General features: G+C 37.8%; 2 protein-coding genes across 5 annotated transcripts in view; one reads left to right on the forward strand and one right to left on the reverse strand.

Moving 5' to 3' along the window:
- Positions 1 to 21,853: 21,853 nt before the first annotated feature.
- On the reverse strand, positions 21,854 to 111,275 carry adgrb1a (adhesion G protein-coupled receptor B1a). The gene is made up of 32 exons (XM_079625064.1): positions 111,042 to 111,275; positions 88,659 to 89,604; positions 73,622 to 73,780; positions 73,323 to 73,397; positions 72,757 to 72,861; positions 71,383 to 71,550; positions 69,416 to 69,580; positions 68,732 to 69,061; positions 67,699 to 67,800; positions 67,411 to 67,517; positions 67,134 to 67,328; positions 66,973 to 67,041; positions 66,334 to 66,442; positions 64,666 to 64,809; positions 60,905 to 60,980; positions 59,769 to 59,871; positions 58,981 to 59,024; positions 47,411 to 47,537; positions 43,085 to 43,188; positions 41,931 to 42,033; positions 41,639 to 41,789; positions 38,878 to 38,947; positions 38,599 to 38,665; positions 37,214 to 37,299; positions 33,409 to 33,507; positions 30,622 to 30,793; positions 30,424 to 30,519; positions 30,297 to 30,336; positions 27,235 to 27,890; positions 24,595 to 24,630; positions 24,338 to 24,496; positions 21,854 to 23,491 (listed from the first exon to the last, which is right to left on the reverse strand). The coding sequence occupies exons 2-32, from the start codon at positions 89,374 to 89,376 to the stop codon at positions 23,297 to 23,299; spliced, it is 4,830 nt and encodes a 1,609-aa protein (XP_079481190.1). The 5' UTR covers positions 89,377 to 89,604; positions 111,042 to 111,275; the 3' UTR covers positions 21,854 to 23,296.
- A 29,127-nt stretch (positions 111,276 to 140,402) lies between these two features.
- The window catches only part of tsnare1 (T-SNARE Domain Containing 1), a 149,194-nt gene continuing 145,417 nt past the window's right edge, over positions 140,403 to 144,179 (forward strand). For 3 of the 4 annotated variants that reach the window (XR_013799245.1, XM_079625322.1, XM_079625319.1), the window contains exon 1: positions 140,403 to 140,500. The gene's annotated coding sequence lies outside the window, so the exon portion shown is untranslated. Of the gene's footprint in view, positions 140,501 to 140,559; positions 140,609 to 144,179 lie in introns of those variants that run through there. The other variant, XM_079625320.1, reaches the window with a different exon arrangement.

A 144,179-nucleotide genomic window follows, 5' to 3' on the forward strand; every position in this document is an offset into this window, starting at 1 on the left:
TTTCCTGTAGCCTATGGCAGGCCTATATGCGTAGCGTGCCAAGTTGATGATTCATCTGCGGTGCAGATTACTTTACTATCGCGTGTCACGTGACCAGAGAGTAATCGCAGCTTCTGCGATTACAAAATCGCGTTTCATCATATCGCGATATTATCGCAAATGCAATTAATCGTTCAGCCCTACCACAGATATTGTTATATAGCATGTTAAATTCATCACTTTTTGAGGGTGAGCAAAAATGCACAGTTTTTGTGTATGTCCCTTTAAATGCAAATGAGCTGCTGCTCCCAGCACAGAGGGTGGAGCTTTAATAGCTTGTGTCCTTTTACCTCACACAGACATGCACTGAAAATTTCAAAAACGTTTAGCCTTTTATGTTCAAACCGGAGTCAGACAATGATGGAGAGACTCGAGTAGAAGCGACAACATGTTGAATGCAACAGGACATTTCTGAATAGTTAGTTGATGAATTAATGTAGCTGATGTGTAGTTACTGTATCTTCTAGTCATTGATCAGCATATACTGCCATAACAATCTATAAATCGCGTTCCCGGGGGAGGGGTTTATGTACATTTTAGGGTTGGTGATGTCACTAACCCGGGAGGAATGTCTAGTCCCTTACCAGCCGTTTGTTGTAGTCCTTAAAAAGCTATTTCTTTAAAAGACAATATCTCCCTTTGTTTTTGAACTTTGAGCGTTGTAACTTTCCAGATGTTGTTTAGTTAGTGTGTAATGTTGCTGTTTGAGTATAACGTTAGAAAAGTGAAATCACAATCAACCACCCCTTTAAAAAATCCAGACATTTTTTTTTCCTCCAAACTAACTACATATTTTTTAACAGATGATGCCTGTTGAATAATAGCCTAGCCCTTGAGGACAGTCTACTGTAATAAACTGTAACACAGAGGGAGGGACCGGGAAGCTTAAGCCTGGTGTAAAGCAGTAAAGCAGAAGATAAGAAAGGAATGTGGGGTGACCTCAGTGTGGGTTGTGTGGAAAGCCTGACTAAGAGGCATTCACGACCACATTATTTCAGATGTTGAGCACCATGATGATAGGGGCACATATTGTGAACACCTCTCACGTATGGAAATGTTCTGAAGAGGAGACTGCTGAGGGTACTAAAGAATGCCTAACCTCTTATTGCCAATGTGACTCACAGGTTACTGAAAACTGAACCAATGCAAAACAGCTCTTATGATGCAGAATAAAGAATGATCCAGAGAGAATTGTGAGTCGGTGCAGTTATTTGACTCTGTGACTAAACCATCATGGTTGCCATGGTGAAATACAAGTTTCAGTTCTCAATAAAAACTCATGCTGCGTCCCAATTTGCCTAGTTTTACTATGCCTTAAAAGTATGTAGCCTACTGTTTTTGTGAAGAAAAAGTACATACTTTTGATTGTGTAGCAGAATAGTAGGCAAGCTTTGGGATATACTCATTTGTCATAATTGCGTCTTTAACAGACTGCTCTGTCGCTTTAGTTACGTGCATCCTGTCACCGTTTAGACTGCCCTGTCAATCATCTTGTCACAGTCAAAATCAATTTAATTTAATTCCCTACCGTATCAGAGAGAAATGTAGTAGTACGTTGATCTGCCAGGCTGTGTTTAAGTCCAATTTTTTATGCCCTTCCCTCGCTAACTTCCCTCCGCGAGTCCATCTCGTTACCTCGGATGTACGTCGTTGTACGTTGTTGCACGAGTGCCCACTACTGGCGGAACCCTTGAAATGTGTTTTAAGGAAACACACTAAACCCTTGATCACTTGTAATCTGCTATGGAGCAGATTTATTATTTACAAAAAAAAAAAAAAAAAAATTATATAAAAAAAATACACAAACAAAAATGATAATTCAATAAACAATAAATGTGTTAAAAACAGCCAGCTTAACGGGTAGCCTAACTAAACCCTGAAACAACTTTTTTTTAGTTAATGATTCTTTAAAGCACAAGTTCGGTATTTTACACTTAAAGCCCTGTTTTCAGATCGTTTCTGATGAAATAGAACGGTTAAGATTAAAATTTAGACACATGTTGCTGGCCTGAGAATTTTCGGTTTCGGTAGCACCACAGTCAATACAAGTCAATGGAGTTGGACAAAAACTACAATAAAACCAAAAAGTTGAACGCTGAAAAAAACAAAAGATTTTTATTTTATTTTGGGATAATTAAATAAATTACCATCGACAATATTTACATCTATTTCTATATACATTTCTAGATAAAACAAAATATTATTAGGTAACATTTATTTTGCTCCCATCTTGGATTTTTCTTTACTTTGAGCTCTTTACAATGCATTTTGTTATTGCTTTTTCCATGATACATGTGATACTGCCTTATAATTTGTTTTGTCTTTTATAAAATAAGTATCTTAGGAAGTATAGTTCAGTTGCCTTTCTTTGGAACAGGACATTGTGAATACACCTATAATGCTCTACAATGCTGAAAAGTCTTTCTTTTCAGGTTGGCTGAATAAGAAATGATTGATCCTACTAAGATGGTTGCAGACAATAGACTTGATCAATACGCCTCTTCATTGGTCTGGCTGGGGCTCTTCACAGAGAATCGAACTCACTGTGCATTTGTCTTCCTTCTTCAGCCATGGCATTTCCCTCTCACCTGTCATAGACTGTCTCTAATCAATTGGACTGCATGCCTGTCAGTTCTGTTCACTTGCATTCATGTCTATAAACAATAATAAACACATAGTCTGAGACGCAAACTTCATATAATTCTGATCAAGTCACGGAATCCTGAGATATTTTTTGTCATAGGCCTTGTTGCTGCAACAGCTTTGGCGTATAATCGTCCGGACGCTATGTTCCAACACGAATATTTTTCTTCTGGCACCATTCTGCAAGTCCCAGTGAAATATACAGTGTCGTACAAGGAGAGGTTATTTTTTGAGTAGTGCTGATAGGTCAATTGCACTCACAGACCCATTTGCATTTAACGCTGAGCGCCGTGACCTTACGCGATGTCTGAGAGGCAAAAAGACCATGGCCGTATGACATTATCACAATCTGTAATTTTTTCACTGCCAGAGGTCGCATCTTCAAAACAATAACAAAGACAAAAGCTTGATGACCATTGAAAGTGAGTGGGACGATGGGAGATGTCGTTTTGCACCATCCAGAGATGTATGGAATTCATGAATCAAATAAATTAGCTATAGGCCTATATCAGCTAATAAATTAGTTTTGTCAAACGTAGCTATACGTTTGATCACACTATTTCATGTCATTGTGATGAATTAGCTGCAAGGAATGTGAAATGTAATATTAGCCAGTTACTAATGTGACTATTTGTGAAATTATTTATTGCTAGTTAATGCTGCCCAGTTTTGCACGTTTAAAACAATCGCAGTAAGTAAATTTGAACAACCCACAGTATTTGCAAGTAGCTAGATGGCTAAATATTTTTGTGAAACACGTCACATAGTGTGTTTAATTTCACTGCCATTGGTCACAGACATGATAAAAGCGTTACTGAAGTACAAACAAAGTGCAATATAACTGCATTTGAAGCTACAATAAAAAATAGATATTTGCTTACCTGTCTATTAAAACATCTGCGAGAGCGGAGTTGTTGACAGATCAAGTCCAAGTTTGTCTCGAAGCTCTCTCCATCTCGAATACGCCACACCAATATCCTTGTTTTTTATTTCTCCGTTTGTCCCAAAGCCTTCTTGCCTCAGTTTATCGACGTCTACGTCTTTTTTTCTCTTTTTTTCTGTAGGCCTACTCGCCAATCAATAATCGTGAACCATGATGACTGAACGACACAACAGCGGCGTGCGAGAAATAATTGTATCATAAACATATAGATCCCTCATTGGCTTACTATAGAGGCCCATGAAACGGGCGCTAATGAGGTTTCTATGTATTATATCCATGGTTTTTACAAGCGGAAACCGAGGAAAGCGCCAATATTATATCGATGCCACGAGGAACGAGGCATTATTTAAAACAGATATTTCTCTGGATTTACAAATCCTTGGGAACCCTTAGGATAATGTGCAAGTGGTTTTTGAATATTTTATAAAAAAAAAATCTGCTGAAGGCGATCTGCTACTTGGGCGCATAGACGTTGGAACAGGGGCGGGGGGGGGGGGGGGGGGGTCCCTCCCTCTAGGGGTCAATATATATATATATATACTGAATCTGAATCTAACTCATTTGTGAATATTCTGAATTAAAAAAGGAAATATGAATAAAAAAATATCGCATTTATGAGGACAAAACAATGTCACGGACGTCACGAGTCAGTTCAGTTTATGACCCTGCTCTGCGTAGTGCATTGGCTCTTTTGACGCGTTTTGACAGATTTCATTGAAGGTAAATTGGAGCGGCCACACGCAGCTGTGCGTAAGGCTCACAGACGTGAAGTCATAAATTTAATCAGGATAATAAGCGTACTATAAGGGGGGGGTAAGGGATTGACTCTCGTTTGCAGCTTGTGTCTAGCGGCCAGTCGATGAATTGCAGTTTAAGTCACTTCCATGTTTTTTTTTCTTTTCTTTTTCTTTTTCTTTATTAGGGACCATGTACAATTTTCAACATAAATGTTACCATTTGATGCATTGTACCAGAGTTAGCCACAGGCTGTTGGTTTCAAGAGACAGGAAGGTTGCCACTTGGTACAGAACAACAAAAAACAAAACAAAACACAGAACCAAACAAATTTCCTGAAATGGATTGGTCTTTAAATAGGCTTTGTAGTGTATGAGGAAAAGATAATTTCTCATTTTTTTCTCATTCTGATTTTGTTGTAAAATATTCATGACAGATTTTGTGAGATTCGCCAACTCGCATCAAACCAACAGGTGTGAAGTGAGATATGGGACATTTTAACCTTCCTCAATCTTTTAATTTAGGGGTATTGTTTGACTCAGAACTTAAATTTGACAAGCAAATAAATTCTTTGGTCAAATCATGTTTTTTTTTTATTTGAGACTTTTAGCAAAGTTGAAGCCTTTGCTTTCTTTCAGAGACCTAGAGACATGCTAGTATTTTTTCACATCTGGCTTCTGTAACACTCTATGTGGGAGTTAACCAGAAAGCCCTAGCCCGTCTAAAGACAGTTCAAAATGCGGCTGCGAGATTGCTGACAGGCACTCGAAAGCGTGATCATATTACTACTATTTTATCTTCTCTCAAATGGCTGCCGGTCCGTTTCCGCATCGAATTTAAACATTAATTGTTTGTCTTTAAGTCTTTGAAGCACTTTGGGTAACCTAGGTTGTATTGAAATGTGCACTCTAAAAAATGCTGGGTTGTCTTAACCCAATTTTGGGTCAAATATGAACAAACCCAACGGCTGGGTTTGTCCATATTTGACCCAAAGTTGGGTTAAGACAACCCTGCATTTTTTAGAGAGTGCTTTATAGGCTGTATATATACACTGTGCAGGAGACACCCATAAAAAAAGAGAGAGAAAAAAACCCCAAGGCAGCTGGGTCATTTACGAGATTTACTCTAAGTAAGGGGATTTCAAAGATTGACTATGTGTCCAATACACAGAATTCAGCTGGCAGTAATGTGTCCTCTTTGTTTGTGAGAGAGACTCTATGTATTGAGCAGTAGAAACACTTTTCGCCTGCCATGTCCCCCCTGCATGGTCTCTTCAACACTTTGTCGATATAATTATTCCACTTATTCAGTCCATCCTAGTCTGAGATCCCTCATCACATACTCTGAAAGAGAATCTCCTGTATTAAGGACCCGAATTACAATGCAATTGATATTAAAGACAAACTCACTTTGACATAATGGGAAAAAATCAGTTTATCAGCAGCTTACAAAGGTTCATGACATATTCTTATGTGTGTGCAAAGATAGAAACCATGCTAAATTGGATTATTGTAATGGTCCTCCAACATAGAACAACAAAGAACCACTGAAGAACCAAACTGGGCTTAACAGGTTCTTAAAATGGCAGTGGTGCTATATAGCACCAAGAACTGCAAAGAACCACTGAATAACCACTGAAGAACAACTTTTTTTTAGAGTGTAACCCTACCAGTCTGCTAGCACTCTAATGAAGGTTTGTAGACATGTAGACACATACTCCTAAATGATACATACTCCAATAATCCTAAATGATCAGTTAAAACCACTAGGGCTCAACATGGTGATAAAAAATGTTTTGCTCCTTTCCTACTCCAAAATGCATTTGTAACCCAAAATTCGATCCATTTTTAACCCTCATGTTGCTTCAAACCGACCTACTCACACAGAAGATAAAATTCTGAAGAAAATTATAACCACTATTCTCAGTATAATGAAAGCGAATGAGAACCTGTGCTGTCAGCGTCAAGCTCCATAACCTACCATAAAATAATCACAGAACTAGTCTACATGTCATCTGAAGCCACATGATCGCTTTGTGTGATAAATAGATCAAACGTAAGTTATTACTTGATTTATTTTTTTGTGAACCATTCCTTTAAGGATTCTGGCTGCCAAGATGAAGGTTGCAGGTTCAAACCTTTGTAAGGCTGAGATTTGCTAAGATCCCAGCGTGCCTCTGCTGCTTTTGCTTTGAATAAAAATATGTAAATAAATAATGATTGTCTCAGCCATACAACTTGAGTGTACACTCTAAAAAATGCTGGGTTGTTTTAACCCAATTTTGGGTCAAATATGGACAAACCCAAACGTTGTGTTAAAAATCTAATTAAAAAATGTAACCCAACGGCTGGGTTTGTCCATATTTGACCCAAAATTGGGTTGAAACAACCCAGCATTTTTTTAGAGTGGGTCAATGTCTCTCTATTTCCTTTGTCTTGTGTAATTAGTAAGTTTCTCCATAAAAGTTGATCGAGATAACGTAATGCAGGAGCAGCGTCAGCCTACTGTTATTCTTGGAAATAACGTGATTTCCTGAACAGTAGCCATCTGTTGAGTGGGAGGTGCTGTGGTGATTAAACAGCTTTAATGACGGAGCTGTAGAAAACACCAAGCTGCAATGCCACTCACTGACACCAGCTTTACGCAAGAACATCAGTTCCACCCCCATGACTGTAATTCACCCTCAGCGTCAGCCGGAGACCTTCCTCTGATGAAGAGCATGCCAAAACACACTTATCTTTCAGCAGCGCTGTCAAAACACCATTCTTAGCCCACCAGACAACTCTGAGAGTACGGAAGAAGTTAAATGAACTAGTGGGAAGTGTTTTGCATTCTTTGAGTTGATGGGCATAAAGATAATGGTTATACAATGAGCCGTTGATGTGAAATTTCGCCCATTTTGAGCTAGATAAAATCATTCAGGAGTGTGATCCCAGCAGGGAGGTTTAAAAGCACAGAGGTATCACAGAGGACAGATGATCTCTGTATGGGGGTTTTGAGTCTTTGCAAAAAAAAAATCTTTAAAATAAGTGTGTGTGTGTGTGTGTGTGTGTGTGTGTGTGTGTGTGTGTGTGTGTGTGTGTGTGTGTGTGTGTGTGTGTGTGTGTTTGCACAGTGATAATTTTCCAAGGGAATCAAAAAGTCAGATTTAGCATATAAATTATTTATTATTGTTTTACAATGAGTTAAAAATTAATGATTTAATTTGATTTAATGATTTAATGATTTTAATTATACAATATAATATCAATTATATATGCATTTAGCTTAATAATTAACGATAAAAAATATATAATAATAACAATTATATACATGATAAAAGATAAACTTAAATAATAAAAAGCTTTAATTTTATAAGATGGTCCTCTTATTTTGTTGGGAAAAAACACAATGGAAGTCAATGGGGTCCATCAACTGTTTGGTTACCAACGATATTCTTCAAAATATCTTCTTTTGCGTTGTTCAGCAGAAGAAAGAAATCCATACAGGTTTGACTTGAGGGTGAGTAAATGATTTTTATTTTTGGGTGAACTATCCCTTTAAGGAAGAAGAAGGAAAGAAAAAAATCGAGGATGAAGGTAGAACAATAAAAAGGACTTTTACAGAGAGCAAAGAGTGAGCATGCCAATAAAACATCCCTACACTGCCTCAATATATCCTAAATACAGAGGCAGTGCATCGCCCAGCCTGATATTTTCATTGAAAGGCCCTTTTAAGCCTGTCTCACCATGTGAGATGGAAAGTACAAGGAATCTGACAGAACACAATAAAAATGGCTGTCTGTGGGTAAATGGACACAGCAAATGTATCTTCCCATGTTATTCCCCGCACTGTTATAGCGTTGCTTTACGTCATTTCTCTGATAGATTGCCACCCTCTATCAATGCATTTAAAATGCAATTAAAATGTCTGTTGTGATCTGATAAATGTCTTTATCTGACTCGGCAAGGATAAATCTTTAATGCGTACAGTGATGACAGTAATTTTATGTACACCCAAAAGAGAAAAACATGCAAACTAATTTGTTAAAGCCTTCTAGAATGCATTGGTGAAGCCTTGCCTAGATTGATTGTCATTTTTGTATAATAAAAAGGTATAATTTTTGTATATGCAAATACTTTATCTTGGGTTTTAATATCCATAGACAAACTGATTTGCTAATATATATATATATATATATATATATATATATATATATATATATATATATATATATATATATATATATATTGGTTTGACAATCTGTTTGACTCTGACCAAAAGAATGGGGCAGGTATGATGTCAGAACCCGGAAGTCTAATTCGCCGCTGGTTCCATCGAGATTTTCCGATGGTGTTTTATAATGTATTTTTTATTTTTATGAGTAAAATAAAGCCTGTATTAAACACAATTTTTACACAATTTTAATCAATACTTTGAAGTTTTGTTCTACAACATGCACTGCACACACTCACACCCCAATTTGTCTTATAGTTACATATTAAAAATGTACGTTTTCAAAAAGTGAACATAACTGCTTCAAAATTTGTGTTTTCGGTATGGGTGTGTGTACTTAGGTTGTAGAACAAAAACTATAGTTTACCACAGGCTTTACACATAAATCGAAAAACCCTATATTAAATCCAAAGGAAAATCTCGAAGGATCCAACGGCGAATTCTAGGTTCTGATGTCATACCTGCACCACTATATTCAGAGCTAATGTTCGTAGTTTGTACTTGTAGTAAATATTATCAACAGTTTCCTCACCCTGAACTTAATTGTTGAGATGAAAAGTTCTATATGTATTTATTAAAATGAATGTCAGTTCCAGTCAATTCAATTGCAATCATTAAGATTTATATCAGTCTACAGAAATTATTAACCATTAAATAGGCTACAAAGTGTGCGCAAATGCAATTTACTTCATGTCGCTTGTGCTTTAAAAACTGGTATATGGTGTTCTTGTTCCAAAAAAAAAGTAGTAGCTAATTATGATAAAATGAACTCAATTATAGCCACTCACCTAAAACTGCCCTTTGATGGTTTCTCTTCAGGTATAAAGTTCTCTCCAGAATTTATCTCCAAGCCCTTGGGGCATCATAAATATGTTTGAAACTATAAATAATACTATTGTATGAATACATAATCATTTCTGTGTCATATTCCAGATTTAGACATCTTTTCTAAAATGCATCAGATGGTAATTTGCCTTACATCTATGTGTGTTGAATGCTATAAGCGGACATGCTGGCGGTTGAATAATTGCCCTTTGGACAGGATATTGTCTTTTACAGGAAATGAAAAACTCAGAACAAAAGATGAAAAATGTACCCTCAAAGATTACGTTTCAACCCTCATATTTTTAAAACAACGCCCACGTTCATTTCTAAAAGCAATAAGGATGACCCCTGCTCCCCGTGTAAACAGCCTTTCACAGACATGCGTTGCTGATTATTGGCCACATCTCCGCTCTGTTGACTAACAGGGTGCGGTAATGGATATCGTCATATCTTTATGAAGTCCCTTTTAAGTTGGCTCCCTTTCTCCAGGTAGAAATTGGGCTTTGACGGAAACAAAATGTACGGGGAATAGGCTGGCTCTGCTGCTCCTCATTACCGCCAGAGCCTGGCTGTTCTAGCCCGACCGCAGCCATGTGACTCATTTCTACAGTGAGTGAACGCCACTGCTCCACTCTCCTTCATTAGCATGAAAGCTTTTCTGGCAGATTGCGCGCTCTGAAGTGATCCCTCGCAACGGCATCCATTTGTACCTTTAGTGACGGCATTATTCGAACACCTCGGGAAGGTAGAGACGTCATTATTAGTAATTGACTGCTCATGCAGTGCATTTGATTTTGATTTTGTGGAGTTAGTGTAAGCTGATCATAAATGTTGCCTCGGAAGGAGAGTGCTGTATATTGCAAATTTTGAATGCACATTGAATTTTCATAGCTAGAGCTCTGGCCATAGGCTACCCTAGATCTATATTGTGAGTCTCTAATGAACGAATCATGTCTCACTCAGGCTCAGACGGCAAGGTGTAAGATAAGGGTATACATCTAAGATGAAAGCTGACCATAAAACACTAAACAACTCATAAACTCGTAAACAATCAAAATCAATTTCAAGTCTCAAACATGTTTGACAGCACTGGGCTACATGCATTAGCCTACAAAACAATAATATCTATTTAGACTGAGATCATATTATTTAAATGTATTATTAACTGATTTCAGATATTAACAGAATCTGAAAATTTGCTTTTGCTCTGGATTGGCGTTCCTTTTCTGATGACGTCAGTTTGACGGCTTGGGTTGAATATCCACTGTAGTCTGCTATGAGCGAGGTATGGAGAAGAGGTGTGCTAAAATAAAGCCCTGCCCTCTATTCAATATTCTGTTTCACTTGGAAATAAGTCGCAACACTGAAGTAGTCGGTTGCAACTTCCGGTTCACAGGGATTTAAGCAGAAACTGCAGAAAGTTGCTCATTGGAAAAACATGCCTCTACTATCACGATATGCTGTGTTTTCTGTTTCATTTCAAGGACTTTTAGTTTGTCATTCATCATTTCCTGTTTGCAAACTCAAAATGTGACAATGCTATTATTTCAGGTAGATTTTCGAAGGGTGTTGCTGAGTTTGAAATCGAACATCCCTACTTTAAAGTATGCGAAAAACAGTACGCCAAAAGAGTAGTATGTCTAAATACATACTGTAGTATTCTAAAAACAGTATAGGCAGAAAGTCCCCAGATGACCTACTACATCTGTTCTGACCGAGATTCGGAAGTGCGCATTCGATGGACACTTTAATATCCCATTAGGCCACTTGAGAGGATTTATGAATGGCAGTGAAGTGACGCAACTGACACTGGTATCAAGTGATAACAACATGGTGGATGTTGTACATCTGAATTTCATTCATACTACCAATATTCATACTATCTAGAAAATACTTTTTTTTAATGGTCACAAAGTAAGTTCAAATGTAGTACCTACAGTACGTGATTTCGGATGCAGAGTGTGTCTCAAGGCACTGATCAGGGAGTCTCAGTCGCAGAATATTTCCAGTGCATGGACACGATCGCTCCGGAAAAGTCCCACAATGCACAGTGAAAACGAGGGAACATCGATGGAAGCTGCATTTGGGCTGGAACAACATGCAAAGTATGACAATGATAATCGCTGGTGCAGATTATGTGCTTTATTTAATGTAAAAAGAATTTCATGTGCGACTGAATATAATTTTTCATGACCTTTATTGATGTAGCCTAAAGCTACGGAGCCCCTAAAGGGACATGGTGGTGGAAGAAAAATGGTATGGGAGGAAAAATATTTTCCATTCTCTCGCAAAACTTTTCATTCCCCCAAGACACTTTGCGGTCTCTCCAACGCTATCTCACGACCAATTCAAACGTATTCGTACGAGTGAGTACGAGGTGGCTAATTCGTACGAATACGTACGACCTCACTTGTACGAATTCGTATGATTTGTCTAAACCCCAGTGATGGGTATAGGGTGGGGTGGGGTCAGGGGTAGGTGATTACTAATTCATACGAATTGTGGGCAACACGTAAAATATGTATGATTTAGCAAAAATGGTACGAGTGAGCCACCTCGTAAAATACATACGAATTGCCGTGGGATCGGGTTGGTCTCTCACAAAAATAAATATATACCTCCACTCTTGCTGATTGGGTTGATTTTCTGAACGTGCTCCTCCTGAACTTTGTTAATAAAACATAATTGAGTTCCTGTGTAATGCCCTCAGTTTAATTTGTTCGTTGTCTGGATTACCCTCTTTTGTTTAAAGTCCGCCTGAACCGGAAGTTGCAAGCGACTTTTTTACAGTGTTGTGACGTATTTCCAAGTGAAACGGAATATTGAACAGAGGGCAGGGTTTTACTTTAGCGCTCCTCCTCTCCATCTCGGCTCATAGCAGACGGTTTGAGGGGAGTGGTTAAGCGTTTTCAACCCAAGCCGTCAAACTGACGTCATCAGAAAAGGAACGCCATTCCAGAACGGAAGTAACTTTTCAAAGATTACCACGGCAAACTATTTTTTTTCTGTGTATTAACTTGTACAGATTAATTGTTCACCACAAGATTAGTAATATGCGGTAACAACGTAAATAGGGTCCATTTTGATTTCATGTCGACTTTAAGTACGCTGCAAACCTCACCTCATCTTCATCCCCAGCCCAGCCGTGACGCCTACATTTTTTCAAAACTCGAAAAATATACATATACATACAACTCACTGCAGTTTGACAACTTGTGATTACAGGGGCAGATTATCATTAGTGAGTGAAACATGCAAAAATATATATATTTTTTCTTTAATTTCTTTTAATTAATTTGTCTAAAATAAATCATTAATTTTCTAAAATAATAAGACACTTTTCTTCTAAAATATAAATATTTAAAAGTATAATTGTCCATTTTAGATGCTCATATCTCAGCTATTGTATACCTTGAAAAGGTGACTGATGTTTGACTAATACCGCTATGCACACTAAGAATTGTTGTTCATTTATTTTTAATAGCTTTTCCAATTATGCAAGCAACAATATTCATTAGAAGTTATTGCTGATGCAATTGGACATCATGTTGAAATTTATGTTTATTGTTGAAGTTTATGCTGAAGTTGATTTTACCATCTATTAGATCTGTTTTTTTCTTTGCTGCTGTACAACCAAGACTATCCGATCCATACACGGACAGTTAAAGGTCCGCAAGACACTGTCTTCATCCAAAAGTGCATATTCCCTACTATACAGTAGACGAAAAACAGTATGTGACAAAAAAAAGGTATGTCCGAATTCACAAGAGTTGGCAAAAAGTACCTGGGTGACCTAATACTTCAGACACAACTGACGCTGGTTGGTCAAAGGAGAATGACAAAATGCCAAATGTACAGTAGGCCTATGTCTGAATGACACACACATACTACAGTATATAGCCCCTTTCACACAGAGATTCCGGAAAATACGCGGATAATGTGACCCGGGATTTGTCCCGGGATCGTTTGATTTTGGTTCATTCACACTGCCAGTGATTTTCCGGGATCTGTGAGTGTGTTCACACACATCCCGGTAAGATCCGGTATAAAGACACATGACGTCAGGATGAGACGTTTAACGTACGCGTCGAAAACATGTACACTAACGCGTACCGTTCCACAAAGCTAGCGAAGGATCTCAGCTTCAGCGGATAGTAAGGAGCTCCTGGTCTCTGCTTCATTCCAGTTTGCAGATATTTTTTCGTTCTTTCTTTGTTGATGACGGACACAAACTTTCTTCTAGAGCAACAGAGTTACGCGATGCCACATGTGGAATCACTACGACACACCCCTTACGGCATTGATCCTGGCTTTTGTTCACACAGGGCGCATTCCGGGACTGATCCCGGCAATGTTACTAGGTCCCCAACCCGGGATCGATCCCGGCATCAATCCCGGGACGTGTTTGTGTTCACACAGGGCGCATTCCGGGACTGATCCCGGCAATGTTACTAGGTCCCCAACCCGGGATCGATCCCGGCATCAATCCCGGGACGTGTTTGTGTTCACACAGAAGGCACTCTGGCAATTTTGCGGCAATTTCCCGGGATCAACGCACTGTGTGAAAGGGGCTTATGGAACATAATTTTTTAGCAGTCACAAAGTAATTACTTATTCAAATATACTTATATAAATATACAATATAATAATTAATATAAATATAAATATTCAAATATAAATATACTTCAGACGCAGCCACTGTCCTATGAAATGGAAGTTGTGATAGTCTGTTCTTCCCTTTTGTGACGTACAGTGAAAGTTGCAATAGTTCCTATTGTGACGTATATACGAGTGAAACAGCTTCTCGAAAAATCGTAGGGTGGGGCTTGGATTTGTCCATCAGGAATTGATTGGATCATTCTGGTTTGCTAATTGTGATGTCACGTTAGTGACAGGTTTTCCCGCCTCCGTGCCGAAAACACGTCATCAGAAAAGAGAAGTCGCTGATTTCAGTACATAATTCTTCACTTAGGCTTTTATTGCAGCCGTATGTGTAAAGTACGAATGAGTCTGTAGAGTTGCATGCGAGTCTGTATCCCCATCTGTCAATGAACGTGCATGAATGAATGTGAGCGTGTGTTTTCTGAGGAAGGTGTTAAAAATAGGGAAACATTAATCACTGACAGAAGCAGAAACAGATCAGTTTGGATGGGCCGTGGCCGGGCGTCTCTGGCAGACCTCAGTGTCTGAGAGTGAGACTGACAGGCTTTAAATCAGGGCCTGTCAGTGGTTGTCACAGCAGATGGATTCGAGACACATTTACCACCAGGGTGGACCAGGAGGCTGGAGGGAGGTCAGTAAGCACAGACCAAAACGCTGAGTGGGACAGAGGGAGAAATCCCAAGGGTGAAATTCTTAAAAATTGCTTTTGAAAGCTCTCGTTTTTTTTTTCTCCCATTGGAAAGCATTTGGAGACTCTTAAACAAACAAGAATCAATGAGGATGCAAAATCCCCATAACCTGCATGAATGTGTTGTGCAGTACTCGTCTTTAATGGATCACATAGGTGAATTTCCTCTCATACACTGAAAAATATGATAATTGGAGTATGTTTCATAAGAAAATGTTATTTTAGTCTTTCTACAATTAAACATTTAATTCAATGTTTGCCATTTCTTTGTAGTTTTTTTTGTGAAATTTACAAGCAATTTCTGAGTTAAAGTTGTTTAAGAGTAAATCCTACACCAAATCCGACAGCCGATTAAATTTTGCATTTTATAAAATAAATAGGCCTAGGCTATTTATGGTGTTGACGCCTGAAGTATCGCAAAACTTTTTTCACTTTGAAAGGGAACATCTTTGGTTCCCTGAGAAGGGGAAAAATGTATATATGTATTTTACAAAATGAAAATTGTTACAAGCCTTTCTATACATAGGTTTCTTGTATACAAACAATACCGGATGCGCGCACATCCAAGAGGCAAGACCGCTATATGTTATGCCGAGTTCTGTAAAAGAACATTGTAATTAACGTAGATTTCGCATTGTTTGTACATTCTTGTTGACTCAATAATAAACTGCAATTTCAGAGTTGAATCTGTTTGCTTGTGTTTCATTTGCATATTAATATAACATTATGTAAAAGAGTTAGTTAGTTGACTAGTATGAAATTGTCCAACTAAGTTTGCGAATCATAAAAACATGACATACCCTATGCATTTAGGTTAGTTTACAGCACAACAGCTCCGCGTCATCTCTGCTTCTGCTAGATATAGCCGTAAAGACTGTTGCTTTCTGCCTCTTAGATGCGCGCGCATCTACGTGATGACGTTGCACAGAAACCCGTGTATTGAGCTATATTCACAACAAGGTAATCTTTGATTTTTAAGTAGACAAAAAAAAAAAACAACAACACCAGACACATGAGCTGTGGAAAATTATAAGTGATCTAGGAGCGGCATGCAGTTTTTAACAGCTGATGCCATTGAAAACACGATAAGTCTTTTCCTCACAGCATTGATTTCATACCTGTCATGGCACTGCTCTGAATAAGGTCTATCACACTGAAATGGTGTTGAAGTTCCACTTTGAAAGGGAACATATTCCTTCTCCAGCTTTCTGCTTACAAACTCTCGAAACAAATGAATTAAAATATCAGCAGCAGTATAAAACTGCTAAAGAGCTGCATATAAATAGAGGAAGATGAAGCTGCAAGTCAATTTTGATACCTTCAGACAGCACCTATCTATTTTTAATAATGCAATTAGATCCGGCTGGTACGCTCATTTCGCCAAATTGGTCTCTGAGAACCAGAACACCCCAAGGGTGCTATTCTGGACTATTGACAGGCTTCTAAACGCCTCTCTTAGAAGTCATCCTGACATAATCCGAGGCTTTAAATGTGATAAGTTGGCAATGTTCCCTAGAAAAAGTATCAACAGTTAGGTTGGATATAAACAGAGCATTTGAAAATAGTACATTTGAGACTGTTATTACATCATTTACCATGGCAAGAATCTAATTTTGTTTTTTAATGTTGTTGAGGAAAGTGATTCAGTTTGGTCGTTTGAACATAAGCTCCTCATCGGGTTCAAACCACATTCCAAATCTTGCCTTAAAGCTATTTAGTGCAGTAATTGCCTTCATTATTTTAGAAATGTTGCATGATGTTGGTCACTTTTGGTTCCAAAGTCCAGGACAAAATTTTGATATTGGTAAGATTTTTTTATGTTTTTGAAAGAAGTCTGTTATTATGCTCAACACCAAGGCTTCATTCATTTGAAGAAAAATACAGTACAGCAATGTTGTGAGATATTATTACAATTAAAAGTAACTGCTTTCTATTTTAATATATTTTAAAATGCAATTTATTCCTGTGATGACAAAGCTGTATTTTCAGCATCATTACTCCAGTCTTCAGTGTCACATGATCCTTCAGAAATAATTTAATATGATGATTTAGTGCTCAAGAAACATCTTATTTTCAATGTTGAAAAGAGTTGTGCTTATTCATATTTTGGTGGAAACCGTGATCAGGACAGCATTTATTTGAAATCATTTGTAAATTATACATTTATTTACTGTCACTTTTGAACAATTTAATGCATCCTTGAATAAAATGAATAAAAAATAAAAGTCTAAATTTCTTATATTACAAATATAAACAAATACATAAATAACTGACCCCAAACCTTTGAACGGCAGTGTACATATACCTTTTTTTTTTTTTTTTTACTTTTTATAATGCTAATTATTAGACTTAAACTTATATTGTTATTTTTTTTTAATCCCTTTTGCTGTTTTTATTGAAAGGTGCAATAGAAATTTGCATAGATTTATTGACGGAGCTGCATCAGATGAGAACTAATGAGAATGACAGGAGCGAGTGCTTTCCAAGCAATATTGTCAATTTTACCTGATGAACAAACACATATGGAGCAAAATTGCATTGCTGAAATACTGAGAGTGTGATTTCCATATAATTGAATCCAGATTACATTTAATTAGGCCTCATCTGGCACGTATGAAAGCGCATCCCTGGAACACACACATACCGTACGCCTTGTAAAGCCTCAAAGAAAGTATTTTGACTATTTAGATGTTATATTATGACTTAATGTTACTATGTGCTGAGATTTTATATATATATATATATATATATATATATATATATATATATATATATATATATATATATATATATATATATATATATATATATATATATATATATATACAATTAATGGTCTGCAGCACACTGCAAAATATTCTTTTTATTCAGTACGTTGACACACACAACCTGATTTCACCAATGCAACATGTTCCTGGAACAACATTCCAATCAATTAATCAGATTTGAGGGATAAGTTCACAGTTTATATCAAGATTAGGCTTACAACCAGGGTTAGTCTCACCTATCTATAAGCTATGGGTAGGGTTAGGTTTCGGGGTAGGGATAGGGTTACATGTTTTTGTAGGATCAACAAAATATGCTGACCCAGGAACGCGTCTAACTCAGCAAAATCTTGACACAGGACTATACGTATACGAGGAATATTGTCCTGCGGTGGGACATCTAAATGTTATAAATGTATATTTTATAATTATAAGGCAAGTGCATTTTATGACCTCATAAATTGATATGGGTTTTAAAAAAAAACTATTTGCCTGACTGCAGGACTGTTTAAAATAAGCTAGTGCAAAAAGTCAACCCAAATAAAGCAATGTTGCAGAAAACACTATACGGAGCACCGGAGTAAAATAATGGCAAATATGCCCGCTAGAAATCTGCAGAAAAATGTCTGTCTGACTGACAGATGGATGGGTGATAAGCTGTAGTCTATTGTCAGACTTTCCATATTGCTTCACTCCCTGCTATTTAAAAATGAATCCAGACTTACATTTAGTTTGTATACATTTGAATTATCATATTTTGATGCTGTTGGCCTATTGGATGTTTATGAAAAAATGTCATGGAAGCTGCGGAATTGACTAGTTTGCATGGCTGACATTTACAAAAAAAAAAAAAAAAAAAACTACAAGAATCAAAGTATCCACCAGGCGCTTCTGACTAAATAACCTGAAGCTTACTTACATATAGTGCAACTCATTAGTGCCTATTTAATTAGATGGTGGAATCAAACCATTCCATAAGGTTCTGTTCAAATCAGAGGTCAAATTATCACAGCATACAGTAATTTGTCAGAACACGTGTTCTTATGTCCCTATGAGATAAACATCCAGCAGTTTGTTCGGTCTCATCTTAACACGCTTCGTTAGCTCAAGGTGTTTAATTAGAATATGTTCTCCAGTCACCCGGCGGTTTGTAGTGTATATCTCACAAGCTTTCCAGCTGCACAGGTTATTAAAGGTCCTTTTTCTTTTATAGCATACACTTCATAAATGTCTGAAAGATCTGTTTAGCAGTAGCAACTGAGCATTAAACAGGCTTCATGGACTTGTTTATTGGTCTAAACAGCCTGAACTTGTCATGATTAGCGCTCCAGTACATGGGAAACTTTGAAAACAGATGTCCTTATGCATTAGTGAACTGAATATAAAAAATGAACACACACCATGAGACAAAGCCAGTGGGGTTATGTTCGTTTAATTATTACTTTGATATTCCTCCGCTGTTATTTCTCCTCTCAGCTGCGTCTATGTACAGTATGTCTTCGGTTTGTTGTTTAATTTTGTTTACACGAATCATATATACAGTGCTATGCATAAGTTTAGACACCCATGCTAAAGTTGACTAAAAAGAGGAATAAAAAATCATCTTTTGGAAATTGAACTTAATGCCTTAATTTAAAAAAATAGGAAAAACCCAACCTTTAAGGACACCAATTTTCTTTGTGAATGAATAATGTATCGTAAATAAATAAATGTTCTTCCTTAAAATACAGGGTGCATAAGTTTGGACACCCCTATGTTAAATTCCCATAGAGGCAGGCAGATTTTTATTTTTAAAGGCCAGTTACTATATGGATCCAGGATACTCTGCATCCTGATAAAGTTCCCTTGGCCTTTGGGATTAAAATAGCCTCACATCATCACATACCCTTCACCATATCACCAAATCTGCCTGCCTCTATGGGAATTTAACATAGGGGTGTCCAAACTTATGCAACCTGTATTTTAACCCTCAGACGGTCTTCGTTTCGGAGTCACCTCCTGGGCCTTCCCGGTCAGAAGTGACCGGACACCTAAAAATTCAATTTCCTCCATCCCAGTAAAACCAATGCAATTTATTTTTGTTCTATAATATTTTTTCTTTTTAATTTTGTATTTTGAGAGAATTTGATTGAATTTATTAATATTTATGCAATATTTATGGTCTATTTTTGCCATTGAAAATAATACACATTTTTTTAATTTTTTTTTTTTTTTTTTTTTTTTTTTTTTTAATGCAGTATTTTAGTTTAATATAGAGTCTAGGCCTTCAAAAAAAAATGGTTGAAGCTGATTAGCGCCATCTGGTGAGAGTATGGAGAGAAAGCGTAGAACCATGTTGTAACCACTAGATGGCATAAACAGCACTCTATGGAGAGGCATGTGACTTCTCCAGCTGTTTAATGGACACATTTACTTTTTTTTTTTTTTTTTGGATTTGAATATATATTTAAACAATCTCAAAAACTATTTCTTATCAAGTTTTATATATTTTTTTTTTTAGAAATAGTGATTTAAAGTGTTAGTTTTTGCATTATGATTAGTCAAACCTAAACATTGTGTTAGAAAGCCTAGAAAAATTATCCTAGAGTGGAAATCACACAATCCACCTAATATGTCATCATGGCTTAGTGATATAATGATGTTTAATATAAATATAAATATATATTTTTTTAATATATATAAAAAAAATTAAAAAAAATATGAAAAATTATTTTTTTAATTTTTTTTAATTTTTTTTTTATTTATTTTTTTTTTTCTCTAGATGTTTTAGAGTGTCACCCCTTTAATGCTGTGTACTTAAAAAAAATGTAAAAAAATTTTTTTTGGTGAATTTTTGTGTTTTTGTCAATTTCCCATTCATTTCCTATGGGGGTCATTTTTGACCAAAGACCACAAGTGTAACTATTTTTTTTATGACCACTTAACATGCTCGGATCATGACCTCAATTTTTTTGTGTGTTCACATACATGATGCCATAAACGTCACCAAGTTTCGTAACATTCCGATGAAGCTGTGATTTTTAGAAATTCAAAACAGAAAATTTTCCGGTCATAAATGACCGAAGACCGTCTGAGGGTTAAGGAAGAACATTTATTTATTTACGATACATTATTCATTCACAAAGAAAATTTGTGTCCTTAAAGGTTGGATTTTTCCTATTTTTTTTAATTAAGGCATTAAGTTAAATTTCCAAAATATGATTTTTTATTCCTCTTTTTAGTCAACTTTAGCATGGGTGTCTAAACTTATGCATAGCACTGTACAGTACACATGGAGCTTGTCTTTAAAAATAACTCTCTGTGTTCACAATTGCAATCTTACGAAACCTTAAATTTCCAATAAAACTGCCTAGTGTTTGTCAAGTGTTATTTTTTTATATAGCTACTATTTATCACATTTTGCTTTTACCTATACTACTGCAACCTATAACCGTTATCATATTTTTTCTCCTTCTTGTCACTTTCCTCTGTGTTATTATTTATTTAGCCAACAATTTATTTAATATATAATTCATAAATATTATTTGTTGTTGTAGCAGCAGTGGATCTATTAACGGGCATTTTACAGATCTATTTACTATAACATTACTCTTTCCATTTTATTGCAACCAGTGATGTATAAAAAAAAAAAGTGTTGAGTAACTAATGCTGACATAATTAGGTTCAGGACACTGGGCTGCTCTGTGCTGACATGAAATTAATATCCTTCATTTGCAGCTCGGCCACAGTTTCCCTCCCACCAGATTCCCATGACTCCAATCCTAATGTATTCTTTTAATCGAATAATAACACACATTTATCATCAGCATTTGCAATTAGTTCAATCTTTATCGGTGGATTTATGAGCTCCTCATTTGAAAATGCAGTGCAGTGTTGTTTTAGGATTATTTATATATTATTGTATTTATTTTGAATTAGCAATTTTTTTTAAATATTTGTAGTTTAAAAAAAATATATCTATCCTTTATCTGTCTTTCTATATAAATGTCTGTCCATCTGTCGATCTTATCTATCTATCTGACGATTTTATCTGTCTATCTATCTTTATATCATCTATCTATCTATATTACTGTCTGTCCATCTATCTATCTATCTATCTATCCATCCATCCATCCATCCGACTTGTCTATCCATCTATATTACTGACTGTCCATCCATCCATCCATCCATCCGACTTTATATCATCTATCTCTGTCTGTCCATCTATCCATCTATCCATCCATCCATCCATCCATCCATCCATCCATCCATCCATCCATCCATCCATCCATCTATCTATCTATCTATCACACAGCAGCCTGGGCAAATTCAACAAGTTTTGCAGCACCAATATGACATATTTCTCTTTATTATATAGATATACTTTTTTTATTAGAAATATGACACATTCATTTTGTGCTCTGAAAACTGTACAATAACAAAGAAACCCCAGTGAAATTAAAAAAGGAAGTGTGGAAAGGCAGGGAGTTCATGGTGGAGAATTCAGGCAAGTACGTATCATCTGGAGTGACAGTCAGTGATATCGAAATACACACTGTTACATGATGTTACAGAACACTCATATAGTCCAGTAACCCGATGAGAGTTGGGTGGGGGATCTCAGAATCGCGATGATATCTATAATAATGATAACAATAGTCCCCAAGCACAGTAAGAAAGATATTTATAGGCTAAAATTCATTTTGTAGAACTCTTCTGGAAATAATTACAATGCTGTACAACAGGACTCTGAGGAGTGAGTCTTGTGCTTTCTCTGTGTGCGACCACATCCAGCCAGAGAATAACACCCCTCTGCAGTTTCATATATAAGACTATTTATAATATATGTATTTATATATTCATATTCATCTCCGTTTACTCTTTCAAACTTGATTCTGCACATATTCGGAGACACAGCAGTTTGTTTCAGGTCTCTCAGCTCCAGTGATTCTGATGAAAACATCAAGCGAATGAAAACGTGAACCCACCAACTGGACTTCGACCTGCTTCCAACCTGAATCCCACGCCGACGTCACTTCGCCATTGACCGACTTCCGAAGGATCCGCAGGTGGATGCGGCGCATGGGGCAGCACAGTGGCTAAGTTGTGGCTGTACTGGCTCAGGAGGGCGTTCGAGACAGATTAACAGTCATATGCAGATGGCTTTGGGCAATCACGTCACCTCTTGTGCCCTAAGCGTACGCATGTGTCACACTGATCAACAACGATGATAATTATACTAAGAATACTCAAGAATTTGATTTTGAATGACGTGTAGCACACCTGATTCCTGTCGGGCAGTTGTAGCGCTACGTCTCGCTCTCTCTCTCTTTCATAACGCTCTCGAATGAGACATGAACACTAATATGTATCCAGAGGTGTAAGAAATTGAAGGCCACTCACTAAGGCTCATCTGCTCTTAGCCTGAACTCCAGTCCTTCCTTTTAGTCAGTCATTCCCAATGTTCCCATGGTAACATCCCGGGTCACTACTTAACTTGCCCAGTTCAGCCGATCTTGGTAGCGCCAGCTCATTACCATAGCAACAGGCTCAGACCTGGATTTTCGAAAGTGTTATGATTCGCTTTGACATTAAGGAAAAGGCCATTCCAGGATTACAAAAAAAAAGAAGAAAAAAACACAAATAAAAATTGCACAGCCATGTTGCTTTCACTCTCGTTCAGTGTCTTTCTTGCATACTTTTTTTTTGCCTGCACTCTCGCTCAATTATCTTCCCCTCTCCTTATCCCTGTTTCCCTGCGAGTAGAGTTTGTTCTGTTTCTCTTTATGTTCTGTTGGTCTTTCAGACCTCCGTCTGCAGGTCCATGATCTCTTGACCCACCAGAGGGATGGTGGCACTGGCCTTCTCCCACTCCACCGCTTGCATCTCCAGGGGAGAGGCCTGTAGGGGCTCCAGCTCCTTACGCACCCATGATGGTGGGGAGTGGGTCTTCCTGATGCCCTCCCACACCCGCTTACTGGGGGTCTGCTGCTTGTCCTATATTATCAAACATAAAAATGTTTTCAATTTGAAATTTATGTAAAATGTCAAGATCTAAAACAAAAACACAAAACCAAAAATGTATTATATATTCAAATACAGGAAATTAATATTATTGTTAGGGCATATATTATTATTATTCTTGTATTTAATATACATTTAGTTGAATACAGGAAATTAATATTGTTAGAACAAGTATTATTATTATGTTATTTAATATTGATTTAATGGAATACAGAAAATTTATATTATTGTTATTATATATGACAATTATTATTATTATTGTATTATTATTAATAATAATATTATTATTAATATACATTTAATTGCATACAGGCAATTAATCAATTATCAATATTTTACTGTATTTATTCAATATTTCTTTAAGGGAAAACAAAATGAACATTATTATTTAGTAAAATTATTAATTATTATTTGTAATACATTTTAATTCATTGTTACATTATATTTATGGATGTCAAGTCGAATTAATTTTATCTAACATAAAAGTTTATGAATATATATGTGTGTGTGTATATATATATATATATATATATATAAATATATATATATATATATATATATATATAGTACAAACTTTTATGTTAGATGCGATTAATCGCAATTAATCACAATTAATCATGATTAATAAATTTGTCAGCACTAATTATATTATATTATATTATATTAATTGTCAAGAAATGATTGTCACATAACCTGAATTCTCCTAAATGAAAAGTTTCTTTTGATCTTGGGAAGAAACTACTTTTTTTCCACCAGATCCCATTAGCGACAAATACATTGAGAGATGTAAGACATGGAGTGATTCGTGTAAATTCGTACACTAAGGTTGGTTTTATCGCTGCCTCCTGACGACACACTCCATCTCTTCCCAGGCTTCCCATCCACTGGGGGAGAATCTCTGTCCTTCTCTGCATGCTGCAGTTTCCTGTTTAAATCCTGGAACATGTCCTGGTGGCGCTTCCGTGTATGCATGATCTTCTGCAAAACAAAACCGGTCTTAAAACCACTGCAGCGATGAAGGAATCTGCACCACGCAAGACTGCTGTCATTTGTGGAAAGATTTACATTACACTGACCTCAAAGTCCAGCTCTGCATAGCGTGATTTTCGTCTCTAAAGGACAAATAAGAATAAAGGATGTTATTGTGTGTCCTTCCAGAGTGGTCTTGGGGAAAAACAGCAAATGGGTCATTCTCGAAATACAGTGATAAACATGTCCTTAGACATGCAAGTCATTAAAAAGATTTCAGATATTTTGAAACAAATACTTTATAAAAAACATAATTAACATCATAGCATAATATTACAATACATAAATGTAATGGTTTACCGTTGAACAATCTATGTTGAAAAAATATATTTATACTATTTTTTTTCTATTTTAAACATTAGTGCATGGAGCAAAACAATTTTTTTAAATAAAATACAATTAACATTTAAATTCAATTAATATAAAATCTATTTTAATATAATATAATATTATATTATATAATTTAGTGTTTCCAGTTTAAACAGCAAAAAAAGCAAAACAGTTTTAATATAAAATACTTAATCAAATTAACTTATTTTAATGAACATTTAATGAAACTAACATACAATCTTTTAATAATATAAATAATTAATTTAGTTATTAGTTAAACTATTATTCTGATTTTAAAAAATACAAAAATATTAATATAGGAAAGACTGAACTTCAAATGTTCAACATTTTAAAATATGTTGTACTGTATGTCAGAAAGTCAACACTGTTTGAGAATGACCCACATGCAATAAGTAGGGGGAAAAATGAGTGTAAAATGTTGGCACTTAGGGCAGACTTTGAGAAAGCATTGTGTTGCTTGTATATTGCATGTTTCCGCCGAGCTCCTGGCAAGAGTGTGCAGTAAACAGCTTGTGACCGAATGGCCTTTCTTTAGCCTGTCGGAGAGCGTCTGAGGGCAGTCTGACATTCTGCCTGTGCTGTGCGTGGCTGCAGCTGTGCGCCCGCAATGCATTCTGGGAGCATGTTTGGCCTGAGGTGAGGAGGAATCCATGCTTGTCATCTGCTCCCTTTTAAAGCATGAGCAAAATCTGACCTTTGCAGAGACTTTCTTTTCTAAGCGGGATAATTGCAAATGCAAAGAGGCATAATTTATGTAGCCTTCTTTCATTTCTTCCTTTTTAAAACGGCAGGTCTTTCATTCCATTAAGCGTTCCGATGCAGTTTTCATTGAAACCGAGTGTATGTGCATTGGCTGATGTCAGTTGAAATGTAATTCTGAGCCACGTAATGACAGACACTCTCCACAAACATGTTTTTTTTTTCACTCCGCACATAAATTAGGACACTCGTTCCCTTGTGGCAGATATGACAAACATTGATGTGAATTCACAGCATCATAGGCAGATAGGTCTACAACACATTCCTCTGAACCAGAAACCAAAGTGTCCATCAGTTTTCAGTAATAATCACGGCTGAGAAAAGAAAGTGTATAAGATGAAGATGAAAAGATGTCTTGATTTAGGACCGTAAAAATAGCATCCACGGAGTTGTAAGACGCACGCAGATTTGTGCTGTTAGCCATCAAATGTTAATGTCACTGGGATTCTGAATCATTTAAGCTGTCAATCTTTCCACACAAACTGTGAAGAGCGTTTTCATTATTTAGACAAAATTAAGTAAAACATGCTCGTCTACAATGAGGAAACAGGTACAGGATATCTATCAGAACGTCTCTATGCAAAAGAATCGCATTTACTAGAAAATTTACCAGATTGAGTATGTGTAAAGTGTGCCTGAGAAAATATGGGTGGTCCAGTGTTTCTGTAAAAAAAATTAAATTAATACTAATACAATATTACTACCAATACTACTAATTCTAACAAACTAATCAGCTGTAGGGCTCATGAATATTAAACATGTTGTCTGAAATCAAACCGTAATAGGTGAGAGCAAGCCAATAAGATTGCAGCTTGCATGTTAGTTCCGCCCACTACCAAAGGATCTGGCAGTGACTTCTGCTTCGGTAATTTCAAACAACGTCAGTCAATTTGACAGGAAAAAAAACAAGAAAGAATCCCATTGACACGTAGTACGTATATTCTACATGGTGTGTAAGACTCTCTCGGGTTCTCTCTCTTTGAGTGCATGTGAAAAAAAGATAATTCTTAGCAAAGCGAATTCTTAGCAAATAGCGTAGGTGCCTATGCACTAGAGTTTACAGTTCATCACAATACGCTGCGCATACATTTATATGATATCAATAGGAATAGTGTGAGTCACTCAGTCGGAGTGTTAGTGTAGGTAAGAGAACATATATCTGTGCTACGCTAATAGTTTAATGTTGAACAACCCTTTTATTTGGTATACGACTTGTTACACAAGCACTGGCTGAGTGAGATCCTCCTTTGCTCAGCCAAAGCGTGAAAGCAGCGCTAATCATACCTGTGTGATCATATGTTAGACCAGCCTATAGTGAACACAACTGATCTTTGGTTTTAGAAGGTAGCCAATAAAGTATTTAAGTCAGAGGGCTCAAGTCCAAGTCAAGTCGCAAGTCATTGTTGTCCAAGTCGAGTCGCAAGTCTTCATTGATTGTGTCGAGTTGTCACAAGTCAAGTCCAAGTCATGCAACTCGAGTCCACATTTTTGAACGATACCCAACTCTATACGCGAGTGATTTACTCGTAATGTAGAGGGTTGCATTGTTTGATCTCATGATTATCGTTGTTTCTTACCTCCAAAGAGCTCATTGACAGTGTGGAGATGGTCTCGCTCTTAGACATCATGCCGGAGTTCCCAGAGTCCCCTTGCTCACAACTGTTTATCATCTGGGATTCGCTGGAGATGTTCTGCACTGTCTGCCCCGGGGAGTCCCTCTCTGAGCAGGAAATGCTGATTCTGTCGGTGGGCAAGCTCTTTAGCCCGAAGCCTGGCACGGGATCGGTGCCAGCAGGGTTGGCCAGGTGGATGAGCCTGGTCTGGGGTAACTGTTCGATGCCGATGTTGTACTTAGTGGCTTGGTCCTCCTTGCCACCCTTCGAGGGCCTAAGGGTGTTGTTGTTGTTGGGCAAGAGCACGTAACCCTGGCCCGACCCTCCTCCTCCGCCGCCTTCAAGACCGCCGCTGTCTCCCGGAGCTCCGTCCAGCTGCTTGAAGAGCTCGCCGTCACAGATGTAAATAGATTTGGCTCCGGGTAGTTCAGTGCTGACCCCCGCAATGCCGCCTTTGTCGCGGCGCATGGTGAGAGTGTGGCTGGCGTAATCTGCAACGTTTTGCAGGTGGACCTTTGCCATGCTGGCAGGAAGGGTGTTGAAGTTGGAGCCTTTCTGTACCGTGATCTGCTGTGAAGCTACCTTCTCCTCGCCTTGTTGGGAGGAACGCTTCAGGGTGCCTGCAAATCAGAGGGAAAAAGCCTTAGTAAGTGAAAAGGGATCATGCTGATTTGATAGCAGTGCTACATTTTACTGCCCTTTCATCAGCTCAAATCATAACTTCTTCAAGTTAACAAGATTTTTAATTCGTTTTGGCAATGATGGTCATGAAGACCTTTGATTTTCTGCAGGTATTTAGAATATCATGAGTGTCACATGTGCTTATGTATAAGTGTAGTAGTTGAAACTACATCACTCATTCACATAGAGACATCCGAAATTGCATTCCTTCCTACTACATAGTAGGGCGAAAAACAGTATGTGACAAAATAAGTATATCCAAATTCACAGTTCTCATAAAAGAGTAGGCAAAAAGCACGATGACCTTACTACTTCTGGCGAGATTCTGAAGTGCACATACAATTGACACTTTACTATCCCATGAGGCCACGGGAGAGGATTTGTGAATGGCAGAGAAGCGACGCAGCTGACGCTGGTAGGTCACATGATAATGACAACATGGTGCATGTAGTACGTCCAGATTACATTCATACTACACACATTCATACTATATAGAAATATACCTTTTTAGCGGTCATGATTACTTATTTAAAGTGCCCCAATAGTTGATTTGTGAAAATTACCTTTCATGTAGTGTGTAACAGCTCAAAGTGAATGAAAACATCCTGAAAAGTTTTACAAAGTTTTTGTAAATCTGAAAGTGCACCGTATATAAAGTTATTGTCTTTAAAAAGTCAGTGTTGACTCAGAGTCAATGAAATGAATCGGTTTTCAAACGAGTCGTTAGCTGTTTTGTTGTGACGTCAAGGCGAAACATTAGCATAATGCCCGCCCACTTATTGCGCCCAAGGACGAGCATGTGAAGAATCAGTGGTTAAAATTCATATCACAGCAGTATAATATAACTTTTGCTGTGTTCCCTTTATTTTACTGACTACTGCTTCTCAAATCTCGGAGTTCAATGCAGGATTCGCAAACCGCTTGCTCTTGAAAGATGGTGTTCAAAATACTTAGTTTTGAGTTTTATATTGCGTTGGTCTCCTGCTAACTGGTTAACTCACATTATTACTGTTTTACTAAAATACTTCTGCTAATCAGTTGTGGGCCACTATTACCTAAAACTGTCTATTAATGCAGATTGTCTGTCGTTCTCACTACTTTGAGGAAAGATTAAGCATGGAGCAAAATAATTGGTTTATTGATGGACATGCACTTGTTAATGCCAATGGTGAGGAATTATAGTTGCAACATCTCATAATGTACCTCAAACTGAGTAGCGTATCAATGAGAAACGTCCTACTCGAGTCGTGATGGAGGTTCGGGTTGAATAACTAGTTCTTCCAATGTTTCATCATAGTACTCGCAGTCGGATTGATATGATAAAATCGACGTCATTGTTCGTTACTGTGTTTAGTTTACGGTGTAGGAAGCCTCAGGACCATTTTTTACAGTCTATGCTCAGGACACGCAGAGCTGACGTTGTTATGGCAATGGGCATTTTTGTTTTCGACACGCACGCTTGTACACGGTAGACCAATAACAACAGACTGTGTTGCCTGGCCAATCAGAGCAGAGTAGCTCACGGAAAGGAGGGATTTAGAGAGATTGATTCATCTGACATCTGATTCATGTTTGAGAATCATTGAAAATGTGGTGATGTGTAAATGTATATTATGATAATTTTTTTTGACCTTTGATGCATGTAAAGCTGTTGTAGGAGACTCCAAAACAACATTAGGAAACTTTAAAATAGCATAATAGGGGCACTTTGAAAGAAGTACCTACTCAAGAGAGTATGCAATTTCGGATGCAGCCTATGCAAATTTTCAGGTAATCATTGGTTACCTTACAAAAGGTCTACGGAAAACAGGAGCAAGCAAAGTGGAGATTGTTTGAACTTTGAGGGTCGCATTACAATGCTTTGTATAATAATTTGGCCAAAACTTTAGCTTCAGCAAGACATGTGAAAGGATCTTTTGAGTAACCAAGTGAAGGGGGGCTGATGGAAGGCTTCATTTTTAGTCCTTCACACTTCAAAAAAAGCAAAAAATATCACAACACAAGTCTCTATTTCTAGACGCTAGCTTGAAATGTCGTCTTGACAAATAATCAGAATCACATTTCCGATAGATATCAGAGAAGAAAGCTGCTATCTGATAATGAAATGTCGGGAGGGACTTAATTAGGACAGGCCGGCAGATCTGAGGCACGGCAAGGGAACAGACAAGTCTATTTATCTGCATTTTGCTGCTCGCCAGCAATCAGATCGTGTTCTGAATCTCCTTGTAGAAAATGCATTATGCGGCCTGTAAAATGGCACTTGTCTTGTCTAAACAGCCGGCTGCACCTCTCAGATGGACATCACAGCAAATTGAAATGACCAGAGAGTGTGTTGAGAGACTCACCTGATCGGCAAGCAATGTCTACATCCTTTTCAAAGTCAGTCTGGAGAAAAGAGAGAGAATGAGAGATTTAATTCCCAATTTCATGTTTTATGTGTAGCAGAAATACAGAAATGTAGTCGCAAGTCACCATCAGCTGAGCATGGCCGTTCTGGAAAGATCCACCTGAGTCACCGTTTCCATCTTCTTGACGATCAACAACGCGACACTTTACTGCCTCTTGGACCTAATCGATTGTAAAAATTGTGTTTAAGCATTTTAATTTGCATCTAAAATTGGAAGTCTGCCTTTAAATTTGAAATTCAGGTATGGGACAAGGTTCACGCACCTCTCTGCGAAGGATGCAATGCACCATCACGATAACAAAGCCTTCGAGAGAGTCAAATACAGCAAAAAGAATCTGAAACAAGGCTGAGCGGCGGTCAGTGATGGCCAGGACCGCCGACATCCAAGTGAGAGCCAGCAGTGGAAGCACAACACAGGAGCTCCACAGCGACGCCCTACAGGACAGGAGCAGAATTACAGTGAGTGAAGGTTTATATCACCATTGGCATACAAAAAGACAAAGAGGGCAAAACTAAAGGATAAGCCTTTCTTTCGGAGTGACTTTGGTTGATATTTAGAAATTTCTTATAAAACTAATTAATACTTATAACGCATATTATTGATTTCTTGGATATCTGATGAGTGTTTTAAAAGACATGAGTCTGGTATTGCGGTAAAAAGCATTAATATATGAATACACAGATCGATACAGTGCTCAATATGAGCTAGAGTTGCCCTTTTTGTTGATTATACTCTAAATAATATCAATATGCTCAAAACATGGTTCAATCACAGTTCAAAACATATGTGAACAGGTGCAACAGGTAAAAATAAGCCAAAAGAAGCAATAAAAAGGAGCAATGGACGATGAAAAAGAGGAAGACAAATGAGAGGGTGAAAGATGAAGGAATGTAGACACATCAGTGGTCTTTAGAGACAAACTCTCCCCTGATCATGGATTTGAAGGAAAGGGCCAGCATGCTCAGCAAAGTCCTACTTCTTACTATTTTTACTATTTTATTCCTCCCTTTTATTTTACAAATGTATTCTTGATCAGCTTCAGTCTACTGCATTTGCATCTTTTAAACTCACCAACAAACACACTGCCAATCACACACACACATCAAAGAACGCTCACACTCTCTTAAAAATAAAGGTTCTTTATCGACATCGATGGTTCCATGAAGAACTTTCAACGTCCATTGAAACTCTCCATTTCACAAAAGTTTATTTATAGTGGAAAAAGGTATTTGGGATTTTGTAAACGTTCTTCACACTTCAAAACACGGTTCTTTTCAGAACTGTTCATAGAAAGGTTCTTGATCAGTGGCTACACTGGGAAATAATCACAATTCATTATTTTCTTTGGTATACATTAAGGATTTACAATATATTTATTTTATGAACAGATCAGCAGATTCCATAAGGATGTACATAATAATCTTTATGAAGTACTCTGCCCTACGAAGCTTTCACCTGACATCCTTTTCACAAGCACTGCTAAACACAACCGTAGTCATCCCCAGGCATATATGCACATATATCAATACATGCATAATGCTGTAAAACACCATCAACCTTTTACCCTACATGTCTGCTGAGGTATGTTTACAAATTGCTGCAATTCACCGTATTGCAGGTTGCACGATTTCAACCTCTGTTGTTGTTTCTAAGCTGCCGCCACATACAAAAAGATCCTACAGATTCTCACGTACATTAATAAATGGCTGGTCTATTTTATCTCATAGTATAGAGTAAAACACACAGCCAGCAGAAAGCTTATGACAGAAACCAGACCAACATGGCTCATTTCAGTATCGCAGTCAAAAAAGCCATTCTTGGCATGGCTGCTATTATTAGCCCTTAAAAAAAAGGTCCCATGGCAACCATTGCTTCCATCAAAACACCATAGAGTCCAACCAAAACACCATTCGGTTAGTGTTACTGCGAAAACTGATAACTTGGCCACCATTCATCAAAAAAAAAAAAAAAAAAGACAGAAAGATGCAGAAAGATTCCAGTACTTTTTGAAGAATAGTGGTTGACAAATCTGAGGTTTTCAATACCCTATATCTACAGTATGCGATATGTTAATTCCTTCGAATTATACCAACTGAGATGTATATAAATGTGCTAAAATGTTTAATTTTAGCTCATCTGTGAAATTTTATCAGAATGTTTTTCGTATTTTATTTCATTTTTTGAACTAGCTTTTATTTTAGTTTCAGTTAATAATTTTGTTGTGCTTTTGTCATTTATATTTTTTCTGTTTCTGTTTAGCTTTATTATTTTATTTCAAAGTAATTTTAGTACTTCAACTTATTTATTTTATTTATTTGCCAGGGTAACATTAATTACATTTTATTTAAGCTTTTTATTTCCAAAAACACTTTTTAAAAGTTTTAGTTCACAATAACAACACTGAATATTACTCAAAATGTATTAAAATATCTAAAAGTCCCAACGCATATGTCAACCGCCTAAGAAGACATGGTTTTCTCAAAAAAATGACCAAATACTGGCAGATTTACCAATTTTAAAGCTGGATGATATATTGATCTAGCGCTTATTCAAAAATGGTTTAGCATTATGCTAGCAACACCAAGGCGATGGGTTTGAACCCCAGGAAATGCACATACTGAATGCACTGAAAGTCATTTTGGATGAAAGCGCCTGCCAAATGCATAAACTCATTTATTATAACTAAACCTATGCTACTTTGACAGAAATTATGGTTACCATGGTACCATCTTGAGCAAGGAACCGTCTGGTCAACTGCGCACTACAAACACTTGCACTCACACACACACACACATACACAGCAGGGCTCCAAAATGGGCTCCTATTGCAATCTGCATGATTTAGCAGTGCAACAGCATAAAAGCTCCGTCTCTGTTTATCGCTTCTGACATTACAGCTAAGGAGCACTAGCAGGGTGAGGGAAATGAATGGGGGAGAAAACCAGAAAAGGAAATAAAGAGGGGTGAGGTAAGAAATATGCAGAAAAAAAAAGAAAAATAGAACCGAAGGCAGAGCATCAAAGAGTTGGTAAATAATTAGCGGGACTAACATGGCGTTACTGGTAGCTGTGGTGGAAACGTCAGCCGACGAGATAACTCCGCACTTGGCACATTTGAGCGTCATATTGTACAGTGGCACTGTCATCTGACTGCAAAGTCAAATCAACACACTGAAATACACATGTACGCTGATATATAACCACACACACGCTCTCGCACACACACACATACACAGAGACACATACACCTACATACATGTTGATACACAGACCTAGCAGACACAGAATCCCCTTCAAGCTCCCACTCAGGGCAGATCTCTGTCAAGGCTTTGGGAAGAGTGCAGGAATGATGGAAAAGATGCTGTCACGATAGTTTTATTTCTAAATAGGCCTGATTGAATATGTGGGACAAAGAGCTAGCAAGTAAAAATAAAATAAAATAAAATCAACTCTATATGTCATGCATGTATGTATGGATTACCATCACTTATTTCCACTGACAGTCTATGTAAAATATTTCATGATAGGATTTTGATTCTGTCATATCAATGACATCAAAATCTTCTTTTGCATTAGTATGCCATATGGAATTTGCTTGATTTAGGCTGCGAGCAGTTTATCCGTCCCACTCTGCATCTGTCTTTGGTCCCTGGAGAGAGACATGGGAACTCGAAAAAGCTGGCTGAAAAACATACACACAAACATTCATGCGTGTTGACAGCCGGAGATCGTGCATTCACAGACGCGAGCTGAATCACGGTCATTTTAGGAGACATTAAAGTCATCCACAGCCATAACTGCCAATATCCTGCATGCATGAACTCTTGTTTCTTTTATTATTATGAAATAAACTGCAGTATACATTATTTAAGTTTGTAATGCCACTGTTGAGACAGAGACTATTTACTTTTATTCTAAAATATGCTTTTTTTACTGAGAATCTCATATGCATTTTAATATTTGCAGACAGCTTATGAAATGTGAAAAATAATGCATTTGCTTTTTGGACAAATCTAGTTAAAATAACCAATCACATAATAGAGGCTGCATTAGCATTGTCCAACATTTGGGCATGAAAATTTTGGGGTTGGTACTTGGTAAGATTTAAAACAATTTGTTTTGAAATAAATCTCTTATGCTCACCAAGGATGCATTTATTTGATAAAAAAAATACAGTAAAAACAGTCATATTGTGAAATATTATTACAATTTAAAACAACAGTTTTTTTCATTCAAATATATTTTAAATTGTAATTTATTCCTGTGATGGCAAAGCTGAATTTTCATCAGCCATTTTTCAGGATTCTTTGATGAATGGAAAGTTCAAAAGAACAGAAATCAAAAAGAAATATTGTGAAACAAAAAATGTATTTACTGGTCAATTTTGATCAATTTAATGTTTCTTTGCTAATTAGAAATATTTATGTATGCAAATAAAAAAATCTTACTGACGCCAAACTTTTGAACGGTAATGTATGTAATAAAACTGTTCCACACAAAATAGCCACCTGCAAAAAACTAAAATAAAGATAAACATAAAGCCATCAGTTTGGCATGGCTGCCCAAACGTATAGGAAGTTGATTCTATTACTGGCAGACATGTAGATTAAACCCTGAATGATATAAGAAATTCAATTCCAAGCAAAAGGCCAATGCTACCAATAAAACCTCAGTAGAGGCAGTGATATTAAAAAGCAATCAGCATTTTTTTTAATATAAGACCATCTTTCTAGTCCTCATGGAGGAACTTCAAAGACCTAGCTGATATGATCCTATATCAAACATTACAACGTTCTCATTTATTTTACCCTCCATTTTTGAAACAGTTCATCTTTTGTTTTGTCTTGCCACATGTAGTAAAGGAATGTGAAAGCTCTTGATGTGGACCACTGCAATTTATCAAAATGCCCTTTGTTATTCTCAAACTGAAGAAAATGCCATCATTTACAGGTGTACAGAGACTACCCAAAATGCAGCGGCTGCACTCCGCATAATTAACAGCCGTGCTAATTAGTTAGGCTAATGAAAAATGTTTTGTTTAAGAACAAGGGTGAGAGAGGGAGGGAAAAGTGATACAAATCCTCCCTCTAAATGTGATTCACCCTTCCCATCTATCAGCACCAAACAACGGCAGCCAGCCTTGAGTTTATCTATTTCCGCAGAGAATGCAATGCGGCTGGAAAATACTCAAACAAACATGTTGATAAGAGTTTCGGAATTGCAAAAATATTTCCCATTATTACTTCGACACAAACAGAACTCTGACTTTCCCCCAAAAAAAAAAAATCCAATCCGATCCAAAATGTCCAAACAATAAAATCCACATACTTTCTCATACAAGCGTACTTTTGCACACTCCCAAACACACACACACAAACTAATTTATGGATCCAAACTGAACCTACAGCTATTCTAAATCTAAATGTCTAATCTAAAGCACATTTCATCTAACCGGCATGCTTCCATCAGAATTAATCAGAAAGGGTTGAGTCCTAAAAGATTGCATCAGGCAAATGGAAGCGCTAAATTGTGGGAAAGGCTAAATTAGAGGATGGGCGGACCTGCATCTCAACCAATCGGTGACGGGTGGGCGGGGCAGAGAGGAGAGCCCTGAGTGTGAGCGAGGGGATGCTGTGGTAACTCGGATACAATGTCTCAAACAGCACAAAAAACAAACACAATCAAGCAGAGAGATCATAGCAGAGGCAAACACAATGTAGTTGAAATGAAATAATCATAATCACAATCTAAAAACACAAAGCAAAGAGAAGGAACAAGAGAAAGAAAACACTCGGATGCAAAAACGATGCCAGTAAGGGCACGCGTCAGCCTGCAGGCAGTGGAGCACAGCCCAGAAAAGGAAACACAGACAGTCAATCATGAGTCATAGCATGAGTAATATTCGTCTTCTCGGTAATAAATCGCAGGACACATTTCTGCTGTAAAGCCTGATTGGTAGAAGACATGTGAATCTTGGAAGATTAACAAATCCAGTGTGTAATTGATGGTCAATGGCACGGAGATGGACAGCGTACGATTGAGAAACCCTTATAATGAGGTCTATAATAACAATTCTCGGTTCATACTTCAGCTTCAATGGCATTTAACTCGCACGACTGAAAACTTGTCAAAATCAATGGATATAAAATGAGAAATTCGCTCAGCTTGAGTGCTATCGATCAGACGCATGAAGCTGACGCCTTATGTGAGATTTCCTTTGCCGGCTCCTTTGCGACTGCCCCTCAAATAAATATTTCACACACAGAAACATGACTTTGAATCAAGATGCACAGCAACACCTAAAAAAAAAATCAAGAGAAGCTGGAGAAATGATTAAGCGACATATGGCAAATCACCAACGGAAATGTAAAAGAAATGCAATGAGTGAGCAAAGGTGTCATCTTGCTTTTGACAAGACCAATAACCAGTCCTTATCAATCTCTTCCCCTCTGAAGGACAAAAAATACTTTTTTTTCAAACATAAACATTTAAAGTTTGTTCGCTAATTGATGTGTAAAACAAGAAGAAAACAACTATTTGGAAATTGGCTAAGAACAACTCAAATCAATATGTATTACAGAAACCAATCATAAAAGTATGTAAATCTATTTAATTTTAAAGGTGATATTATTTTAGAGGAAAAAAAGTCCAAATAATTTGATTTGATGATACATTTGGTAATAAATGTGCTTTTTTTGGTCTGCAGTGCAAACCAATTTTTCTATTTAATTCATTCATGCTAATTTGTGTCCTGTTGGAAGAGGGAGAGATGTTATGAAAGGTCTGGCCAATGAATGTCTTTCCCAGAGCTGGTTAGAGGTCAGCCAATGAGATGAATGAATACTGTGAGGCATACCCGGCCCTCTCCTTGAGTTTCATATCAGTTATGCCATCTTTGGACACCAGTTTGTTAAAAACCAGAATCCCGATTACCATGTTAACCTGGTAAAGAGAGAGGAAAAAGGTGAACACATCACAAATACAGCCTCACAACAGATGCACGATACTAGTGACTTCTCCTGTGTGCTACTGGTTTTATCTGGATTCTGAAAAGCCTCATTTACTTTGTGGTTTTGTTGTATTTTATTGTATTTTAATAAGAAAATCTTCGATTTTAGAGTAAGTAATGTTTTAAAGTCCCCCTGTGTTGAAAATCAAGCTTTTAATGTTGTTTATATGTCTATGTGGTGTTTTTAATATGCTTTAAGACAAACCATGCACAACACCATTAAACACCATGGTCGCATTTTCTCTTTAAAACTGCAGTGAACCAAAGACAGTCTCAAGAAATCGCTGGTGTTTCTGACATCACAAACTACCTTGTAACCAATCACGTCAACGAGTGGATCTATGAGCTGGTGTGAGTGAGTGGAGGCGGGGCTAATTTGCATATTCATAGAACCACATATAAAAGAAGCAACATTCAAGCCATTTTAAGGCATTGAGATTTTTTTCAAGGAATTTTTCTTCTTCTAATATTTAATTTTGATGATCAAATATTAGTTTTAAGGGATCCAATTCCTAACTATAGGGGGACTTTAACGGTACTGCACATTTGCCTTTAATTTATGACTTTTCCACTGTATCTCATTTACTAGTTTGCTTACCGCTATCGTGTTCAGACAAACCTAATGAAGTCAATAAACATATCAATAATAGTTGTTGTTCAAGCTACTTCTGATAATACTAATATATTTTAGCAGTCATTTTCCAATTTTATGATTTTGGATAACGATATTTCACACCACAGCAAATGCTAATATTCTACTAAATTTACACCTTAATTTTTCAAGTGGAATATTAATATACAATTTAAAAAATTTTACAGAATCCTCTGAAACATGGTTGAAAAACTGCTTTTTATCAACAGAGATGCTTTGGTTCTACACAGAAAAACTGCACTAGAATGACATTTCAAAATTTTCAAAAACAGTGTCTGACAAAATAAAATCTGTTGTCCAATAAAAGAGATACTGCTCCAATCCATGTTAATATAGTGTAAGCCGAGATCAGGTTTAATTAATCTGCAGTGGCTCCTATGACCACACTAGCATACGCTGTTTAAACAGATCCACTAAAACACGTGTGTGTTGGATATTACTGTATGTTGTGGCGTTATGAGGGTAAAATCTGGATTGTTGGCATTCTCATTCACTTCCATTCTAAGTGCTTGTCACTAAAGCTGGGAATGAAGGACAGAAGATTTCTGTGAATAAATCAAACAAGAGAGAGATATTGTACCAAGACGACAGCAGCAGCTGGTCCCACAAATGCATACAACAGTCCACCTTCCAGAGACAGCCAGCAACTAACACAAAACACAAAAGCAGAAATGAAAGAGTAAGATGAGAGAGATGGAAGAAATAAAAGGAAAAGAGTAATCAGTGATATCATAAGGTTGTCATTAGTTGTTTTTAACATTTTTAAGTGTCTACTTGAAGGATACAAGGCAGGGATGGACTGACCATAGGGACTATCAGAAATATATGATTAATCAAACTTCATCATGATCATACTTACTAGTTAACAGTGCCATATCCCTTTGCCTTGGTGAATCCAACAGAAATTGCAACAACAAGAGCAGGTAAACCTATAATAAAGGAACAGAAATGTGGAGAGCTGTTGAGTACTTTCTATATATCATGTATCAAGATGTTACATTCAGTTACATTTCATCCAAGATTTTAGATCAATTATAGCATGTAGTATATCAAACAATGCTACTAAAACCAACTGAAATGTTATATCAACTTACGTTCTGAGAAAATATTTTCGTGCAAAAAATGAACAATGATGAGCACTTACTCCATCAGAGTCTATTTTTAAAAAAATGTTTTGTCAGTGAGCCGAGTCAGACAATTATTTACACTGCGGAAATATAAGGCCATTACAAATATATAAACCATCCTAAAATACATGTTTACCTTATAGGCAAAATTGCAAACAACAATTTTTTCTTAAAACAATTAAAAATAGCCTGCTATTTGGCCAGTGGAAAAGATTGAGAAAACCTTTATCTGAAATGTTATATATATATATATATATATATATATATATATATATATATATATATATAGCCTACAATATTGATCTATTTATTCTAAACCAAGGTGGGGTGAATGATTTTTAATGATGTAAAGCGACTTTATATGTAGTCCTTATTTTATATTTCCCTGATGTTTTGTGTTAAACATGGTATCACATGGATGGAAATATGCATGGAAATGGTATGCAGATGACGTTATGCATAGTAAACCGGGGCGCTGTAAGCTCCACATATGGTTATGGTTATTTCGGAGAGGAGACGGGGTTTGCACAATCTTCCGCTGACTGGGCTTTATAAAGGGAATTTTGTGCAGGTTCTAGGTTTTGTGCGTACGCACACTGCACACGGTTTTATACACGAGGCCCCTGGTCACTTCATACATTTTCTCTGATCAGATAGCTATCCAATCGTGAAGAGACAATGTGTAAATGCCCTCTAAACCACTTATGAGACAGATTTAAATCTGATCACTCAAACCACTTCAGGAGGTGGTTTGTGATGCATTACAAATGAAACTGGACAAGTGTAAATGCATCTTGCTGTTATATTCATTCGCGTACGCTACCTAATATGGGTTTGTTCACTCATAGTATTCCTGTGCCAATGTAGTAAAATCTGAACCAAGTGGTCACAGAAGACGCATTTGAAAAGTGTGATAATACTGTAACGCTAACACGTCTTGGCTGACTACTTGTGATCGGTTTTCATCGAAAACGCATCTTAATATCAGGTGGAAAAATGCTTTCTGTCTTGCTCGCTCGATTTCTGGGATATTGTATATGATTTGCGGGCACCAAGGATGCCGCTATCAGTATGCGGAAGACTCCCGGATCTTCTGGAAGAGGTGGGAGGTCTGCATTTACTATTTCCCGTAATGGTTAAAAATGAAACATGTGAGAGTGTTATACCAGCTCCTGTTAGCCAGATATGGCCCGCTGCTGATGAGTAGCTGAGTATCTCTTCAGCAAGCCGACGTGCAAATTGCAGCAAATGAAACTGAAAGTTGGGCATCGCATCATGAAGCTTGACACACAATCACCTTTCATTTAAAGTAGTTAGACTAAATGATCTCACCAGTACTGATGCCACTCTCTCTCCTATTGCAGTCTTTAATCTTGACATGAGCTGATAAAACATAAAATGATGCTAAAATCTGTTGCTTTCCGCTGAATTTGCATATAGCGAAGATCGGATTTATATTCGTTTTGCGGAGACACATTTATGTGGCCACGTGTAAATGAAACCGTTTTAACAAATCAGATAGCTATTTGATCAGTAAAAACGCGTGAATTGAAGGGGAGACACGGCAGGCAAAAACATCGCTTTTTTTTTTACAGGTCAATTTTGAGATTTTGGGCTATTTGTCTTCAATAACATGTCTTCTTTCAGACTTGTGGTGAAAAAACGTCCAAAATACACATTTAGGTCTTTATTTTACTACACTTTGTATATTTGCGTCTGTAGATTTCTCTGAAATGCAACAAAAGTTGGTGTTGTAAATCAACACGCTGCTCCGCGATCTCGGTCTGCACCCTGTCATCACATATACCGTTGTAAAGGTCTCTCTTCTGTACAATGTTGTCGGATCCAAATATGGTCATTTACTTTTTCATCAGCAACCAATCGTGAAAGTACAATGGAGCATTTAAAGGAACACTCCACTTTTTTTGGAAATAGGCTCATAAGCATAGCTTAGCATAGATCATTGAATCCGATTAGACCGTTAGCATCTCTCTCAAAAAAATGACCAAAGAGTTTGAATATTTTTCCTATTTAAAACTTGACTCTTCTGTATTTACATAGTGTACTAAGACTGACAGAAAATGAAAAGTTGCAAATTTCTAGACCAATATGACTGGGAAGTGGGAACTATACTCTCATTCCTGCGTAATAATCAAGGAGCTGTGCTGCCGTACCATGGGTGTCATGTCAACAAAATGAAACAAGAATTTTGAATCTGGCTTTATCCAATGTTCAGATTTATCTTCTGGAAATATATGCAAATTAGTGTACGGTATATTTAATGAGATAATACCTCATTTGCATATTTAAACATAAATATTCAAAAAACTTGTTATACAAAATGTATTTGTCTTCATGTCAGTAATCAACTGGGGAAGTTTCATGCTGATATTTATTAGTATTTTTTTTTCTCTATTCACATGGGGTGTCTCCCCTTAACCAGTTATAAATACATGTAGGCCCATAATAGGAAGTCAAAGAGACAAGCCTCACCCCAACCAAGGCAGAGGAAACGCTTGCGTATGATGCGGTTTCTAAGACGGCCAGTCACGGCCATATAAGACTGCCATGCCTCCGTGAGAACCCAACAGAAAGAGGACAAGAAGAAGAAGTGCAGAAATGCAGCCACAAGAGTACAAACAACCTGAGAGCAAGAAAATAGAGACAGAAAGAGTCCATCCATCAAAGATAAGGTTATGTAAAAGGAGAAAATAGGAAGATTATGAAGCATATTTTGAAGCAGAACAAGGATTTTATCAATTTATGCGTGTTTGTTTGGCCTTACCTTGTTCCGTGTCTGGGTTTGTCCAATAAGTATGAGTGCATTGGATGAGATGATGGACAGACAAAAGTTGATGAGGATGACAGAGCGTTCTGAGCGGATATACCTGAAGAAAAACACACAGAAACACTGAGCCAATAGATCTGAATGACATATATTGCTCACAATCATTCACTCACACCGCTTTCAATAGATGGCGACATCAATGGAACCTGAACTGCTGTATGATTGCTAGTGGTGATGACCAAGATGTCACACTGTGAAGGCCTCTGTACAGACAGCTGAAGCACAAGATGCTCTTTGGGTTACTCTCAAATCAGGCTCGATAACATGATCATTAGGTTGCAGGCAAACTTTTGGAGTTCTTGCAGCTGTCATTAAAGCTAACAGAGCACATAACAAAGACTAAGACACTGTGAAATTAATTTAGACTTTGTTCAAACTTTTATTTCAAAATAGAATCTGTATGACAAAAATGAGGTTTTGTAAATGTGAAACATCAGTATTTTGGATGTTTTTTTGGAAGTTTTTTTTAAAATATATTTTTGAAAGAAGTCTCTTCTCACCATGGCTGCATTTATTTGATCAAAAATACAGTAAAGCAGCAATATTAGGAAATATTATTACAATTGAAAATAAATGTATCCCTTTTGATGGCAAAGCTGAATTTTCAGCAGACATTACTCCAGTCTTGTCACGTGATCCTTCAGAAATCTTTCTAATGTGCTAATTTGCTGTTTAAGAAACGTTTTTTTAGTATCAATCTTGAAAACATTGAGATATTGATAACAAATGTTGTGCTGCTTAATATTTTTGTGGAAACCGTGATACATTTCTTTCAAGATTCTTTAATGTTCAAGAGAACTGACAGTAAACTGCATGACCCCTTAGTCAATTAAGAACAATCAAACACACTAGTCACTAATAACACTAATAACCACAACTGAATCATAAATAACAACCTGACTTGTTCAGGATTACATCATGTCAAATAATTGATTTGAATCTCAAACTCCAAAGCGTCACAAAGCTCTTTATACAAAAAATATACCGCTGTCCATGGTGCTGAACCCCATGTGGCTTCCCATTAATGTCTATGAGTTTATTTTACTGGTGAACAGCCTAATTGTGTTTTATCAGTGGAAGATCTTGCTTACCTCCAAACAGACACATAGATGATGATGAGGAGAAGCAGGGTGAGGGACGACACCCCGCAGCCCACGATCAGAGTCACAGATGGAAGCTGGGACTTATCCATGTTCTGTCAACACAAGAAAATAGACTCAGTTAGTGCTCACGGATGCTAACGGTGCATCAGGCTAGCCGCCTGCCGTCCTCCATGCGATTCTGTGCTGAAGAGAGTGGGCTGCTGTCCGTGTGGCTCTGGCTAAGGAACAAGGTGAGATGAAGGTCACTCGGCAAAGGGCTGATACTGAGATATCCAGAGGGCACAGCAGAGAGCTACATTATAGCAGCCTATGACTGCCTCTATTGCCATAAAGACAACCGGAAAAGCTAAATGCTTGATGTAGTGAATTACTCATACACAGATTGTGAACCAAAAGCTTCAAATATAACACATTTGCAGGCTTGCGCAACCATTGTCTTGGTTGCCATGGTGATGTGTTGGAGAAACAGCGGCCACTGCAGTGGTGTGCGCAGCATTAACTGTACCATAGGTGTGAGTAGTGCATGCCTGTGTGTTTGTGAATATCTGCATTCCTTGCTTAAGCCTTAATCCATTAAAATGCATGTCTATAACTACCTGCCTTTCAACATTTTAAATACATTTATGTGGTACTGTGGAGTTAAGGATGTCCACGGGGTGTGGACTTCTCACCTTAGCTCAAAAACACACAGACTTACACTTACACACAAAGATAATTGGTTGAGTTTATAAGCTGTCTTGTCTCCAGGTTTAATGTGCGCACAGGGCCAAGTTAATTAAATCCCTCTGATTAATCTGCACTGCAGTGTGGTCCCCACTGACAATCAAGAAAGAAATGCATCCTCTGAGACTAAGTTTGTCTTCCCCTAGCCAATCAAACACCTGACTAAGCCTAAGCTGTGGAAGACAGGCTAGTACTCAGAGCAACCTCTATCGAACCAAGGGAATTATTTAGTCCATCAGTGCAGATGGAGACCCGTAGCAAGTTGGGAACAGAAACTCTAGAGTATCAAGTCCCGTCACTTCTGAAATGTTTCAAGGAGGCTTGGGAAGTTGAAATGATAGCATACTACATCATCTGCATACATTTTGTAATAATTTAGGCCATTTGTAATTATTATTTTCTGTCATATGTGTCATTAATGTAAGAGGACATTTGCCAACACTTAAAATAGAGACTGGCCAATATTGCTTCATTGATGACCAATAGATATTGTTATCATGTAAGTGTCCCATAACCAATATTCATAAGCATAATTGTTTTGTTTCAGATTGAGATGCAATAATCACTAAATGATACAATGAAAACATATGTATTAGGGATAAACAAACAAACAAACCAACCTGATAATTAATGATAAAATGTATACCTTGAATGCAACGTTAGTTCCTTTGGATAAAAGCCCAAAATGCAAAAATGTTAATAAATACATATAATTGTTAAGTCAGAATATACTTGAAAATAATGGGTGTTATATAAAAAGCTATTCTAAACAATACTATAAAGTTACTTTTCCTTTGAATACTGCAGTTAAAATACGGTCATTGGTCTAACCATGTATTGGTATTTAAAAACTGTATGCAAATGCATACAAATAAGGGATGAGCAAAAAGACAATGGCCTACCTCAGAAGAATGTACTAACATGAAATACCCCAACACAGCGTGTGGTTTCTTGTTCTCGCCATCTTCACTGACCCATATTCAAGAATGATGTATTCAGAGCTTCATCCAAGTACAACTGCAGTGTAACTGTGCATTTCTACAAGCTTTAGCTCATAAATATTCAGCCTGGGCAAAACCACCTCTCGTATCAAACTGCTTATGAAGCGCGAGACAATCTGACCCATGTACACGAGAGTCTGGCTCAAAGCTGGAAACATCTGTAGAAAGACTGGCGTGTGATTAAAATAGCTGCAGTGTACTATCTCCCTTTATTGTTTTCCGTCTCTTTCCACGAGCACCGCAGCCGACTGTATATTCAGACTCAGAATGTGGGAGGGAAAGAGAGGAAGAGAAGTGTTTCTCTGGCTCTTTATCATTCTGAAGCTGTAGGACGCCAGTTGCCAGCGGAGGGGCCGTTGGATGGGCCATTTTGAGGTGGCAAGTGGAGCTGCAGGAATAATTAGCAGCAGAGCAGTGGGGGTCTGGAGCGAGAAGGCTAGAGAACGAGAGAGACAGACAGGGAGTGGAGCCAAGGGGAGGAGCGGTCCTCCTTTCTGCTGGCACACGGCAATACAAATGAAATCCCCACAATATGCTTCCCATGAGGGCACGGAAACTGCGACACTCCCTTAGTCCACGTCCATTTGACCAGGTAGAGCAGGACACGGAGCCATCATAAGGCGAGAGATTAGCATACCGCTATGGCGCTCTGCGAATCATGCTTGTCTTTACACACACATCCATGCAAGCAAATGGCAGCACATAAATGCACACAGGAGCCCTCTAAAACACAGATACAGATGTGTATAATGTAAACTGGCTTCAAGATGGGGCAATATACCAATATGGTCAAATACATATATTTTGTTGATACTGCAACAACATTCCTGTCTGGAAATTCTGTCCTAACCATATCCCTAAACCTAACCCTACCCTACCCATAACTTATCCCTAAAATCAGAGGGAAATGATAGGCGAATAACACTGATGGAGAAGCACCTAACCCTGGTTGTATGCCTAAACTTGATATACGAATTAAACTTGTTGCATCAAAAGATTGGTTGGGAAAGTTGAACAAAAAGGCATCGATCCAGGAACAGGTTGTACTTGGTGAAATCACGTTCACCATATCAATATATTCCAAAGACATTGCTTGAATGTAACATCAACCTTTGGTTAGCAAAAAAATTTAAATGAACTTTCTGATTGCACTTTCCTGGATTTATTGTCAATGACCAATCAGTACATGTTGTTTCAAATAAATATTAGTTTGTCTTTTTAATTTTGTTAGTAACTTGTTTTTCCTCTGAAACGACTTTCCTTTTTTTGCTGACATCAGACTGAGAGGCCAGTAAGATATAAACCAATAGCCAACTAGCTATTCAGGCATAATTGTAGCGAATTCTGACTTCTAAAGCCCATATTTTTCCAAAGCAAATTATCATGCTACATATTTTTAAACCTTATATGTCCTCTTTCACATTCAGCAAGTAAAATGTTTTATTTTATTTTTATGGACACCATATTGCAATTTTATGCAAAATGGCCTGTATGTAATGGTGAGATCATAATTCTGTTTTGTTATCATATCCTTTTTTCGCTTGGGTTCCCAAATCAAAACAGTGTCACAACAGTGACTTCTGTTCTTGAAGCAGTCAATCTGAAACATCTTGGCAGAGCAAATGAGAGAAGACGTGGCCATTGTTTTGGCCAGTAGGGTGTCAAGCTTCCTCTTCCTCTTTTTTTCCCCTCTTTTTCTGGGCTCTCTGGCTCATATCTGGGCCAAGCTGCACAAAGAGAGTGTTATAGCGTGTTCTATAGCTTTAAGAACTTCCACTGCCCATGCTGTTTCCAAGGCAACTGGTGAATAAACTGCTTCAGAGGCAGTTTCCAGTCTAATAATAACTAATCACACTGAATGAAAATTCCACACAAAGACACGACCCTTCCCTGCATTAAACCAAACCAAATCGCATCATTTTATAGAAATATGGCATTTTAAAGGTAGACATATTTACACAAAGACAACCCTCTAAGGCCTAAATGAACCAATGGTGTGCATTTAAGATATATACGTCTTTACACTCATTAAATGCCAACAAAAACACTATGAACATTTAAATGTACCAAGTAAAATGTATTAAAGATGTCCAGACAACACAAAATAAGGATAAAAAAATATATGTGTGTTTTAAACTAAATGTATTATTCCACTACAAATAATCTAAATTGTCTTCTTTAACATGTGTAGTAGAGAGCTATTTTGAACCATTATATTATTAATCATATGTATTTTCTCTGTACAAACATTTAATGTATGCAAATCCAATATGAATGCCAGCATGTTTAATGCACTGCGTTCTGGCATTAAACAGACATACCAAAACATAATTTTGTCATAAGCATATACTCAGAACACATTAAAGAAGGAAACATGTCTTAAAATGTTTGCATTAAATCTGCTGTATGGTTCTGTCATGTCGTGGAGAGGAGGAGAGGGGGGGAGTGAGAGAGAGAGGGATCTGTTGATACATAATGACAATGACGCCTATGACCAAAAAGCGGTACATTAAAATCACAAAATATCACACAAACGCACCTTTTTACATTCTTCGGCATTAAATGATTCAAAAGAAATGGCTAGACTTACCACATCGGGATTGAGGCGTGCTAAAATGGCGAAGGTGGAGAGTCTGTCACACAAGCATTTGGTTGTGCTGGAGTCGACGGGCACGGCTCTACAGCCTCGCGCAGACCAGGAGCCCAGCAACGACGAGCTGCGGAGCGGAGACACACAGAGTGCGGAATGAGATCAAATCCCTGCGCGATAAAACAGCTATTTTCCCTAATCCAGCGCACACAGAGCCCGCCGGATGAGAGCCGGAGCGCGAGAAAAGACAGTGAAAAGACAGATGAATGGACGATGTGATGCAGCGCACACCTCTGCTTTCTGCATGGCCAGGTTAGCTGATGTAAAAACAGCTACAAAATGTAAGAAATTATTAAGTGCTGGAATAAAATAAAATAACAAATATTGTTTAAATCGCACATTTTTTTTATTATAATAATAAATGTACCACTATTTAATTTTATTATTATTAATTATGGCTATGCTAAAAAGAAGCCACTTTCTTAACCCGGGGTAAACATAATCCTGGGTTGTTGTTACGGTTTCACACTGCACACATTTTAACCAGGGTTAGGCTAGGCTAATCTTGGGTAGCCAGGTTATATTTCACACGATACAGTAAATACGGGGTTAACCTTCCTATCAGCTTATTTATTAAACACTGACGCGACCTGCACAAGATCTGTTTATTTTTTATTTTTATGTCAGCATATAAATTCGGTGGTCGGACCAAATTTGCGAGACTCGAGCGCGCAAATTCAAAGTAAACTCTTTTGGCCGTGAGCGAGGAAAGACGTGCGCGTGCGCACTATCTAGTGGACTTAAGCCTGTTGTATGCTTCTGCGTCAACTCCACGCCGTAGCTACACCGTCACTCCTACGGCGTCGTGGCCGTTTTATGGTTCTGCGTCGGGTTGTGTTGTGTAGAACGCTAGGGGGGGCGTTACCACAGCCCTTGTGGTCTGCGTCGCCTCGACGCGTAGTTACAATTTTTTGGAGGTGCACGTCGACCTACGGCGGAGGGGGCGGAGAGGGGTTCGCGTCGACGCAGAAGGGTCTGCGGGGGTACGCCGTCGATTCGACGCAGAAGCATAAAACAGGCTTAAGTTTTCAAGGGTCAAGTCAGTCGAACATGTGCTGTTCTACGCGGACCGTCCGCGCGGATCCGACACAAAGACTGCGTCTGATAAATGCTGCCTTCGGTGGACGCATTCCATGGTCGGAAGGTATCAAGGCAAGTCCGAATGCAATGTTAATTTCACTTCCTGTCTCATTAGATACCTTCATCTGGTCGATTTTCGAAGGCAGCAAATATGTATCCTTCGCTGCCTTTGATATCCCACAATCCTGTGCTTTCGATTCTGTGACAGTTGAAACAAAAATAAAAAAAAGTTGTGGCTGGTGGTCAGTTTGTGTGTACATGTAATTTCTAGCGACAAATTACTATTGTAGTCATTAAATATTCTCTTAATTTTCACCAAAGCTCGCTCTATTTTTTCTGTAGATCATTAAACTGTTACGCTGTCTCAGAAGTCTGTCTGAAATCAGTTTCGTGAGATACCTTCGTGTACAAACGCTGGCTGCAAAGTCATTGCTTGATAGGGCAGCGAGGCAACAAGTCAGCTGCCTAAGTTTTCGGACGCAGCCAAAAGTTTGAAGCAAGCAGCCGAAACTTGTTCGACTTGAACCGGCGCTGCACAGAAGACCGATCATGACATCAAAGTGAATGACATCAAAGTACCGCGAGAGCGAATAGAAAGTAGACGGCTCCTTATGCTTTTGAATTGCTCTAGTGGTACTTTGATATCATAGGTCTGTGCAGTGGCGGTTCAAGTCGAACAAGCCTAAAAATTGGGTTTAACGCCACAGTGTACCTGATGACGAAAATTACGTCATATGGGGACACGGACGGCTGAAGTATACTTCGGCATCACAGTTCAACGGCATTTTCACGCAGACACTGAAACAATAAAAAAAAATGCTTTTCTGCGCACTGTAGGCTACAAAGAGCATGAATATATTTGATGAGGGAAGCGGTTGTCTGTTGGTGAATAACTCTAGCAACGCATCACACTATCGCTGACAGTGGAATTCGGTGTAAATGCCTACATTTTATAATACTATAATTAAACAATAGGCCTACTGTTGTTGTTGTTGTTGGTGTTGTTGTTGCACTTGTTCTAGAGCTTGCTGTATTGCAAAACACCAAATTCCTCCAGTCCAAAGTACACAGAATCACTTTGAAATGAAAGTTCCCAAAGGACAGTTTGGGGTAGCCTTTTCACACTGTGTTTAGCCTGCAGCAAGTCGATCTTACAAGTAAAGTAAAGAACAGTCTCTTTTACCTGTCAAAACTGAGTATGTTTATAAAGTATGGAGGAAAAGTGCAATGGAGCAGAGGTTGGATATTACACTGGGACATTGAGACCTTGGCCAGAGGAAAACTAGCCCCCTGACTGAGCATGGTTTCTCCCAAGTTTTTTTTGTTCCTCCATTCTGTCACCTGATGAAGCTTGGGTTGCTTGTCACTGTCGCCTCTGGCTTGCTTAGTAGGGGACACTTAATATTCAACAATATTATTGGTCTGTACTGACTGAGCTGGACGATGACATGTTTTTTTGAAGAATTGTTTTATAGATGAAATCAACTAATTGAATTGATGATCTTTACAACTGAACTGAATCAACACTGTCCTGACTTCAGCCGAACAACAGCCAAAATGCATATTTTTTCTGTTATCACAGTATGAAACAATTTGTATGATGTTTGAAACAAATCCCTATATAAATAAAGGTGACTTGACTCAACTGGAGCACAATTAGAACAGTGAGTGTCTTATGTTTACTTTATTATCTATAATTTGGTAATGTTAAATTAGCATACAATTTCCCACATGTTCATATACAGAATAAAAAACAAACTAATAATTTACTGGTTAAACTTTACAATAAGGTTCCATTTGTTAACATTAGTTAACATGAACTACAATGAAAATCACTTTGAAAGCATTTTTAAATCTTTATTAATGTTAATTTCAACATTTACAAATACACTGTTAAAATCAAATGTTAATGTCCTTAAATGGACTAACAATGGACAGTTGTATTTGATATGAACTAACATTAACAAAGATGAATAAATACTGTATCAAATATGTAACCCATTTATTCAATGCATTGCAGAACCGAATGAATGCTCTTTCTAAATCACTATGAGATTGACTGGAACAGGAAACTATGAATAATATTAAAATATCGCATAATATTATAATATATGGAGAGATTAAGACATGCGCTACAAATAAATGTCGTCAAAAAAGCTGACATTTCATAGGACCCAAAGGAACATTAATCCACATCTTTCTATTCTTTGCAAGAAATTGTGTCAGTTTTATGCTTGCCATTAAACTTGCATCAAAGTAAAAGCATAAATATCATAAATACAACTAACGAAACCTTTATTACGTTGTGGTTGGTGCCCAAAGCCACTAAATAATTAGCCACCTACACAAATTTGAATCTCATAATCTTGACGAGGAACCCTCTTGACAGCATGATTCGGCTGTGTCTGATCTGATGCTCGAATAATTATAACAAAGACCTCATATTGACATCAATGAAAGTGATATGAAAGTCATATCAAAACATACCCACTCCATGCACAACTGATCCTAATAGCAAGCCATCAATCATGTAGCATCCTCTTCGTGCAGCTGCAACGGGGAGTCAATACAGTCACGCACACACACAGACGCTTTTCCACACAGACTCAAGGCTACCGGCACCATTCCAAACCCACTGTGCGGTAGAGCTCTGCAGTCTGGGATACCCACAATGCACTGGGGCTAGAGGAGCGTTGAGGGCCAAACAGTACAGAGCTGGAAGCACAGTGTGTTGCAGCCCCAGGGGAGGGCTCAGTGTTAACATTAGCACATAAACCTGAAACTCAATATATTATCGCCCACTGCACAGACACTGTGCGTGATACGATTAAGACTTTGTGTCGACCACACAAATCTAAAGACAGCGCAGCACGGCTGTGTAATTGGATCACCGGGCTTGCAGTCCAGCTGTAGTGTGCATGTTTGCGGAGAACATGCCAAGTGCAAATGCACGAGAAAAGCAAGCTTGCATCATGTAAACAATTAAATATACAATATATACATTTTGTAAAATATATGAATGCACGAAAAAACCTCAAAGTCAACACAATTTTGCAGTATTAACTATAAATTATTTATCGTAATTTAAAATTCAAGTGCCCTCATAATCATTAATCAAAATAACTTCTCCCTCTCTTCTCTGATGATGTGTTTACTGGCGCGAGGGCGGGAAAACATAAGCTGTCTCTCACATAAGATCGCATCAATAGCAAACCACAATGATCCAATCAATTCCCGGTGGACTAAACCAAGTCCCGCCCTACATTTGTTCTTGTTTGAGAAGCTGTTTCACTCGGATATACGTCACCATAGCGAAGAAAAGACTGATGAACTTCCGTTTCATGCCGACTTTAAAAGCTGCAGTCCGTAGCTTTTCCTCTTTGTCGCCATCTCTGTTTGAAATCTGCAATTGCAGTCATATACTTTGTTCTCAAATTGTAATGTTAACAACACCAGCATTGCGTGACTACATTTAATGCTCTTCCGATATTTATCGTTGTTTTTGCATGGGCCCGGTTGCAGTCTCTTTTTTTCTGTAGCCACTCCGAAGTCCGAACGCAAAGTATTTTGCATTTTACAACGGGTGAGTCTTGTCACTGGTGATTGTCGTTTGAACCTCTCTGGATCCACCATCAAATCAAAAGTTGAATTATATCAAGTGCTGTGAGAAAAGGCTATACATCTCCACCTCCAACATCCTCACACGCAATATAGCCTACTAGCCGAGACTCCTTCTTTATGTGTACAGATGAGACGTAATGACGCAAAGACATGCTCGAATTTCCCGCGGAAATCCACCAGTACCACTGGAATTAAAAACATTATTACAAGCTTACCATTTTGAATCGAGCTAAGGCAAGCAGATAGTTTTGAACACTGGCTGGTTATGTACTTGCTCAAAAAATTATTTTGGATCATTTTGAACCCAAAAAAGTTACGGACTGGAGCTTTAAAGATGACCTATAATGCTTTTTTTACATTTTCAACTTTCTTTAGTGTGTGATTTTGTTGTTTAAGACAAGACACCCCAGGTGAACAGGGTAAAAAAAAAAAAAAAACTAATATATATCAACACTTCACTAGTTGATTAATTACATTGATAATGTTGCAAAAAAAAAAGAAAAGTAAAGTGCATTACAAGTTTTCTGAAAAGGCATTATCTAATTACCGGTAAATATGCACTAATTTGCATACTTTTCTAGAACAAAAAATCTTAACATTGAATGAAGTCAGGTTCAAAATTCTTGTTTAATTTTTTTTTTTTTTTTTTTTGAGTCAAAGATTTTTACAGAGGGGATTTTGGATATCTCGATTTATCACTCAACAAATCAGAAAATAGCGTCAACAGCCAAAAAAAATAAATAATAATAATCATAAACAATTTAGGAATAAAATGTATAAATTAAATCAGGACAATTATATATGTTCAAACCCCTCTGTAAAAACCTTCAGAATATAGATACAGTAAGAATAAAACTGTAAAGGTTTTGTAAGTGCTACTGAAGTGGAGATTTCTGGATAAATGTAGGAGGAAAAACTCATTTTGAGGAAACAGCCTTTAAAGATATATACTGTAATTGAAATCTACAGACACAAATAGATAAACTGCTCTAAAAGATACAGGTAAAAGTGTATTTTGGATGTTTTCTTTCCACTCGTCTGAAAAAACACTTTATGAAAAGCCCAAAAGGCCAAAATTGACAGATGCATGAAAACACACAGTTTTTGCCTGTAGTGTCGCATGATAAAGGTCTACAAAGTTGCAAAACACAAATTCCACTCCAAAGTGAGGTATTCTCTATATAAGCGAGCACTGTTTCTGAACTCCATTAAACCTTGATTGTAGTCTTGTGCTTTTTTCCAGGAGCGTATGTCACAATATTCCTCATTTAAATAATAAATGATTTTTTAAGGCCTGGTTGAGTTGCGTTAGTGTGTTAAAACTCACGGTAAGTGGCGAGACATTTCTGAAACACACTCGAAGCAGCGGACCAATCACAACACACTGGTCGAGCCGACCAATCAGAGCACATTGCACTTTTTGAAAGGAGGGGCTTCATAGACTTAACAGTCCGTTATTGACAGAATGGGAAGAGAGGTTCTGCAGCAAATGTAAGATATGTGAAAAATATAAATATATATTTTTTTAATTCAAGCATGATAATATTCTATTAGACACCAAAAACAAAATCAAGAATTTGTAAAAGGGCATAATATGGCCACTTTAAAAAAAATGTATGAATGAGAAGGATCATGTATGAACCAGCAAGAACAAAAAAAAAGTACTGGCTTGTATTGCTATGGTGTGATTGAAGTGCGAGTCAACAGAAAGCCCACACTCTTTAAAGCTGTTAAGTAAAAGACAGTCAGTGACAAGGACGCCTCCTCGCATTCCAATTTCTCTCCCAAATATGAACTCATTAATCATAGCAGCTGTCCAAGATGGATTTTAATTTTGCACCGAACACACACCAGCCCCGACTCCTCTGCCTCGCTCAATGCGGGCAGATTACATTTCACTGTCCTCTTCCTGTCTCTCACCCTCTCTCTCTTTCGCTCCCTTTATCTCACTCCTTCCTCTCTGTCACCCTTCTCCTTGTCTCTCCTTTTCGTCTTCTCATTTCTCTGCGCTAATGTTTTTTTATTTAATTCTTTTGTTATAAGTGGTGCTTGGTACGCCTTTTGCAAGAAATTGGATTTATGTTTTTGTCAGCTGAAAGTTAAAACTCATTTTTCCGTAGACTTACATACTGCATATACCATTTATAAGTACAAGAATAACATAAATACTGTCTTTCTAATGTTTTTGAAAGAAGTCTCTTGTGCTCACCAAGGCTGCATTTATTTGATCAAAATACAGTAAAATTGTGAAATATTATTAAAATTTTAAATACCTGTTTGTAATACATTGTAAAATATAATTTATTCCTGTGATGGAAAAGATACATTTTCAGCACACATTACTTTTTTCAGTGTCAGAGGATCATTTGGAAATTATGGGTTGAACGACTTGAGTCGACTAGTCGTGATGACGTCATTATAAGCCTGAACCTTGAGCTGAGACTTGAACGCGGGTTGCCTTGTGCACAGCTATGGGATATGACACAGCGCTCATACATAATGGCTTATTTTTATCAGTTATTTTGTCTTTTGGTCATTATATTTCTCACATATTTGTGCTCGTCTCAGATACTGATAAAGTAGCACAAATTACATTTATATGAATGCATTAGTGAGAGAGCGATTGAATTGGACCCTTTTCACATTTCCAGGTTTATCAGAAGCGGTAGTGGTCATAGTAGAGTAAAATGATATAGACCTTATGTAGTCCCACCCCTTCCAACGCTGCTCTTCTTGTGTCTTCTGGTTTGTATTTCCACAGCATGAAGGTAAGATCTTACAGATTTATGAATGAACCGCTCATTTCAAAATCTTCCCAGTCCCCTGACATGACATCCGCTTCAAACATTACAGTGCACATAACTTTCGTTAACTCTACAATAAATAAATCCACTTCACCAGCTAAAATAATCTTCGACATGCCAGGGAAATATACAGAGCTATCGCAAAAACAAAAGCGCGCTTGTTTCTCTTGCATAAGGTCTATAGCGGTGAATGAGAGACTACATTAAATATATTTTTTTGGTGTTCCAATTTGCTCAAATAGCAAAAGAAAAACTCTTTTTCTAGGAGCTAGAAGCTTTTCCACTGGAAAGCTCGGGGATCATTTTTTATTACCTAAGTTTCTGAGTTAAGCGTGCTATAAACTGTAAACATGGCGGAGGGGAGAACGATTGCTGCTGTTACTGCTATTCTTTATTCATTTTTTTCCACAAAAGCGACATCACCATGTCTTGTTGTTACATTAGCGCATATTTACATATCTGAATGATGCACGTGAATGTGCGAGCTACTGTCTGTGTGTATTTTACAATACAGCAGCAGACCATTAGTTTAGAACTGCGTTTAATTAACTTACTGTACGTTTACAATAAGCTGTTTAAAACGTGCATTCACCTGATACATTTTGAGCATCCAGATGGTATAATCAAACATAACTTGTGGATCGCTCTCGGAGAATACATTTATTTGTCAGTTTAACTGTTGGAAATGGAGCAAAAGATTTAATATCCTGTTGCGCCATCTATAGACCTTATTCATAGCAGCGCCATCTTTGATTTTTAATGGGAATGAAAGCGAGGCTGTGAGGGATAGACAGAGGGTTTTTTTTTTGTTTATTTTATTTTTGAAAATGTTTTTTGTACATTTTTGCAAAAAATGCATTGAAAATGCAAATCTTTTTAGTGAAAGATCAAAAGGATAAACAATGCAGATTTTTTTACAGCCATTTTTGATCATATTTACCAGGGGTGCCATTCATTCAGACAACACTGTACATCTCTTTAGTGGGTTATGCTGTTGTTTAAGGTGTTTTTGGATTGTTCTGCTGAAGAAACTGCACAAATATATTTCCTAAGTAATTACAGTAGACATAAAATACCCAAATATGAGCTGTGGAAAATTAGAAGTAATCTAGGAGCTTCACACAGCTTGTTTACAGCGTCATGCGCAGAGCAAAGTCGACTAGTGTGCAACCCCTTTCAGAAATCATTATAATATTCTGATTTGGAGCTCAAGAAACATATATTTTTCAACAATGTTGAAAATGGTTGTGCTGCTTAATATTTTTGCGTAAACCATGATGAAGAAAAAAATCCTTTACGATTCTTTGATGAACAAAGTACAAAAGAACATTTGAACATGATTTTTTTTTTGTAACAATGTAAAATCATTTTTATCAATTTAATGTACCCTTGCAAAATAAAAAAAAATATTGTAAAAAAAAAAAATGCACTTACCTCAAAGAACACCCTGACCTACACAGCAACACACTAAAACCACATGAAGCACCCTAGCAATGGCACAGCAATGATAACCCTGATAACTAAAAGCAGCACCAGTTTTGCCCTCACACTTTCTTCAGATTATTATTTTTTTATTCTATTGTTCTCTGTCTTTTTTCCCCTTGAGGCAACGGCAGAAAAAAAAAACTTTTTATATCTGTAACATATCTATATGTATCTATCTAAATGCAAATGTTCCACCTACACTGCATTGAGTGCTATGGGCACAGACTAGTCTTTCGCAGTTTTAAAAGACAAAAGAGAAGCACAAGCAGATGGATGTGTAGGGGGTGAAAGTACAAGCATGACCAGGAGGCCCACGGTTCTTTGTTAAAGTACAAAATAATTCTGGTGCCTGTCTGTCTGTCTGTCTCTTATCTTGCTTCAGAGAAAGAAGAAATTATTTTCTGTTCATGTTTGCAAATGAAACTGAACTTATTCTCATGGTAATACATACTGATTCTTCTATTGCTACTCCGCACTGTGCATTTTGAATGTGACAATAATAATTCAGATGTAAATTCTGCAGCTGAAGCACTTAGAGCGACGCTGTCATGATTGACCTGTTATGTTTCTCGACACTGCTGAAGACGAACCAATCATGTTGGTGATAACAGGCTAAGCATTCACTCATGCAGATGACTGAGATGATTATTGAGATGACAGGATGGATTTACATTTGAATGTCAGGTGCCAATCCATTTACCTAATGATATAAGCCTTTATATTTTATAGTGAATACAACTTCCTGAGATCTGAATGCAGCTTATAGGAGGATTGTTTTTTTTATTTCTAAGATCATATAATGAAAACATTTGATTAATTCTACATCGGTCTAAATGCTATTTCTTAAACACAGTCAGGAAATACATACTTTATAATAAAAATAATGATAACACTTTATAATAAGGTTCAATTTGTTAAAGTACAAATAATATGAATGAATAATACAATAATTTACAGCATTTATTAATGTAGGTTAATGTTAATTTCTACATGTTAACAAATTAAACCGTATTGTAAAGTGTTATCATTATATTACACGTATAAATAATTAATAATGACCAATACAATAATTTACAGCATTTATTAATCTATAGGTTAAGGTTAAGTCCTACATATAATACACTTTTAACATGTACAGTTGTAAATATCCGTACACTACAGTGTAAAAGTTTGGGGTCTGTTTTTTTTTTTTTTCGTGTTAAAATTTATTTTTCTCACCAAGGCTGCATTTATTTGATCAAAAATACACAAAAACAGTAATATTCTGAAATATGATTACAATTTAAAATTAAAATTAAAATGTATAATAAAATATTTCTAAAAATAATTTATTCCTGTGATGTCAAAGCTGAATTTTCAGCATCATTACTCCAGTATTGACAGTGTCACATGATCCGTCAGAAATCATTCTAATATGCTGATTTGGTGCTTTTATTATTATCAATGCATTTGTAGCATTATACATATCTTTACTGTTACCTTTGATCAATTTAATCCTTGATAAATAAAAGTATTCATTTATTTCATATAAATCTTACTGACGCCAAACTTTTGAATTGTACTGTATGCTAACTAATATGGACAATAGTAGGCTATATCTATAAATGAACTGAACACCATCCTATATTAATAGATGTTGTTGTTTCGTGTTGGTTCATAATACCTACAGTAATGCACTAACAAATTGAACAGTTATGTAAAGTGTTTCCTAGTCAATAACATAAAAACACAAGTTGGTCTTAAATTATTCTAAAATAGTTTTTATATGGCAGTATGATATGACAACCCGATCTTTTACGAGGTGGCTAATTGGTACGAATTCAGACGACCTCACTCATACGAATTTGTATGATTTTTGCTAATTCGTACATATTTTACGAGTTGCCAAATTCGTATGAATATCCCTGACCCCGTCCCTATGACACTGGCTGTCTAACACTTTTTTTGTGACATATAAACAACACTAGCTGTATCATATATAAATAAGACAACATAAATAGACAAATTAAATGTCTACATCCATAAAAATACCTTTTGTTAACATCATAACAACATTATCTTTGCGACTTATTTCCGTTCTTTTACAGAGAGCGCATGTGACGTCACAGACAGAGTGCATGTCTACAGCCAGACCCTTCTTGTCTCTTTCACTCGCTCTCCTCTTTCTAACTGCTTTTCACTGTAGCTTGCTTTGTGTCTCTCTTCACTGCTCAAAATGGAAGTGTGATTTCCATAATTGCTGCTGATGTTTATAGTACAGGAGGAGCGTTGCGTGCGACAATCATCCGGTGTCAAAGTGGAGTCAAAGCCGGGTCATCTCAAGATCAGTTATCCGCAGCGTTCAGAATCCCCTGTCACCAACGTTCCATCAACGTTTTAACATTCTTTAACAGCACGTTGTCTCTAACCCTTTATCAACACACCCCTCCTAGAGGGAAACACACCTACTGTGACTGGAGACTCCTTGCGAAAAGCTCAGCACACAGCAAAACAGAATTAAATCAATAACCGGGTTCTCACCTGTCATTCTCATCCCAGGAAATGCAGGTTTGGTTCGTGGTACCCTGTGGAGAGAGTATAAGGGCGAGAGGAGAGAAGAATGTCACCTTGTGATTTTGCCTTGCAAATATGTATCGGTGATTCTTCAATTAGAGGCACTTTTGATCACCTGAAATCTTAAAATATGAAACTTCTTCCAACCATTTTTCATTTAAAACAGTTTTCACATGTCCTGCGATAAAGATCTGATCATTGCTATCAGCTTTCAAGAGGACTTTTTAATGAGGTGTGTGATGCTAATGATATGTGATGGTAATCATTTTTCTTTTTTTGGCAAAAAAGTTGGAGCCGTGGATTTGCTAAGTCAATTACCGGTAAGTTAATTGTAAAAAGAAAAGCTTGGCAGAATGATAATGACAGCAGTATTGAGGGCAGTGATTTTAATAATTTTTATTTACACATAAACACAAACCTAAATAAAAATAATTAATACATAATTAAAAATAATAATCTTTTCCAAAAATAGTGGAATTCCGGTAAATGGCTAAACACTTAAAAATTTGGAATAAAATAAAATAAGCTAAAGCTATTATAATCTAACCTTTAAAACTAGAATGAATGTTTTTAATAAAGTATTTTCAAAATCATCCTATAGTAAGTGAGGAAAAAAAATCCTCTATGTGAAGAATTACACAACAAATACAAATAAAAATGTTTTCTAGTCTAGTCTAGTCTAGTCTAGTTTGAATATTATTGGAAGACTATCCCGTTGGGTGCAACATACGGGTTCAAAGGGCAGGCTGACTTACATTGTAAAGGTGTGAGAACTCAATCTCGAGAGGAGTTGATAGAGTATTGGGAGTGGGTTTGATTGTCACCGAGATCATCTTGGAGTTCAGCACTGTGCTATTTCTGTGAAAATAAAAGAAGGATGAGAGAAAACATGAGGACGACTGCAAAAAAACAGTGTGGGAAGAAGAGTGGAGGTCATGGCCTTCAGAGAAGCTGCCACTTTCCCATGTGACACACGAGACTCTTCACTGGTGCCCTGTCTCACTCCGTGATGTGGTAAATGTGCATGCCATCAGCTAATAACAGCATATACACATTCATCCATACAATACAGTCATAAATGTGTTCATCCATACAATACAGCCATACATGTGTTCATCCATACAATACAGTCATAAATGTGTTCATTCATACAAAATAACAAAAAGTGTTTGTGTCACAAGATATCCGTTTCAAAATCACATTTCTAGAAATGAGGACTGCAGTCAGTTTAGACTGAAAATGAAGTATAAAAATAAAAAGAACCTTTCTGCTGAATATTAAAGTCATTTAAATAAATGTAGACAATTTTCAACTATTCAGAAAGGCTATAATACATATTACAAGGCAAAGTGTTTTTTTTTTCCGTTTTTTTAAAAGAGACATTTTGTGTAAAGTCCCTTTAAAGGAATAATAGTTCGCCCAAAAATGGAAATTGCGCATTCTTTAAATAATCTAAGAAAAACATATATAGTAAAGAAAAAACATTCTTTAAAATATCTTCTTCTGTAGAAGACAGAAAGTCATGAATGTTTGGAGCGACACAAGGGTGAGTAACTGGTGATGATGTACAGTAAATTATGCTAAATAATTTTTGAAAAATTCAGTTCAATTGGTGATAGCCTAGGCATACAAGTATAGCTTCTATCTGCTTGAATTGTGGAAAAAATAAAAGCTCCAACAATGTTTGTCAAGATAAATATAAAATCTGACAACAATGGTATTAAAAATGTTGCTACTTTAGCTTAAATAATGCTATAACTAGAAGAAAAAAACCCTAATAACATGGTTCAGCTAAAGCATATGCATCCTAGAGTAAACAAACAATATCACTTTCTGTGTGACCAATTTATGTAAAATTAGATAATCCAGTTTGAAATGCACAAAGTCTCACCTCTGTAGAGAGAGAATACTGCCCAAGTTTCTGTACAGTACGATGCCAGTCACAAATGCTGATGCGTCGTCTTCATCTATAACACAAACACATACAAATAACAGATATATCAATTCAGTTCCTGTGAAATAAGTAGGCATAAAGCATAGTGATTTAGGAAAGAAATGCTATTAAAAACGAGGTCATTGATATTTATTCTTGATTTTTGCGTTATCAAACCCTTCATTTAGAGGCCTGTATAATAACTGCAGGACTGTATAGCTGAGATTGCACGGCTGCCTCCAACTCCTCACCGTATATGTTGGCCAACATGACTAAGCACTTAACACATGTGTGCACAAACCTAAATCACACACACAAATGTGCATAGAATACACTTTAATCTACATTTTAAATCTCTATTTAAATTGGATGAATGGATGGATGGAGGGTGTATGCAAGGGTGCATTTAATTGATTAGTTAACAGTAAAGTCATTTATAGTTGTACAAAATAATTATATTCCAAACAAGTGATGTTTTTTTTACTTTCTAATCATCAAAGAAAAATATTAAGCAGCACATCTGTTATTAACATTAATAATAAGAACAACAATTCTGATTTCTGAAGGATCACCTGACACTGAAGACTGGAGTAATGGCTGCTGAAAATTCATTGTTGAAAAGAAAGTCATGTTTGAGAGTTTGAACTAATGAACAAACTGACAGAAAATGGAAACAGTCTTCCTCCTTGCGTTTGTGCGTTTGAGTTTATTTCGAATTAAAGTAGCTGCTGAACCTATCCTGCCCACCTTCCCTTTAGCTGCAACCAGCGCCTGTGACATGAAATCACATGGATACGATACATTTTACAATATAATAGAACATAATGAACAGTTGTTTTGAATGGCAATTATATTTCACAATAATTACTCTTTTGACGATCACATAAATGCAACATTGGTGAGCATAAGAGACTTCTTTCAAAAACATTTAAAAAAATCGTACCAAACTTACTAAACTTTTGAACTGCAATTTATATACAGCAAATCATGGTTGTGTCGTAATGACAAGGTGATAACGATCCCTATGCTAACGAAGAGACTGATCCAGTTAAAAAGGCAAGTGTGAGGGCAAAGGGCAGCGGTCCATCCTCTGTCACACTCACACTGCATCACTGTCACAACACACACACACACACACACACACACACACACACACACACACACACACACACACACACACACACACACACACACACACACACACACACACACACACACACACACACACACACACACACACACACACACACACCATCTGGTCTGTATAGCTACTGTACACTGCTCCAGCTCATGCCAAAACATGTGGCAGGCTGGCACGCGCTGTAGGGGGGAGAACGAGAGAGAGTCTGTGGTGCCAGGCGGCAGACAGAGGCCACAGCTCCAGGGCTACAGCTGAGGTCCCATGGGCAAGAACACAGACTGATGGAGGGGGACAGGGGCAGAGGGGCATGACAGTTTTGAGCTCCCTCAGGGTAATTGAGTTTTTGCTTGCCCACCCCTCTTCCTCTCCGACTAATATGCCAAAGCCACAATAATGGGAACAGATGAGACCCGAGGGGGCATTTACGTATAACAGAGAGTACTAGAGGAATGTACACTGTGTTTAAAAAAAAAGAGAAAAAAAAATGTTTTATGGTAATATATTGAAACATTACATGAAGAAAAAATATGTTGTATTTACTTTGAAACATTTTCAGAAATTGCTAGTAAATTTCACAAAACGGCAAATAACGCATACAATTAAACATGAAATTTTGAAGTCGAAAGACTAAAATAGTATTGTCTTTTCAAATGTATTTCAATAATATTTGCTTTATTTACAACTTAGAATTGTTTTACATAATATTTTATGTCCACACAAGAACTTTACTTAATTTAGTTCAATTTAAAATAAAATAAAAAGTTGACATGACTCAAATCAACAATAACAATTAACCATTTAGATGAATTAGATTTGCCTGAGTTACTGAGTAACAAAATGTTTGTTGTATCAACTTAAAGAAGTGATAAAATATAAGTAGCGACAAATATTTTCTCCATATTGTGGTGTACATCTGAATGTAACAGATTATAAAAAAAGAAGTGAAAATGTAGGTTTAGTTTCACCGAAAGCTCCATTTATGACAATTTGATAAAACATTATGAGGTTGAAACATTTTTTAAAAATGAAACATGCACGGATAAGATATAAGATCTATATAAGACGGATCATAAGATATATAACATGCATTTAGAAAATATATAGGGTGAGTTTTCATTTCATGGAGATTTATATAGTGTTTTTTTACATTAGGTGAACGAATCATACTCATATTTATTTTTGTTCGCTTTGTGTCTTTTTCTGCTTTGATGCCTTTAAAGACTGACTATAGAACCAGTAGCATTCAAGTGCAGGCTTTGAAGGCACATATTAATGGTTAGACCTACTAAACGAACACACCTCTTCACTGAACGAGTGAGTGAGACATCTTGTTTGACCAACTAAATGAGAGCAGATCCTGATGAAAGTGTTTCGCTCACTCATGAGAATGTTTCATTGGATTCAGTCTGTCAAATCCCTCTCTCATTCGCCTCATTCTAAAGCATCTTTAATATAAAAGCTCATCACAGCATGTCCAAAGCTTGATGACCTGTCAATCCATCGCTGGTGGCATGGCAACAGATCTCCCAATGGGAAGGGGAATTAAACCTAATTGTGCCTGATTGGCTCCTGCCGACTCCTGATTAAGTAGCAACTCCTCTATTAGCATACTCGCGGGGGGAAGGAGCTTCTTTAATGGCCTGTAAAGTCGGACATGGCGAGGATTGAACAGCCTACAGCAATATGCTCTCAAACAAAAGGAGAGGAAAAAAACCCTCAAACAAACACAGAAATGTGTTAATGAACGCCGTTTTGTACTGTTTTACGATCAAAAACAGCAGAGGAGACATGAAATTATAGAGCGAGAAAAAAAGGGAATGGGAATACAGGCATAAAAATGGTATTTACTTTATACCGTGAAATGTGAATCATATTGTGATATGAACTAGCGTCTGCAATTATTAAACAGCAAAAAGGACTGCTATTTTAATATGTAATCTGATTGTTCTGTGTGTCTCTGAGTGCCATTTTACTATATTATGAGGACACTCCACATGAACTTCATCTCCAGAGCTGCTTTGGGATTAAATTTAACATTTAATTTGGAAAAAATTAAATGAACTTGTGGCATGTCAAAACGCAAAGATCGTTATGACAATCCGCCAAAAAAAGTTTAACTTAAAAGTAATGATAGCAATATATAACTATAATAAAAAGTATTAATAACATTATTGATGTTAGATTATTATTATTATTATTAGAAGGAATATCACAATCAAGAGATTTTTACTTTCAAGTTTTAATTTATACAGTAAAGTTCTGTTGTGCGGCACTTTTATTTGATGAAAATTTGTTTTTATTGTAGATTAATTGTTTTATCTTCATTTGATTGCAATAAAAGAATGATACAAATTAAATTATAGCGATTAATAATGGAAAACACAGAATTTGGGGGAATTGTTTTATGGATTTCATAAGGCCCTATTTTGTGCATTTCATAAGGCACAAAATGCAGGCCAGATTCAAACCTGCTTCCATGACCACCACGGCTCATTGTATCTGTAGCATGTGTACGTACCAGACGACTGTGCTTACAAGCATATGTGTGTGCAGTCGTGTAAGATTGTGTGTTTCGTACCTGGATTTCCAGTGACCAGGATGTTTTTAGCCACTCTGACTTTGTCCTCAGAGTTGCGAGCCCAGTCCACCATCCCCCTCCATCCTTTCATCGGGAAAGTGATATCTGCATTTCCCGCAACAGGCCTCTTGTGAATACTCAACACTAGAGGGAGAATCCAGAGGGAACTGTAAGATCCATGGCAACACCAATATCCTGACTCACTGCACAGCGATCACATCTCAACTAGAGAAAGTGTCATGCTGTCAGACGATCTCCGCCATACAAACTCTCTCGGCTCAAACTCTTTCATTCTCTTATGATCTCAGCCTTCTTCTGCCAGTCATATTATCTGTACCATATCGCACTGACCACATTTCAATCACAGAAAGAATTTACAATACCCATTTAAAAACTCTGTATAAATCTGTGAAATAAATGTTTCATAAAGCCATTTGTACTTTATGGTTGAACAATTGTGTATTATACATTGAAAGTTATTACATTCAATGTATTGGAACAATTTACATACAAATGGTTTTACGACTGATTTACTCAGAAATTTGCTTAGCTTGTGTTTCATGACTTCTCAAATAACCAAACAACCAAGTAACCAACTAATTAATTCTCAGCCTCAGAAGTTGTGTTTACAAGATACCGGGGCTGATACAGTGACATGTTAAACATGACATTTTTTTCCCACATTTTTATTGACAGACACATAATTTTGAATGAGATTGTCTTGCAGTGCAGGGCAAACTAGAACCTATGCTGGCTCTTAGCACCAGAAACCATAAAAAAAATCATATTGACCCCAAACTTTTAAATAATATTCTATCTTCTAGAACATATCCGCTAGGCCTTAGCTCTGAAAAACCATTAAAAAAAATGTGTGTGGAGTATAGAGACATTAATTGTTTTGTGAATAAGAGCGAAAATGAATTGAACTTGCCCTCCCACACTAGAACCAAGCCTCAATGGGTGTGTGCGCTAACTATTCCTCATGATACAGATCTATTTCCAGTCTGTTGATGAATGTGTGCTGTTATGTATAGATGTCTTTGTGCCTTAAAGCTATGTGTGGGACTGATAGGTCATTGCTGTAGGACAGGTGTTGGCACTATGGGAGAATCAGAGCTTATAGGCAGCTCAGTGATTCAGAGGTAAACAGAACCTAATACCGCCCCTCACACCCCCTTTTAAACTCTACCAGCTGCGGCCCACGACGTATGACCATGGCGGTTCATCTTCCCTCTGTGCTTGCGAACCTGGGGGCTGAGTAAACCAGAGTCTTTCTTGTGCAGGAGAGATGTGCGTGGTTTAGAGTGTGATTCGAAAGCTACAGAAATGTCTATCTACACATAGTTATTGTGTATCACGGCTTTCAGATAAGTGTGAAACTGTTCAAGGTGTATGTCAGTAATATTATTGGGGGATGTCAATTGGTCAGTACCAATTGTTCAACAGTACCATTTCAGTACCATCAAAAGCCTATAGCGATGTTAAACGTTTTGCCTTTACTGTATATACATTCTAATTTGCCTCTTGCAAATCTTCAGTTCTTTCTTGGGTTTGTATCTGCAACTTCTAGGCTGCCAGCACAAATATTCAACCCATGAAGTACATGACCACCATCCTCTGACATTATTGCAGGGGTGTAAACCGAGGTAAATGTCAGCGGAAACTGACCCAGATTGTCGGTGACCTCATAAGTATCCTGGAAGTCCTTCATGCGGAGACTGATGACGTCCACAAAGTCCTCCACTAGACGAAAAAGCTCCTTAACATTGGGCCCCAGCTGCCAGAAAGAAAAAAACAGAGCTGAATGTTAAAACGTCTGTTAGCTCTTCTTTCACTGTGAGATTCTGTCAGTTCATTTTAAATATTTTTTGAAAAAAGTAATTATATATTTTTCAAAAAATAACATGATAATCATGCAGTTTTGCCGCTCTACAAGCTTAATGATATCCTTGCTTCAGAATGTAAACTGAAGCTTGCGTTAAGACATAAATTGTAAACTAACTAATGATCTAACTAAACAGCAGGAGACAAACAGCTGAAAGAAAGATGTGCAGTGAAGAGAAGAGAATTAGCCAATTAATCACCTTTAGAACCAGCTGAAACTCGCATAATTACTAAGTGAAAGAGAGTGAGACGATACCAACATTAGAAAGACAGAATGAGTGAATGATTGAGTTAGTGAAAAAATGAATAACTGAATGAATGAGTGAACGAATGAATGAATGAATGAGTGAACGAATGAACGAATGAATGAATGAATGACAGAGACATGGAGAGAGAGAGGAGAGAGAGTGAAGGCTGACTCACCAGTTGTGCTTCCTCCCACCTGTCCCTGTTTTCCTCCATCAGTAAGTTACTCACTGACTGCACAAAATTCTGTGGACAAAACCACATGAAAGAAACATTCAGGGGCAACCTGGATCAAAATGATCCTTAATTTGGAACTAAGCAAATAGCGCTCCACTAACCCTCATGTCTGTATTACTGGGGCTGTAGTAGGACCTCCTAAATATCTCTGTCATGTTTTTCAGTACATCTATGATAGCCAGAAGGTCTCCGCTGTAGCTTGTTCCATCACTGGACGTCACCCTCAGCTTGGTCATGACTTCAGAGACCCCGTCGCCCACAAGGCCTCGTTGAGCCTTGGAAAGGTGATCTCTGGTCTGGAGAAGTAACAAAACCAGCTTAGCTTTGGAGACACTTCTGGTGTTAACCTAGCTAGGATTTAGTGTGGAGATCACCAACCAGTGTTTGGATACTTCGGTAATCATTTGAGACACACTTCATGTAAGTCGGGTTCTCCCAGTATGCAATGCCTTCATCGTCCAACGAACATCGCCGAAGAATTAGTCCTGCATCACAGAAATGGTTCGTCATTACCAGATCTTGAACAAGGATTGGTTAAAAATTGTACGTTTCGCTTGTTTCCAAGCTTCTGGAGCTGTCCGTGGCCCTAAAAATGCCTGTCTACAACATTAAGGGATGGTTTAGAAAGTAATTCCATTATCTGTGTTTGCATGAGTCATGTCTTACCTACAGCATTCGGAGGGCAGCGGACAGCTGCCGTGTCCCCTGAAGGTGTTTTCTTCCACACTACGTTAGAGAAATTTTCCTCGTCACAAATCTCATGCGGCTCTGCATAAAAACCACAGGTCAGAAAAGACAAAATACCCAAATCAATCCAGCAAAAACATGAGGTCTTTCAAATGTGAACAAAGCAAAAGATAAGTTACAGCAATAGAACATCGTTGTTTCTAAAGGAACTTTAAGTCCAGAAAGAGTAAGTCAAATGTTCTTAATTTTGTTGAAGACAAATAAACCATCAGTAATGAAATAAGATCAATAAAATGTATTATATGCAAATAAATAGTACAAATAAACACAATAGGCAAAAATATAAATGAATGTGCTTTAAATTTTTCAGGTAGGTCAAAAGTAAGAAATGCTGCAGAAATTATATCAGATGTAAAATCAAACACTGTCTTCACTGTATGAAATGAACAGACAGTGATTCTTATTAAATCTACAAAGGGTATACAGTCAAGAGCAGTGAGTGATTTTCTCCTTTTCTTTTGTTATTTAACAGGACACAGCAGCAGGTTTATAAGGCTTCTGTCACTTTAAGACCTAATGCACCAATGTAATATATTGACACACTTATGAATTTCTTCCAACATTTTTTAACATTCAATTAAGACGTCATTTTGACTCAACTTTGTGTGTATTTGACTGTTTGAGTGCAATAAATCACAAAAAAAAACTAACAGCACAATAAGATACTGAAGAGGTCTCAAGTCGGTTTTGCATGCTGTTCTGACAGAACCAAGCGTGCACACAGAAAACCGTCTGTTAGAACAGCGAACTGAGACCTCTTTCACATCAGTTTAAAATCATTTAAAGTGGCACATTTTTTACAAAACTTGCAACAAATCTGCAACGCCACATGAGCATAACCATGATAGACGATGATTCAAAATGTATACCAGTTATCACATTTCTACCAGTTTATTGTGTCTACCAGTATATTGCCCAATGAATTTTGGCTACAACCACTTGATCGTCTCACCTGGACACCTCTTCTCATTGCAACGTTTAACTTCCTCTCTGTCCCCTGGGCATGGCTCCCCTCCAAAAAAGGGCCCATGACACACCCTCTGTCTCTGCTGGCTTCCTCCACCACAAGTTTGGGTACAACCAGCCCAAGTGCTCCAGAGTTGCCATTGGCCATCCACAGGACACTCTCTGATGAAGCAGTCACGTGTCTGACGCCACTCGCCCTGACACTCTAGGCCCCCGTACGAGGGCCCGTTACATTCCCGAGTGCGCTGCATTGTTCCATTCGAGCAGGACGAGGAACAGGAACTCCAGTTGGACCATTCATTCCACACTCCATCCACTACAGAGGAAAAGACATCAACTCAGAAGAAGAAACTGACAATTATTCTGAATATAGAGGATACAAAGCAACATTAGGTAGACAAAAGTGAGGGATTGAGAGTGGAATGTGATAAAGGGACATTATTGAAAGATATATTGCAGGGAAAAGGAAGAGTGATTTAAATCACGTTCTCTCGTTCAATCCGTAGTGATTTAAAGCATTACTTAATCACCATAATTTGCTATGAACTTCACAATGGTTCCTTTCAATCTCCTTCTCCAACAGTGCCTCACATTAGGCTTTAATTGTGCTTCTTGATGTAAGTCATTAAATCTGTATGAGGCAGTATGTATTTAAAGACCCAAAGATCACCTGGGCATACAGCAATGTTGCAGAATTTGGTCTGTTTCTCCGGACCCTCACAGGGGTTTCCTCCGAACTGCGGTGGCTTGCAGGAGCGAGTGCGGTCCCTGTAGCCGCGGCCGCACGTTGAAGAACACAAGCTCCATGGAGACCACTCGTCCCATGCCCCGTGCACTGCAATCAGAGCGGCTAGGGTATGATTTATAGAGAGAAAAACGCACCTCGACAACACACACACACATGCACTAGACGAAAAATAAAGAGGGGTTCACACTGACAACGATCTGCATTCATTTGAATTCATTTATTTTCAATGGGAGTTGCAGATTTCCCGATGTCATGAGTGACCGTTTGGGATGAGATAAAGTTGAGAAACGTATAATGAGAGGCGAAGTAATGGGGCGACTACCGATAGGAGTGAAGACATTGGAGCACATTGAGCAGTATGCATTGATCGTTGTAAATCTTGTTCATGATATGATGTATTGCTGCAATTTTACTAACATTTTCCACTCCCATTGTAGCAGCAAGGAATCTGATTCCCTATCCAAACAGAAGAACATATTATTTTTTTACCAGCAATACATCACATTTGTGATCAGATAATCAGAAGCTATAGCCATTTACGTAGCCAACCAATAATGTTACGAAAGGAATGCCTACTAGAAAATAAAAAAAATCACTTGTATTGCTATGTACTGGAGAAAGTGCAACAAGCAATATGGTGGCTCTAGTACTCCAAACTTTAAAAAAAAAAAAGCGCCATTTAGCAGGTGGTAAGGTCATCATGTCATTGTAGCAACTGTTAGACACTCCAGTTTCCACAGAAACAGAAACAGAGACTTGTGCTTAGGAATGCACATGCTCATTGGCTAGAGCTAGACCAATCAGAAATATATGCAATTAAACATCATATGAGGATTAGAAATACCATTTACGAGACAGTTCATGTGAATTTTTTTTTGCTGATTTAAAATATGTTATTTAAATGTGAGTTTGAAAAACAGTTTCTTGCATGGGCGAAGGCTTTTCAAATACGGCCATCGAGTGAACTTACTTTTGTTCCAAAGGGACTTTGCTACTAACAACCAACAATACAGCACAAAACAGCTGTCAGTGTGAACAGAGAATTACAGGGGATGTAAAACACAAATATACATGGAACTCTTAAGGCCCATTCACACCACGGACGATAACTATAAAGATAACAATAAAGATTTAGTTCTATAAATCGTTCTTAATATTAAAGAATAGCAAAGTTCACACCACAGCTATAACGATAACGGCACAGAGAAACAATATCGATGGAATCACTTCCAGAACGGTTTTATCCAGCTGATGAACGATAAGAAAATGTACAGACAGCCAATCATAATCCATCCTGCTGTAACGAGCTTAAGCCTTTAAAGTGGCACACAAGCACGTGCTTCGAATAAACAGAACGATATCGTCCGCTGGTGTGGACGCTAATATAGTTATCTTTATAGTTATCGTTCTTGGTGTGAATGGGCCTTTAGTGTTTAAAGACTACTATAATTTTCAGTTGCAAGTTCTGAATGTTAAAGAGCAAATCATTCATTTTATTCCTGCATAAAATGATTAGGACTTAATACAACATTGGGCTTGGCTAGACACGTGTTTTTAACTGAATAACATGTTCATATGTCCCCCTGAGATGCTGAAATGGTGGAATGAAAAGAGACTGAGAGAGACCATCCTACATGCAGTGGGAACTACAGGGATTTAGCTGACAATGCTGCACTTAAACCCATTACCATCTTACCACGGCTCTCCAGGATCCAGGGTTTAGAGGGGAGTAGCCGTACATGGAAGCCCAGGAAGAGTTAGCCTCAGATGGGCAGCGACTGGAAGGTGAGTGGCAAAGCTAATGGACCTGAGTGGAGGGAGATGGGAGATGGGAGGTGGATAAGGACGATGGTGGGGGTGAGGAGAGGCCTGAGGTGGGCTGTGCTTACCTGGACACACAGCAGTGTTATTGCAGGGTCTCTGTTCGCGCAGCGGCCCGCTGCACTGCGTGCTGTACGACACGGAGACGCAGAAGCGTGTGCGGCTCTGCCAGCCCTCACCGCACGTGGCCGAACACACGCTCCACGCAGACCACTCCTCACCCGACGGAGGATCCACTGAGAGGGACGGGGGGAAGTGGGGGCGGGGATGGGATGGGGTAAGGTGCGGAGGAAAGGGTAGGAAAAGGGCCAAAACTAATTAACATGCGGGATTAGCCACCTCATCTAACAGGGGAGGCTTACATCATTTCATTGCTGAATCCATATCCTCAGCATTTACCCGTAGTAGAAGTTCATGCTTTTAGTTATAGGATATGTAGGTCAGCCATCTATACAAGGATTTCACAAGGCTGTCCAATTGATCAGACTTTAATATCTGAGCAACTGGGAAAGCCAAGGAATCATGTGTAATCCCAAAGAAATGGGAAGATATTAAATGTCCAATTGGAAACACTTGGCTGTCCTGACATTCCAATAGATAATGGGCTGTCATGGCGATCCAACAGGAAGAGGCTATAATTACCATCCAGTGCAAATGGAGAATCAAGAATGTCCAATAGAATGATATTGGATGTCAAAACAAAAACTGATAAGGAGGAAAGGATTTAATCTAATTCTGATAACATTAGAGGCATTAATCTTTTTAGTTTCCATACTAATACCCTGCATAGGCATACTAAACTATATGCATTTACAGTAGTTGTTACCATCTCCTTCCAAAAGTAAATTAAAAAAAATGATAAAACCATGCACAATTTATTAAAACACAATTTCTGATTAGTTAAGAGAAAAGCTAAGTTTTTAGAAGCAATCATAGAGTAAAATTACATTCATTTTGAACTGTTACTCATATTGGTGGTAACTGTAAATATAATAATTTGATACATTTTTATATGATAAATATGACAAATTCATGCAGTACTCACAAAGAAAAGACAAAATACAAGGGATTATATAATTATTAGTAGCCCAGTATTTATTTTATATTAAAGCATGCAAATCAAGCATCACCACCCCCTTGTTCTTGTTTTTTTTTATAATACGGGGTTACGACCCTTTCAACTCATTTAACTTCCTTGTAAGCAATGGTGTCCATGATTCATGGATATCACGATGTTCTGCCATGAACCATGCCATAATACACATGATAAAGACAAACAAAACTTAAATCACAAGGACAGGAGCATAAAAAAAACAAGGCCATAGCCACATACGCATCCAGTCTACTCCCCTGTATGTGAACTAGTGAGTGAAACGGTTGCAAGTGTGTGTATGCGTGTGACCCCAAGCTGAAGTGGAGGCTGATGCCACCTGTCTTCTTACCTGTTTGGGGAGACTGCTGTCCACTGCGGGTCTTATCAGAGTCCTCTCGTTTACGGCTGTCCACCGAGCGCAGGGATTGGCTACGAGTGCCAAGTCTGCCTTTGCCTGCAGGATGGGGTGGGGTTAGCAACTACAGTCGACTTCTGATCGGGCAGTGCTGTGCGAACTGAACATCTAGACCAGCATCAGCCATGCTTGGGATTTTGTGTGAAGTTTAAGGTTACATATCTGAGAAGTGGACCTGTGTTTGGTTTGATACTCTCTATGCGAACATGAGACTGTGTGAGAATTTGGACACTTCGGAGTTTGCATGACCTCGAAACGTGAGCTTTTGTTTGAACATCGAAAAGTGTGCTGAAAGAGGGCAAGATGGAGCGAGCAGTGGATGGCAGATGAAAAATAAGCAGACTATGCGGAACAGAGACACAGACAATCGAGGTAAAGACATCTGCAGCCGATGGCCTTGACCATGGAGTGGGTTATTTACTCATGGCCTCCATCCAAACTGAGTGAAAATCTACTCACTACAGTCACATTCATACTGACTTGGTCAGTGACGCCCTTACCAAGCATGGCCTCTTGCATTCCTTTGTATTTCACTGGACTTAAACCCTTGCCTTTAGAGGAATACTGCCTGTAGCCTATGGGTCCAATGAAAAGCACACAAAAACGCTCATTCTATCATTGTATCATACTTATTGCTCTATCATTACATCACACAGGAAGCAGAACAATCTTTTTTTTTTACAGTGAAATGTGAGGAATGTAAAAAAATGAGGTGTCAGATAGTCATAGAGAGAGAAAGCAAGAGAAGAAGTGGATGTGCGAACGGTCACATGCATTTGTGTATGAGCGTAGAACTTACCAATGCACGACTGAGAGTTGCAGGGACGACCTTCTTCAAGAACACCTTCGCACAAGTACGCCTCCTCAGGAGGTGATTGACAGGTGCGTGTGCGCGTCTGGACTCCGCCCCCACATTCACTGCTGCACTCCGCCCAGTTGCCCCAAACACTCCAGCCACCTGTATTAAACCCACACACAGACACGAACAATCCGTGTGAGTGTAATTTCCAAGAAAAAGCCATTTCTTAATAAATTTCCATGACACAAATTAAATTTCCATCCCTGCTAAGCAATAATGTTCTGATTTCGTAATCCATTATGATGGCACTAAGATGTAGAAATGGACCCATAAATACCAGTAGGATATGAGTCCCTGTGTTCTGCTCCCTCATGAATGTTTAATAGCAGACATTGCTGCCTGTCTGATCCCGGAGGCCCCGACAAATATGTATTAATCTGCATGAATAGAACATGAAGCTGGACCATGTCCAACTGCAGACATTTTTAATTACTCACAAATCAATTGTACGGGGGAGGGTATGTAATTCTACTCTCAGTGCAGCGCTACCAGGAAAATGGGGACTGAAATGAAAGTGAAAAATAATCAGATACAGCCCATATTTAAAATGTTCATCAGAAGATTTTGGCATCTATTCCATATACAAACAATGTAAAGATCAGTTAATGGGGTCAATGGTATATGTCGAAGATAATAAAGTAAGAAATGTAGTTAAGAAAGAAAAACAAAACCTAGTTAAAAAAAAGAAAAATAATAGTTTAAAAAAACTCAAATGCAAAAAATGTATTTAAACGTAGTGCCAAGTTTTTGAAAAACATTGAGCATTTTTTTAAAAACTCATAATAATAAATAATACAAAATAATTTTAAAGAATTTATAGCCTTGATAGAATTTATATTTATACTGTAGAATGTTTATTGAATTTATATTTTAATAAGATTTATAGCCTTTTAATGAGCCATTTTTACTAGAAAAACAAAAACACAGACAACATAGAACCCACATTTTTGGTTTAAGTCAAGTTGTCATAACAAAGACATCTCAAACAATGTCGTATTTGCATTAAACATGTCATAATTGAGCAAATTACACTTAATGACAGTTGTCATAAACATGCATAAAACCACGACATGTGTCATGTCATGATTATGAAGGTGTCGTCAGTCTTATGCACACCCCTTCAAGTAAAGTGTTACCAAGTATTGAAATTAAAGTTGCGTACAGTAGTGGCCAAAAGGGCTAGGAAAAAATGGCATCTTCACCCTTTATTCAAATATTATTAAAAATGTGTTCAAGATTTTGTAAGCATAGTTGTGCTTGTAGTCAAATTGTGCTTGTAGTCAAATTTTTTGGTTTTTCTATTTACCGGTATTTTTTTGCATTGTAAAATAAAACCTATGTAGGCTACTTTACCTTTTTTTTTTTTGCCAAATTATTTTGTAAGATCAATACCTAGGTGTCTTGTTCTTCCCTCATATTTATATATAAATGATTTTCCTAATATTTTGATGGTTTATTTAAACTTGTAGGGTCACTAAAATCAAACATCCCCTCCGGGAATAGCATTTTAACATATATTTTAATACCTTTAATACCTTAAGAAAAAAACAGTCACATCACTGACCCCAAATATCAACCGACCCCTTCCTACTGTTACACGTGAAACAACCATAGACAGTATATAAAAGGAAACAACCCTCATGCACAGCCCAAGTTAATACATTATGCTACATAAAGGCCAGATATAAAAATAATGTATGCCTTTTCTGCAGCGCTGATACAAATCTGCCGGCAAGCATGTGCTGAAAAGCAGAATCAATATCTATTTGTTTGAGCAGGATGAGCGATTAATGGCAAATTGTTTACTTGGGGTGCTGAGATTGGCTTTGCCGCATGTTGTGCGAGACACATTCACCTGATAAAACATAACGGATTCTAATCTTCAGTGCCACGGCCTCGAATTTAGCATCAAATGTCCTCCTTGCACAGCAAGTGACAATCGCATGCAAAATTAACCGGGACGGCTCTCAGCCCGCTGTCCTGATTAATCCCATCCACCAATCACGCTTCAAGTCAGATGGCTTCATCAACCAATCGCACGTGGCATAAACAGCGTGCTTAACCAATCCCTTCTCCAGGGGGGACTGTAAAGTGGTGAAAATCAGTCCTAAATAATCTTCTCAGCTTCTGTGCGGATTGACTTCAATCTTTTTTTTATTTTTTTTTAATAAAAATTCAAAGAACACTGAAAATGGCTGGAATTAGTATAGTAAGAATATTCGTAAGGCAAACAATCTTTAGAAAAGCAAATAAGTAAAAAAGTCCAGATAGGGAAAAAAAAAAACTATTTAGAGATAAGATTTTCTCTCTCTGTGAAAAACGATGGGAGACTACGACCTTTTTTGGCTCAATAATCACTGACTGAAGGAGAAAAAGGGGGGCATAATAATGTAGTGTTTTCTTTCTCTGTCCCCAAGGACATTTTATTATGCTTTCAATAATTTAGTGTGCTTCTCTTGTTCGGTGGTAGCTCCCTTACATCCAGACTCTTTGCAGTGAATGCTATATCATCTTTAAACTCTCATATTCGTCCTCTGCTCGGATGTTTCTTTCTATTCATCAGCCCTTCCTCTATCATTCTGTCTTTTCCCCTGTTTTTCAAATTGCAGCTGCAGCACGCACCTGTTTTTCAAAGGATGAGTGTGTGGATATACATCATTCTGCCCATTAGTAATATCATCTTGTTGGGAGGCTGTTTACGAAAACCCCAAAGTGACCTTCACTTTCCCTCAATGGCCGGCAGAAGGTCTAATAACAACTCAAGTGAGAGTGATCCGAAATCATCAATACAAGATCTAACCATAATCTCACCCGCCACAGACCCTTGCATATCTGCTACAAGCTAAGTCAGTACATCTAAATTACACCCCACATTTGACTTCATGCATTGTTTTCTGGCTGCTTACATGCTAAAACACAGACTGTGGATCAGTGATGGATAGCGAAACATGGGAGGTGCTGACACCCAGAGGATGCTACTCGTCATTGGCGTCCACACCGGCAACAAAAGAGCATGCAAGTAAAAAGAAAGAGTTGATTTAAAAAATAAATGAATAAATTATATTTAAAATTTATGTTTGGTAAAAAAAAAAAAAAAAACCTTATCTGATCTCTTTAACAAAAAAAAAAAAGTTTCTTTAAACGTCTTTTCTCATTGATGTAGAAATTAAATGGATAAAATCTGATTTCTGAAAGACTCCTAAAAGTGTTTGAGCAAAAATAAATGAGCCATCCATCATCTCGCACCTTTTTTTTCTTTCGCTCTCTCTGCCCGTCTCTATCTGTCCCTCTGATGGCTGAAGCTCGCAGGTCTAATCCACTGTTCTGTGTGTATGTGTGTGTGCATTTCTGCTGTCAGTATCCTGCTTAGAATAAATATTTGAACAGCTGTGCTTACACATCTCATTGATTAACCTCACTCCAGGGGCAGGAAACACAACTTAGGTTTGCACCCTTGCCGCTTCACATAATCTTTCCTCTCTTGCGCTGCAGTGCCCAAAATGGTCCACTGCAAACCGATACTCATTCAAACAACCAAACATTTCCATTGAATTTAAACTGGAATAATGTTCTTCTGGCATACTTTGATGGATGTATCTGTCATTACAGACAGATGGTGATGTATTTGGCTCTTAATTAAACCTTTTGCAGTGCATAGAACTAGCAGTTGATGGTCTGAAGTATCTGATTTGGGTTGCTTATGGCCAATGGCTTCACCAGTATCTAGAGATCAAAAATGAAATTAACCCTTTTAATTTACTAATAATACGCATTTAGTACAAATCAGTATTATATTATTATAGGCTCCATGCCCTACAGAGGATAACCGAATTGGAGAATGGATGGATGGACATTATTATATTAAAATTAGTAATATTAATACTGTTTTTTTGAATATACAGTAATTTGTACAAGTTTTTTGAAAACCATACATTTCATAAGTAGCCTATTTCGTGCTTTAATTCATTAAACACTCAGTTGCTTATCAATAAGCCAATGAGAGTGTGACTGACAAAGTCAAATATAATAATAAATAATTGTTATGAATAATTAATTATTCACTTAATTATTAACTTAGAATAGCAGTGGATAGATAGTGAACCAGCCTTATTACTTATTCAACATGATAAACAAAATATACATTTATAATGGCTTTCATAGTGATAATAAGTGATAATAAATAATAAAGCAAGGGACACCATTAAAATGTGGGTGGGGTTACAAATAAACAAAGAGGGGTCTTCCTCTTAATTTTTGTTTACATTTTTCCAGCATGGCCTATTTGATCTTTATTTCAAAGATGGAAAGTAGCTGCAAACTAGGCTAAATATTTAGTAAAAACAGAGAAATAGGTTCTGTCCTCAGACATAGATCAAACATCTACCCATGAGCACCATTACATTAATAAAAAAAATCTGTATTTTTTTCATCCAACAACATTCCAAATATATGATGTCTAGAAAAAGGTAGGCAGTGATTGGACCATTGTTTCCAATCCAACCAATAAGATGCATCTTCCCAAAAAATATTGGAGTGCTGCAGCACACTACGTTAGTCTAATTGATTTCTCAAAAACGGGCAACCGTCCAGATGAGATTATATGTGGTGGAATGTCTATTAATATAAATTAAAACGCAATTATTGTTTTTATTTTTAAATAATGTACAGTTTTAAATAACAAAAACGTGAAATTTACTCAAAACACACGCACGCACGCACGCACGCACACACAAGGCTGTGTAGATCAGTAGATTTGGGAACTGACACAAAGCATGTTTTAACACAATTTAAAGCTACACTGTGTAACTTTTTAAGTTGATTCTTAGCAAAACACACTTTGTTCTATCAAAAGTATCTGTGCTCATTCATGTGTAATTACTTCCACCAACTAATAATGTATTCTCGTAAGCTAGAATCTGCATTTTATGATACATACGGGTGAGATGATCGAATGGCGGCAGCCATGTTTCGCGCTCCATCTTGAAAATACATTCGCCAAAGAGGGACATGCCTGGAAAATCAAGCTTCGCCTTTCGCGTTTTTACACTCAGTAACACTCATGGACGAACTCGAACTGGAAGCCATGTTAATCTTGGAATAATACGGCCACCGTAGGAGTTAAAACGCACTCGGAATTGAAAGGAACATAAATTAATATTCACTGGGTAGTCAAATACCATTTCACCGCTAGATGGGGGAAAATATCACACAGTGTAGCTTTAACAATTTGTTCTGTTCTTTCTTCTCTGGTGACATGTGATTAATGACACGTTCTCTCAGTGGCTCACTAATGAGCAATGGGCCTGGGTCATTTTCCATCTCATAGGTTCATCTGGTGACTTTGATACCCGTTTAGTGATGATGATCACCACTTCTGCTCTGTCTTTCAATGTTCACACAATGACAACAGCAGTGACTTCTCATCAGCGGAGTGTATGCGTTACAGGATTACTGACTGAGTCAGGTGGGGAGCTCAGAGTCTACACTGTTTACTGATGAGCAAGTAGATAAACAGATCAGAAGTACGACAGAGGTATGAATAGGGGTTTGGTTGAATGTTCTTTGGTTGCAGGTGCGGGTCAGAGAAGTCGACGTTTCAATTCCGAAGATGGATGCCTCTCCTCAGCAGGAACAAAAGGGGAAAAATCTAGCTTGAATCAAAAACACCTTCACTAAAAGGATCAGATGGGCCTCACACTTTTCACAGGCCCAGATGAGTGGAAAAATAACAGGCTTTTCTTATTTTCCCCTTGCACATCAATCTTCAGCAGAGAAACATCTGCTCATAAGAGCAAAAGGACGTGGGTGCACGTGTGAACACACACACAAACATACACACAAACATGCCATCTTGCCCTCACTTCCACGTACTTTCAGCTCTTGGATCAGTGACCGCCGTAATGGATCATCACACTGGGGCTGAACCCAGAACAGAATCTAACTCTCCAAACTCCATGACATTTACAGAGAAATAAATGTATCTTAAATAAGTTTCTAAAATGTCTTTTAAATGCTAAGGAGAAAGAAAGGATGTATAGGCTGCATATGAAATTGCAATCTTCATACTGAGATATATATAGGCTATATATAAAGGTTGATTAAAGTGTCTAAATGAGTACACATAGGGAAATGCAGTATTTAAGAATGCAAAACCATTAATAGACAAATAATAGACAAATAATGAATAATAGCATAGTCAGCACCAGTCAACTGTGAGAAAGTTGTTTTGCTTAAAAACAACTTGAATTATTTACTTATGAATGAATGTAATGAATTTCAGTGGGTACATCTTGTAAACCCGCCTTATAATTGCAGAAAGTTAGGGTCTCAAAAAACCTGGCAACTGTCCAAAACTAGCACAAAAATGCAGGTGGACATTCAATGCTAGCCAGATGTGATGATATGGTAAATGGATTTAAGGTGTCAATCTCAAATCATAAAAGGCTTTTGATAAACGATTATGAACAACACTATACTGGACAACAACACTAAAGCAGAATCAGTTTATGAATGGCCTGACATGATGCAGAGCTTCTGACTGAAATAAAATTATTTTATAAAATCATGAATAAAACTGAAAGCAACTTTCGTTTCTTTCTGTGTATATAATTACAATGGCTTGCTAAAGCAGATCTTAAAAAGTCATTTTTATACCAATGAATTTCAATAAATAAAGTCATATAAAATAAAATTAACACCCGAAGCTACTAACTTTTCAATTTAACAATGATTTCGCCTTGATTTCGCAGAATCATGTTGTCTTCACCTCTACAGCCGATGGAGAATACGATGGGACTCGGGGAGAAATCATATTCATGGATGACCGGTAATGTATAAAAAATGTATTAACGTTACGAAAGCCATTGGAGTGGAACGAGGCCGCTGGAGCGATTGCTAATGAGAGACAAGCACGACACACGGCTCGAGAGCAGCTTTTATTATGCTATAGACCGCTTCCGCTTCTTCCAGTCAGTATGTGGCGTAACGCAGCGCTGTTTTATCATATAAGATACATTTGAGTGTGTTGAAAGTTGTTATAATGCTACTCTGCATGTGCGTTCGATCGGCGGCTTCTATATGAGAAACTTGTTGCACACCGCAGTGAGCTAGATCAATATTAGGCATGGTAAATATGGTAGGCTACTCGCGGTAAATCAAGTAAATGAGATTTAAACAAAAAGACTAACTGCGTTGAGCTGTATAACTTTATGATTCGTTTTCTGTCAATGAATGTATCTAAACACTTGCTTACCTGTCTAATAAAACACATAATATATAAAAGCGTCTTGGGTGTTTCCATGGTTTCTACAAAAATCTACAGGAAATTTAGGGTAACGTGGGTATGATGTAATTGATAGGCGACACGAGGACATGGTCCGTGTCCTGGTTAGAACTGTTTATTTCTCTGGATTTAAACATTCGTAGAAATATGTGGGATAATGTAAGTACACAAATCAACTAAATATATAACATTGTTCTAGTGGTTTTTATATATTTTGATCCAAAAATCGCACATAGTGTGCGTTTAATGTTGACAATAAGAGAGACGGAAAAAATATGCATTAGTTAGTAAACTTGATTAAAACAGCCTTCATATTGGGGACTTGACAGCGTACTGAGTATCTCACTCTGAGCTAATGTTCCTATGGAAACCACTTTGGTGGCACATGCATGTTCCAGACCCTTAGGTGCATTAGGCATTCCTACATGCCCATCTGTGGCGCCTCTCAAAAGTATATGGCTTTTTCAGACAAATAACCCCTAATCCCCCTAATCAAACCATTCATCTCTCCTCTCTCAATCTCCCTTGCTCGCTTTCACTGGGTCAATCTCAGCATGTTAGAAGAGATTTTCTATCTTTTATAGATTCTATTTTGTATGGACTGCAGGTTAGATGTGACTCTAGAGATGTGAGAGGGGGTAATCATACAGATAGGTCGGGGAGCTCTTTACAGCACTGTTGTCTTTCGCTCTCCATCACAGACACACACATACTCCCACACACAAACACAACAGGTCTATCTGCAGGAGCATGTGTTCACTAATAAGCAGCTCCCTTGGATTTTTTTAAAGCTCATCCAGGGTCAGACACCAATCTGAGATGAGTGTACATGTTTGTGTGAGTCATTTTAAGCATTTTGATATTGAAGTTTAGATCCTAGATCAATCTTGTTATTTTTTTAACAACGTATACAATCGGCATGAAATGAAAGTTGCAATAGACTTTTCTGCCCTTTATGACAAATCCGAGTTAAACAGCTTATCGAACAAGAACAAAATGTAGAAGAAGGAGGGGAAGTTATTTTGGTTTAAGATTATGAAGGCACATGAATGTTTAAAAAAAATATTTTGCACAGATAAATTATTTTAATGACTTTTATTTTTAAAAATATTGCAAAATTCCATAAATTTTTTTACGATTTTGATTTCATGATGACTTAATGTTATTGGTTGAAGTGTAATGATAACTGCCTTATCTGCCTCTACCTCTTCTTCTTTCCTGGACTGATATATTTTCTTTTCAAGCAATTAAAGAAAGACAATGTGCAAAACTTAAACTAAATAATAAATTATGAAATAATTCTAACTAAAACGTTAAAGGTTGGGTAGGCAATTTCGGACAGGCTAGGAAAAGCAAGCTAGCTTTGGAAGCATAAGATCCCACCCTCCCTTCGGAGTGTCTCCAAAACCGTGCCTCCTTCAAAACACATGAACGCACACAGCAGAGTCTGTAAAGCGTCAAGAGATGAGAGACGGAGTTAAATTACCTAATTTCTCACAGCACCTAACATTACAATAATAATAAAAACAGCTTACAGAACTCTTACTTGTACCACCTGACTGCTGCATATTCATTTCAGCATTGTTGACACAGAAACGCAGAACGTCAAGCGTTGCCATGTCATAATTACTGTTACGAAATGGCGTGAGCGGAGCTTAAAGCTCGTTGTTTTTGTTCAGGAGGAACTGTTCGTTCTGGCGCTCGTTGATGGTATGGTAATACATGTTGACATCCAGGTAGGACATTGTATCATTGTATACTGGGACAGAATGCAATGATTGGACGAATATTTTTTGGCCCTGAGACTTCCACAGAAAATGTATGTTTTAATATATAAGGACCACTTCCATTATTGTTTGTTATCAGGATAGAAGAGTTTCAACCAGTATAACAAAGTGTTTATAAAAATTAAATTGCCTATCCTACATTTAAAGGTAGGGTAGGTCAGAATTGTCTAAAAAAAACTTTTATTCAAATTTGTTTAAACTGTCTTTATATACCAATGCATAATTAAAATGTAAGTACTCTGATAAAAAGAGTATAAAAAATCGAGTGACTCTAGACCGTTTAATCTTCATTAAACACAGCTCATTAATTCCATTCACTCCCACCTAAAAACGGGTGCGCGACTGCGCGCACGTGGGCAGAGCCAGTAATAACGGCGGTAGTCATGGCGACGGAGAGTGACAGTCGCGCAAGCCAATCCTGTGATTCGTCCCGAATGGAAATAATGAGCTGTGTTTAATGAAGATTAAACGGTCTAGAGTCACTCGATTTTTATACTCTTTTTATCAGAGTACTTACATTTTAATTATGCATTGATATATATAGAAAGTTTAATCAAATTTGGTAAAAAGTTCTTATATAAATCCTACCTACCCTACCTTTAACATGAGTCCTAAAAAATTACATTCATATTGCTTGTGTTGTTGTTCATCATTGGTAAGTCACTTTGGATAAAATCATCCAATAAATGCATACAATTAAATATAAAAATGTGGTGCTGATATGCTAGATGCTAAAGTGGAATGAAATGGATTTGGGTGTCTGACTGACTTCCAAAAGAGCTTTATGTTAAAGAATTCTGAGGGGAATCCAAATAGGCAGCGAATCCGTGTCCAACTAGTTCAAGTTCAGTGAGTCAGCGGTTCTGTGTTCAATTTCACAAGCACTGAAGGAGTGAACGAACACGGCACTATCCAATCCGCGCAACATTGCTTCCCTTTCAAGCGTATGCAACCAATCATTGTCGAGGATCACAAATTGAAGGGGACAATCATTTTTAGCAGCGTGAGCAGAACATAGGCAAAAAGTCAAGTGTAAGGAGAGAACTAAATTATAACATAAATAATGATTGTAACAAAGTTATAGCAGCTCTCGTAACAATAAACAACATTTACCCAACAAACCCAACGTTAAGTTCCAGACAAATAAAATTGTGGGGCTAGGCATCATTCAGTTTGCCGCAAATGGTCGCCCAAATCATGTCTAAGTCGCAATATCAAAAGAAATACATTTTATATTTTGTATAAAGAAAATTATGCGCATAAAATTAATTAAATTGCCATCTCTCACCCTCATGTTATTCCAAAACCGTATGGCGTCCGTTCGTTCGTGCAACACGAAAGCAGAAATTCCGATGGCTGAATGAATGAACTTAAAAGCGAATCTTAGCACCGGAACCGGATCAAATGATTCATAAAAAAGATTCGACCCAAAAGATTGACTCATAAAATAAATGGGATAATGAAATAAAATGTAGGCATACACTTTAAACCAAAGGTGGGAATAAATTCAGGAGGAGAAAGGAAAGAAGAATTTGTAATTTCCAGACTTAAGTCTAAATAAATACCATAGGGTTAAATAACAAAACTGTGCATATTAAACACCCGACAGGTTGGTGTAATTGGTGTTGAAAAAGAAATAGAGAAACAGTATGCATACAATTATACAGTGTAAGAAATATTCAACTGAAAATAGGCTTTAGTGCCAATAACTCTGAAGAGTATTTTAAATCCTGATTATAAAAAAGTATCATCATTGATAGATTAGGCTTTTAAATTAAAGAAGATAGCTAATCGGTGTACAATAATTTAGGATCGGAGCTTCTCTAGAGCTGAAAGACACGGTGTGGCTTGGATCATCAAATGTTTTGTACGGAGAGAGAGTGAGTCTCTGATTCAATTCCCAGTAGGTGGCGGTACTAGGCTATGCAACCCGCCATTTAAACCAGAAAGAAGAAGAAGAAGAAGAAGATGAACCGGTACTTTTCTCAAGACAGACAAGAACACTCCAAGAATTTCAAGCTGTTGAAAGGCTTCAGAAGACTTGAAATTTAGCACGAAGTCCTTTTTGAAGTTTGAAGTTTCAGTCCCTGTTCAGTGCAGTTGTGTGAAAATAAAATGAAATTATTTTGTGTATACCACACGAACGTCTTGAGGGTGAGTAGGCTATGGGCATACTGACAACAGTTTTTTTTTTTTTTTTTTTGCATTTGTGACATTAATTTCTTATTTTGACTATTTTCTACCAAATTTCTATTACCATAACGTAACCTGGATATTTTACACAATACAGTAATTTTACCGATAAGGTGTCATTGTAAAAATAGATTATATAGCTGAAACAACCTCAGTCATAAAGTAAACAATGAAAAACTGATATTCTCCTGAACAACAATGTAACAGCCTCTTGCAACAAACACCCTCAAAAAATCCCCCTGGTGAAAGTGTGCATTAAATAGCGATGAACCCCTACAGCAAGACAGATGTCTGACAAACACCCCCCCTCCCCATCCCCATCTCCTGTGAGTGTTTGTCTAACATACATTCTTAAAACACATATAGCCTACACACCCTAATGCACACCCAACCTGGAGCATTTTTATGATCAAGCATAGAGGCAGTAAAACTGCTTGATTAAAACATTAATATTTAATGAGCTCTGCAGTAGGGGGGGCCATGAGCTAGCATTAGCAACGTTAAGAGAACGAGAGCGAGAGAGTGAAAAAGATACAGAGATAGACTATCCCTCCAGTAGAGATAAGCACTGTGCTTATCCCTCTCACAGCAGTGGGAGCAGTTTTATAAGCTGAACATCTAAAAACGATTGTGCCCCTAGTGTCCAAACATCCTCATAACACATATACCCCCACACGCAGTGACAGAGTGCCGCCCGCAGAACCGTTTTCAGCCATCCACAATGAAATGGCTCAGCATGGAACGGCTCACTAGTGTGTGTGTGTGTGTGTGTGTGTGTGTGTGTGTGTGTGTGTGTGTGTGTGTGTGTGTGTGTGTGTGTATGTGTGTGTGTGTGTGTGTAAAAGAGAGAAAAGAAGCAGTGATAAGTTAAATCTTGTTATTGCGCCTGATGAAGAACTGACGACTATGGGGGCAGTGAATTTAAATTCCTTCGTTTAGCAACATTACAGCCAAGCTATTATCAGCTCTGCTCTCGATTCAAAGCACCTCGCTGAGAAATAACAAGTGTGTGCTTTCATCTTGCTTAACCAAAGCTCTGAGACGCATCGGTCTTGAATGGCGAAAAAGTGCAAGTCATGAGGACAGGATTTTCTCCTCTCTGTTGTTGTCACCTCACACCTCTTTCTCACTCGACTCCTCTTCCATTCTGTCTCTCAAATCCAGCCCGTAATCTGTCACTGCTCTGAGCTGCGAGAGATGAATCTACTCATCTCCCATGATGCCTTGCCTCTGCGCAATGGGTCACATTCACACAATAGACACGCCTTTAGCATTTTAAGATGGGATGCACACTCTCTCCCTCATGGGTCCCTCATTTGAACTTTCCACTTTCCCTCTTAGGAATAAGAGGGAGGTGGGCCACTTATACCTATGGGGAATGTGGAGGGGGCGCATCTCCAAATTGGCCTCAGATAAAACGGACAGCCTGCCATTAAGAATGAGCTGGGGATAACCATGGAGTGATAGGTCTTAGAGAGTAACATCGTAATAATGCACAGCCTGTCTTTCAAAAGTCATCTTTCATTTGCCTTTCTATCCTGGCTCCATCCAGTGGTCCCAGCCGGACATTCCTGGCTTGCCTCCCAAGCTCACGATCAATTTATGCGATGTTCACTCTTTATCATGCCCTGCCCTCCGTCCATCTATTCATTTGCCTTGCTTGTCTTAGGGGCCATTCACATAGGATAAGTTCTTGCTATGCATTAGACAGTGTATTTGACTTATGATGTTATAATATCTCATTTATTTATTGAAATGCTGCAAAGCTCAACAATGAGGATGGACCACTGGCCGCTGAGAATTTGACATACATTGAGCTTGCTCGTCCATTTTTTATGCCTTGCAAGTTTAAATGTTTGGTTTTCTGCAATGTATTCTGCAGTCTGTATTCCCAATTTGCATACTTATGCTCTATGATGTTTTTTTTTTGTATAATTAGTGTGAGCAGTGTATTCACACTGAAAATACCTAATAGAAAAAGTACACTAAAAATACCTGGATGATGCACTTAATTAACCAAAAATGTGGAATGTTTGACACTTCATGCACTCAACTGTCGCAGCTTTACATAGTGGAGGGGGAGGGACTATCAGACTCAGATGGTAAATGACAAAATAGCCTAACCTTATAAAATGCATACACTTCACGGCTAAGTACATAGTGTATAAGTGCGTATTGTATAGTGTGTCATTCGGGACGCAACCCGGACGCAACTAATGTTATCTAGCTGGCCAACGTAAATGCGATTTGTTGAAATTACAAAAAGAATCTGTGATTATTATCAAGAATGTTGGTAAAAACATGATTGTGTTGTTAAAAACTGCAAACCAATCTGTACCGTTTGCATCGTTTTTTTTTTTGTTTGTTTTTTTTTTTTTTAGCAAAAGTGTGTTTATTCATTTATTGAGTTACATTTAGGCTATAGCTGTACAATTGTATTAAACACAACTTCATATTTATTGAAAATATACACATTTCTACTAAACATATACACTACTGTTAAAATTATGATACTGTGATAATTTATTTTTATTTTTTTATGTCTCTCATGGTCACAGGCTGCATTTATTTGGTGAAAGAAAAACAGTAATATTGTGAAATATTATTACAAATAAATTAACTTTTTTTCTATTTGAATACATTTTAAAAGATAATTGCAAAGTCAAATTTTCAGTAGCTATTACTTTCAACCTTCAGTGAGAAATCATTCTAATATGCTGAGTTGCCTTTCTTATTATGATCAATGTTGAAAAACAATTATGATGCTTAATATTTTTGTGAAAACTGTGAATGTAATATTTTTTTTTTCTGGATTCTTTGATAAATGGAAAGTTCAAAAGAACAGCATTTGTCTTTTGTAACATTATAAATGTCTTTACTGGTCCATTTAATGTATCCTTGCTGATTAAAATAATTAGGCTACGTTTTTTAAAACAAATCTTACTGAGCCCAAACTTTTGAACGGTAGAGTAAATGCCAAAATGGACATTACAACCAAAATACACTTAAATTAATCTCCATGTTTTTGAATGCAAGAACATATTATTCCCTGAGAACGGCTTTCAGTTCAATCACTCATATTATCCATTACATGAATTTAGTGCTTTTTTTTTCAGACAGTTTTGGACACTGTGAGGTGTGGAGATCCGTCACCCCCTTTTTTTAACTAGCAGAGAAAAGAAGTCCACAGAAAGGTCACATAGTCCAATGGGGTGAGTGATCTTCCACTCCAATGGCTGTAGCCTCTCCTAGGGGTTGAGTTTCTGTGCCACATCTACTCTTGGAAAAGAGATCAAATCAGAGCTCTGAACTCAGTAACCGGCCCCACTCCCTTCCTTATAATCAATCTCCAAGCGCAGCACCACTGCTATCCCATGTCACTCCCAGAGCATGTAAGCCGCATCAACTGTCCCACGGGCCGATCCGATATCCCTATCTGAACCCTCACAGGATCACACATGGCGCCAAGAAGCCAAGGTCACCCAGCTAGGACACATCAGCTGAAACCTAAAACTCCTATTTTCTCTCTTCTTCTTTTTTTTTTAAAACCTCCATCAGTTCTCTCTGAACTCCTGTTTTTTCAGATGTAATTGTTCTGTTGATTTGCTACTAAATATGACAAGCTACCAACTGCACAGTGGTAGAACAACATTTTTAAATTCAATAACCATTGAACCACGCTAAATAATAACTAGACAAAAACTGTTTAGCTCACCACTTGTGTCAGTGTCAGCGGTTCCTTCTTTCACAACAGGGATGCAGTTCTCCAAGTAGACCCCATCTCGGTAGCATCCATTGGTTTCTTTGTCTGGTGGGGGCTGGTTCCAACATTGGCATGGTGTCTGCATGATGCCACAGGGCCGGTTGGAGGTACTGTAGGTAAGGCAGTCCTCCAACCATTGGCACAGCATTTGACAGGCAGCCATGCTGGGGTTACGCTTCCCAACCACAAGATACTCCACTTTAAATTCCCCATCCCCATTCCTGGACCCAGCGCCTACTCTGGGCAGCCCTTTCCGTATCTGCAGGAATTGTTTCCCAGCTTCCAGGAAGGCAACGTGGGTAGAAGCATCACACAGCTTCACCACCTCATCAAAGCTCTCCATTCCGAGGAAGGTTCGTGTTGTCTCCAAGAAGGAGTCAAACTGGAAGGTCCGGTGTTGTCGAGGAATGCAGTCTCTGGTTGGTTTTGTGACCTTGATGAAGATGGTGTAGCGCCGTGGGTCGGGGTTCTGCAAGGTCCAAGAGCAGGGCGTGCTGGGATATACAGAGGACGAGAGGAAAAATCCAAAGAAGCGGCTCTGGACCAATGTGGAGCAGGTGTCAGACTCCGGACCAGAGGGAGCAGCGTTGAGCATGTCCAACCGCAGCAGTTGGAGAAGAGGTAACAGCAGCACCAACGATGAACAGTTCCGTAAGAATTTTGATATCATGGCTGTAAACGACAGAACGGTTTGCAGAAAGGCGTGAGGCTGAAGATATCTGAACTCCTTTTTTCTGCGTCTTTTCTTGTGAACGTAGGATCAACAGCCTTGTTTTGTTGACAAGCCAATATTCTCAGATGATTGCAGGACCATCTGAACCAACAGCTAAGGATGAGAGGAAACTTTGGCTCATTGATCCAGTTTGCTGTCCATGATGCCAGACGCCCTCAGAGAGATCTGCAGGATTAGAGAAGACAGAAAAAAGACTGTATGAGCCAGGACACAACAGCAAAGTATCCATTGACCTGAGTGAAAGTGTAAGAGTGAACATAATAACTTCAAAAGTGTGTAGAAACCGGCATGACTGACTTTGGTACTTAGGAATTAACACGCTGGGCTGTATCGATCTAGAAGTGCCACACTTGTGCTTCACAATCAAATAGAACTCTTTGCACCCTGCAAGCAGTCACTTTCTACAAAAAAACGTCATCCTCAATCTTGTATTTCATCAGTGAGCTCAATAATTTGTCCAATTATGGGGCAATCAATTACAAAAATATGAACACCTGCTGTCATTCATTATTTCCAGTGCATTTGCTTCATGCCAAAATGATCAATAGCCTCAGTCCTCAGCAAATCATTAGACTAAAAGCGGCTGGATCATCTCTCAGACGGGCCTGATTGTCATTATTTTCCCTGACAATTGAGTGTCTTGTGCAGTTTTACAGCACATAAAGACAAGAAATATGTGAGGTCACATGCAAGAGCAGTAGACAGACATCTTGGAGACTATTCTGATGTAATCACAAAATTTCCATGAGCCATTAGTCACTTTACAAAGTGAGCGCCCCAGCATAGGCTCACCCCGAGAGCCATATATACTATACAGGAAGATACCATGCCGATTTTATTCTAGGTTAATCATCCTTATCTAAAGGCATTAGCTTTGTTCCTCATATTCAGCATGCTAAGAAATGAGACGAACCCAGACAGGGGAAAAAAAGTGCACTGAGTCATATGGGTTTTAAATACGCTAAACACCGGAGGATTCTGGAAATGGATGAAGACAAATGGGAAGCTTCACATTAAGTGATGTGATATTTATAATAATCATTATTTCTTTAATATGTGTAATGAATATGTTAAGCAAACTTAATACGTTCCTTCCTCTCAGTATTATCACTAAATATGGTAGTCCTATATTGCCGTATATAGCAGAGTACTGTCTGAGATTAGGAGTTTCCACAAACATGCTGGATAAAGCTGTTATGAATGTGTGTGGGTGAGATCGATGTATGTGTCTATGAGAGTGTGCATTCTTTAGCAAATGAATGAAACCGTATGTATGTGTGGATTACAACCACAGAACTGAATCCAGTTTTGTGAATGTGCAAGAGAGAGTATGTGGAATTAAGTGTTAACTTTTGCACCTTATTTTGTTTTAGTCATACAATTTGTCTTCGATGAAAATGTTCTTTCAGTCAGTAATTCATCATGCTTTATTCATTCATTTTACTTTAACAGAAATGGCATATTAATTTGAGTGAGCTAAAAAAAACATTAGCAAAGCAGTTCAGTTAACCCTGTTAAGCTCTTGCAGTTCAAGCAGGGTAATCCCAAACATATTATGACTGGGTTATTTGAATCCATGCGGTATATATTTTTCTTTTCTTTAAAACTTTGTTGGTGCATTGTTCTTATATCGCAGCAATGTTCCCCATAGACCTATTATGTATATTAAAACATACAATACTGCATGTTGACTTATGGACAACCAATAATTAATGATAGTTTTACAAATGTTTTCACTGGAGCAATGTAAACTTGCTGTTCAGTAAATGAGTCAGATTCAGTAACCACTCTAGAGTTCATTGAATGATTTGTCAAACCTTGTGAATCATTTTGATTGATTCTTTAAAAGAACCAAGTTTATGTAGGTTGTCTACAAACCGGAAGGTTGGTGGCCTTGCATGGCTGACACCGCCGTCTGTTATGAGTGAATGAATGGGTGAATGTGAGGCAATATGTAAAGCGCTTTGGTGGCCATGGGTCTGTTAAAGCGCTATATAAATACAAGCCATTTGTGTATAATTCAGACTGTATGAGATCTCAACACAAAGATGCTTTTTCTTGACATTATTTTATGGTATATGTAAAAAAAAAAAAAAACTTTGTCAACAAACATTGTCATCAGTAACTTTGGTGATGAGATTAACAGTTTAAGATAGGGGTGTCCAATCCTGCTCCTGGAGGGCCACTGTCCTGCAGAGTTCAGATCCAACCCCAATGAAACATCCCTGAACCAGCGATTCTATGTCTTAACTTTCTATGTCTCAACTAGGCATACTCGAAACTTCCAGGCAATGTGGTGAGGCAGGTTGGAGCTGAATTCTGCAGAGCAGTGGCCCTCCAGGACCTGCTATTATTTTTATTGTGTTTTTGTAAAAAAAAAAAACTAAACCCCCAAACCTTAACCTCTTTCACCACAGATTGAATCCTGGAGTCCCAGTGGCATGGCCTTGAGTGAAAAGCGGACCAAAATACGTTGATGTGGCTGACTGCACAGGTAGTTAAAAAATGTTACGGGCTGATAATATAAAAAAAGCCTCAATTGATCTCAGCATGACCTCAAACATTGCCACACACACACACACACACACACACACACACACACACACACACACACACACACACACACACACACACACACACACACACACACACACACACACACACACACACACACACACACACACACACACAGACACACACACACACACACACACACACACACACACACACACACACACACACAAACACACAAAATGGCATGTATCTGTTTGGTCCAAGATAAGCTGTGTTCAGGATGCTCAGAGCAATAGTCTTTAAATGAAAGAGTGGGTGTTTTTTGAACAGAATAAACAGTGCTTTTTATGCCAGTGGTACCCGTAATGAAGCTGGAGGGTATAATCATATAATCCAAGGCTTAACTTAGCCTTGACTTTAACCAGGACATTCTCAAGGCTGAACCACATGAAACACCTCTACTGATGGATGTGCACTCGTCCGTTCTCCTCTTCCCCAAGAAATGTTACTATCCCAGCATGTCCTGGACGAGGTCGGCAAGTGTTGCGCAGTGGCCAGCTCATTACAAGCATGTCTTGTTTATTGATCGGCAGCAGTGACACACCGAAAACTGCTATTCGGTTTATTTGAGCCCAAGATTTTACGCACTATGTCACTCTGGGAGCAAAGCTGTAAAATGTACAGTCTGGATACAAAAGAGCCAGGTGAGAAAAAAACAGATGACTGACTGACTAGTTGTAGCTTTAATGCCAATTCAGACTGCACCAACAGATGCAGACCAACGCCGACAATCACCAGAGTACAGTACGTCACTTCTCAGACATCCCAAGACCGACAAACGCAGATTCAGCATGTTCAATCGGTGAAAACAAGCTCTGACAGACGCCAACAGACTCCGACTGGGTAAACATATTTCTCAATATCCTCTTTTGCACAGAAAAAGGAAAGTCATACAGATTTGGGCCGAGATGAGGATGATCAAAAAACTAAATGTTCATTTTTTGATAAACTCACCTGCATTGGCGTTCATAGTCAAAATCATTTCCAAATCTGTCAATCACGTGCATGTCAAGTAGGGGTGTACAGTGGAGTCAATATCTGTATTTGTATCTCTAATTGTCCCAAAATTATTTCTGTATACTTTTCAAATACAGTAAATCCGTAAGTGGGCGTTATGGAAACGTACTTTTAGCAGTATTGGATTCTGAATATGCAACCACCTTCATTCAATTAGACTTCTGCCCTGTTACACTGTTGCATGCCATTTCATTATTCTTGTCACTGTCTGTCATGGACAGCATGTAATCATAGTATATCAATCAAAATTGTGCTTTAAGAATCGCTGTTAGTTTGTGTAAAAGCATTGGGTAGGGGGGAAAGATGCAGGAGTTAGAGGACAAACTGACAAGAAAGAGAGCGACAGATAAAGCGAAAGATAGAGGGATAGAGAAGGAAGAGAAGACAGGCTGTCATGTCTCATGGGTGCTCTCGTTCATCGGCGTCTCTTTCGGCGCACCGCCCCCTTATTTGTTTTTTTCTTCCTCTCAAATTAAAGAGCTACAATGACACCCCAGCGAACAAGGTTATTTGAGCAAACAGAAGGCAACAAGCATTGCAGCCTCTTTCAAGACCAACCTCATTCTCCTCTATTTGCACTCCAACGTCTGTGACAACAAGCGCTAGGCCTCACGCGGTCGTGGAATTAAAGAGATAATTATCTGTCTCTGGTGATGAATGTGTTTACCGTGCTAAATGCCAGGCCTTCTTTCATCAACTTATAAACCGTTGCTTTTCCTATCAGACAAAGTACATGATGAGGAGGGATCTTGCATCAGAAAACAGTTGATGTCAGACGGAGGTTCTTTTGAGTCTTTTGAGTACTTCTTACAGGGAGAGTTCACCCAAAAACTGATAATTTACTTAACCTTGTTCCAAACCTGTATGATTTATTTTTTCTGCAGAACACAAAAGAAGATATTTTGAAGAATGTTGCGAGCAAGCAACATTATATGTATTCACTATCGTGTATTGTGTATTGTATATTCTGTTGTGTTAAAAAGAAGAAGAATGTCATACAGGTTTGAATTTAAAATATAGGTAGGTGAATTATTATTATTATTTTAGTGAATTGTATTTTGTTAATTGTGAGATAATAGTTGACTCACAGCAATGTCAGATATAAAAAAAAAAGTGCTGATGTTAAAGTGAAGTTACATTTTCAAAACTCACTGTTTATTTAGTCATCTAGAATCATACAAACAAAATTCCCCGTGAACAGTATGAATTTAGAAGCACGTTTTTAGTTGTATGGACTATTTTTTTGAGCTTGGCTTTGCAATTCTTTTTCTTTTTTCTTTTCTTTTTTATACTTCTTGGGTGGAAAAGAGCAGTTTATTCTGCCAAAAAACATATTTAGTTGCACTGAAGGAAAAAAAATAATCATGGTTTCCAAATTATGTGAGGTTGAATAGACTTTTCTCTGAACTATCACTTTAATTTCAACGTTCAGTGCATCCTGGGTTAACCATAAGCTAGGTAAACAGATCAGAGGTAGCAGTATTCTTGCTCTGGAAAGGGGTGCGGAGCAGACTTATCTCTGCTGTCTCAAGCTCTCAGTGAACTACAGGATCAGACCTTGCCTGGGAGATTTACTGAACAAAGCTAAAATCGTCTTTAAGTCTAAAATTAGGAGAGGGGTTAAGGAAAGAGATCTGCACACCCTTAAAAACACACTATATTGTTTCTGTGATATATTTGGTCAACTTCAACTATCAACAGAATGTTACAGCTCTTTTTCTTCTCCATCATTTTTCGGCTCATACCCATTAATTTTAGATGTGATTCCTGTGGAAGCTATTCCTAACTCTTAACCTAAACCAACGGGTCAAGGTCAGAGTGGCTAACATGATATATTACAATCGTTTTTCACTGGGACAATATACCTTCACAATGCTCACCTCAATAATACTTCATGGATGCATGTCAGTATATAAAATTACATATGGGTACTGCTCCAGTGACACTGTATACCCACCACCGTACTGTATGCATTTATGTGTATTTATTAATTTATTTAAGGCTCTTAAAAGCATGAAATGAACAGTTTTTTCCCAGCTCCTTGCCTTATCACAGCTCAAGATCATTGCCATCAGCCAATCAGTGTTGTCACTACAATTTCTTTCTGGCTCCAGAGTGATTAGTCACATGGCATTCACAGCTCAGGTGCTTGACTCAAAAGATTCCGTGGTAGCATTGAATTCAAATGACGTACTTGATGAACAATTGGGAATGGGAATGCTTCAATGGGAAGGCTAAGATGGCTTTCACCAGGTATTTAGACCTAGTTGACCTAAACATTTCCTAACGCAAAACTCAAATGGATGTATCGCTCAGAGGATGCTCAGAGACAGACAGATGTCGACATCATGATTTGAAGAGACAAAGAGAAGGACAAACTGGCAGGGGATGGAGAGAGTGTTAGAAGGACAAATGTTGAGGGGGAAAGAGAGAAAACTGAACATCTGTTTGTGTGATGATCTAACAGGCTGCGTCTGCATGCTCTCTTTCCCCTGGCACGCCTGCTCCGGCACTGTTTGTTTTCTCTGTCATCTCTGCCACAGACTAGCGCTTACCTGACGCTAATTTCAATTAGGTGTCTAACTGTCTGAAAAAATGAATAAAGCTGAAGAGCCACATCAGAGACAACAACAGACGCAGACTGTAGGAGACAGATAAAATATAAACAAATGGACTAATGCATGCATTTATTAGCGTCTTATCAAGTGTGCACTGTGCTTTAAAAGAAAAGAAAAAAAGTCCTTTACGATTGTTGCAGTTCAAATTGTATGATATGAGCCCTGTGGGATCTTGTGTAAAAGCCAAGGCATAAGCATTTTTTAATGTCAGACAATTTATCTTAAGCCCTATTCGACGGGATTAGTTTTACAAGGGTAGATGGAGTAATGTAATTTTACCACAGGACGTCTGTAATAATAATGTCCAATTCACACGGGATAAGAAATCTCAGTAAAACTGGCAGAAGTGGGAGGGGTAACTCGATTTACGACCCGCCGTCACCTTCCTGATATTATGTGAGCAAACACATATAACCTATATTTATATAAATAAAACAGTTGGGTCCGGTCGAACGATGCACCGTATTAATTAAATTCAGATTGGATTATGTTGGTAATAGGCACTTGCCTAACGCTAAAAGAAGTTTCGTGCCTCTAACAAGTCCTTTCGACCTTCTTTTTGACCTGAATGATATGTGGAAAACACTTGAGTTTTCAAGCGCCTCCATACTTGGAAAGACACGGAAAACCACTTTTAATCATGGAAATGACGGAATATTTACGTACATATTTACAGAGGCTCTATTCGCACGGGATTAGTATTACCTGAGGTAATTTTTCTGGACCTTTTTACAGAAATTAAAGTCGGCGTAATCTTTACTGACATTGTCCGTAATGATTACCGAGATGGCACAATCGGACGGGACTAAAATCACTGAGAAGCTCTGGTAATAATTGCTCTCCATGTTAAACTAATCCCGTCCGAATAGGGCTTTAGGATGCTTTTAAGTTAGGCAACTCAAACCACACATCTATCGTTTTAATGATTGTAACTCAATCAGCTCCTTGAGTTCAGAACTGGACTGCAACTTTTGTGTAGCCTACGTGTGTAAAGTGTTTCTGACCAATGGCTAAACAGGAGCAATTGTGTGGAAAGTCCCTATATGGAGATGTTTGGGGTATCTATTATGCTAATTACTTCCTCATATAGAAAAATCCAGATTCATCAACATCAGAATGAGGATAAGAACAAACCGAAGTGCACTCGCCACTGTTGTGAATCTGAAGATTCTGCATGAGAATCAGTTCTGCATGCATAAGACTTAGTGAATGAAACCCAGAGGCTCTAATGAATCTATTTTAAGCTCTTTTCATTTCTGGCTAACATGCGTGTAATTGATGCCTCTTCATTACCTTCACCGATTGATTATATGTGAACCAACAGTTCATTAAATAAATATTTCCTCTTCTTATCCAGCTTCCACATCTGTGTGCTCTTTGTCCATCCGTCCAGAAGATAACCAGAGGCATCATCCCTTCACATGAAAGAAAGCAATTAGGGCCTATCTTCTCCCGTACACAACACCCGAGCAGGGGCTTGGGAAGGATACGGCGCTGAATACTACCCTAATTGGGTTTCATGCCGGCAGAATTTACAACATCTGTAACTCAGATTATAGTGGTGCCAAACAAAGAAAATTACAAAAGTGGTTTTACAAACACTTTTATGGGCTGTTAATGATAAACACATTCATTGCTGCAGTGGGTCGTCACAAACATTTACAATCAGGGGCTCGGTTAGCTTGAAAGGGGTCCTTTATTTCCGGAAGCAGGGTGACAAAATGAATCAAGCCTGGCTGGGAAAAAACACTGGCCCCTGTGTGTGTGTGTGTGTGTGTGTGTGTGTGTGTGTGTGTGTGTGTGTGTGTGTGTGTGTGTGAGAGAGAGAGAGAGAGTGAGTGCATTTCATCGTGCAGGCAGTGTTTGGGAGAGTTCGGGAGATGAAATGGCTAATCGCTCATAATTCACACATCTCACAGTGGGGCTGTTGCAGATGGCGTCGAGACTGTCCTCTTTTCTCTCCATCAGAATCAATCCCACAGATAATGAGTGCTTTGTGCCTGAACATAATCAGATACATATGAGAGGGAATTGTAGTGAACATCAAATCCAATCAAGCCATATCACGTCCACTGCAAATGAGCCAGACAGCGGATTTGGGTTTAAGAGCAGGGATGAAGGTTTCGTAGCCTGAGGTCTTATGTTGCCAGACTGAACACACTTGTTCAGGGACAACATCGCATAGCTTTGATTTCATCAAATTCTCTCGTGTTTCTTATTTCTTCTATCGTAATCTTTATTGTCATGTATATGTATTTATCATCCAGGTATATTTTTTGTAAGATCCACCCTTTCTAAGATTCACCCTTTCTTTCTTTCTTTCTTTCTTTCTTTCTTTCTTTCTTTCTTTCTTTCTTTCTTTCTTTCTTTCTTTCTTTCTTTCTTTCTTTCTTTCTTTCTTTCTTTCTTTCTTTCTTTCTTTCTTTCTTTCTGCTTGACATACCTCCTTCCCACCATTAGTTAATCCAATCATCCATCCACCCATCATCTATCTAATCTATCATCATTTATCCATCCATCCATGTGCATATCTATAGGTTTGTCTATCCATTCATTTATCTCTCTCATCCATCCATCCATCCATCCATCCATCCATCCATCCATCCATCCATCCATCCATCCATCCATCCATCCATCCATCCACCCATCCATATATTTCTTTCTTTCTTGATCTGTCCATCTTTCTTTCTTTCTTTCTTTCCTTCTTTCTTTCTTTCTTTCTTTCTTTCTTTCTTTCTTTCTTTCTTTCTTTCTTTCTTTCTTTCTTTCTTTCTTTCTTTCTTTCTTTCTTTCTTTCTTTCTTTCTTTCTTTCTTTCTTTCTTGGTCCGTCCATCCGCCCGTTCATCCATCCTTCTTTCTTTTCACTCTTAAAGTTCCTTTCTTTCGTCCTTCTACAGCGGACCGTTACACAACAGCTCATGCGACAATGTTTAGACTTAGAGGAAGACCGCAAGGGCTGAGGTTGCCATTTGGAAAAGAACCTAAAAAGACACGCTCTTGCTAATTAAAAATTAAAAGCATCCACTCGTTCAGTATTATTGTACAAAGCTCTGATAGCACATGATGCAGAACTAAGGTCTTGACCCCAGCAGCTGAGAAACTAAATGACCTCACATCGTCCACAGGGTGACATTGAGGCCAAACATTGCATGCTTCTTCTAATACACACAGACACAGTATGGCTCTCATCAGCTCCATAACAGAACTAACAATCCCACTCTGTTAGCATGAGTCAGTTCTCACCCAATGACAATGACTATAGGGGACATCTGCGGCGGGACACGAAAGGGGGGATTCGTTTGCTAAGGACAACCCTAACCAGGAGTATTGCATCATGGTAGTTTGACGCACAACAAAAAAAAAAAAATATTTTTTTTAAATATAAAAATATAACAGTTTTTGTGTTTTAGACGGATTACTTTTTTTTTTTTTTTTTTTTGGTTAATCCAGAATAACATAATCAGGCTTTAATGTTGCAAATAATAGCCTTTGTTAATGCATTAGTCAGAGACCGTATTATCATTTCATATTTTTTCCAGGTTCCTTCCCTTCGAACACTTTTAAATTATATAGGAGAAGACGTCCTAAGAACATTGCTCCTTTACTGATAAATTGTAACATATTTAGATATGAACTTAGTATATGCATATTAGTATATTAATAGGGGAAATTAAAGGAAAACATTTGGTAATTTGGTAATTTGGTATTGCACAAAATTGAAAACCAGATGCTACAATGGTACATCTATGTAATGTAAAATGTTAAATGTAATATTCTATGTCAAATTATTAATTTTTATAATTTCTTCAATGGTTTAATAAATGTATTCTTTTCATTATCTTTTGTAAAAATATATAATAAGAATAAGAATAATCTAAATGAAAATACTGTGTTGAAATCCCCCATTAATTGGAAAAAATGTATTTAATATTGTAAATACACTATTATTCAATACATTTTTTTAAATCAACTGCAAACATTTTCTGGTGTAAAATCAGAATAAAACTATCTAAATATTTATATGTATAATAATGTATAATATAATATATGTGTGTAAGGAATATTGTGTATCAATCTTTCACTCACCTTGACCTGATCTCACACTCAACCACACGTCACCCATCTCATGCTTTGTCTTTCTGTCTCTCTATCTTTCTCTGTCTATAGCCTACTGACCTCACGGCTGCTCTAGAGAAACAAGCGCACGAGTGTGTTTGTAGATACGTGGGACTTAGGGTGCTCTGGGCGTACAATGCCCATCCAGTGATAGAGAGCCGTGGCAGACCTCAGAAAGAGAGAGAGAGAGAGAGAGGGCGTTTGGGTGTGGGAGTGTGTGTGCGTGAGAGAGTGTGGGAGCTGAAGGGACCCATTGAGCCAGAGTCCCTCGCCTCTGCCTTCATTAACATGCAGATGGGAACAGCTGTCGACACTTTGCTGTGACGGCTGAAATATTTACGACTCGCTGTTTGCTGAAAGACTCTCGGACTGACTTGCCCACAAAGTCCGTTCCCTACTTTTTCTCCTCCTCGGCTGTTTCTCTTTGTCTCCGAGTTACCTGGTCTTCTCTTCTCGCATCCGTTCTGAGCGCGGCACTCTCGTTTGGTTTGAAAATTGAACATTTGAGTGACAGCTTTTAATCCAGCCCCCTCTCTAATTATATTTGCTTCCCCCCCCCCCCAGTACATCTCCAGCTATCAAAATGTCACAGTCAGATTTACACAAGGCTGGTCTATCAAACAAAGCTTATTTCACTCCACCACTTTAGAGAGAGAGAGAGAGGAAATCCATATCTACTACAAATCAATGGCAGGAAATTTACGAGTTTTAACTATAGGCTAACATTTCACTACACGGGCAGGAATAAATGAATACATAAACAAGGCGGATGGGTTTCGAGAAGCGATGGCGGATAGAGAAGCTGAGAGTGAGCTCTGTCGCGGAGGTCAATGGCACTGGCACGCAGATGTCTTGCAAACAAACAAAAAGTCAATGAGCGTGTTAACATTACGCTTAGTGGCTAATTACATTAAACGCTCGCTGAGTTGATCGCAGTGCCATCGAAACAATGAAAGTTTAAAGAATTATCCCTGCTTTGTCTTTTCCCCTTTTCTCTTTTGCTATTCGTCTCCATTCTGCCCTGCACAGCCTGAGGGGCTGCCGTGGTTGCTCATCACGAAACTAAATAAAACACAACAGACCTTCAGGGCACAATTACCCAATGTCAACAATTAGCTCTCCACGCAGGCACTTCACAGAGGGGTCTCTGAAGGCACGCGCGTGTCCATATGGAGCCTGAAGGAACTTGTGCGTATCCTTAACCTCACTTTAAAAAGTTCTGAGGTTTTTTTTTTTTTTTTTTTTTTTGAACATGTAGCATACAATTGTATGTACAACATTCAGTACAATGATACATTATCTTTAGCTGTGATCACTTTTGAGCCTGCGCACTTTATTTTCTAAAACAAACAACAAACTTTCCCAAATGTTTCAGTGAACATTGTTCAGCATTTTATGTATTGGTCTTGCATCACATGATTTTTTTTACCCCCGGAAGTGATATTTTCACCACATCTGAAATGATGTATTGGAAATATATATATATATATATAGGCCTATATTTTTTTTATTTTATAAAATGGCCAACACCTTTGTCTTTAATAAAGCTAATTTCATAACTAGCATTGAAAATTATATATGAACAGTTTTTGCATATTTTTTCTAAATTGGAAATGGTGCACTAAAAAATATTATATTATATTATATATTGAAATGGTTTGTTTAAGTTTTTGTGTAGATAATATAATTTATACATATTTGATTGATTAAATATTACAAATCTGTGACCACAGTAAAGCTGTAAAATCTACACATAAAAGTCATTCATCGCTAAAAACCCCCAAAGGAATGGTAAAAAGTCACTCATATAACCATACGAAAAAACACTGTTTTTCCATTATTTTTGTACTACACAATGTCTTTGACTGCTAGTGTATTGTATCTTTTGCAGTGTCTCATGCATGGCACAGCATTCTAAAAACAGAATTTAAGTTAAACTTAAAAAAAAACCGCAAAGCTTTCCCCCCTTAATTTCACTGCCCTTGTATTGGTGCATAAGCATTCTGTGTGAATGGCCCCTAAAACTATTAGTTCATGGTGTTACTGTTTTTTTGTGTGTGTGTTTTTTAAAATAACATCCGACTTGTATAGTATCTGTGTTTTAGAACTGGTTTCAGTTGGTATCTAACTGGTCCAAGCTGGTAATTTGTTGGTTCGAGCTGGTTTAGGTGGTTGACCAGCTGCACTACCAGCTGGTGAAGACCTGGCTGGACTGGTAGAACATATTGAACCAGCAATGGGAAAAAAAAACAAAAACATTCACCATGCTCCAAAAACCAGCTTGACCACCTTATGCTAGTATGACCTGGTTTCCCAGCAGGGTTGTGAGTGAGAAGCCAAGTTACGCAGACTCCACAGGGGGATGTGGATGATTACACGCATTGACTGCACCGGTGGGACACTATTTCATGCCAGCAAAGACATACAGAGTAATCCAAACCTCTTTCTGAGGTAACCCCACCCCATCTGTCCTCAGTACAGTAATGATAACACTAAAAGAGCAGGAGAATGACACGGGGAGGGAATGAGAGCAATTGAGCCATGTCACTATCTGAGGGCTGACACAGGCTATCACTGTCAGCGCCTGAGAGATGACCTGCTTCATCCATCAAACTGTCCCGACCTGAGAGCGAGAGAAAGACGAAGAGAGATTACAGCCTGTTTAATCTCTCTCGCTCACTCTCATTAGAAAAGATATATAGTCCTATTATAAGAATCTGTATGGACAATGTAGACAGATTGACATTTTCAAGACATAGTGAAGTGGGGAATAAGTCCTTTAGAAGCAAGTCACACAAAAACTGTGGGTATAAAACGGGTACGTTTTAGCCAACCTTGAACACCACATTAATCTGAATTCTTCAAGAACGGTGCAATCACAGACTGGTATACTCATTATGTGTTACTACGTGATCTGACATGAATTTTTGCTTACAGATGGAAAAAAAAAAGCATCTCTCTGCTAAATCTTTTAATTATGGTAAAGGTCAGTGTTTTAGCTTTGGCTGTTGGAACTGGTCATTTGTCTTTTTGGAACTGTTCATTAAAATAATCAACTCATAATAATATTTTGTGAATCAGGACACACTGGTCACGCTGTATATGTTTGATTCACTATAAAGAAAACAGTTCTTGTCATTTGATTGTGAAATTATGCTACGCTGGTCATGCTGTTTTGACTCACTCAAAAGTATTGGTTCATAAGAGTCGTTTGTTATCGGCTTCGAATTCAATGCAAACGACAAACTCACATTCACAACTCGTTTCTATGACTTCACAGAAGCCTCGCATTCGTCAATGCTTAATTCGCCATTGTTCAAAATGTTCAATTGTTTTTTAATGTGGATTTTAGAAAAGACACATGACCCCTTCGAATCTGGGCCTGCACGTTCATACACACCGAATCATATGTGCAGTAAACAGAAATGCAGCTGCAGTTTGCCTGAGGAAAACCACATTTGTGCAGGATTTGGAAATTAATGGGATGGAAAGAAATTATTTTCACTTCCACAGATAAACGTTCTACTTCACCAGAGTCAAAAAAGGCTGACATGGCCAGATTGGACAGTCTGCACTGGAGCAGATGTTGTCACTTTTCTTCTGCTTTTCTCATCCTTACTTGTTTATCGAAGGGGGAAAAAATACGAAATACTTTAAACACGGATAAAAAGAAAGCAAGTCTAATTACTCGCAGATGTATTTTGTTCAAAAGACTGATTTGGTTGCAGTAAAAAGAATCACAGATGAGGAACACTAGGGTTCATCTGTTCTTGTTGGCCTTTCAACATATCACGGCAGACGTCGCTTCTGTCATTGCTTTTTATCTCATTGCTGTGTAGACATAAAAAGCAACGAGAGAAGCGACGTCTGCCGCGACACGTTAAAAGACCACCATGAGCTCAGAAGCGAAAGACGAACGACTACAGAACAGAAGAAAAATACGAGCGCTGCATCCTCAGAACACTGACGCTCGGTGACTTAAAGTCACAACCATGTCTTCAGGTAACAAACAGTTACTATGATGGAGTCAGGTATATCACAATAGCAAACGCAGTGCTGACAGCTATTCAAGCACTACAGCGGTGCCGAGAGTGACACGCGGCGCAGTGGGGGAGTTAACACGGCTCCGGAGACGCGGGCCTTCCGAGATTTGAGGGGGCTTTACTCCGCGACAGAGATGCAATGTCAGATACAGAGGATTATGCATGCACTTCACATCAAAGACAGCTTTGTTCTCACAAGAGAACATAGACAGGCGGAAAAAGAGCGACTACATTCATTCATTCGCTATTACAGACCCCTTTGATTGAAGTTTGTACACAAAATGGCCTTAAACCAATGTGGCACAAAGCCCCGAAAAGTCTTTAAAAGAGATATTTTGTGCAAAATTGCGTAGGCACTCCAGGATGTAACGATTTTGAGCTATTCAGCCTTGCAAGCGTTGCAGACAGGGACTCCCTTTGTGTAAACCTTTTTAGCATGAATAACACTATTTTATCAGAAAACAAATGACTAAAGAGTAAAGGGAAAAAAAGAATTATAAAAAGTGAACCAAAGATAAAAGCAAGCCGCTTTGCCGCTTTTTGTCTTCTTTTTTTATATATAAATGTTCTTGGTCGGTGCAAATGAAGGGTCAAACTAATATTTGAAATGAAATCACAGAGATACAGAACGCTTGCCATCTGTGATATGTATCATAGCTTCAGTCTGTAGTTTTCTTTCTATCTTTCCACCTTTGTATAACTGACTCATTTTATGTTTAAAGGCAGCATGAAATGGAAATTGCAATCTTTTCTTCTCTATTGTGACATATGTGAGTGAAATGGATTCTCAAAAGAGAAAGTGTGTAAACAGGCCTTGACATTGTCCAAAACTTATATGTGAGATGTGTGTGTGTGTGTGTGTGTGTGTGTGTGTGTGTATGTGTGTGTGTGTGTGTGTGTGTGTGTGTGTATTTATAGGGTGAATTCAGGTTGGTTGGGACACTTTTTCCAATACATATATATTTCCCCATAAAGTATTGTGACTCAATTTTGACAAACTCAACATTGTCTTACATAATCCAATATATATTCTTTTTTTTTAAAGAAAGGTTGCACAAGCATACTTTCCAAGCGAAATAATTCTGTCATTTTTGATGGTTTCAATTGTGAAACAAAAATGTAATTATGTAATAAACCTGTGAACTTGAAGAGCTGATTTCATACATAGGCCTACACTAAAAATCATCTTGAGACCTGTTTGTTACAATTTTATTGCAAAAATGGCTTGAAAAGGAGAATAGGCCTGAGAATGAAATAAAAACTTGGTTTGATATCTTCTTATCTAACTTATTACTTTAATGTGCCCACTGTAAATATGAATGGAAGATCACTATCACTGAACATGCTCAGTGACATAGCGTTGGAAGTCGGTCCAATTCAATTATGTATCAAATCAACAGAAAAATATATCTGAGCGCAGTCCTGCAAATGTCTGCCAGGCTAATATTCACTTCATAAATGGTGCTGAAAGAACACATGCTACGTTATCTTCACATTTGAAGAACAGTGGCCTTATTTGATGCTTTGCTTAGAGGAGAGAAGACAAATAATATCTACATTGTGTAGGGGTGGTTTGATTGTGGCATCCATATGGATGCCAGTGAAACAATGAAACGCCTCTGAGCACATAGATTTGACATTTAAAAATATGAATACGCGCATAGCCAAGAAGAAGCTTTCCGTCATCATGCTCTAGTCATACTCTGCCATCTATAATTAGCTGACAAAGGTTTCAGCTCCGGTGTCCTCACACATTGTGTCATCTGCCATCCTTCCAGTCTTGGAGTTCCACTGCATAATTTAAGTTAAAAAACACACATACGGAGAGCTGTGTGTATGTGTGTGAGAAAAGCGCTTTCAAACAAGGTGTTTCCCTCCCTGAAGCAATCACAGCTTTATTTTGAGCTCAGATCTGTGAGACTGGAGCTGTTTCGTGGAGCAACACCTGCACTCAGTCAAGACACAGAGGCTTTGTGTTCTTCACCTTTACTCGGGGAATGACCGGTGAACCAATGTGTCAATGAGGATGTTGATTTTGGTATCAAGAGTTGTTCCTAGATAGATCCTAGATAGAGCAGATTGCCTACAATCACAGGAGGATAATGAGTTGGATCTGAGAAGATGAACTGGGTGATTTTTTATTATTATTTTAAAAATGTTTGCCTTTTATAATATACACTTTTCAGAAATGAAAGAATAATGACTTTAAAATAATTGATGATTTAACAAGTGATACAAATAATAATATGAATTTTTATTAGAAAAAAAAGGGAAAAAAAATATTGAAAAAAGACTGATTTTCCAAACAAGCACACGGATAAAGTGAACGATATTTGATCCATCATTACCAAGCAATGGTGAGTCTGTGAAGCCAATGATTGGAAATGTGCACGGTGTGATTTCGAGTTCAAATTGGATGGCCGCATTTCAGTTTCCATTTTGTGCGCAGGTCTCGGAAACTTGCCAACTTAAACTTTCTTGAACTTTGTTTTTAACCTTCTGAGCAAGATATACAATAACATGCTTCTAGCACACAAAATGTATTTTCTGAGCAGTAAGGGTTTTCCCTTCCTAACAAAACAGCTACATAGAACTGTTAATGGAAAAAAAGGACGTTTTTTTGGTTTAAGCCTCACCCACATCCGGATCTTTCCTAATTAGATACAGCTCATTTTGTCATTGCAACACTGCACATCCATAGTACACTCACATTTACTCTTTTACTCTTAAGCGACCAAAGTTGCATCATGCGGCACCACAACAAACACACACAGTGGCAGAGCCATCTGCAGCATTTGAAAACCAGCCATTAATACACTTTCATGGCAAGGACCTCAGATGGGATGCTGGTTCCATATTCCAAGCCTGGTTTCCCTTTCTCTCAGCTCTCTGTCTAAGATTCATTAGACAGGAGCGCAGGCTCTGATTAAGACCCTAATTAGAGAGCGAACGGCCAAATGCGCTGTGTTCCAGCCCTGATCATTGTGCTCAACGAGGATGGCCAGGGGCCACGGGCTCCTGTGCACAATCACACCACTAATCGGTTAGCACCTTGCAAACATACCGACCTCATTCGCTCAACACCTGCATCCCTCTCTGTACCAACTCCATCATAAGAGGATAAAATAGTCAGCTACCTATAGTTTAACGGAAGTATGCATCATCACCGAGTCTTAATTGGACCGTGGTGCGGTTACATTGAGTGTGGTGCAGGTTCAAGTATATCTACACAAGATTGGAATATTTACAATTATTTCATGTTTTTGAAAGTCTCTAATTCTCACAAGGCTGCATTTATTTGATGAAAAATACAGTAAAAACTGTTTTAATGTGAAATATTATTACAATTTTAAATTATTTCTTTCTATTTTAATATATTTAAAAATTTAATTTATTCCTGTAATGTTAAAGCTGAATTTTCAGTATCGTTTCTTTAGTCTTCCATGTCACATGATCCTTCAGAAATAATTCTAATATGCCGATTTGCTGCTCAGTTGGTAATTATTGGTATTCATTGATGAATACTGTAAATCTTTACCTCTTGATAGAAATAACATCACAACATTTATTTCCATCAAGAGCATACATTTTTGGTCAAGGTCTTGTATTGATAATGCAAGAGTCAAGCACTCTGTAAAGTCTCCTCCAGCACATCCCACTTTCAATGATTTTAAGGAGTCAGAGATGCCAATTCATGTGAGAAAATGATTCTTCATGCTCCCTCCCAACCATTCCTTCACAATTTGAGCCTGATGAATCTTGACATTGTCATCCTGGAATATGGCCATGATGTGTCTTCCTATGGTTGTTTAAATGAAAAGCTACACAATTCATAAATTAGGGTTAGAAGAACTGTTAACATATCACATGCTAGAAAGATAATAACCACTGCAATAATGATCCAATCATTTGTCTATTTACATTTTTGCCGGGCAGTATAAATACCTTTTTTGAATTTGACACCTACTTGAAGAAGCAAAAACAATATTGATAATAATAAATGTTTGTTGAGCAAAATATCGGCATAATGATCTTTAAAGATTTTCGGAAGATGGATGCTGAAAATTCAGCTTTTTTTATTTTAAAACAGGCTATATTAAAATAGAAAACATTTCTTTAAAAATATAAATATTTCCTAATATTACTGTTTTGCTGTATATGTGATAAAATAAATGCAGCTTTGGTGAGCATAAGAGACTTCTTTCAAAAACATTAAACAAAATCATAAATAAATCTTTTGACCAGTAGTGTATTCAAAATGTTTATTGTGGCTTATTGAGTGAGACATCAGGAGAGCATTTTTTTTCATTGTTGATTGACTGTCATTAAACTGTGTACTGAATTCCCTTCAAGTGTCTCTACTACGAAAAGCCTCAAACGCTATTTTCAGAACATGAGGTGTTGTGTAAACCGAGGGAGAGAGCGTGTGAAGTGTTTCTGTGTAGGTCGGGAACAGGAACCTGCCACAAACAGACCAGTCGATATTGCATGTATGATTGTGCTTAATGACTCTCTTTTGAATCTTGTTCCTGTTTGGGTTTTTGGTCTACGCACCTCATTTGGATGAGGTGTGGTGATTTCCTGGTTATTCTTTCATTGTGCTATACGAGATGTGCTCTGCGATTTCTGATTTCTTCTTCATATTGGCTCGACAAGGAATGGAAGATGAGAAAGGGGAATAAGAAGAGAGGAAGTGAACGACAGAATAAGGATGTACAGGAGAAAGACAAAAGCGGGACATCTAGGTTAAAAGGCATGCATGGCTGCCCTCCGAAAAAGCCAATAGTGCCAGCTTGCCCAATTTCACTCCAGCTCTTGATTCAGAACTATGGTGTCAGCCTGATCTATTTTTATTCTCAACGTATCATCCCTTCTCCTTTCCTCAGATGAAGAAAACACAGCCGTCCAAATATCCGTGGCCACAGGGCAAGCGCTACGTTCTATGTTTGCCTCTTAAGCTCAAACCTCCCTGGAGACTCGTGGCAGACATGTATCTAAAAGAGGCAGTCGGGCAGAACTGATGTGACTGTGCCATTTAGATTTAACACAAAGATTGTGACATGCACATTTCAACAAAATCCTTCAGAGTGATGACGTATTTTCTGTGAGGATACTGAAAGAAATGCAAAAATAATGTTTTAATAATAATAATAATGTGAGCTCAAATCATTGAAGAGAGCAATCCGACATACAAAAAGCGACTGAAATCCCACAGACTTAAATGGGATCTGAGGCGTCATATCTTCAGATAATAGTGTAATACAAACTTGGAGGTGGGCTTTTTAACTCAAGCCATTCACTAACACAGTATACTTCCAAGCCACACCCTAACAACCAGCCAGAACACCCTAGCAACCGTATAGCAATCCGCACCAGCCAAATCTTAGCACCAGAATATCACAGACACGTCGAGGTGGTCTCTTTTAACTTGGGCCAATGCGCTAAGGGCCCTCGGGGTGCCATAGAGAGGAACATTGCAATGTTGGCAGCCAGTTTCACAACTGCAAATCTAGCTGTTATTATTATTATTATACCGCATTTAATCATCATTGTTGCTATTATTGGTGATGCTAATGAAATATTTCTATATTATAAATATTTGTAGAAGATATTTGTAAGATTTGAGTTAGGTCGAGCACCATCATAACCTGTTGTTGTGGAGCCTGGCTGTGTGCTTCAGACGAGCACATCTCGCGTCTGCTGCAGTCAGAGGCTCTTGTGAGTCTCAAAGTGCGCAGTGAGGCATCTCCTGCTCCGTGATCGCCGTTTATTCCCCTATTCCCACGGAGGGAATTGAGCGCTGGCACAGTCCCCCCTACTGTACAAACACGGAACTTCTACTCACTCACTCACCATCAGTAACTCTCCGCCAAACACCAGAAAACCACATCTATTATTACCAAACGAGAAGTTTCTATACTGTCGGTGTGTAATGGCGCATGCAGCTTGCTTTTGACACTGTAAGCAGCATGTGGTAAGACAGTTTAACAGAAAGTGAAAGAGGGAGAGTCAAAAAGAGAGTGTTGTTATTGTTCATTAATGCTTTCCTGTATCCTACTTTATATTGTATATTGTAGGAAAATGACTGTCTTCCTATTTTGTATATAGGCTATATATATATATAAACTGTATATATAAGTAGACCTATAGTGTGTGTGTGCAACAACATGCAAATAAGATCGAAAAATTGAGAGATAGAGAGAGGCAAAGAGAAAAAGAGTGTTTGCCTTTTTATTCTCATTAAAGACATCATCACTTAACCGGACAAAACACGAGCACTCAACCTTTTCTTTCTCTCCATGTGCTACTGAACACAGCACTGGCTCCACATCACAGGAGTTTAGTTTTTAACATCAAGTGACACATGTTCTGTAATAATATTTAAAGAAGACTATTTGTCACATAAAATGCTCCAAAACGCGAAACTGTTCGCATTCAAATAACCGAATACAAGATCCCATCTCGTTGAAATTTCGAAATAGACAATGTGTTGTTGCAATTATAATGGTAAATCGATCTAAAAAATGTGACCAATCCGATTAAAAAACAGACAAAGTTGTGAAAAAACAAATGTCTTATGTTGTAAAAATCCTATCTAGTGGAAAACTTTGTTCCTGGTTTATGTTGGAAACAGTTTTGCAAATAGCATAAAGTATTAGACTGCTTATCCATTTATGTTGTGCAGGGGAAGCGAAGGAGACACGAGACGGGAAGGTGTATTCCCATTCCACAAGGGAGATACGAGCAGCAACTATTGCGCACAATAGAAAACCAATGTAAAATAGATTACATAGCCAGCACCTGCATAAATGCTTGTAGCGAAGCTAAAATGATCAAATGTTGTTTGTTCTGAAACCATGTTCTCATGTCAAAACTGTTTTGGACACTGGACTGGTCAACAACGCAATTTGGTACCTTGGACAGCGAAAGCTCTCTGACGAGAACCGCAAGCACAGCAATATCCTTTCAAAATGAATTATACAGAATTGTCATATCATTCTCTGATGTAGCACTTATAAAGAGTAGACAAATATGCAACAGTGTTGATGAGAATAACCCAATATCAATGCGTGCGTAAAAGGAGATATCACTCAATTATTGTTAACAATAATTGATACGAGTCTTAACAAATGCATATATTATTATGTGTAAGCAAACGCATTTCATTCAATTGGCCTGTCATGTGGGTCTCTAATCACATTATAAATATCAGCAATCATAATGAGGGTTTACCTCCAAAAAAGTTGGCATGTCCCATCTGTTTGTCTGCACATAAAAAGCCTTCGACTATTCCTCCAACTTGTTCAAAATAAGTTCGGTGTATTCATTCTTTCAACAGGCAATATCTGCTTGAACAATAACACAAAAGGAGGTCTGTTTGCTCCAGTGGAAGAGAGGTGCTCATAGGACCGAATAAAGCAACAAGCATCCATAAATTCACAGCGGATCCTGTTAATGTGTGTTTCTGTTCTGTCACTTCTGATAATGTTACTCTTTTCCCCAAATGTTTATTATTTAATCCAGACCGCAAGTCGTTATGGTTCTCCCGTTTTCCGGATAAAAAGTCCTCAAGTGGTGTGTGAAGGCTCCAGGGAAGTGTGCGGTGAGTGTAGCCCAGGCTCGGGTCGGGTGTTCTCTCGTGTCGAGGCAGTGGGAGTCTTCCTCTCCTCGCCCGCTCTGTCCACACAAACTGGATTCAGTGTTTGAAGGCAGGGAGTTGGGCACTAAAGCATATATCCAGCAGCCCCCCCTTGTGGAGCAACAGCATTGCGTGGGTCACACAAGAATGAAGGAGACACAACGATGAGAAAGTGAAAATGAAGCGCACGGAGAGAGAGAGAGAGAGAGAGAGAGAGAGAGAGAGAGAGAGAGAGAGAGAGAGAGAGAGAGAGAGAGAGAGCGTGCACGGAGGCAGTTGTTTAACTCATTCAAAGCCGATTAAAAAATAATTTTACAAAAAAATAATTTCAATTATATTTTAATTTAAACACATAAAGATTAGCCTAATGTATAATTTTCTTAAAGGCTATATTAAATACATAATATATATCTAACTTAAGTATGTTTTCCATTACTTGTTCTGTGAGACTTATTTTGGTCATAGGCTACGGATTCTACCGCACTATTACAAAAATATATATTTTTATGTAGTGGGGAAATCGTGATACACAACATTATGCGACGTCAACTTGAATGTAAATTGTGCTTTCACAGATATCTGACCCCTAACCACCGGAGGTGCGCTTGGAAAACGCGCTTCGGCTTCTCGCGGTTTCTCCAGCGTTTGGCTCGTGGGCGGCCACCTGCTCACCGCGCGCTCGAGCTGGAGACTCTGGGTTCTCCAGCTCGAGGGCGGGGAGTGGGAGGATTCTGATGCTAAAGCTGTTCCTCATGGAAGCGATCGGAGTCTGACAGAAGTGGGCAGAGCAATATTATGCAAAAAAAAAAAAAAAAAAAAATGTCGTCATAGCACCAGGCGTCACTTTCCTGCGCTAAGGATGCAAATCTGGATCAGCTGCTGGGCTACCTGTGCCATGTAAATATGGGGAAGTGTGAACTCTTTGCAACATAATGTGTAATAATGACATATGTATTGGGTATTTTTTAAACAAAACAAGAAAACAATTAGAGCAAATATAGCCTTAAATATACTGTTCCATACTGGTTCATACATCTACATTAGGGTGTCATACCTTCATGTTCCAATAACTCTTATTTATTAGAGTTTTGCCCTGCGGGGCTCAAACAGCACAGCTGAGAAAACTCTCTGATATGAGATGTGAAAAGAAGAGCTTGCAGGAACATATACTTATAAGTACAGGTTTCCTATTCTTTTCTCACGTATACAAATACTGAGTTTTTCCTCTGCTTGGAGCATCTGTGTTTCACAGAAAAAAAGGTCACTTGGGTTTGGAATGGGGTTATTAAATATTGAAAGGATTTTCATTTTGGGGTAAATCATTCCTATAAGTGCCACCCATGGGGCACACATATCTCTATTTTGGGTTTTATTGATCTATTTTAACTTTCAGTTAATGCTATCGTCTTTTCCACTGCGTATTCAGATGTCAGGCACAAACGTGTCGCCTTTATGTTCAAATAACTTGTATTTATTTCAGTTTTGCCCTTGGCCTGGACATCACAGCATGGAAAAACCCTCTGATGTGAGATTGAAGGAGAAAAATGTGTTTCCGAGCAGGAGCATGAGTAACGGTTTTCCAGTTATTTTCTCACATATCCGCATGAAATACAGAGATACACTGAGATGCATACGTTTGTAATGTCAACTTCAATCCCTTACCCCAACCCACACAAATCTATATACACTCTCAGCTAACAGCATCTGCATATTCAGCCACTATAAGTTATGATTTATTCACCATATTACCATAAACTTGTCTCTAAAATATTTAACCAAACATAACTGCAAATACTCTCAATACAGATGTGCTTCGGATTTATTCTTTCACATGCATATTTGATTTATATGTAGACAGAAAAAAGAAATGTCCACATGTATGATAGATGCCCAAAATGCACGCGGTGATGCTAATGTCATGTCTCAGCGATAAAAAATATTCTCTCATCCTGTCGACAGTTTCGGTTAGATTGGAGTTATTGTTTTTCTCTTTATTTAGTCTCAGTTATAAATGGAAGTGTACTGTGAAAAACGTACACTTCAAGGTTTCACCTTAGAGGTTCCTGTAAATGGAACTCATGATAGATGAGAGTCAATTATTTGGTGTAAGTATTCTAATTATAATCTGGGGGCTACCAGAACAATCTATGGAACAGATGAAGAGTTATATTACTTCTAGTTGCCAGGTGTGGTTGAAGCAAAGGTCCTCCCTGCTGAAAATACCAGCTTATAGATTATGCTGGTTAGTGCTGGTTTGATGTAGGCATAGCTGTGCATCTATCCATCCATCTGGTCTATAATTCACACTTTAAAGCTTTAAAAAAAAAAAAAAAAAAAAAAATGTTACAAAGCTTTGATTTTTAGTTAAAGTCCACATGAAACGGCAGTTGTGTTGGTCATTCCCCAATTGTGACGTATATATCCAGGTAAACCGCTTCTTGAACAATAAAAAAATGTAGGGCGGGATTGTCCATCGGGAATTGTTTGGATCTTTGTGGTTTGCTAAGACCCTTCTTTTGACAGTCCACGCAACCACTTTGACCCTTTAGAAAGTTCATAAAGAGATCGTTAAACGAATCCATATGAACCTATAGTGGTTTAGTCCACATTTTTCTGAAGAGATTCTATCAACTTTATATGATGAACAGATTGAATTTAGGCTTTTATTCACATATAAACATCGATCAGCGCACATAAACAGAAGCTCAACTGAAACTGAACAATCCTCGTTGGTTCTTGGGGAAGCTCAATCGTGCTGCGTAACAGGAGAATGAACCTCATTGGTTCTTGCTGAAGCTCAATCGTGCTGCGTAACACAAGAATGAACCTCATTGGTTCTTGCTGAAGCTCAATCGTGCTGCGTAACACAAGAATGAACCTCATTGGTTCTCGCCCGTCCAGTGAATATGCTTGAGCTTCTGTTTACCACAACTGATGTGTGAGTTGAATGTTTAAAAGCATAAATTAAATCTGTTCATCATATAAAGCAACCGTGTCTCTTCAGAAAATTTGGACTTAACCGTTCAATTCATCTGGATTAGTTTTACAATTTCTCTATGAACTTTTTAAAGGATCAAAGTGGTAGTTGCATTAAAAGGACCACGGATAAATCTTTTATAATACATACTGCATTAATATTCCATTAAAAAATAAGAATGGTCAATTTTGATTTAATGGTCACTTTAAAAAGGATGGTTATATTAATTTCTTTGAATATTAATTTGTTTTAGTAATTCTTCTTTACATTACATTTGCAATTGCATCCAGTTTGCTTCTAGCTTGGCTCCGCCCTCCTATGTACTTCTGCTCAATTTTCATTTTCCTTCAGTACTACGTCTGGGATTGTGGTGTATTCTTGGGTTTTCTCAGGTCAATTTTTTACCAGTCCAATCAGCGAACAGAGGGAGTGGCTGAGAACGATGACGTTGAGGTCGTGCGCTAGTTTGAGTCGTCATACGTCACGACCAAACGTTAGCGATTGGTTATGGCAGACCCAGAGTGAATCTGGGCAGATCCAATAGTTTTAAACTTCAACAGTGTACCCTCCTACAAGGAAGTTAACGCTTGTCAATGGAGAGCGGTCAGACTCTCTGTACAAATGAATTGTACGAGAGTCTGGTAGAACCAGGCTAGTTTGCTTCCTCAATTCAAACTAAATTAAAATTGAAATGGCTTTGATGGACAACCATGTTGGTGAAACACCAGCAGGCTAAAAACACAACATATTTTCATGAGAGATTATTACTATTTTATACAACTAAGTAAATGCTTTGAAAATATAGCTCAAACCTTTTGGCAGTGAGTTGGTGGTTGATTGTTTTTGGGAGGTCATTCTCACATTGAAAAGCAACAGAGTTTCACAGCTGCACTGGAGGCCAGAAAAGCTGTCTTGAGTCCTATTCCTGCCACAAAGGCATAGCTTGTGAAACATTTCTGCAGATTGAATACAAGTCAGACAGCAGGCAGTGTTTTGGTTGTGCTCAAGGGGGGCAAATGACGGATGCAGGCCAACCAGAAACGAGTGATCTGCAATAATCTAGTGGAGAGATAACTAAGGCCTGGGTGAGGCAGGAATGTACAAAGGGCATCAGTTTTGAATTATGTCTTATCTGTGTTAGTACCATCTAACTTGTCATTTTCACAGCCCCAGCTTGTTAGAAATCCTATTACAGACATTAAAGGCACGTCTGCTGCCATACTTGCATAACATTCCCTCAGCCATACCCTGAGGTTTTTCAGTCATTTTGAGTCAGGTGAGGGTGCATGCAAACTGTGGCAATGGGGATAAACAAATACCGTATAGAAATGTGAATAAAATAAGTGCAACACTAAATAATGTTGGTTAAGCACAAGCTTCATGTACTGTAAACATGGCTCGGAATCTATGGTGAATACAAAAAAGTGTTTTAATCATGCCTTATTTATGAAGCAAGTGACTTTGTTGGTTTGCTGACTTGTTTGTTTATTTGTCTTATACTCTATGTGTGTGTTTTTTCACTGGTGTGGCTGCTGCAAAGATGGCGAGGCTTTGGTTCTATCTAAGCGTCTCGTCTTGCTGGAATACGGGGGAGGTTTGGACGTGTGAACGCACAGCACTGTGGGCCGCGATTCTGCTGAGAAAGGAAGAAGGAGAGGGGGATGAAAATATGTGTCAGTTTTAGAGTCTCAGATGAGTAATGCAACCATCTGCCTCTGCCTGTGAGTGTTTGCATGCACAATCTCGTATATGGACCTTCAAATGCACAAACACACACGTAAACACCTTGTTAGAGAAGTAGCTAAAGAAATAGTTCAACAAAACAAAAATAGTAATAGTCAAAAAACAGAAATAGTCAAACAAAATTTTTTCCACAAATCACTATAAAAGTACACCACAAGTCTTGAAGCCACGCAATATTTTTTTAAAAAATTGAATTTATTCTTACAAACACAGCCGGATCATTGAATCAGTTGAATTTGAGAACCAGATCATTGAACAAATCATCCTTGTGAATTTTTTTTTAATGAACCAGTTCACAAAGTGGACTGCACAACGTTGGCTGAACTCACTGATTTGTTCAAGATTCAGAATTTAGTTCACTGACTCAAGAAACCAGTTGATTTGGTTAAAAGAAATGGGTTGAACAATTCAATTGAACCGACTGATTTGTTCAAGAATAACAGTTCAGCTAACTGACAATGAATGTCTACGGTTACAACTATAACCCTCAGGGAACGAGACCCTGCATCGAGAATCGACACTTTGGGGGACGTGTCACACTGAAGGCGTTCCCCAAAGTGTCGATTCTCGAAGCAGCGCGAGTGATTTGGTATGAAAATTGGATTGAACAATTTATTTAAACAGATTAATCTGTATTAAGAATTAGAGTTCAGTTTACTGATTTAATGGCACATTTGATTTGTATCCAAAATTAGATTAAACAGTTCGATTTAATGGACTGATTTGTCGGAAGCATCTCATTGATTCATGGAATCAGTTGATTTGGTTCACAAATTGGATTGAATGATTCAGTTAAAAAATAGAGTTCAGTTCACTGACTCAAGTAAACAGTTTATTTGTTTTAAAAATGGATTTAACTAAGTTGATTGGACTGATTTGTTTAAGATTAATGACATTAATCTTAAAGGCATTAATGACAGTTCTATATTGTTGAAACAACGTGGTTCAAATGACAGAGGAGGTGAGACCATGTTACTGGTTTCAGGAAACAGTTGTGACTAGGCGACCCGGATCTATATCTAACATGGATGCATTTTCAATGTGTCCCGATAATATACAACTCTCCTGATATTAGAGTAACAAGAAGAATAAAAATGAAGCTTATTTTGTTACCCTTTGGAGCTTGGAAGGGTTCAGTTTGAGCAGTTTTGCTCTGCAGTAAATCGCTGAGCCATTTCAAGGTTTGCTGATGATACTTCCTATTCTTTTGTTTTTTTCTGCCTGCGCTAACTATGAGTGAAACGTCACTTCATCATTGTGTATCAGACATTGCCACCTTGTGGAATAAAGGTGAGTTGCACTTATTCAGTCATCAAAGATTCAATTATTGTTGTTCAGAAAAAAATATATATATTTACACCACACATTAGTGACCCTATTAAATTTTTTACAAAAATTTTTAGGAAACCAGACATTCTTATACAATTGTATTATGTTTTCTTGTTTATAATGAATTTATTGAGGAATAATAAGACGGTTGATGTCTAACTTGTAAATGAATGCGGAGGAGGGTATTGAATGACGTCCCGGGTCACTAAAGACCCGAGGTATGCGTTTAAGGGTTAATGAATTGGCTGATTTGCTTTGCAAATTGGATAGAACAGCTCAGTTGAACGGACTGATGTATTCAAGAATCAATAATCACCTCACTGAATCATTGATTTGGTTAACACATTGGATAGAACGATTCAGTTGAGCAGACTGATTTGTTCAAGAAACAAAGGTCAAGTCACAGATACTCACTGAACCAGTTGGCTTGGTTCACAATGGCCGTGATGATGGTTTTGTCCAAACCCATGTCCAACTGCAGACCTGATTTGATGTAACAAGAAAAGGAAAACAATCTCTAAAGAAAAAGAAAAAAAACCCTCCTTCTGAGTCCAGCATGTTATGGAGGGGTCAGATGTAACTTGGCAGGGTGTAGCTCTGTTCCTGTGCTGAAATGTGCTGTGCTAGTCATTCAGCTGAATGCTCGCTCTGCTCTATTTGGTTCAGCATCCCGACTGTTTTCCCTCCGAAGGAGAGCGAGAGAAGTGATTCTCCACGTTCGGATGAGTGTCAGACAGTTTGACCTCGGGGTAGAAAGGTCATGGTTGTGGAAACAGAGTAAGCATTTCATGTGCTATTGTGAAAGCCTAGAGGTCATTGCAATCTTCCCTCTCTCAGGGAAAACCTGTATAATACACACACACACACACACACAGATATAAACAAACAGCCGGCCCATATGCTGTCACAGCTGAAAATAACAAACACTTTCACACCATGCATATGGGCGCTTCTCAGGGTTAAACCCACCGGACTTCCTTTTTTTTTTTTTTTTTTTGGATGGATATTATTAATCTTGCTGATCTATTATTCCCAACACGCAAAAACTTCAAAAGCTAGCATATTTCACATGAAAGACAACCCGCAATTTCAACAGACTCAACGAATCAGTTCCACATGAAACAATCTGATAGCTTTGAATACATAGTTGAGAATAATCCAGATGAGATGAACTTGCAGACTTGAAACAGCAACCATATGGTGGCACTAAATTCAGGAAGGAGACACATCCATCGTTCGGCTCTGATGGGAGGAACGGTGTTTGATGTGGTGTGTTAATAATTGTTTCCTCCCTTTGCTCCCTTCTTCATATACTTTCATTCTTACTACACATCTCTAATCTCCTTCATTGACTTTTTCATCACCTAAAGCCTTTGATTCAGTCAAACTGATTCTGTAAAACCGCTGATTGATTTGCCTTGAAAAAAGGAACGGAGACACTGTTCAGTTTAACTAATTTACTCTGCCGTTCAAAAGTTATATTTTTAATGTTTTTAACAGAAGTATCTTCTGCTCACCAAGGCTGCATTTATTTGATTTAAAAATAGGCTACAACAACAAAAAACAGTAATATTGTTAAATATTATTACAATTTAAAACAGCTGTTTTCTATGTGAATATATAGTAAAGAATAATTTATTTCTGTGATCAAAGCTGTATTTTCAGCATCATTACTCTAGTCTTCAGTCACATGGTTCTTCAGAAATTATATTTGATGCTCAAGAAACATTTCTCATTGTTACAGTTTTTTACATTTCAGGATTCTTTGATGAATAGAAATTTTAAAAGTACAGCATTTATCTGAAATAGTTAGCGTAACAACGTAAAATATAGCGTTGTTTAGGGTCAGTAAGAGTTTTTATTTTATTTTTTGGGGGAAATGAATAAAATAAATCAATACTTTTATTCATCAAGGATGAATAAACACACACACACACACACACACACACACACACACACACCGTATATACCGAATAAAAAAAAAACAATATATATATATATAAATCATAATTCTTAATTTAACTCACTTCCATCTGGGGGCTACAGCTTAGGAATGAAAGAGATCTCAGAGATCTCATAAGTCAGAAGAGTGGTGCTGTTTCATTTGACCATAAAATAGCTCGATAAATGTGAGAACAAGGAGACTCTTTAAAAAAATTGCTCTGTCTCTCTTTAGCCCTTCAGGAGGGATTTTCTCGCCCTGTTCTTTCTATTCTTGGTGTTCAGTGAGTGATGGATGCAGTGAGAGGCTGGTATGAAACCTTTCCACACCTTTAATTAACAACATATCTTAAACAGGATCAGTCAGTTAAAGCTAATTCACAGGATTCTGCTATGTTGCTGGATGTGAGTGATTCCTCAACCTTCAAAGCACAAGCTTTAGCACCTCTCACATTTCCACATCCACTTCCATCTTACGTACAAACAGAGGGTAGAAAAAAGAAAACTTTTCATGCTTTTCTAAATTTGATCATTTAGAAACGTCTGTGTAAGCTTATTCGACTGTGACCTACGCTTTTGGTTTAGGGCGCAAGACATTTTATCTGATGAGAAGCTAGTCTGCAATTCACAAAGCTCTTGATGGAAATTGGTCTGTTCATTGAGAGAAATTGTGAAGATGATATCAGGTTCCTCCTACTTTAATGCGGCAGTCCAAGGAAAATTAAGTAGTTGTCCACAGTGTAAAAATGAAGATTTTCTCAAGGGAGACTGTTTATGAAATATTAAAGGGATAACCTGCATAAACCAGCATGAATTCCATGTTGGTCCTTGCTGGTTTAAGCTGGTTAGATATAGTGCTGGTCTAGCTGGTAGACCAACATTGTCATGCTGTTCTCAAGCAAAACTGAGCTAGTACAGTAGCTGGTCCATCAGCAACCAGCATCCCATCCCAAAACATATTATGCTGGTGACCAGCAATGCTGAATTTTTCAACAGGGTAGTTCACTCAAAAATGTAAATTCCTCATCTTAATATATAGACACATTTGACGTTCTTTCTTCTGTGAAAAAAAAAAGGATGTGGATCAGGTATGGTCAAGTTAAAAAAGCTTCATAATATTATTTTATTCAATTTGTGCCATATTCAAAGTCTTCTGAAGCAATATGATAATCTCTATAAGCAACAGATTTTAATTGTCATTCAATTCTCCATTCTGGTATATATATATATATATTTTTTTTTTTTAACATGATTTTTTGTCTCATGGAAGATGAGTCATTGTTGGCGGTTGCATCAGATCTAGCTGTTTCTCAGCAGTTTTCTTAAAACTAATCACACTAAATACATTGACTGTTTCTACGAAATATTGAGCAGCACACATATTTCCACATTTATAATAAAACGCAATGTTTCTTGAGCACCAAATCAGCATATTAGAATGACTTCTGAAAGATCATGTGACACTGAAGACTGGAGTGATGATGCTGAAAATTCATAATAATTACATTAAAGGGGTGGTATAATGCCCTTTTCACAAGATGTAAAGTAAGTCTTTGATGTCCCTAGAGTGTGTATGTGAAGTTTTAGCTCAAAATACCCCACAGATATTTTTATATAGCATGTTAAAGTGGTACATTTTTGAGCGTGAGCAAAAACGCACCGTTTTGTGTCTGTTCCTTTAAATGCAAATGAGCTGCTGCTCCCAGCATGGGGGGCGGAGCTTCAACAGCTTGCATAAATTTTAAAAACGTTTAGCCGTTTATGTTCAAACTGGAGTCAGACAATGATGGAGAGACTCGAGTACACTCTCAGAAATAAAGGTACAGTGAGGGTACAATTAAGTACTTTGAGGTACAAATTTCACAAATGTGCCTGCAAAGGAACAAACATGTATCCATCTGAGTACCAAAAAGTACCTTTCCAAAGAAAAGGGGTACACAATGAAATATGCATGGTGAAAGGTACATATATGTACCCTTTGAAAAGGTACATTGTCATATAAAGTAATAGTTATGGTACAACATTCACAAATGTACCAAGAAGTGACAACATGTAGAATGCAACAGGACATTTCTGAATGGTTGATGAATTTATGCAGCTTATGTGTAGTTATCTTCTAGTCATTGATTAGCATACAGTATATACTATCTTGGTAATCTATAAATCGTGTTCAGGGGACCGGGTTTATGTAAATTTTAGGGTTGGTGATGTCACTAACCTTGGGGGAATGTCATGTAGTCCCTACCAGTTTGTTGTAGTCCTTAAAAAGCAATTTCTTTAAAAGCAAATATCTCCCTTTGCTTTGAACTTTGAGCGTTGTAACTTTGCAGATGCTGTTTATGCTCAAACAGCAGCATTACACATGAACTAAAGTTAAAAAAGTTAAATCATAATCAACCACCCTTTTACAGTAATAATAATAAAAAAGTTGAAATAAAACTTTTATGTAAAATAATATTTAGCTTTTTTCTTCTTCTTTTTTTCCCCTTGGTGAGCATGAGACACTTCTTTCAAAAACACAAATCTTACCAACCCCAAACTTTTGGAACGGCCAGGTTAACTGGGTTCATGAGTGAGGGAAACAAATGCATTCAAGTCACTCCTGACGAGGACAACAGTCAGAGGTTATGAGCAGTTGTGCACAGCAGGATGAGGAAGAAGACAAGGAAGCAATGTTGTCTCATGGCAGTAGGTGGAAAAATAATCTCCAGGAGGGGTTCTTACAAGACTGTGGTAGAATAAATCCGTTTTTTTAAAGGCACAGATCATTAAAGAGAAGAACTGCTTGTAATGTTCTGTTTCATCATCTTCTCTGCCACTCTCTCCTGTGAGACCATTAAGACACATTTCTTTTTCTTCATCAGCTGGTCAGGTATACAGTGTGGTATTGCAACACCTCCACATTATCTCATAGTAGAACAATCATTGTAGCAGGTCTTCAAAAGAGATCCTCTGTTTAAAATGTGTGTGGTTTTACTGTCGCAATGAAATCAAAATCCATGTGCCTTCATAATCTTGAATCAAAATAACTTCTCCTCAACAAGATCTCCTCTCTTCTCTGATGACATGTTTACTGGCGTAAGTGCGGATCAACCTGTCACTCACATGAGATCACAGCAATAGCAAACCACAACCATCCAATCAGTTCCTGATGACAAAATCACGTCCCGCCCCCAAGATTTTTTTCTTATTTTGAGGAGCATCAAAATATGTTTTATATATATATATATATATATATATATATATATATATATATATATATATATATATATATATATATATGTTTTATATATATATATTAGATATGTATATATACATCAAAATATGTTATATATATATATATATATATATATATATATATATATATATATATATATTAGATATTTTGTAATATAATAATATTATACTAATGGTTTAAAAATATAATATCCTGATTTCAGTTTTATATTGTTGATCTCTACTAAAATGTATTTTAATCAGCTGAAGTTTTACCATCTGTCTACAAACAACAGCTTTTGAAATAAATTTGACATGATTAAAACATGATTAAAACTATAATGCTTTTCAATGTCATTATACAGGTCTGTGATCCAGGATAAATACCACACACACACACGCACACGCACGCACGCACGCACGCACGCACACGCACGCACACGCACACGCACGCACACACGCACACACACACAGCTTTCTGCTTCTGATGACAAGTGGAGCCAGTTTGCGATGTCATCCATTCAGGCAAGGTGAAGCCGCCTGGGGAGAATTGGACTGCACATTGCATAATTCACCACAAGATGCTCAAAACTGATAAAAGATTAATGTTTATAGAGTCTTTGTGGAGGCAAACAAAAAGGAGTGACGTCAAAAGACCAGTGTACACTTAGATTTGACAGATAAACACAGATAAACTAGTATGAAAAGACTCAGAAGACAATTTTAGTGCTCAAAGGTTGCTCTGTCAAAGATGGACAAAAGTATGTTAGGAGAAATAAAAATATACTGTAAACGTATGAGATAATTATAATCATACCGTAATTATGAAATTTGCATATATTCCATATAATTTGGTCTTGAAAGAACTTCATGGGAAATGTTTACGTTTGTGATCTGAGAAGTAGGGCTAAAGAAAAATTAAAGATCTTTTTTTTAGATGTTTTCTTTTTACAGTACTACATAATTTGAGTGGATGGCTTTAGAAACACAGCAAGCAGTCAATAAAAAAAAATAAAAACAGAAAACCAATGCATCAATATCTTTTTAGTAGCATTCTTGCTGCTAGAACCAAAGCTGTTTTATGAGAAATAGACAGTGTATAATCCTAATAGCCAATCGAAACCTCTGCAGTGAGTCCCATTCATAGACGTATATGATTCAGCGTTGTGTCCCTGGGCATCATCAAACCAATCAGGCAACTCAGCAGACCATGTTTATAAGCTACCAATCAGACACGCCTCACCAGCAGCTCTAGCCCCTCAGTCACCCGGATTTTGCCAAGTATACATGTTCCTGGATCAACACCTTTTGTTGTTCCTGGAACATCATTCCTATACGAAAACATGGTCCTAACCATATTCCACCCCTAAACCTAAGCATAAATTATCCCTACAGTCAGAGGGAAATGATTGGTGAATAAGTATGGCGTAGAAGCCCCTAACCCTTGTTATAAGCTTAATCTTGACATTAACTGTAAACCTGTCCTTCAAATCTGATTGGTTAATTGGAATGTTCAACTTGGTAAAATCACGTTCTGTCATGACAAATCTCAGATAGATTGGCATGTTAATGGATATGGCAATGCTAATGTATTTTGGTCTTGGCGGAATAGATATGCTGCGCTGCTGCTGCTGCAAAGAAAGTACTGAGACTTTCTATTGCCAATATATTCACAGACATGCTACTGCTAAACATATAACATACATGAAATAAGCACTGTAGCAGATCTATACAGGTGGAGCTGGGGAAGGGGGAGGGTTTCTGAAAGGGCACTGCAGACTGCTAACAGCAAACAATGCCAAGTATTTGAATGTTGAGCAGCAAGCTCATTGGCTGTTGATGCCACAGCAGCCAATTAGCTGTGCTATGAAGATAATGATGTGATCGCTAACAAATAGAGTTAAGGACCTGCGCCATCTAGAGTTTTATGACAGAACTAGAGTATTTAAGCCATTTTAAGATAAAACAATAACACATATAATACTTTAAATTGAACTAAAATAGATTTATATTATGTGCAAACAAATTACAATAAGGTTGTTTTGCATCAAGGCGGAGAGAGTTCTGTTCATAACAGTAGACATGCTGATGAAAAAGTGACAGGTACAAGGAAAAAAGTGACAGGTTCGCGAATTAGCGAAAAAAGTAAACGCGCACACACACACACCGCACACACACACACACACACACACACACACACACACACACACACACACACACACACAAACACACACACACACACACACACACACACACACACACACACACACACACACACACACACACACACACACACACACACACACACACACACACACACACACACACACACACACACACACACACACTCTCTCTCTCTAAGTGAGAGACAGAGATATATCAGGGAAAATGAAGAGACTGAAAGAGAACATGGAAGCGAAGTTGCAGTTTAAGAGAGAACTTTTAATTATTTTGCACTGCCTCAGCCTAAGGATTTAAAACTTATTTATGTGGTGGACAAAGGTAACAAAAATAGGGTTTTCTGGGGTTCCAATCCAGAGGTATTTAATAAAAGAATAAACTCAGATAATCCAACACAGTTGAACAGCGTATCTACACACAAACAATAGTCAACAATGAACAGAGGAAACCAAGGAGCGTAAGTAATGATAATGAACTAAAAGAATAACAGGAGTGATGATCAAATTAAATGGCATGATAACTGATAAGAGCAGGAACAAAGGAATTTAAACAAAGGAAACATGTGTCTGCTGATAAGCAAACTCAAAGTCCATGAATATAAAACAAACAAACAAATGACAAAATATATGTGACACGTGATCGCTCATTTAAGTCAGTTCGTTTTATTCAATGGGGTAATCCATCCGCAGGAAACCGAAGCTTCCCCGGGGGCCGCCATTGGCTATCAAGCCATCACCTGCTGTTAGCATTCCATTGACTCCCATTCATTTTGGCGTCACTTTGACAGCAAATAACTTTACATCTGAGGCCTTTAAAGACTCCATTTGTCCATTATTTATTTCTAAAGAAACATGACAATGTATAAAATGCTCCATTACCTTGTATCTTATGTTATGGCCCCGTAGAAGCATTTTTTGTAAAAATAGACTAACGATTGCATCATAACCACTCGACTCTCAGTCACAGAGTCGAGAAATTACCGTATAGACAGGCGGAGAAGCTCCCAAGCAATCGGGGGGATGTGGAGGCATAAAGTCCGATAAAGTCAAGGGAGAAGCCCATAGTGATAAAGTTGCTCCTGCTGCTAGCTCATGGACAGCTAATACTCACACTCTCCATCTCTGCGAGATTTGGAAGGGAATGATTCAGGTTTCTCTCAGCAAAACTATTAGAAGACTTACAACTGTCAGACAGGTTGCTCACGTCACATCTACGCCGTCAAGCTCAGTCTGAGCCTGTGCAGTTCGCCCAGCCATCAGGAAGTGAGTGCTTCAAATTGACTTCAATATTCTCTGTTGAAACCTATGGGTCGCTGTGTCCAGTTTATATACTGTCTATGGTTTTATTGAATCAAAAACATATAGCCACTGTAGTCTAATTCCCGAAGGAATGACTATTGTGAATCTGTTCTTTTCAGTGAATCAAACACAGCTAAACTAACTTTAAGATTGAAACCAATGTAGTTACTGAATCACTGAAAATCATGTCCATTAATGTACACTGAAATGTATTTATTATAACGAATCTCATCATCATCTTCTGAGCATAGACTGTTAGTTGGTCAGTATTACAAATTACTATCCTTAACCATGTGACTAACTGACCTTAAAATATCCTTGCAATACTTGTAAAGTTCTGCTTTAGCTACTGTATGTTTTTGGGATAAAGTTGGTTGCATATTGATATGTTTGCTTGTTCTCATCGCCTTGCTTGGTTTCTTCACCAGTGTTCTAATGTGTCTTAATAATTGCTTTGCTCATCAACACTCTGGTCCAAGTCAAGTAAGGCGTGCATTCATTTAGCAACTTATTACATTATAATCTGTCCAAAGGAAACACATTATTGGCAGACATGGAACGCTCTGCAGACAAGAACTAACAGAATTATTATTGAATAACTATTCAAGTTTTTGTTGGACACTTTATGTGTAGGGCTGCCAATGTGTAATTTCAGCCTTTCAGTTCACTTTACTTCCTCTGCAAGTGTGTGTGTGTGTGTGGGGTGTGCGTGTGTGTGTGTTTGTGTGTGTGTGTGTGTGGGGGGGGGGGATTAATTCGATGGGCGTTTTTTGCTGTGTTTAGTGATAATAATTACAAAGGCCCATCCAGATTGATCAGGTCCACAGAGCATCTGAGCAGGCCGCCCATAGGGACGCATGGTGGTGAATGGGCACACTCTGCGATGTGAAAAAAAAAAAAAAACCTGGACAGGATTCCCAGAGCCTCTTCATAAACCCAAGGAGCGACAGGAAATCCATTTCTGTCGCATGCAATTATAGCCATGCTGATTCAGTGAAAAAAAGCTCATTTTTTTATTTATCATCAAGGCCATGGAAGAGCTGAGGTGGTCCGTACCCTGACAGCCAGGTTCATGGGGCAATCCAATTGTTTCTCACTGAAGCACGCCAACACGGTGACACATTCACACTACTGTGCTCATATGTGTACACAGAACCTACGTACGCAATCTCCACACTGTCACAAGGAAGACATAAATACAAGCAGTTTCTAGACAATGATGCACACACACACAATCTGGTCAAGGATGCATATTAAACTGAATTCAATTAGAATGAAGGACTTAAAATCTTGTGTATCTCATTGGCATACAAGACACTTCCGCAGCCCCTGTGGCCATATTGACCAATTGTATTATGGTAAAAATTGCCTGTCTAAAGCTATTTAATCAAGTGGGAAATATCTCAAATAGGCCTACATTTATTTCAATTATTTTCACAGGAAACAATGTAGATTGCGTCTCAGTGACTCTTATAATAATAATAATGCGTTTATATAGCGCTTTTTCTGAGACGTCAAAGCGCTTTACATAGAAGGGGGGGAATCTCCTCAACCCCCACCAATGTGCAGCATCCACTTGGATGATGCGACGGCAGCCATATTGCGCCAGAACGCCCACCACACACCAGCTTATGCCTAGTTCACACTACAGGATTTTAAGCCCGATTTAAGCCCGATTTGCAAATCGTTGAGCTCGCCGACAGGTCGGGTTGTTAGAGGCCTATTTGGGCATATTTTTTGGCCATGATGCCGGGGTTACACCCCTACTCTTTTTCGAAGGACATCCTGGGATTTTTAATGACCACAGAGAGTCAGGACCTCGGTTTAACGTCTCATCCGAAGGAATGGATTCCGCTCTCATCTGAAAGGATTCTGCTCTCATCTGCAGAATCTCTTTCTGCAGATTACATCATTACACCAGTAGGAGACAACAGGTGACTGTCTTTATGAGAGAGTGAGTCATTGAATCACTCATTCAACCGATTCTTTCAAACACAATGATGAATTGCGGTCATTGAGTCAACCAAAAATGCTTAATCATTGAGGAACAAAACAAGTAACTTTCTTTATGAGTGAAAATATAAAGAAAGTCAAGTGATTCGTTCAAACACACTGATCCAATGAAGTAAATAGGTGTGTTCGACTTGAAGTGGCGCTGCACAGACTGATCGGTGTATGATATTAAAGTAAAGCGATCAGAGAGCAGATGGCTCCGAATGCTTTCGAATCACTCTCGCGTTACTTTAATGTCATACAGCGATCGGCCTGCGCAGCGCTGCTTCTAGTTGAACACACCTTTTATGAGTGAGTTGTTTCCATTCAGTGATCTGATTCGATCAAAATCCCTTTTATATTCTTTTTTTGTTTATTCAATTTTTTTATGATGATGATGATGATGAGGATGATGATAATACATTTGAATCTGAGATTTATTTTGTGTTTGAATCCCCTGGCTGTGATTAGTCCGACAAATATATAGTTCCAAATACAGTAGTTTGGATAACATCTCAGTCTTTACACTTACAGGGGAATTATTATAAATAATAATAACTTAATAAATATAATTTCATAAACTTTGTGGCTGAGAATAAAACTTGTGTGTGTGTCCCTTGGCTGTAATTAATTAGACATATAGTTCCAAATATAGTAGATTTGATAGCGTCACAGTGTTTACACTTTTCAGAGGAATCAACAAATGCCTTTCTTACAGTTGGCATAATAGTTCTCTCTGCATATTAAACCAGAATAGGAAAAGCGTCGTATCACAGTCAAACAGGTTTTAACCATGGCGGACAAACTAAAGACAGATTATACTCTATTGTCCAGATAAGACTATTTATAGTTAAGCTCGTGTTAATTTATCTCACCAATAGTAACACACTGTCTAGGCTGAATCATGAAGTCATCTTCTTTAACTCAAGACTGTACCCCCAGCCGGGCGGATTCCATGCCGAGGAGGAAGCAGAAAACAGCCCAGCTGACATACATTTTCCCCAGTCCCTTTGCCAACCCCCCTCCCAGTTAGTCACACACCACCACGCCAACACTGCCTCTGGCACACAGGAGCTGGAGCAGTACCAAATGATTATATACGCTTATTTTCATACAAACACACACACACATCGTCCCTCTCTCACGTACACCCGTAGACAGTCAGGAAGACTGTCGCATTTAATACGACAAAGCATTATCATTAACATGCAATGTAGCTGAGGGAGGGATGTATCAATTATATGGATTTGTCATAAATGGATTCCATGTTGTGCACACAATAGTCTCACTTGCTGACCATGTTTTATGCGCACGGCCTCTTGTTACCGATTGCACCTGGTTTGCCAGAACAGAAGCAGGAAAAAAAATCCACACAGCCTAATTAATGTACCGTGTCAGTAAAGCCTCTTTGCTTGTAGCCTGAAATCTTTCACTGCTTAATACAGGATAATTATGCTGGATTCTCCCTCTCTAATAAAGAAGAATGCTTTGAAAGCACTGGCAGGCTGAGCATCAGCCCCTCTGATGAGAGAATAAGAGATATCTGTGTAATTATCCACTTCTCTTTGTGCAAATGGCAAGATTACTGTACCGATCAGACTAATGCACCTGAGCCTACAGTATAGACATATACATGAGTACAATGCACAAAAGATTCTCTACAAATGCACACACCTGTGTAGACACACACACCAGGGTAAGTGAGAGGTGCTGATTGGGGGTTTAGGTCTAAATACAATTGGCAGTAGTAAAATGCTAAAATTTTGTCTCAAGATGCACACCAGTACTGTTTTTTTTCTAAGGCACGTTTATAAAAAGCTACTTAAATGTCCTGGTTGAACTAATCCTGGCTTAGTCTAAGCCCTATCTGTGAAACCGGGCCAGAATGTCTAAAGTGGACCATCAGCATAAAGTGTAACCAAATGGTTTACAAGAGCACAAGTATTAACATGAGACTGTAAAAGTGGACTAGTGAGTGGATGAGTTTACCTGTTAGCTTTGACGTTTAATGTACCAACAACCTCTTTAGTCCCATTTAGAGTGGGGTTTATGCTATAAAATGCATAAAATGGGAACATATCTTGAGCTTGTGTTAACTACAGACCATATTTTAGGCATTTAATCAAAAAACAATTAACTTTGCGATTCCGATGATGGAACCAGAAGTTCAAAAAGGATTTCCCCTCAGAGTGAGAAATGGAAAACCTAGAATGGATTCGGAGCGACCAAAAATGGTTCTTCCATGACATTGCATGGAAATTAGTAGTTTATGAACTGCAAAAGATATACAGTAGGCCCCATAAACAACATGAATGTCATTATGTTCAATGTCTTCAAATAACCATGGAATCGCGTGTGACAGTTTTACTAAGTGAAAGTGTCACTTCCCTGTATTTTCTCAGCACCAAACTCTCCACACCCCGACAGGTCTATCCCCACTCCTGCTAGGTGAGAAGGAGATGACAGAGAAGCAGAAATTGAAGTTTCTCAGCAGGTGGGAGCCCACGCAGCCACGCTTTGACACTTGTCTGGAGGCTAAATATAAATGCTTGTTAGCTGAGCATAGATATATCGATCCTTTGGGCTTCTGGCACCTGTCAGGGTGTTTTCTTTCTTCACATGTTTGACGTGTCACCCTTTGCCCAGTCACTCTTATTCTTATATATTGTGTTTACTACGGTCCTTCCACAGCCCCTGCTGAGGCGCTGATATAGATGTTGTCAGCACAGTCATCTGATCATATGCTGAACGATTCAATAATACAGAGCCTGATATGTGTGACAAGGCATCAGCATTTCTACACGGATATGACAGACGTCTGTAAAAGGATGTCTTCGCATTCTGAGGTGTGATACACAGGTCAGCATGTCTGGCTGCTGATATATTCAAGCTTAGCTACTTTGAAACTGCTAAGCTACAAGATAATTATCGTTTAACAGTAATCAAGCTAGTAATGTTATTGACACTCTTTGGCTTAATTCAATCATATAGTGACTCCATAAACTGGAAATAAGTTTTCCTAAATAAACAGTTTTTTTACATTCACATTTTCAAAGATATTGAAGCCAATTAATTTCATATTTTAAATATTTCTTAAACATATTTTAATGAAAGATATGGCACAAACAATGACAAAGTTAGACCAGAAACCACTAATAAAACACTACTTTATATTTAATAATTTAAATGAAATATACGATACTTATTTATAATATTTGTATTAGAATTCTTTCTACGTACATTTTTATTCACAATTTAAATCTTCTACACTTTGTTATGTTGGATGTGGTACAGTATATTCTTATATACTAACATAACTATAAAACAAACAAAAAATATATATTTAATCCATCCATTCTCCATACCGCTTATTATCTCTCTCTCTCTTACATTCCATAGACATAATGGTTTTATACTGTACAATCTGTATATTCTATTCCCTTTAAACTAACCCTACCCGTAAACCTACCCATCACAGAAAACTTACATTTTACATTACAAAAAACATCACTTAGTATGATTTATCAGCTGTTTTCATCATGGGGACAAAAAAAAGTCCCCTCAAGGACAAGAAATCCTGATATCTTTTCTTCACCTTTGTTATTCATATTGTTCACCTACAGCCAACACCTAAATTAACCAACAGATCCTCTATATGAATGTGTTGAAGCCACTTCCTGTAAAACTGAGCATAACAGGGTAAAGAGATTTCCAATATGGCCCCGCTCCTCTGAAGGTCCCCTTCAGCCTGTAGCTCGCCACATGAGATCAAAGCAGCAAATCGATACGCAAAACACAGGAATACCGGCAAGACGAATGGGCTTTGAATGGGGAAGTGAAGTGGGAAATGGATTTTTAAGTTGGCCTGGAAAGCATTTGCAAGTGGCATTTAAAACAGAGGGGGACTATAAGGGAGAGGTCGCTCGGGCAGTAAAGAACCTCTCCGCCAAAGTACTGCATGTCCATTATGATCACATTCATTACACAAGCTTAAGCACCAACACATGCCCTGGCTTGTTGGTTCCTAACTAAAGAGAGTAATTGTAGAACTGTGCAGTCTGTGCTTAATGTCAAGTGTCAAGCTTTTATTGAAAGTAATAAATAAGCTTGATAATTGAACCTGCACTGATGGTTCTACAAGGTTGTAACTAAATCACAATGCCAATTTCCTTATAACAAATTAGCCTCAACCTTGAGAGGGTTTAGTGTAAAAAATGAGTCCTATAAACTTCCAGAACAAACCTGAAGAATCTCAAAAACATAAGCTAATGAGAGCAATGACTTAACTCACAGTTCTTTAAAATGATTGAAGTGTCATATAGAATCTAGTGGCATATAGATTTATTCTCCACCCAGGGACAAACGTTTGGTTTCACTAGAGCAGGACCCTACAGTTCAATACTGATGCTACTGATAAAAGTTGTATTGATGCTTTCCCTCGCTCATTAGCCCTCTAGGATAGAATGCTATAATAGTGTGCTATCCTGTTGTTTCTTTTTCATTGGTTAGTAAGAACATTAAGTTTCTAGTTATCTCTTCAACTATGGGCACTTTTGGTAGACTTTAAGAAAGTAAACTCTCTTAAAATACTTTTCACAGTCGTAATAGTTTATTTACGTTGTCCACTAACAATGTCCAACACATACCACAGGAGAAATTTTTTTTTTTTCTGAAAGTGATGGCAAATCCTTTCTGAAAAGAATGACAAATTCAGTATCGTTCCTGTTTAAATGATGTAGTGTTGGAGAGTGTTCTGTGGTGGAAATGGCGTTTAAAAAAAACTTTTTTATTTGTATTTACTGTAGATAAAATAGTTGACACCTTATCCTTTTCATTGTGGTTTTACTGTGATATTTTCACTTTTCAGGTGGATCAGTATGCCAGATTGCATTGCTAGATGTGTATGTCTATCGTTTTTTTTTCCTCTTCATATTTTAGCCAGCTTTAATGCTTTGCCAGGAATGTGATGGACACGTAGTATAGCACCATAATAACAAGGTGCGGATATGAGAGAGATTGAAGATGGACAGCGGGACAACCATCACGTCCAGGTGGACATCCAAGCATGCAGTCCCGGGCCATTATTCCAAACTTCAAATTCATCCAGAGGTAATTTAACATTTCATTGTAGCTTTGAGCGCTCACGCAGAGCGAGGACTGAATGTAGTCGATGTCGAAAAGCTGAAAATTACAAACAGGGTGTGCGAGTGCCAATACCCAGCCGGCGTTCCCAATGAATAAAGTCTTTTGGATTACACCAAGCTCCTGCTGTTCACATTTGCAAATCCAACTCAAATCTCTCTCCGTTCCCTTGTTTTGAAATAAACATCTGTGTAGCCGGATGAGCGCGAGTGTGTAGGCCTATGCGGAACGTTAGAATGCTACGGGCGGTTCTTAAATGATATACACACCCCTAATTTCAAAACGCAAGCGTTGGAGTCGAAAGAGCTCAGAGTGCTGACTCGAAAGCAAATGTTGTTATGGCATAAGTGGGAAAAGATGGCCTTCTTCGTAAAAAAGTGTTTTAGTAACATTCCATAAATGTGCTGAGCGTCTTCTCATAGTCTGGTCTGCATATCTGCTGAGGAGGTTTGGGGAAATGTGCCCCCGTAAGAGGTTTTCTATGCATCTGTGTCTTGGTGAGAAATGATAATGGGATATGTGGCATGTGATTTTAGCAGTTTCAGTGCAGCATCAATAGGAATAAACGCTCTGGCAAAGCGCCTCACTCCTTTATTATCAGAACTCTCAAAGAGCACGCGGGATTCATTAAGTTTTCATTTTCATTCACTTAGCGGAAGTTGGAAGCTAAGAACAATATTATTAAATCTTAACCATGACAAAGTCTGCCGTTTAAGAGTGAAGTCAAATAGAAAAACAATCCACGCACACTCCTCCTCACAACTCCTCCACCTCGCGTGGAGTCAGAAAGTATTTTTACCGCCACCTCGAACTGCCTCGTGTCACCTCATTCATCTCTCCGCAAAATTCCCTCTTGGCCCCTTGCTGGACCTAATCCATTATCTTTCACCCACAGAAACAATATCCCAGACTGCCAAGCGGCAGACATGCTTCTCTCCGCAGGATGTGAGTGGAAGACGGGGACCTCGGCATTAACCTTTCAGCCGGCTCCTCACAGAAACGCTTAAGTCCACAATTCATGTAAATCACCTCACCACTGTTGGCAGCTCACAGAATAGACTGGTGCCGATTTCATTTCAGTCCTTTTAATTAATGTCATCTAATTCCTCCCCCCCCCCCCCATTTCTTAATTGTGTCAGCATTCTTTGAAGAAAATCACAATGTGTAATAGCAGCCAGTGGGAGCGCCTGACCTGGTTGCTTATTGAAACTTTAAACCCAATGAGACATTGTCCATAGGGTGCAGTTAAAGTGAACGCTACGTGCTGCCAGAGGTGACTGGATCATAAAAGCCGCTTTAAAACTATCCTAACAATGTTTAAGATGTTATACCACTGGAACAAAATCTCCCAGAGTATCAAGGCTAAAAATCATTAAGGTTATCTTTATCTTTGTTTTCATCTCTCTGTGCAGACATAGCCGACAATTATTTCTGATTTCCTAAGTTTTATCTAAACATCATTTCAGTGAAATGTACAGTCTATAGAGTGCTGCAGGTATGATGCCAGTTAGTATCACACTGGTTCCCTTGACAAAAACCCAATAGGATTTTTCCATAGGCTTTTGGATTATCGTAAAAAACAAATAGAAAAAAAAACAAGCTCTGTGATCAACAAAAGTTTATGATACTAACACGTTTTTTCCATCAAGATCATTTTCATAGATGGACTTTAATGAATTTTGAAGCCTATAATGCAGCTGCCAGAAGTCAAAAGCTAAAATAGGCTATAAACAAACTACACCAGGACAGGGTCCCACGACTTCAACATCACCATAACTAAGCTTCTGACAACTATTTCAGTTTTTATATAAAAAAACTAGGGCTGTCAAAAGATTAATCGTGATTAATCACATCCAAAATAAAAGTTTGTGTTTCCATAATATATGTGTGTTATATGTTATATATGTTAAATATAAAAGATACGATTAATCTTTTGACAGCCCTAAAAAAAAACATTTTCCCAGAAAGTTTGAGTTAAATAATTCTAGTTAATCAAACTGATCTGATTATTCTCTAGAACCCCAATGCCTGGATTCACAGATAGGGCTTAGATTAGTCCAGGATTAGGCCTTAGTTCAATTAGGACATCTTTTATAAATTTGCCTTATAAACAGACATTACTGGTGTGCATCTTGAGACAAAACAATGACACTGACATAATATAAGATATCTCCATCCAAGTTGCTTTCAAAATAAAACAGCTCAAACATGCATTTTAGTCTGGGACTAGGTTTAAGCATTATCCGTGAGTGTGTGTGAAATGGGTTTAGGGGGTTTTCTTATATTTCAACAGGCCTAGTATTGGTTGTTGTAAAAATGTGGTGCTGGCTTGTGCTGTATAATGATTTCTGAATCTTTTAATCAATTGGTTCACAAACTGATTATTTATTTCGAACAGCCCAAAATAGCATGATCTTGGTTAATTCGGCCAATGAGAATTCAATGCAACACTTCCATTTTATATAATTATTTGACAAATATGCCTTTTTTTTTCTTTTTCTTTTTTTACAAATGTATAAAACTGATCCAAGATAAGATAAAAACATATAGACACTGGTTCATGGGTTCACAGAGATTACCCTGGAATATTACAAAGGTCCTACTTGCCCTGATCTGTGCGGACCTCGAACCCAGGTCTCCAGAGTGGGAGTCGGGCTCTCTAACAAGGAGGCTAAAAACTGACGCTTCTAGTATCACTCTCTAGAGCGCATCTTGACATCAGGGAAGTGAGGTTTTACTCGCACAGCGACTACTAGGCCTCTGTTACACTCACCCTCACTCCCACCTGGGTCACGGCACCACTGTAACCCCTCACCCAGGTCCTACTCGCTACGCTCTCTGCCGGAGACCAGGGCCTCGAACCCTAGTCTCCGGCATTGTTGGAGTAGGGCATTTTATTTCTTGCCTTGAATTATTCTCCCATAAGAACATCATGCATTAGGCTCTCTTTTTTTATAATTTGGGCTTACGTGAGTATGTGTGGGTTGCATTATATCCTGCCAGACTTCTTGGCAGATTTACAGGTCAAAACCCAGGTAGCCGTTGTCAGGGGTGAGTGATAATCGGTTCTGGTTTGTTCCGCTCATTTTTCAGAGCAAACTATGCATCATTACATTTCATTACCTGCACTTTATTATGTATCATTATCAGGGCCAGATAACTGTTCATGGGTAATAAAATGAAACCAGCTGTACAACCCACTCTCACCCTCCCATCCTACCTGAGAGACCACATCTCTGTTACAAATTAAAACTCTGTTTAGTCTGGGGTGGCAGACAAGCACACTGTTAGAGGATTTCTGCTAAGAACTTGGCACTGTATGTGAAATTAAACATAGTTTCTATATTCTCCTTAAAGCTACTGTATGTCAGGGCACATCAGTTTGTGAGGCTAAAATTGTTGGTACAGTTTGGCAGGAGAATATATTAAACCATATTGTAAGTGAGTGGGTTTACTGTGTTCATGTTCAGATGGAAATAAGCCAGCTGGGGGTGTTTGTTGTACTCCATGGGGACCAGGTCTGAGTCCTAAAATGGTAGATTGGTCTGATGAGTGATAATATGAGCTTTCATTCAGCAAGATAATGCTGGAGGGTTTGGCACGTACTTGTAAATGGCTCACCAACATGTGCATACAAAAGTGCTAATTTTTACTTAACAAATAGTTACACTGTCCTCCCTCGTCAGATTTGACACAGAAGTGAGGTTTACAGATTTAGCAATGTGCTAAGGGCTCCACACAATATAAAGAGAAAATTACTGATAAGAAAGGGTATTTTTGAGTGTGAAAATATTATTCACATTTATAGTATTCACAAACACCCTGCTAGCACAGTGGAAATTAAACCCTGCATGTTAATGCTACTTTGCACTTATTTACTGCCTGTCATAATGCATCCCCTTCCATTTCTGCCTTATTAGTCTTTTGATACCTAATGATTTTGTCAAAAGACATTGACTAAGGGCTGTTTTGCTTTTTGGTTATGGACAGGGCTGTGTGAGTTATTCATAAATGAATGGTCAAGCAGGAGTCCAAGTCACTATTGATCGTAGAAACACAAATTATAGTTTGAGAGGGGTTTGCATTTTGTGGGAAATGTAAAATTCACCTGGGGAAAAACAAACAGGAATTCAGATAGCCCACAGCAGTTAAATGCAAAAGATTTCGCAGGGCAACCAAACTTAGCTTAAATAAAACAGATGTGGCAAAAGCACTCCTGATATTTCCTCCATATATGTCTTTATATTTCTTATATATATATATATATATATATATATATATATATATATATATATATATTTATATATAAAAAAAACTGTTATCAGCTACACACGGGCACTTCACAGGTCTTCCTTCTGTTTTTCATCAAAATAAATGTTTGATATTTTAACCATACTGCCTTACAGGTCATTTATATAAATAATGAAATGCTACAGTTGTATACAAAATTCCTACTACTGCTAATACTAATACATTTAAAACATATTTGTATAATATGTAATATATTTAAATAATATAATATTAGATAAAATATAACATTTTATAATAATAACAATAATGTTATATATATATATATATATATATATATATATATATATATATATATATATATATATATATATATATATATATTGATATAATTTATGTAAATAGCTGAATACAAGGTGAGTGCAATGTCAAGGCAAAACAACAAAAACAAATTTGTTTTCTTCAGGTCAACTAGGCTGTGTTTGGTTCTTCTTTTAAAGAAGTCTCAGATGTGAGTAGAAATTGCAGTCAATTTGGCATAATTGTGCATAGTCACTTTGACCCAGAAACACATTCTGAGTTTATGTACTAAAGCAAAAGGGAAAGTCTCAGCCAACATTTAAATGATCTTGGCAAACGGATTGGAGTAGAAACGCAATAATTATATAATTAGAAAGCTTTTTACCTCGAAGCAAAATGTGTTTCTGGGTCAAAATGACACAACATATTGAAGCATGTAAATGTATATGCCTAGGCCTACATTTATATATAAAAGTAAAAAAAAAATCTGTTAAATTACTCTATATTTGATACATTTATTAATTATTTGTAAATATAATGACCATTAACTGTTAGTAATTAGTTGCTGTGATTTGTTAATTATACCATCCTCACTGCTGAAAAACTTCAATTCTCAGCGAGAGAACAGGTCAAGGGGTGATTCCCTTATTTCAGCAGGAGGTGAGAATGAATGGGCCAGGATCTCTGAGCCCCCAGAGTGGTGACACTGAGGAGGCCTGACAGACTGCTCCTCTGTCAGCAGATGGGCGGCATCTATAATTCAGTCTGGAGACTGTTGCATGCTGGTTCATTTCATGTTCTATCACCACAGCTCTCCCACAGTCAGTGTAAGGAAACACAAGGGGTGGCCCATCTACCTCCTTAGAAGTGACCTCGGAATCTGTATCACACATGCCCACCTGTCAGACATAAAAACCAAATGAGAAACAGTAGATAGCTGTATAGCAGTGGTTTGTGGGCTTCAGAAATTATATATATGTAAAAGTAAATTCATGGTTTATTTCCCTTTTCAGCATTTGTCAAGCGCCCTTTATATATATATATATATACATACTACGACTAATAATATTGTAGCTATTCGTGTAGCTTTATGTGTACATGCTAATTATAGTTATATATTAGTTTAGAAATCACCGTCCAAAATAAATGACAATACAGTAAAAGCAATAGATCCTAGGATACGGTAACATGAGGGATCTGTATGTAATGTATGGCTATTAATATTAACCGTTAATTTATTGGTCACAATTTGGATCCAATTTCACTAATAATTAACTATTAACTATGACTTTTGCCTCAAACTCCTTATTACTGCTTAGCTAGTAAGGTAGTTGTTAAGTTTAGGAAATAGAATTATGGGATGTAGACTATGGCATTAATATGTGCTATGAATACTAATAAACAGCCAATATCTTAGTAAAATGCATGCTAATAAGCAACTAGTTAATATTGAGAATTGGACCCTAAGCTTAAAGTGTTACAAATTTCTTTTACAGATTTATTTTTATTTTTATCCGCATGTAAACACTGCAGGTGTCATGACGGTCACTGGACCTTTAATGAACAGAGCTGAGTGGTCATTAAAAAAACAGCTCTTTTACAGATTATTATGTCCATTTCATTTCCACTTTGATGTGACCGAAAGTAATGACTTCTAAGTGAGTTGTTTACTATGCAATTAGGCTGTCCACCATTTTCTACTGATTTAATTTATTTGATTGCAAACATCATTTTTGACTGACAGGGTGTTCAGCTGATAACAGTGAAGTAGAGGAGATTGCCTCTTCCTTGGCTGTATTTCATGAATTAATGCCGGTTCCGTTCTGTTGATGATGAATTCTCAGTGTCGCATTTGGCCGGTGGTCCTGGCACTGTCCTAGATCCGGGCTTGAGGTTGACATGCATTGCATATGCAGACGGTGTGAGTGTGTGAAGGTCAAGGGGTGGCGGGAGTGACATCCTTTTTCACTTAATTCAGTTTCTCTGTGTACAGCCCCACTCCGAGGCTCTTTAACAATTCCGTCCACTTTCTAGGAGAAATGTGCGTGTGTAGCAGGAGGGAATGAGAGGACAGTGGGCTGTCTTTCAGGTCTGTATACTCCTTTAACCCAGAGGCGTTTGCTGACCCACCAACCCCCCACACATTCATACACAGACATGGGCTAATGTAATATTAACAGCCACTCTTTGCCTGACCCAGAAAGGTCATTTTCTCAGTTCAGTCTTTTCTTCCACTTAATCCTTGTCTTTTATTTATTTCCAGTGAGCCCATGTTGAAAATGTATTTGAATGATTTAGATTATTCTATGCAAAGTGAAAAAAAAGAGAAAGAAACTAAATTAATAATTTAAATGCATTAAAAAATTACAAAAATTATTATTTTATTTTTAATTAATAATTTAAAATAATTATAACAATTCATTTTTATTTTATACATGCATATGCTGTCACATTTTCTAGGAATTTATATAAGTGATTCATTCTAAATCCCAATTAACTCCTTTAATGCATTCTTAAGATTAAACTACATATCCCATAATCCCACGTTTTTCTTCAGGTCACATGATTATAAGCAAGGAGCAGATGGTACAGAGTCATGTGATGTTGTTAGCCGGGGTTGAATCTGAGAGGTTCTCCTGCATCTGATTTGAGTGCTAAGGCTAAGTGCTCTCTCAAGAAAAAAAGGGTAATGTATGACAATTAGCTTTGTTCAGTTTGTGCTCTGGATAAATGGATTGCTCTTTTTTGCTGAGATTATGTCAGGCGGAGGTCATTGTTTAAGGATGGAGAGGAGGTGAGTGAGAGGAAGGGGGAGGGTAGGCCTGAAAGGATGCTCTGTCGTTATCGTGGCATTCAGAAAGAACAGTGTGTTTTGGGATGATTGCATGTGATGTAATAAATATAAACATAGTGTCCCATCTGTTATGTGGGCTGAAGACTGTATTTATGAATTTTTGTGTTAGTCCTGAGTTGTGTTTTCTGGTTTATTCATGGCTGGATTTGTTTTTGGGGAGCTGTTGTGTGTGTCTTGTCTTCTTCTGCTGGCCAGTCAAATTTGGTTGAATATTTTGTTGACTTCAGCTGATCATTCCTTTAAATTCCGCATTATTATAACCCATTGTTTTCCTTTTGGGTATTGTTGTTTTGCAGTGTTGGTCAAGTGAACTGAGCTTTGTTCACAATGTTTGTTGTGGGTCCAGAAAAGCAAAGTTTATAAAGACAGACTTTGAATTTTGGCTTGACATAGCTTTAAAAAGCAGCAATGTTTGAAGGTTTGCTGGGGTTTTTTTAATTTATTTTTTATCTGGTCTTTTGTCATTCACTCTATTATTGCTCATAATATAATGTTCTCTCTGCTGAGGCAAATGGGAAACTCATGTTTTCAGATATGTTAAGAAGGAAGTCATAATTATTGTTTTCTGCATATTTAAAACAATAGGTTTTTATTTATATAATTACATAGTTTAATACAATTAAACCAAAGCCCTTGATTCTATCTCATTATTTATTTATTGCACATTGATAAACCGTTTCACAGCAATTACCAACATTTTGGGAGATATATGTTGCTTACCCATATGGCTAATGTTTATCTACCACAATCTGCCTATCAACAAATTATTTGGGGTGAACATCATATTGTGTAGTTGCTGCTGACTGACTGTAAACCTCCTAAGCAGAGACAATGTATTTTTTTTAGAGACAATGCATTTTTCTTTATTGTCAAAAAGCTTATGTGTCACGGCGTGGTTGAAGCAGTCTAATTTATTAACAAAATCAAAATAACAAAAACTCAGGTTACTTAGAACTTCTCAAAAAACACAGACAGCTAACCACTAACATCTAATAATGGACAAAGCCTAGGGCAACTGAAACTGAGGGCTATACAGTATATACACATTGTATATACACATTGAAATACTGGGGCTGTGTTCAAAATCATTCACTATTCCCTACATTACTCCTATAGTCCACTTAAAGGAGCGAATGAAAACGAGTGAGTAAATCGGACACTGAGTGTTTGCAAACTGCAAACTGTCCGTTCCAATAGTAATGAAAAAGATTGATCTTAAAATCTTTCATGGAAACGCATGTATAAACCTTATTAAACTATTTAACAATCAATCAAAAAGGAATGTATACCTGTATGATATTAAGCGGTTCACACATTATATCAGCGGTTTGGAAAATGGATGGATGGATAATTCAACTGCGGGCGCCATCTTCTTGTAAGAGGCGGGAGTTCATTCGGCACAACCCTCACAGTGCATTATGGGTATTCTCTAGCCGTTGAATGTTCATCAGTTGTACACTTGTTATTGCGATGCATTATGGGATTTATTAAGTGCACTCAATAATGTCCACTATGGTTTCGGACACCTCTATAAATGGCTGTTCCCTCATATATTGTTTATACTATTTAAGGGTATAGGGGTGATTTCGGACACTGAATCCACGGCCTGGAGCTGAATCCAAAATCACCCCCTAAACCCTCATTCACTATTCCATACGTTTGTCCGCTAATATTGTTCACTTGGAGTAAAGGAAAAGGAGTGAGTGAATTCGGACAGCCGTTGAGCGTACATCGGTTGTACACTCGTTATTGCGGTGCAATGTGGGATTGAATAAGCGCACTCAATAACATCCACTTAGTTTTGGACACCACTACAAATGGCTGTCCCCTCAAATAACACCCTATTTGAGGGTATAGGGGGTAATTTCGGATTCAGCCTAGGACTCAACAAGGTAATTAACAAGACACAGGTGAGACACATGAGGGCAAATCAAATCAATGGCAACAGATGAGCATGAACAAAGAAAACACAGGAATCTGAACTGAGAGCAGTGCAAAACTAACTCAAAGACTGCGTTTACACTTGGCATTAACATGCGATCACCATGATCCGATCAAGCGGATCAGATCATTAGCCAATCAGGACACCGTGCGTTTACATTTGTTCATATTAAATAGCCTCTGTATCTGGATAACCGATCGGATTTCTGTTTCCTGCATAATATTTAAATTAGGTCTGTAGTATGACACCAATAAGAGTAAAGATGATACAAATTAAGCAATGTCCCAATTGCTTTCACTCACTCACTTTCCTTTCCTGTGCAATCTCCATCCTTAAATCAAATTACGTTTTTTGAATGAAGGAATATTTATAGAGTTGATCATACAAAAATAACCAGGGTTAAGTATCATCGATCGTCTGGGTTTAAGGTTATATCATGCAATGACTATATTACCAGAAATGGGAGATTAATAAACATGCTGAAACAATAAAAACATTCAACATTTAAACAATTTAAAAGTTTCTTCCTATTATACCTCTTGCAAAGCAGCGCACGCATTAAGATCTAATTACTCACAGCTGTGATTGTACAGGTGATCGCCTCGTTCAGATAATGTTGCACAATTAAAATGAAAAATGACACGCACAGTATCATCTGAGTCTAAATAAACTGTATTAAATATTGACGTTTATTGTAAGGTTCAAATAAGTTTAATTTATTGTCTAAACTGCGTCTGGTCATTATTTTCTGACAGCCACGTGGGGAGACTGGGCCGGGATTTATATGACGTCCACCTGTGAATGCAGACACGATGGCTGGATTGCGTTAACATTGCACTCATATCCGATCATAATGCGTCCTTGACTACCTCTGGACCAGGACACGCTGATCGATAACATTCCGATCAGAAACGCGTTTACACTTGTCTTTTCAATGTGTATGTGGACATCCGGATACAGGTCGCATGTTAATGCCAATGTCCAACTAATGTAAAACACATACACAGATCAGATGTGACATTATGATTGTCCATCATGAACCGTCTTCCCAGCAAAGGTCATTAATAATGAACAATCATAACAGTGGACTTGCTGATGAATAATTCTGTGGTAAATTATTGTCAAAAGAAGCCCATTGGTATTGGTATTTCCTTTATATATAATATTTACATTACAGATAAACTAAAGATGATTTAAATCAGTAGACGAGAGCCCAGGAGCCCGTACCATGATGATAGTTAAACAAACTCAGGATTACAGGAAAAGTTTTGAGTTGCCAAATCAATCCATTCAGGCTTTGTTTGTATGACGCTGATCATAAACTTTCTCTGTCAACTCAGGCTTTGATCATGTTCATGGAGCGCATGCACATGAAAGTGTGACATCAGCGAAAAGCCAATCACGTGTGTTGAAACAATCAAAACTTAGATTCGCTTCTCGTGAGAGAGTCAGCACGGTTCAAATCTCTCTTCTTCTGAAGATTAAGATTTTGAAGAATATGAAGTATATAAATGTATTTACACTGAAAGAAGAAAATATCTTGCTATATCACTGCAAGTGAAAGTTGTG

Source organism: Phoxinus phoxinus (genome assembly GCF_949152265.1).
Source record: "Phoxinus phoxinus genome assembly, chromosome: 10".
Classification (NCBI taxonomy): Eukaryota; Metazoa; Chordata; class Actinopteri; order Cypriniformes; family Leuciscidae; genus Phoxinus; species Phoxinus phoxinus.

Coding starts and splice junctions, on each gene's coding strand:
- adgrb1a (XM_079625064.1), bottom strand. CDS start 89,376: ATGATATCAAAATTCTTACGGAACTGTTCATCGTTGGTGCTGCTGTTA. Junction 73,398..73,621: donor CAACTCTCAGTCGTGCATTG/GTAAGTTCTACG, acceptor TTGGACCCATAG/GCTACAGGCAGTATTCCTCT. Junction 33,508..37,213: donor AAACTCAAGGAGAGGGCCGG/GTATGCCTCACA, acceptor TTGACTTTGCAG/TCAGATGACAGTGCCACTGT.